The 144,179-nt window shown below is 39.6% G+C and overlaps 1 protein-coding gene across 3 annotated transcripts; it reads left to right on the top strand.

The window, feature by feature from the left end:
- Positions 1 to 71,257: 71,257 nt before the first annotated feature.
- Positions 71,258 to 133,309, top strand: TXLNB (taxilin beta). Of its 3 annotated transcripts, NM_001102051.1 has the most exon segments (10): positions 71,344 to 71,385; positions 74,111 to 74,563; positions 85,233 to 85,324; positions 90,830 to 91,000; positions 100,196 to 100,390; positions 102,288 to 102,407; positions 106,785 to 106,859; positions 123,908 to 124,000; positions 128,522 to 128,617; positions 129,851 to 130,929. In NM_001102051.1, coding segments are annotated over 9 exon segments (2,217 nt in total). In that variant the 5' UTR covers positions 71,344 to 71,385; positions 74,111 to 74,124; the 3' UTR covers positions 130,787 to 130,929.
- Positions 133,310 to 144,179: the final 10,870 nt, after the last annotated feature.

The following is a 144,179-nucleotide window of genomic DNA, read 5'->3' as shown; positions in this document are numbered from 1 at the left end:
TTGGCGTACATATTAATATAGCAATTGTAGTTGTTTTTCACTTGTGCCAGGAAAAAAGACAAAAGGGAAGGCCATTGGAGGCGTTGTTGTTGTTGTTGTTGTTTTACATAAAGAAAGAAGCAAGAGAATTGTCTTGCCACCACTCTTCACCATTTATTCTGCCAGGGAATTAGCCACAACACCTGCTCTGTCACTAAATTCCTCCTGCTGCTCTAAGGCCGGAACACATATGTGAAGATGCAGAGCCCAAGGAACTATTATTAGATCCATAGCCTATCTCTGCCAGAAGAGAGGACTCAACCCAGAAACGCGGGGTGAAAAGCTCAATTTCTCTTCAGTACAAACACAAACTCCCTGGACCCCTTCATTTGAATGATCTCTATTTCATTAAAACTCTTTAATAATCAACAACTGAGTAGATTCTATGGGATTTTTGCAGGTCTCTTAAGCAAAGCAAAATAACTCCTTGTTTTAACAACCTGATTCATGAAACCTGTACAGTGACCTAGATCACCGGGCTACTGGCAGACATTTGCAAAACCTTTTGTGGTCTTGCTTCCTACCTACTAAGTTGCTTATAGCATATGGGGAAATTTGACCTCTGTACCTTGGCTGTTTTTCAAAAAGTTCTAATATGGAACAAGAGTTTCTGTTCTTTAAGTTTTGCCCACAAATACACCTTTGATTTTCAAGAAGAGATCATTGATAAGCCACAGCAAAATATCACAGAAACACATCAGAAAAATAAGAACATGTTAATAAAAAGCTTGTATCTCTGTTGTGGCTGCTAAAAATCCTGGTAGCAGTATCTTTGCTGGAGCTGATAAAGACGTTACAGCTATGGATGGGTCTTTGAAGAACAGTTACCTAATCACCACTGTTTATGGGGTGCTAGTCTAAAGCACAAGTACCAGAAGGCTATCATCTATTGTGAAGTTTATGGTCTCCGTGACTTTTACTACTGTAAACTGGGATAGCTATAAATTGATGTCAACATTAAAGGCCAGATCCTTTAGAGCAAAATATTAATCCACTAATCTATTATGGGTGGCCGGCTTTGAAATATAAACTTTGCAGTCCTGGACCATTAGGTGTTTTCGCCCCCTTGTGGAATTTATTTAGAAGGTCAAAGGAAAGCTAAGAGCTCAAGAGGGTTTTATTTGTTTTATTGTTGTTGTTGTTGTTTTACCATTTCTGAAGACTTCATTTTCTTTCTTGAAGCAAACAGCATATATTTCAGAAAGCCAATTTTCCATCAAAGAAGATTCCAAAATAAAACACCCTTTATGAAAAGTATTTTACTTACCAAAGACCTTAACTTATGATTAAATGTACATACTTGAAATGTGCCTCATGTTTCAAAATGGACATTGGCTAAGGGATTTTCTTACTAAAAGGTAATGAGCAATGCTTTAGCCTGTCAGTTAAAGCTGACACGCTCTTTACCCTCAAAACAGAACTGCTGATTTGGAATCGGTGCAAATAATAATGCACATGATGTACAGAGTTAGAAAGGTAGAGGAGAATCTCCAGGAATGCACAATGCAATTATCTACATTGGAATGTGATCAAGCCATGGGCTCTAATCTTGTGAAAAGGGCCACAGGATATTTAATGAGACTAGAGTTGCTGCCTAATTGATTCAGTAAAATTTACTTTAAAATAAACTTGGCAGATAACATTGTCTCCCCAAAATAAATAAATGTAGAATTCAAGGAATTTAGGACTCAAGCCATTGGAAATTTTCTCCTCTCCTCTATTGTTTTACTAGCACAAGAGACATGGCACACACAGCCTCAGGATGGTGTTCATCATTTTGGTACTTATACCATGATCATCTGAATGAGAACTCCCAGGTAGGTTGAAGCAAGAGACCCATAGGTAGTACATCAAGTAACTTAGCCAGTGAACTGCTATTATCATGTGTCCTGTTTGTCTTTTCCCCTCAGAGTAGAAGGAACAATAGCAATGTCAGAATTTTAATAGCAATGGACTGGCTTAAATTACCTGACCTATTTTTATCCAGCAAGGAGAAAAATGATGTTTGTTCTTTTTTTTTTTTTCCTGGTAGCCATTGTTATCATTTAAATTAGAAACAGAAATATAAGGACATTTTCTATTAAATAGTATATTGTTCATAAACAGCTTTAGTTTGCCAATAAGACCCACCTATATTTTTGAAAAAATTTGACACCTGAAGTAAAGAAATTTTTCCTTTTACAGGAAGACTTAAATTCATAAGTAATGCTAAATAATGAATTGAAAATGTTCTAGGAGTTGAGGGTATGAATTTCTATAGTATTTTGCTATTTGTGAACATAATAAAGAGAAGTTAGGAGAAGTAGGGTTCTACTGTGTTGAAGAACTGAATCCATGATCCCCAGAAAAAAAAGAATTTTCAGCCAACCATTCTCCTATTTTTGATGAAAAGATATTGACTTTTTGGAGGCTGAATCTTTATCAAGTACTTCTTTTCCTAAGATGAGCATGAAAGTTTCCAGTCCCAAGGGGTTGGTTTGGGAGGGCTTCTGGAGAGTTCTGCTTGGGTAAACCAAGGCATGCAGAATGAAACAAAGCAGCTGAAAGACAAGCTATGAGTACCATTACTGGCTTTATATGTTGTTGATTTTCATTAAAGTGAAAAGTGAAGTCACTCAGTTGTGTCCGACTCTTTGTGACCCCACAGACTGTAGCCTACCAGGCTTCTCCATCCATGGGATTTTCCAGGCAAGAATACTGGAGTGGGTTGCCATTTCCTTCTCCAGGGGATCTTCCTGACCCAGGGATCAAAACCCAGGTCTCCCACATTGTAGGCAGATGCTTTTACCGTCTGAGCCACCATTAGGTTGAACTAATTTGAAAGATTAGTGAGACAGGGCAGGATTTGGGGTGAGGACGGTGCCTCACAGGATTTTTGGAATTTCTCCATGGCCTCACCATTGTACTCCACCCTGAAATCCTTCCCTTCCCTCTCAAGTAGAGGGGTTCCTTGATTACATTTTGAGTTGCTGAACAAAGCAGACAAGGAATTCTGGCTCCAAAGTAGCCTGTGGCAAGACCAAGTTGGTATGCTGCGCTTTGCAGGAGATACGCAAATAGGTGAGTGGCTTTTAAAAGTTAATAGTGCTAAAAGAATCCTGTCAATCCATTCTGAAGGCTGGTTGGGAAGCCAGCTTTTGGCCTGAGTTAAAGTCAAACTAGCATAAAATCAGAAAAAGCTGTCAAGGACGGCCAACTCCAGGTTGTGATATTAGTTTGTGAACACTTGTAGGAGACAGTACGCAGAGAAAGGAAATGTAATCAGGGCTGTTGAAGCCTTTTCCCTTTCTGTCTCCCTAGCATGAATGTTGCATGCTCAGTTGCTTCAGTTGTGTCTGGCTCTTTGGGACCCCATGAACTGTATAGCCCTCCAGGTTCCTCTGTCCCTGGGATTATCCAGGCAAAAATACAGACCTCCTCCAGGGGATCTTCCTGACCCAGGGATTGAACACAAATCTCCTGGATCTCCTGCATTGCAGGTGGGTTCTTAACCGTTGAGTCACCCGGGAAGCCCATATCTCCCTAGGGGGACTAGTATAAAATACGGCCCTGTGTTCCTCTATGCAGCGTGGCCCACGGGAATTTTTTAAATTTCTAGTAAGCAACCTCTTAAAATAATTTTCTTCCCTTGGCTTTCTGACACTTAATATCTCCATGTTGACAAAACACATAGTGCTAAAATTGTGCACGAAAATCATAGGCCACCTTGTACATATTGTCCCATTACATTTATTTGGAATGACTCTTTGAAGGAGGATAAGCAGGATGATGGCTAGTTCCATATTTCTTCTCTTTACACAATGTGTTTAGCAAATATATGGATGATGAGGCCAGGAGGTAAAAAGTGCCTGAATTGCTGTACTCCTAGTATTTTAGGTAAACTAAATATACAAATCTTTCTTAGGTTCCTCTATCTGATAACATATTTTAGAGTAATGACTCTCAGCTGGATAGGGCCACCCCTCTAGGAGGCAGATCAGAATGGAAGAGGGTAAAAGAGGGCAGTAATTTGGAAAAAAGAGCATATTCCATACTATTGTATATTGGGGAAAATGCTTAAATACATTATACTTCCAGTAAAACATAATGTAGAAGACTTTGAAAACTCTTCTTAACTAATGGGGCACGGATTTTAACAATAGTGAGAAACACTCTTTAGACTATATGGGACCAAATCAGAGAAATGCACCCTTCAGCCAGCATTACTTAAATCATTTTGTTGAGTCAAGTTTCCTGTGGTTGGGCTGACTTTGCTGAGTACCTGCGATGTAGTGGGTATTGTGGTAGTCTCTTTACATACATAATCTTATTAATCTTCACAATATGCTTGCAAGGTACAAGTCTTTATTTCAATTTTAGATAAGGAAACTGATATTTAGAGAGGAAGTAAATTGCTCAAGGGTGAAACAGCCAGTAGGAGGCTGAGTGGTTTTACAGATCTAGCTTCCAAGACAGTGTTCTGTAACAGGGCTGTTCTAAACCAAATTACTCCTATTCTTAGATGTCACTGATTGCAAGCCGATCAGACAACTTAATAAGAGTGCTTCAGGGAAAAAGCCACTGCATTATATGCACACAAATTGTAAGCTATACTAACACAGCTATGACATGTATCTATTTATACAATTACATATGACTTCCTTCTAGGATTCACAAGATTTCAGTCTATATTTTTTCAAACCCATTCTAAAGATTCTTCCAACTTAAGTGTGGCCCCCGACAGTGCAAGGATAGCATTTGTGATGAGTCTGCCGAATCCTTCCTAACGCTTTCACCATGTTAGCCCTAAAGCTGAAAGAATACCAGTGATTTAAACTGTAATTTTGCTTTTTTTCTTAATTGAATTACATATACTAATAAATAGTATATAGTTAGACAGTAAATAGTTTCTTTCAGAAATTAAGCCAGCACCTTAGCTTTGCCAATTCTGTAATCTATTAAATGAAAATCATTGGCTAAATTCTTCCATGTAAAGACACCCCATCACAACTTGACACCCTGTCTGGAAGCAACTATTATTTAACACTGATTATAAGATTCACGCTGATTTCAGAATATTAATATGTTAAAAAAAACTGAACATCTTAGAATAAAGAAAATACAGTATTTAGTTACTTTACAGTTAATCTCCCTCAATCTATCTAAACTTTTTTGATATAGGTATAAGCCCAATTCCTTCTGCTTTGGTCTTTTACCGAAATGGAGAACTCTTCCATTAATAGTTAGACTTAAAAAAATAACAGGTCAAGAGTAAAAACCATTGAGTTGTAGCCTTAGCTCTGCAACCAAAGAGCTGGGTAATTCAATCACTATTGGCTCAAGTTTCTCCATCAGTGAAATGAAGGTGTATGTTTAATTAATACATCCTATATTCAAATCTTCATGAAGGAAACATAAACCCATTCCTATCATTTTCTCCCTTTGGAAAGTAAAATATTGGAGTAAAATATTATATAAAACTCCTTCAAAATATCATTTCTTACTGTTCTTTCTCTAATCTAACTGTGAGTCTGGGGGTGTGCTATAGACCTGAGCCAGTTGAGTCAATCCTCCAAGGGCTGCAATCATGTCAGTCAATCTTCCACTTCAATGTCAAAATGCCCATAAGTGTTGGCTGCTGAGATTTCCCTATCTGTAAGCAAATATCAAAAAATGACCATTCACAACATATTTCTGGTACATGCACTTGCAAAGACATAGGTGACTATGTAACATTCTTGAAAATAATTTGATCAGGTTCTGTTCTATTTTCTTACAGATTAAGTTCATTCTTCCAACCTCATAAATAACACTCTCAAATATTTACACTCTCTGTCCTTCACATGACTCTTCCTGAACCACAATCATCATTATTAACATCATCACTGTTATTGTTTATTTTCTCAGAGACAATCCCTTACATAATGCTAAAGTAGAGGAAGCTGGACAGTGTCAAACATTTTAAGTAGGTTCTTAAGGGTGGTCAAGGAGCAGGAGGCACATGGCTGTCATTTTATTTCCCTCCCCTCAACTTCCTAACCCACATAGTCTCTTTGTTTCACACCACAACATTCCTCCAATTTGGAGAACCAGTTGTAGCTAGATGACAAGCTAACAGACTAGTCAAAAATAACATATAAAGGGAATCCCAGAGCATAATTTGTAACTACCCAAGAAATAATTCGTAACTGACTGTAAAAGTAATGTAGCTAAAGAACTGCAACACAATATTATGACAATAAAATACTTGCTCCTTTCACTACTTGGCCACTAGGTGTAGCTGAAGGCCTGTAAGCCCATAATTGCATTTTTCTCCTGAGCAACCAAGACTAGAGTGTCCCATGCCTAAAGAAACTGCCCTCCACCACTGCCCTTCATTTTACTGAAACATACACTATACCACATGACCTATTATAACCTTCAACACTAAGGACAAGCCAAGGACACTTCTATAACTCTCTGCCCAGGCACCGTTGCTCATTACACTCTAATAAAAATTGCAAATTGACCAAAGGTGTCTTTGAGCAATCCTCCACTTTTTTGCTCTAATTCTCCCCTACCCTTTCTGAAGTGCTCTCATCCTGCCTTCCATTTACTCAGGTACCAGGGGCTCAGTTTTCTGCCCCACTAAGAACATTTAGACCTTAAGAGAGAAACTCTGGAGAGAGTACAGCATTTAAACTACAGGAATGTTTTGAATGATAAGACTGAGTGCCTCAGTCGGAAAGATATTTTTAGGTTGTTAGTCCTTTCTCTGACCCATTACTCTCTCTCCTGTTTCTCCTCCTGCCTGTCAGGCCCATCCAGTTCAAAGTCTTTCACTGGCCCTTTGCTCTTACTTTAAATGTTGGTGGACTGGACTGTGGTTCAAACAGCTGCCTGAAAGCTAGCTAGCACATTAGCTGACCAGGAAAATTCCAACCAAGAAACAGAAACTATAGTCAGATTACAGTGGTGCTTAAACTGAAATTCTCTGGATTTGAGCCTAAGCGGTCCTTTGGGGGCCATATACTTATACTGAAGATAAGTGAAACCAGCTTGCAGAAGTCAAAAGGAGAACTGGTGTTCACTAGGCCTCTCACCTCACTGCACTAGCGAATTCCATGAATCCAGGGGAATGGAACACCTGGTCAGAACAAAGCAATACTAAGAGACCACATGATCCCAAATACAGATGGAGAGAGAAGGAACATTTGTCACTGACAGCTCCTGATTCAGCACCCAGAACCCAGCCAACAGCTGGGCATAGTTCCTATGAAATATCCCCAGACAAGTCTTCATCTGCTCTAACTTGAGTGATTTTAAGTCAAACACCTATTTAATGACTCTGTGCTTTGGCATATGTTGTTCCCTCTGCCTGGAAGACCCTCTTCGTTTTCCCCTTGATGAAGTGTCCTTCAAAATCCATCTCAGGTGTCTTCCTCTCTGAGAGACCTCCCTACATTGTGGCAGATTGGTTAATTCACTAATTTAATAATGTCAACAAGGACTTGTTTTTTTTTCATTTTACCTCAGACTGGTGACAGCTGACATTAGAAGAGCTTACATGATGTATGGACCATCAAGGTCCAAAAGAATGGCTGTCTCTTTCTGTGGCTTTTTTTTTCCTTCAAAAGAAAAGAAAACTTCCCAGAAGAATTCCTTCCCTCCATGTACTGTGTCTCATTCCCTTTTCTGAACCAACTGCTGGGATAGGTTTTACCACAGGATGGAATTAACACAATTGGGGTAGGGTAGTTAGATGGAGGCCAACAACTCCATCACTAGAAGATTCAAAAGTTAAGTGAACTCTTTCCAAAATTCATGTTTTAAGGCCTGGATTTTTTGCTGGAACTTAAAAGAACTATTTTTAAAGCCTTTATATTTTCAAATAAGTCTTCTTTATATAATAAAGATGTATTGCTAACAAAATTATATTATAAATCACTCAGAGCAGGTTTATTTGATAAAGGTTGAAATGTCTTCTATAAAGTGACATTTGCTAATATAAATAAATATCCTCTTAAAAAGAAATATATACTCATTATGTCTTCATTTCTGGCCCTTCAAAAATTCTCTTGTTAATATGATTAATCAACAATTTCGTTGAACCAAGAAAATCATGTGCATGTTGGCAGGTGATTAATCTTAGTACAAAATGAAGAGAACCTAATATTTATGAACAAATTATTGATAGCTATGTGGTATTTCCATGATAAAATTCATTGGTCCCTATGCCAAAGCCAAAAAAAATACAGAATTAATCTGCTAAGACTGAAAAGGAGTGGGGGGCATAAGAGAAATCTACCACAGGATATCTTTTATTCTATCTACTCATTGCTTGCTCTAGCCTTCCACAAAATGCCTTTCTCCATCCCAGTAATGTATCCACATAAGAATACACATGATTTTACTTGATGACCATGCTTGGTTAGGTTTGCCCAGATAGACTGAATTGGTCTAATCATCATAACTTATCCACCTGGCTGCAGCTGACTGGTCCATGGATAAAACCTGACCCAATAAAAACCTTTCTCAGTGAGTTTAACAATAGAGAAGTCAAGTTTTTTCTCTAGTGATGAAATTATAAGTTTAAACTACTGTTAGCCATACTGCCAGCTGTACTGAATGAGCTAGTCTGAGAGAGTCAAGACAACATGAAGAGAGAAGCAGAGACAAAAATCTGAGTCCCTGAAGTCTAGTTGCAACTTTGTCTTTCCTGAAGTTTAGCTACATGAAACAATATATTTTACTGTCCCTGAACTAATCTGAGTTAGATTCAATCACATGACACAAAATCATCCTAACACATCCTAACACAAATTTTTTAAAATGTTTCCTTGAAATACATATTAGGGGGTTATTTTATACCTACACTAGTGAGTGAAGTAAAAATGATCTTTCCCACAAACAAATGAGGTATGTAAAGTGTCTGTTTTAAAGTATTAGAGGAAATTTAAAATTTCCTCCTCAGTTAAAGCTTCTAACATACTCTTGCACCGATATTACAGTGAGCAATGAGCACTGTGATGTGCTGTGCAAGTTTCCCTTCAGGACTGAAGGACTTTTTCCCTCAGTTTCTGGGAATGCAGCCCACAGACAGCCCACAGCTCTTCAGAATTCCTGGTCACGCTGCCCAAGACCATTCCTTTTCCTCAAGTTCAGTTCAGTTCAGTCGCTCAGTCGTGTCCGACTTTTTGTGACCCCATGGACTGCAGCACACCAGGCTTCCCTGTCCATCACCAACTCCCAGAGCTTACTCAAACTCATGTCCATTGAGTCAGTGATTCCTCAGGCAGCCTGCCTCCAATGACTAGGATAAAGGTCTGGTTCCTTCACCCCAACTCAGAACAACTCTGAAAGGCCATCCTAGCTTCAGAGATTTCCGGGGGTGAGTTGAGGACTTTATCCAGGCTGCAACGTACCCCATCATCTGCCCAATCTGCTTCCTGCCCCTCCCTTCCATAGGCAATGCTTCTAACAGTAACCCCCCCGGCCCAACCACTTCCCAGTGGGAGATGCCAATATCCATCTCAGAGGCCACTGACCAAGAAACCCAACTGCAAGACAGTACTTTTAAAAAATTATCAAATATTACGTGGTTTTAAGAAAATTCTCCAAGCTAGGCTTCAAAAGTATGTGAACTAAAAACTTCCAGACGTTCAAGCTCGATTTACAAAAGACAGAGGAACCAGAGATCAAATTCCCAACATCCTCTGGATCATAGAAAAAGCAAGAGAATTCCAGAAAAACACTACTACTGCTTCATTGACTACATGAAAGCCTTTGACTATGTGGATCACAACAAACTGCAGAAAATTCTTCAAAGATGGGAATACCAGACCACCTGACCTGCTTCCTGAGAAATCTGTATGCAGGTCAAGAAGTTAGAACCGGACATGGAACAACAGACTGGTTCCAAATCGGGAAAGGAGTACATCAAGGCTGTATATTGTCACCCTGCTTATTTAACTTCTATGCAGAGTACATCATGAGAAATGCTGGGCTGGATGGAGCACTAGCTGGAATCAAGACTGCCAAGAGAAACATAAATAGCCTCAGATATACAGACGACACCACCCTTATGGCAGAAAAAGAGGAACTAAAGAGCTTCTTGATGAAAGTGAAAAAGTAGAGTGAAAAAGTTGGCTTAAAACCCAACATTCAAAAAATGTAGATCATCGCATCCGGTCCCTTCACTTCATGGAAAATAGATGGGGAAACAATGCAAACAGTAACAGACTTTATTTTCTTGGGCTCCAAAATCACTGCAGATGGTGACTGCAGCCATGAAAAGAAAAGATGCTTGTTCCTTGGAAGAAAAGCTATGACAAACCTAGACAGCATATTACAAAGCAGAGACATTACTTTACCAACAAAGGTCCGTCTAGTCAAAGCTATGGTTTTTCCAGTAGTCATGTATGGATGTGAGAGTTGGACCATAAAGAAGACTGAGCACTATTGAACTGTAGTGTTGGAGAATACTCTTGAGAGTACCTTAGACTGCAAGAAGATCCAACCAGTCAATCCTAAAGGAAATCAATCCTGAATATTCATTGGTAGGACTGATGCTGAAGCTCCAATACTTTGGCCACCTGATGCAAAGAGCTGACTCATTAGAAAAGACCCTGATGATGGGAAAGACTGAGGCAGGAAGAGAAGGGGACGACAGAGGATTAGATGGTTGGATGGCATCACCAACTCAATGGACATGAGCTTGAGCAGGCTCCAGGAGATAGTGAAGGACAGAGAAGCCTGGTGTGCTTCAGTCCATGGGGTCACAAAGAGTCACACATGACTGAGTGACTGAACAACAAGAAAAACTATATAATATTTGAGCTTCCCTGCTGACTTGGTGGTAAAGAATAGCTGCCAATGAGAAGATAAGCCCCTGGATTGGGAAGATCCCCTGGAGGAGGAAATGGCAACCTGCTTCAGTATTCCTCACTGGGAAATCCCATGGACAGCAGAGCCTGGCTGGCTACAGTCCATGGGGTCACAAAAAAGTCAGACACATTTTAGCAACTAAACAACAACAAGAAAAACACAGTAACTAATGGTTTCTTAAAATTTCCTAGCACTTCTAAGCATTATAACAGAGAGCAGGATAAAAGTGTAAGGCATATCTCCTACCTTTAAGGAACTCACAGTCTCATTGGAGACATGCCGTGTAAGCAGTCATCCTCACTTGGCACAGCAATATGCCCAAATGAACACAAAATTGGCATATAGGGTGTGATTTATAAATACTAACTGAATGAATAAATGAGTGAATGAATGAATAGGAAGAGATATATATGAGCTGTGATAAGCCATGAAATTTGAGGCCAAGCCACACTCATCACTGTCATTTTTCTTTTATTCATTAACCCATTTTACCATTTGCCACTTTTCATATCAAAATATAGACTAATTGACTAAAACAAAAATGTAAGATCTTACAACAAATCTGCCTTGGTTTGGAGAAGTTCTTAGGGAAAAAAAAGTGTCCTTTTCCCATGTGCTAGAATCTAATCTATCAAACACTCTGAATAGCTGAAGCGGACCAACCACACTCTCATCTCACAAATATTATATATGGAGAAAGAGAGCTCTTCTACAGTCAGTAACAATCACCTCAACGTTGACAATTTCACGTCACTATAGCATTCTACAGACATCAACCCTACCTTACCTTATTTGATCCTCATGCCATCCTGGAAGGTTAGAAGGGTAAATATCATTGTGTCTCTATTTCACAGATGGAGAAACTGAAGTCCAGAAGTCCTAAATGTTAGAGGTGGCATTAAAATGAAATCCTCTGACTCCCATAGCAGCTCTACAAAGTCTTCAGTTTTACATAGACTACTCATGGGGCTCTGTCTCTTTCTCTTAAGATTGCTAAACGAGACCTATGATTTATGTTAGTAATAAGAGAATTTATACTTTTAGTTAGTTCTAGCAGCGCAATTAGCTTTGGACTCAGTAAAAGTCAGTCAAGCTTAATCAAGCAGAATTTGTATCATTGTATATATTACTCAGAAATAATGTATTTGAATATAAGCCTTGAATTAGAAAAACTTAGAGAAGTTTTTCCAATTAATTATAGTCGTGTTTGAGCAGATAAATGTGTATTACATTCTAGACAATAAATATCTTTAACATCTATCTAGGATACTGTTTAGATGGTGATTGCAGCCATGAAATTAAAACACGCTTACTCCTTGGAAGGAAAGTTATGACCAACCTAGATAGCATATTAGAAAGCAGAGACATTACTTTGCCAACAAAGGTCTGGCTAGTCAAGGCTATGGTTTTTCCAGTAGTCATGTATGGATGTGAGTTGGACTGTGAAGAAAGCTGAGCGCCAAAGAATTGATGCTTTTGAACTGTGGTGTTGGAGAAGACTCTTGAGAGTCCCTTGGACTGCAAGGAGATCCAACCAGTCCATTCTGATGGAGATCAGTCCTGGGTGTTCTTTGGAAGGACTGATGCTAAAGCTGAAACTCCAGTCCTTTGGCCACCTCATGTGAAAAGTTGACTCATTGGAAAAGACTCTGATGCTGGGAGGGATTGGGGGCAGGAGGAGAAGGGGACGACAGAGGATGAGATGGCTGGATGGCATCACTGACTCGATGGACGTGAGTATGAGTGAACTCCTGGAGATGGTGATGGACGGGGAGGCCTGGGGTGCTGCAATTCATGGGGTCACAAAGAGTCGGACACGACTGAGCGACTGAACTGACTGACTGACACAATTCCTATTTACAATTTTATCTAGTGATAAAAACTAGGTTCTATCAGAAACCCTTTTCCTTTTCCACTCAGCTGTATCGCATAACATTCTATTAACTGAGATATACTTATTTTGAATGTCTACTTTGGAAGATCTCTTGTGGAGTAGAAGTGGGGGCGGGGTGAAAACTGATGGGAAAAGAAATTGTGCTGCCAGCTGCAATGTACCTTCAACTAATATCAGCTTGTTGTTTTCTCCACATGTTTTCAGCCAGCATATGGCAAAAGTATCCGTTTGCCTTCTCTTCCCTTCATGAGCGAATTGAGGTCATCTCTTGTGCAGTCATTATTCTGTAAGGATTACTCTGTAGGATGATTTGATTTCCTATTCTCTTGTCCACTCCTATTTCCAACTATATTTACATCTCATCGATTCTCAGGAATAACATCTTAGATCCATTCCATCTGTTCATGTACGTAATGAAGATTCAGTTTCTAAAGTGTTCTGTTCCTGAATATCAGTCTCATCCCGGCAGCTTGATTTATGGACTATATGACCTTGGCCAAGACAATTATGTCCTTGCTGGCTTTAGCTTCCTCCTTTAGACAAAAGAGATAATTATAATTGTCCTGCTTATTAATGTGTTTGGAAATACCACAGGAGATCCCTGGAAGGTATGGATTTAATGTTCATGGTTATGCATTAAACCTGAAAGTCCCTGACACAAACAGTAGATTGTCATTTTGGATTAGTGGATGTTTAAGGACAGCATCTGAGACAGTCATTCAGCTGGTGCTTGAGCTCCCGGACTGTCCAATAACTGTATCTTCTTCAGGCTTTCTGGTTCCCTTCTCATCAGCGAAAATTCACATTGAGCAATAAAACTTCACTTTTTGTTAATCAAGGACCCCCCACCCCCCACCCAGCAAAGCAAGCCATCTGTAAGTGTTGTTGGCAAAATTGAAAAGAATGTAAAGAGAGCTAAGAAAGTGATAATTACTAGTGAGAAAAATTAAGTTTTGAATATAGAGTGGAATGTGGAATTCAGCAGTGACTAGTGACTCTGTTTTGCAAATGATTCTGCCATATTTATGCAATGTGGAGGGAAGAAAAAGTGATTAAAGAAACTATTTCAGTAAAATGCTTTAGCCAATGCAAATATGGAAATTTCTGGGAAAAAAACTATATGTTAAAATAGTTTTGTAACTTGAAGGATTCCAGATGAGTTCGGATGTATCTCTCTCAAACATTAAGAACCTGCTATAAAAGGAAGTGTGGGGGCAAAAAAAGGAAATGTGGAAATGCTGGGCATGTTACTATTGTCTCACCTAATGAGATACTGTTCCATGCAATGAGTGCTGATCACAAAAAAGTTCCAAATACTTTTTTGACATCTAAATAAAAAAACTAAGCATTTTTTAAATTTACTTTTTAAAAAAGTTTTTTACTGAGGTATAGTTGATTTACAATGATTGTGTGAGTTTCAGGTGTATAGCAAATTGAGTCTGTTATACATGTATCTACTCTTTTTCACATTTTTTTTCCCATGTAAGCCATTACAGAGTACTGAGTAGAGTTTACAGAGTATTGAGTAGAGTTCACTCTGCTATACAGTAAGTCCTTATAAGACTAAGCATTTTAAAACCCCAAGAACTCATAGGAGAATATTAAGCAGGTTAGATGTTGCCTGTGTTTGCTTAAAACTACTGACTACTTTAAAGGTGTCCCTGTGTGTGTATGTGTGCTCAGTCACGTCAGTCATATCTGACTTCGTGCAACCCCATGGACTGTAGCCTGCCAGGCTCCTCTGTCCATGGGATTCTCCAGGCAAGAATACTGGAGTGGGTTGCCATGCCCTCCTCCAGGGGATCTTCCTGACCCAGGGATTGAACCCACAGCACCACCTGCATCTTCTGTATCACAGGCAGATTCTTTACCACTGAGCCACCCAGGAAGACCAAAGGTGTCCCTAAAAGTAGAAATGCTCCTACCTTTTAATTTATCTGTTTTCCTTCTATGAATCTATTCTAATTAGTGTAAAATATGGAGAAACACATGCATTACAATATTTGTTGCAGTGTTTTATCCAGAGAAAAATTTCCAGAAATAATATACTTCTAAGGGGATGGTTCAGTAAATCATAGTGGAGACATGAAAGGAATATTATGTAGTCACTGAAAATGATGTAGTAACAGACTTCACTGAAAAGTAGAAATGCTGCAACAAAATTTAAGAAATTCAGAAGAATCTATTTTACTGTTTGAGCTTAACCTTGTGAAGATGTGTGTTGATAAAAGTCTGAATATAACTATGCCAAAGTACAGTGGTTTTTGAGCACTGGAATTATGAGTTCCAGTGCTCATAAATAATTATGAATTATTTATATCTGATGTACTTTCCAGTTTTTCTATAATGTACATATCTTACACTTTGTTGTTCAGTTGCTCAGTCATGTCCAACTCTTTGCAACCCCATGGAATGCAGCATGCCAGGCTTCCCTGTCCTTCACCATCTCCTGGAGCTTGCTCAAACTCATGTCCATTGAGTCAGTGATGCCATCCAACCATCTCATTCTCTGTCATCTTACACGTACAGAAGAAAGATAGCACTAAGTTGTGTCTGACTCTTGTGACCCCATGAACTGTAGCCCGCCAAGCTCCTCTGTCCATGGGATTCTCCAGGCAATAATACTGGAGTATGTTGCCATTTCCTTCTCCAGGGGAACTTTCCGACCCAGGAACTGAACCCAGGTCTCCCGCATTGCAGGCAGATTCTTTACCGACTGAGCTACACAGGAAGCCCTTACATGTATAGTCAGGGGAAAAAACAGAAAAATCTAAAATCTATCTTTCTAAAAATTAACAATATCATCTGCAGGAATGATGTGTCATGAAAAAAGGAGACACTACTCCAATGTCAAAAAATAAAATAGTCATTGACAATCTGCTAAGTCGCTTCAGTCGTGTCCGACTCTGTGTGACCCCATAGACGGAAGCCCACCAGGCTCCCCCGTCCCTGGGATTCTCCAGGCAAGAACACTGGAGTGGGTTGCCATTTCTTTCTCCAGTGCAGAAAAGTGAAAAGTGAAAGTGAAGTCACTCAGTCGTGTCCGACTCCTAGCAACCCCACGGACTGCAGCCCACCAGGGTTCTCCGTCCATGGGATTTTCTAGGCAAGAGTACTGGAGTGGGGTGCCATTGCCTTCTCCACATTGACAATCTACAGATGTGTAATGTCTCTCAGCTTCCTGCCTGACACTTATGAAATCAGACTGTCTATAACTTTTCAGTGCTTCTATAGCCAATAAAACAGAAATTACTGACAATATCAAGAAAAAAATTCCAGATGCATATTATTATCCAAAGTAGTTATTTGTTTATAAATATCTGACTATTAAATACTGGGCTTCCCAGGTGGTGCAGTGGTAAAGAATCTGCCTGCTAATTCAGGAGATTCAAGAGATGTAGGTTTGAGCACTGGGTCAGGAAGATCCTCTGGAGAAGGAAATGGCTACCCACTCCGGTATTCTTGCCTGGGAAATTCCATGGACAGAGGAGCCTGGCAGACTACAGTTCATGGGGTCGCAAAGAGTCAGACATGGCTGAGCACACACACACACCAACTAAATACTAGATATTGAGTGTGTCAGAAGCTAGGAAAATGAGAGAGAATAAGTAATGTCAAATTTACAGCCCAATGGGAGAGAGAAAGTGTGAAGGTGTCAAAGTCAATCAGTCATGTAGGACTCTTTGTGACCCCATGGATTGTAGCCCATCAGGCTTCTCTATCCATAGAATTCTCCAGGCAAGAATAGTGGAGTGGGTTGCCATTCCCTTCTCCAGAGGATCTTCCTGACCCAGTGAATGAACCTGAGTCTCCTGTATTGCAGGCAGATTCTTTACTGTCTGAGCCACCAGGGAAGCCCTGGTGAGATAACGGGAGAGACAAGTGTGAAACAAATAATTAGTTAACCTGAAGCCAGAAAGATTAGTGGGTGTTGGTGAAACCAAGCTGAGGGCTGAATCAGTACCCTAGTAATTGGGCAGAGTCATGTAACTAACTCTGTCCATTAAAAGGTGAGCAGGAGTGACATCAGCACTTCCAGGCTAAAGCAGGTTCTCCTTCCCTGCCTTTTAACTGAGGAAGCCATGTGTTTTAGGGTGACAGGTTCCAGGATCATGCCTCAATCACTGAGTTACCACATGGATAGCAGTGCCCATGGAGAGTCACCTGGGCCCACAGCAGATTTTGCATCAATAAGAAATTAATCTTTATTATATTCAACTGCAGAGAATGTGGGATTATTTCTAGCATAAGTCAACCTCTCCTGTCTTAAACAGGGAGTTTAAAGTAACTGATTTTTGACAATGATCAAAATTTAAACTTTAAACTGAGTTTAAAGTAACTGATGATTGAATCAAGTAAATACACTTTGTTTAGCAGAAGGGATGTGTATCTAGAAATGAGTGCTAATTACATCCACTGTGGCTGACATCAGTATAACATGGTCCCCATGGGGATGCACTTACCACTGTGTTGTAAGTTGGTGCTCACTCTCCAGTTCTCAAATCTCCCCATGACCTATGTTTAGAATATGTTTTTTCCCAGCCCAATTTGTTTAATTTCTGGTCAGTTGAGGTTACGTTTGAAGTATACCTTACAGTAGACTGCCACCAATCTGTAACTGACCGGTTCCACAACTCTTTCTTTGAAGATGCCTTAGTCAATGTTAAACTCACATTTTAATAGCCAGCATGACGTTCCTTTGCTTCACTTTTCTCAAATCCAGATCTATTGTTCAAGCACAAAATAAACAACATAAAGAGAAGTCACAGAAAAGAAAACTACCATGTTGTAATACATGGACAATTCAACTCAGAACGGTACTCTGGGGAGCATACGGGGCATGCCACCCAAATGTGTACTGCCGTAAGTGCAGAGTACAGCCTGCTGAGCTAGTCATCATTGTCTAAATACATAATAATAGGTAACCTTACACAGGGTTTGCCTGTGTTAACAGGTTAGAACCAGAACAACCACCTCCACCACTCCCACAAAATTGAGATCTGGAAGAACTACGTCCAATTTCAATTTTACAATGTCGTAGGACTTGCATAACATTTCTTTCTTCATTCAGAACTTCATGTCACTTGCATCAACCCTCAGTTAAAGAAATCAGAGATCCAGAGATTTTTCCCACTTGTAATATCCCCAAATCAAATAATGAGCAATAAAAACTGTGCAGTCATTTTCCCTAATGAGATGCCATTTCAGAATTGACATTTTCTCCCTTGTTTCTATAAGTTTATAAAGTACATTTCTTTATATTGTAATAGGTTTCTTTATTTGAAGAGGAGGCTCTCCACAGTTTGGAGGACCCACTAAGATTCAGCTCTGACCTTCCTGCCATGGATCAGGACTCTTGAGCCTGACAACTCCTGTGTGCATTCCTCAAGGCCCTGTGTATCTCTTCTGGTATATGGTGGAAAAGTTATACTGGGTCTAAGATATGATTTTATTGAAATTTTCAACACTGAATTTCTTTTTTTCTTTCCTGAGAAAATTATATTTTACTTATTTATGTACTGAACTTTCTGATTAAACTTGTTTTTCTAAAAATTCCTGGTAGTATTGTAGTATTGTGTTCTCTATTTAACCTCAGCTTTACCTTATCTTGTCCTCTTATAAACATATGTCAATAAGAGAGAAAACAATGTACTATGATCAACACAGTTCCAGTAAGTCCAAGTCCATGACAGAAACCAACTCTGAGAACTTCTGTTTATGACAAAGATGGGATAACAGGGGCTAGATTTACCCACTTGTCTGAACAACTAAAACAAATGAACAAAATATATGGAAACAACGGATTTCAAGATACTGGGCATCAGGAAATGCCCAAGAACACTGAATACTGAGAAACGGGAAACAAATCCTATGATTGCCTCAGCTTACAGCTTTGAAAGAGTTTTCAGGCCACAGACAACTTAGAAAAGGAGTCCCGGAGAAGCCTGGCTGACTCAAGGGGTTGAGAAGAGGAGCTAAGAGTCTGAGGAAAATAAGGAGGCTAGAGTTCACAGGACAGAGCATTGGAGACTGCTGCTGGCAAAGAACCACTCAAAATGATTCGATCTAACAATAGTCGGTTCTCACTCAGGACTGGGAACAATGCCTGTTACCACTAGCCAGAGTAAAACATCATATTAAGTACAGAGAGCAAAGATAAGGATGATGGCTAATTTCTTATAAGAAACAATGCAAGTGAGAAAACAGTGAAACAATATCTTAAACTCCCCAAAATCTGCCAATCTAGAATTCTATACCAAGCAAAAATGCCTTTTAAGAGGTAGGGTAAAATAAAGAATCTTTCAGATGTACTGAGGCTGGGGGAAAAAATCATCACCAACAGACCTGCTCTATAAGAAATATTTTTAAGGAAGTTTTTCAGGCAAACATGAGGAAAAGGAGGAAGGGGGAGAAAGAAGGAACAAACAGAAAACAAGTGGCAAAGTGACAGACTTAAACCTAACTATATCAATAATCACTTAAATGTTAACTGTTAAATTGTAGTAAATTGAACCCAAAATATATTAAAAGGCCATCATGACCAAGAGGGGGTGTATCCCATGAATGCAACAATGGCTTAACATTCAAAAATCAATCAATGGGGCCTCCTTGGTGGTCCAATGGTTGAAGAGTATGCCTTGCAATGCAGGGGACATCAGTTTGACCCCTGGTCCAGGAAGATCCCACACGCCATGGAGCAACTAAGCCTGTGTGTCGCAACTACTGAGCCAACGCTCTAGAGCCTGTAAGCTGCCAACTACTGAGCCAACGTGCGGCAACTACTGAAGCCCTTGCACCTAGAGTCCATGCTCTGCAACGAGAAGCCACTGCAATGAGAAAGCCTGTGCACCATAATGAAGGGTAGCCCCTGCTCTCCACAACTGGAGAAAGCCTGTGCGCAGCAACGAAGACCCCACCCCCACAGCCAAAAATAAACAAATAAATCTTCTAAAACATCAAGTAATGTAATTCATCATATCAATAAACTAAAAAGAAAAAATAAACAATAATCTAAACAAATGCAGAAAAATCATTTAACAAAAATCCAATTTTCATGCCTGAGAAAAATTCTCAGCAAGGTCACTTTCTCACCCTGAGAAAGGGAAAAATTTCATCTATGAAAATCTATGGCCAACATCATTCTATTTTTTTATTTTAAATTTATTTATTTTTAAATGAAGGATAATTGCTTTACAGAATTGTGTTGGTTTCTGTATGCCTAACATCATTCTTAATAATCAAAAACAGACACTTTTGCCCTGACATCAGAAACCAAGACAAGGGTATTCACCCTCACCATTTTTATCCACCACTTTACTGGAGGCTGTAAATAGTACAAAAGGTAAAGAGGAAAATAAATAAAGACACCCGGATTAGAGAGGAAGAAATAAAACTCTTATTTGAAGATAACATGATTATCTGTACAGAAAAGCCTATGGAATTGATTAAAAAGCTACTAGAACAAACAAATGAGTTTAGCAAGGTTCAGGACACATAATCAATATACAAAAATCAACTGAAGTTATATTTACTAGTAGCAGTAATCAGAAAATTTAAAAGCAATACTACTTACAATAGCTTCAAAACTGTGATATAGGCCTAAGTCTAGTAAAAGATATTAAAGACTTACACAATGAAAGGTATAAAACAATGCTGAGGGATAAATAATAGAACTCCTAAATACATGAAACAGTAATATCACATTCTTGGGTTGAAAGACTCAATATTGCCAACATGCCAATTCAATTGATCTATAGAGTCAACACAATTACTATTAAATCCCAGCAGGCATTTTTTGTGGAAATTGACAAGTTGATTTTAAAGTTTAAATGCAAAGTTTAAAGGAAATATAAAGGAACCAGAATAGCCAAAACAAGTTTGAAAAAAAGCATGAAGTTGGAGAACTCATCATATTTTAAGACCTAGCATAAAGCTATAGTAATCAAGATTGTATGTGTTAGATATAAAGATAACCAACTACATTAATGGAACAGAATGAAGAGTATAGACCTAAAAAAATATAGAAAACTGATTTCAACATAGATACAAAGGAGAAAGTATAATCTTTTCAACAAATATGCCAAAATACTTGGATACTCATATGTAAAAATATGAACTCTGTCTATATATCTCTCCACATACAAAAATTAACTCAAATGGGATCATAGATCTAAATGTAAACCTTAACAACTGTGTGACTTCTAGAAGAAAATAGGGCAAAATATTTGCAAGCTTAGGTTTAGGCAAACATTTCTTAGACACAGCCATAAAACTATAGTATTTTTAATAGTTAAGAAATTCTGCTCCTTGAAAGATACTAAGAAAATGAGAAGCCACAGACCAAGAAAAAATATTTGCAAATCATACATCTGAAAAAAATAGGCATTCAGGTTATGTAAAGAACTTCCATAACAATCCAATTTAAAAAGGGACAAAAGTCTTGACTGAACAGGCACACCACCAAAAAAACAAAAATGAAAAATATTAAAAAACCCAAAACATACGCAGATGTAAGCATGAAAGATGTTCAATATCATTAGTCATTAGGAAAATGCAAATTAAAACCACAATGCAATACCACCACACATCTAGTATAGTGGCTAAAACTAAAAACATTGACCGTACTAGTGCTGGTGAGTATACAGAGGTATTAGAACCCTCTTACAGCAGCATGAAGTGGTACAAACACTCTGGATAACAGTTTGGCGGTTTTTTAAAAAGCTGAATATATACCTAACAGACGATGCAGCTATTCCACACTTAGATATTTACTCAGCAGAAAACAAAGCATATGTCTGCATAAAGACTTGTATATGAATGGGCACAGCAGCTGTGTTTTTATTAACAAAAACCTGGAAAGCACTTCAACGTCGAAGCATAGGTGAGTGGATAAACAATTGATCGTATACTCACGGCAGTATACAGATCAATGACTAGAAACAAAGGAACAGTTATATACACAACAACACAGATGAACCTCAAAATACTTATGTCAAATGAAAGAATCCAGAAAGAAAAGAATACATATTTCATTTATATTAAGTTCTAGAAAACTTCAAGTAATCTATAGTTAGAAGACGCAGATCAGAAGTTGCCCACAGACGGAAGAGTCAAGAGAAACCAGAAAAAAGCAGAAAGAAGGTATTACCAAGGGGCATGTGGAACTTTATGGAAATGATGGATGTTTTCATTATCTCGACTGAGGATTGGTTTATGAGTGTATACAAGTGTCAAAACTTATCAAATTTTATACTTTAATTATGCATACTTTATTATATATCAGTTATACCTCAAAAAACTTTACAAGCTAATGTTCCCCACTGGATGAAATTTACTTTGGGTCATCATCAGAAAATCTGCTGTTCAGTTCAGTCACTCAGTTGTGTCCGATTCTTTGTGACCCCACAGACTGCAGCATTCCAGGCCTCCCTGTCCATCGCCAACTCCCAGAGTTTACTCAAACTCATGTCCATTGAGTCAGTGATGCCATCCAACCATCTCATCCTCTGTCGTCCCTTTCTCCTCCCGCCTTCAATCTTTCCCAGCATCAGGGTCTTTTCAAATGAGTCAGTTCCTCACATCAGGTGGCCAAAGTATTGGAGTTTCAGCTTCAGTATCAGTCCTTCCAATGAATATTCAGGACTGATTTCCTTTAGGATGGACTAATTGGATCTCCTTGCAGTCCAAGAGACCCTCAAGAGTCTTTTCCAACACCACAGTTCAAAAGCATCAATTCTTCGCCACTCAGATTTCTTTATAGTCCAACTCTCATATCCATTCACGACTACTGGAAAAACCATAGCTTTGACTACACAGACCTTTGTTGGCAAAGTAATGTCTCTGCTTTTTAATATGCTGTCTAGTCTTAAAAGATCTATTTTAAATTTTTTCTGTGTTTACAGCCCTGAGAGTTTAATTTGGGAAACAAATCTCCATCAATTCTATCCGCGAGGGTCACAAATTATCAAGTCTATTGTCAAAAATAGCCAACCACTGTCTAGGGGCTCAAGATATGAGTTACAGAATCAACACATTAGACTAACCATGATCATTCCTCCAGAAGTAGTCTATTCAAAGTCTACACTTCTGAAAAGCCAGACATCTATTTTTTTATGTATAGTATCATTGTTACTCAAATTCTTACACACATCTCACAAATGTGTGGGTGAAATGGCACTATTTCACCCAGAATAATTTGGAGTCACAGTGGCCACTTTAGATGAACTCAAAAAATTTTTGAAAATTTTCAAAATTGTCCATCTTAGAACAAATGGGCAATCGATTTCCTAATGTCAAATGTACTATCTTTTTTGATTGGTATAGAGGAGCTTCTAAGCAAAATTCTGATTCTACAATAGCTTTAATTATAAGGAAAGCACCAAAAACCTACAGCTTATTAGAGTCCCTCTTTTGATCTAGTGTCAAAGACCTCCTTTGCCTCACAGCTACAGCAGTCACTGCCAAATTCACAATGCCTTCTGTTGGCACTGTGTCAGGGTCTTTCTTGGAGGTAATTCGATACAGTTTTGGCACCTAACTGAAAATGCACATTTCCGGACAAGCTGGTTTACATCCTGTAAGATAGTAAAACTATTAGTAATTGACTTTGTAAATTACTATTGTTCTAAAACTTTATACCTTGCTGCTTCCTTTCTCTGATGAAGGAAACATGCATACAACCCGCAGTTAATAATCCCCAGCACCTCCCTAAAAGATGCCACTTAAGCAAAATTGAAATTTAAGGGAAGTCTAAACTGAATGAATTTACTTTGAAGTAACATTTTTAAAATCCTGATTTGATGAGGTTTATTCTGAATTAATGGGCTTCCCAGGTGGTGCTAGTGGTAAAGAACCCACCTCCTAATGCAGGAGATGCGGATTCTATCCCTGGATCAGGAAGATCTCCTAGAGGACAGCATGGCAACCCACTCCAGTATCCTTGCCTGGAGAATCTCATAAACAGAGGAGCCTGGTGGGCTACAGTCCATAGGATTGCAGAGTTGGACATGACTGAAGTGACTTAGCACACGTTTCCATGCTGAACTAGCAAAATTAAATTTTTCATTCAATTCAGTTCAGTTCAGTCGCTCAGTCGTGTCCGACTCTTTGCAATCCCATGAATTGCAGCACGCCAGGCCTCCCTGTCCATCACTAACTCCCGGAGTTCACTCAGACTCACGTCCATTGAGTCAGTGATGCCATCCAGCCATCTCATCCTCTGTCGTCCCCTTCTTCTCCTGCCCCCAATCCCTCCCAGCATCAGAGTCTTTTCCAATGAGTCAACTCTTCACATGAGGTGGCCAAAGTACTGGAGTTTCAGCTTTAGCATCATTCCTTCCAAAGAAATCCCAGGGCTGATCTCCTTCAGAATGGACTGGTTGGATCTCCTTGCAGTCCAAGGGACTCTCAAGAGTCTTCTCCAACACCACACTTCAAAAGCATCAGTTCTTCGGCGCTCAGCCTTCTTCACAGTCCAACTCTCACATCCATACATGACCACAGGAAAAACCATAGCCTTGACTAGACGGACCTTTGTTGGCAAAGTAATGTCTCTGCTTTTGAATATGCTATCCAGGTTGGTCATAACTTTCCTTCCAAGGAGTAAGCGTCTTTTAATTACATGGCTGCAGTCACCATCTACAGTGATTTTGGAGCCCAAAAAAATAAAGTCTGACACAGAAATTAATGTTTACAATAGAAAGCAAATTTGGTTATGGAAAAATTTTACATTCAATTTTATGCACAGTTAGGTCACAGATACATTCAGTTCAGTTCAGTCGCTCAGTTGTGTCCGACTCTGTGACCCCACGGACTGCACGCGAGGCTTCCCTGTCCATCACCAACTCCTGAAGCCTACACAAACTCATGTCCACTGAATTGGTGATGTCATCCAACCATCTCATCCTCTGTCTTCCCCTTCTCCTCCCACCTTCAATCTTTCCCAGCATCAGTGTCTTTTCAAATGAGTCAGCTCTTCACATCAGGTAGCCAAAGTATTGGAGTTTCAGCTTCAGCATCAGTCCTTCCAATGAATATTCAGGGCTGATCTCCTTTAGGATGGACTGGTTGGATCTCTTTGCAGTCCAAGGGACTCTCAAGAGTCTTTTCCAACACCACAGTTCAAAAGCGTCAATTCTTTGGCGCTCAGCTTTCTTTAGAGTCCAACTCTCACACCCATACATGAATATTGGAAAAACCATAGCCTTGACTAGCCGGACTTTTATTGGCAAAGTAATGTCTTTGCTTTTTAATATGCTGTCTAAGTTGGTCATAACTTTCCTTCCAAGGAGCAAGCGTCTTTTAATTTCATGGCTGCCATCACCATCTGCAGTGATTTTGGAGCCCCAAAAAATAAAGTCAGCCACTATTTCCATTGTTTCCCCATCTATCTGCCATGAAGTGATGGGACCAGATGCCATGATCATAGTTTTCTGAATGTTGAGCTTTAAGGCAACTTTTTCACTCTCCTCTTTCACTTTCATCAAGAGGCTCTTAAGTTCTTCTTCACTTTCTGCTGTAAGGATGGTGTCATCTGCACATCTAAGGTATTGATATTTCTCCCAGCAGTCTTGATTCCAGCTAATACTTCATCCAGCCCAGCGTTTCTCATGATGTACTCTGCATATAAGTTAAATAAGCAGGGTGACAATATACAGCCTTGATGTACTCCTTTACCTATTTGGAACCAGTCTATTGTTCCATGTCCAGTTCTAACTCTTGCTTCTTGACCTGCATACAGATTTCTCAAGAGGCAGGTCAGGTGGTCTGATATTGCCATCTCCTTAAGAATTTTCCACAGTTTGTTGTGATCCACACAGTCAAAGGCTTTGGCATAGTCAATAAAGCAGAAGTAGAACTTTTTCTGGAACTCTCTTGCTTTTTTGATGATCCAGTGGATGTTGGCAACTTGATCTTTGGTTCCTCTGCCTTTTCTAAATCCAGCTTGAAGATCTGGAAGTTTATGGTTTGCCTGAACACAGTTCAGGCTTCACTGTTGAGGCCTGGCTTGGAGAATTTTGAGCATTACTTTGCTAACGTGTGAGTGCAACTGTGCACTAGTTTGAGCATTCTTTGGCATTGCCTTTCTTTGCAATTGGAATTAAAACTGACCTTTTCCAGTCCTGCAGCCACTGTTGAGTCTTCCAAATTTTCTGGCATATTGGGTGCAGCACTTTAACAGCATCATCTTTTAGGATTTGAAATAGCTCAACTGGAATTACATCACCTCCACTAGCTTTGTTCGTAGTGATGCTTCCTAAAGCCCACTTGACTTCGCATTCCAGGATATCCAGCTCTAGGTGAGTGATCACACCATCGTGATTATCTGGGTCATGAGGATTACATCCACTAAAAAGCCTCAGTTCCTACTAGGAAGAGGAACCACGCTCTGGATGGTCTCATTCAGACAATGATGGAGTGAACTGTGCAAACTGCTAGACAGAGTTGCAAATAAGAATTTCAAATAATTCCACTGCAAGGATAAAGAAGGTTATGGTACAAACTGGTGGAGGCTTTGGCAGAGTAAAGGGAATTTAAGCCTGATATCACACCTAAGTTTGCTTTCACCTAAACCCAGGCTCTCTTTCTCTTTCACGGGAGGTATCCCAGGGTTAGAAATCCAACTCACCAGCCTGGTGTCTGAGCACCGTTTGCCTCCTATGTAAGACAGGAGACTGCAGTGATCTTCAAGTATGAGATAGCGTCTGTAAACCTCTGACATTACACATTGCATTTAAAGTTGTAACTATTTGTTGAGCAGAATGCCAGGTGATATGTGAGGAACTTGGGGAGCCAACAACAACAACAAAAAAGAGGCTTTCATATCTAATGATCAGTTTTCTGGCCAAGGAGAATTTGCATCCAAGTTGGCAGGAATGAGGCGGCAGGATTTTTGAACTGCCTATACATGATGAGCTGGAAGTCTGAGGGAGTCAGAGTCTTTACACTTGCTTATTCAGCTTGTCTACAATATTATTCCCTACCTAAAGCTTGTAGGTGCTTTGTTCAGACCGGTTCTAAATGCCTGCAGAGTTAATGGCCCCACCTTTTGGAGACTATTACTTCACCGACCTCTATTAGTAGACAAACTAATAGAACCTCCCATGAAGAGTATTTCTGGATACTAAATTTATGCATTTTGCTCCATAGTCTGATTTAATTTCTTTTTTCATATTCACCAGTGTTCAATGACTTCCCTTTGATTTATTATTTTTTTTTTTTACCTTGACTCATGGTTTCAGGCCATTTCACTTATCATTCAGCTTCCCTCCCCTTGATGTCCCCATAGTCAAAACAAACAAACAACAATAACAACAAAAACCTCTTCAAAAACCCTTTTTTGGAGTATGCTTATAAATAACAGCCTCACTCGAATGTTATAACCTCTAAGATTATAAAATCCATACAAATATGTGTCTTTTGGGACAGACTTCATCATTGCATCACTGAAAGATAACATAGGATGGTGTTGGGTGTTGATTTTTTTGAAGATGAAGATGCCTGTGGAGAGGTCTGTTTGACGGAAGATGAGTCACATTTGGTGAAGGTTTAAGTGAAACAGTGAGTTTGATAAATCTGTCCAAGATTTAAGAATATTCAGACACCTTTTCTTCCCAAGAAAATCCCCCACAGATCTCTTCAGGAACAAAAAGCTTCTCTACAGTGGTTCCAAATGATTCAGACATAACTTCCTGCATATGCCACCGAAGGGATTTCTTTACTTTTCGGAAGACCATTAGCCAGCTTGCCAAATTCTTCAGCATAACAAAATTATAGGCCGTTTCCCTCTTGGGCATGCTGAAATGGTGAAAATTGCCCGGAGAAAATTGAAACCCTGATAATTGATTTTCTTACTGTTCAAACCTTTCTAAGATTAAATTGAAACTTTTCAGGACAAACACAATCAAAACCATAGGGAATACCACTATATTCTTAGAAGAGTTTCACAGCTAAAACCTACACAACATTTCTTCAGACACAGATTTAGAATTCAATAATTTTTCTAAAATAGAACTCTTCTTTCTGGCCTTATGCAGAATCGGCTGATTTAACTGTGTTATTCACTTTGTTCTTGGTATCTGGGATCCAAGAATTAAAGACAGGAAAAAAAAAAGAACCAGGTAAATACTGTCTATGAAACAAATACTTCATGTCATAAACTTGAAACTGAAAAATAAATCTCTCTCTCCATCAGTGAACTGCTTCAGATACAGACTGTTGGCCAAAATGTGCGACCTTCAGTTTCTCATAAAATACAATTCTAAATGGATTAAATAGTGTTGTCAATGTAAATATGTGATGTATATATTTCTAAATCAAGATGCTTTGTGGTTGTCCGCAAGTTACATATTGGGTTGCCCAATACCATTGTCAGATGATACGTGAAAAAGCACGTTAAAACATTGAAAGTTTTCACCATAGAAACACTGGGTTATCTTTTCCAGGATAACTGTACTCCACAAGAATATTTAGGCTATTAAGAGAAGTTCTTTGACTCATTCATTTTCTGAACATGATAAAACAGTATTTCATATCTCAATCAATATTTATGCCCTTCATTCCTAAAGACCTAGATCAGAAGAAGGGGTTCATAAAGAGGCTTTCCAGGTCATTGACCTCAAACTCTGACCAGCTCTGCCACTGGAACACCCATATTCTAACTCAAGAGTGGTTGTTCTTTTGCCCAGAGCATCCACTCCCCCTTATGATAGTAACAGTATCACAATTTTCCTCTGAGTGAACAATCTCATCCCATCTCCATGTGTGTGGGAAAAAGTCACTCCACTTTACTCCAGGAGTGGGGCCTAAGCCAATTTGCTTATTTAGCTACCATCCCCCCACCCCACCCCTTACCACCCCTCATCAACAGTGATCAGCTAAAGGATGGGGTATGCATAGCAAGCCAATTTGGGCCAGAGAGAGTATGTATGTGAATCCTTAAAATTATGAGGAAGGTACAAGAAGCAATTATCTCTGCATAGAATTTAAAAGTAGAATAATATAAATCTCAATCTGTCATGAGCCACAGAACAGAGCCTAGAAATGGACCCTAATGGCATTATTTGAGCACAAAATCTAGCAGTACCTAAAATTAGCTCCATTTCATCAAAAGGAATATCAAATATTAAGTCAGAGTTCAATCTTCAAATATTTGCAGTAAGAATCCTAATTGGCATTTGAGCTTCTCCACTAGTCAGGAAAAAACATGTTTATTTTCCATTTTATTAAATCATTATCTGAAACAACTTTTCAAAAGGAACTTTCTAATCTAAGGGAAAACAAAACTTAAAAAAGTACACAGCTATATATGTAATTACTGTTAACTTGGAATGTATTAAATTCAAGTATTTACTCTACACTGTCCTTTAAAACAACTATAATGAAGGGTCTTGGACACAGCCAGTAGGATCAATAAGTGTAGACTGAGGGTTATAGTTACCCTTGCTATGGCTTTCACAAGAGCATCTTGAAAAAACAAATTCTAATTCTTACCACCTGAACTATTTCACTCAGCTTTATAGGCTCCTCATTCTATATCTCCCAAAACTTTTCTCAGTCAATAATTTATTTGAACAAACATCTACAGGTAGATGATGAGATCTATTCAGTCACCTCAAAAAGAATGGAGACTCAAAAGACAATCTTTTGTTTATAGAATCCTTTAGAAACTATCCTGAGTGACAAGACTCACTCTTTGTCAATTCTTTGTTCTCATTAATATCTCAGGTGTAGTTTCCTCAGAATGGACTTTGTGTGGAATCAACCTCTATTCAGAAGATAATTCTGTTGTCATTCCAATTCACAAATTCCTCAGAGCATTCTCTTCCTCTGAAAGTGTAGGGCAGATTTCAGCTGTCAAGTCTGGGTTTCTCAGTTTTTTTGCAAGGGGAAAAAATGACCATATGACCACAGAATACTGCTTTATGTTCCTTCCTGCCAGTTTCATGAAATAGTCAAATTACTCTCAGAATCAGGTTGGCATTCATTCACAATTTTAACTTGTTTCCATTCCATGCAAATGACTGATCTTGGTGAAGAAACCAGGCTTTGAATTTTTTTTACCCAGTATCATAACATTCTGGCAGAATGAAAATGGATAAGAGTAACATCCTAAAAGACAGTTTTAATTTTAATGTTTTCAAATTTGAGTCTATTTTAGCCCTTTGCAATAGAAATAAAAGCAAAAATAAACAAATGGAACCTAATCAAATTTACAAGCTTTTGTACAGCAAAGGAAACCAGGAATGAAATGAAATGAAAACACACAGAATGGGAGAAAATATTTGCAAATGGCACAACCCATAGTGGCTTAATTTCCAAAATATACAAACAGTTCATACAACTCAACAACAAAAAGCAAGCAATCCAATAAAAAAATGGGCATACCTAAATAGACATTTCTCCACAGAAGACATACAGATAACCAACAGCCACATGAAAAAATGTTCAGCATCACTAATTATTACAGAAATGCAAATCAAAACTATAATGAGGTTCTACCTCATACCAATCAGAATGGCCGTCATTTTAAAAAAATCTACAAATAACAAATGATGGAGGGGGTGTAGAGTAAAGGGAATCCTCTTACACTGTTGGTGGGAACGTAAATTGGTGCAACCACTATGGAAGATGGTATGGAATTCCTCAAAAATCAAAACACAGAGGTACCATATGACCCAGCATATATCTGGACAAAAGTAGAATCCAAAAAGATAACATGCACCTCTATGTTCATAGCAGCACTATTCACAATAGCCAAGACATGGAGACCAACTAAATGTCTACCAATAGACAAATGGATAAAAAAGATGTGGTACATATATATAGTAGACACTACTCAGTCATAGAAGTGAATGAAATAATGCCATTTGCAGCCACATGGATGGACCTAGAGATTTTATATATATATATATAATAATATTACATATATTATTATAAGTGAAGTCAGAAAGAGAAGGACAAATCCATATGGCATCACTCTTATGTGGAATCTAAAATGTGACACAACTGAACTTATCTGTGAAACATACAGACTTACAGACATACAGAACAAACGTGATTGAAAAGGGGGAGAGCAGGGAGAGGAATGGATTAGTATTTGGAATTAGCAGATGTAACCTCTTATATATAGACTAGACAAACAACAAAGTCCTACTGTAAGCACAGGGAACTATATTTAATATCCTGTGATTAACCATAATGAAAAAGAACATGAAAATGAAGAATATATAATGGAATCACTTTGTTGTACAACAGAAATTAACACAACATTGTCTATCAACTGTACTTCAATAATTTTTAATGAATATATTTTAGCCCTTTGAATGTGTGTGTGTGTGTAAAAGATATTAGTTAGATCTTAAACATAAGTGTTCTAATCTTCTGAATAGGAAGATTTAGTTAGCTGTTCTCGGTTGCAAACAACAGAAAATTGGACTCAAGTTGAGCTAAACAAAAAAGGCATTTCTCCAAACCTGGCTGGATTTAGGATTTAAAAGCTAACATCCAGGCAATTCTCTATCCAGCTTTACAATATGTCTTGGGTGTTCGCGGTAGCAAGACAGAGGAAGTAGCTATTGGACTTTCATCCCATGAGGCTTCTCCTCCTGCTGGGGAGAAGACTCTCTCCCAGGAATCAGCAAACATCATCACACTTGCTTAATTCTGACTGGGTGGCTGGGCAATCTCTGAATCAATCAAGAAATGTAATGTTCAGATTGGCTTCACAAATTCTTGTTACCATGAAATGTTCATTATAGAAGATAAAAATTATATTTCATTTTTGGAATAGTTGTATAAAAACCTATGAGGATAGTTCACAATTAAACCTATTATCTAATTATGGTCAGAAGATTCAACTTAGGATAAACTATACTAAAATACTCTGGAACATTTTTAAACCTGCATAGACTATAAGAAGGAAATTCCACATAACAAGTCAGTTTATCCTGCAGGTAATGATATGTTTTGCAAAGCATTCTCAGAATGTAATTCTAACCAAAATAAGATTTAGAATAATGCCCTAACCAGGAACTCAGGTGGAAATCTGGGTAAAAGGCATAAAGGGGAATAATTTTTTCTGCTGTATTTTAGGGTTCTATTGTCCCAAGTGATACTTAAGGATGTATTGTCTCTTTTCTAAACAAACTTTTTCTTTTAGAGTAGTTAATCAAAAACCAACAAACATATTATCTTAACTCCTTACTGAAAAGCCTTTTTTTTTTAAATTTTATCTTATTTTTAAACTTTACAATATTGTATTAGTTTTGCCAAATATCGAAATGAATCTGCCACAGGTATACCTGTGTTCCCCATCCTGAACCCTCCTCCCTCCTCCCTCCCCATACCATCCCTCTGGGTCGTCCCAGTGCACCAGCCCCAAGCATCCAGTATCGTGCATCGAACCTGGACTGGCAACTCATTTCATACATGATATTATACATGTTTCAATGCCATTCTCCCAAATCTCCCCACCCTCTCCCTCTCCCACAGAGTCCATAAGACTGATCTATACATCAGTGTCTCTTTTGCTGTCTCATACACAGGGTTATTGTTACCATCTTTCTAAATTCCATATATATGTGTTAGTATACTGTATTGGTGTTTTTCTTTCTGGCTTACTTCACTCTGTATAATACGTTCCAGTTTCATCCATCTCATTAGAACTGATTCAAATGTATTCTTTTTAATGGCTGAGTAATACTCCATTGTGTATATGTACCACAGCTTTCCTATCCATTCGTCTGCTGATGGGCATCTAGGTTGCTTCCATGTCCTGGCTATTATAAACAGTGCTGCAATGAACATTGGGGTACACGTGTCTCTTTCCCTTCTGGTTTCCTCAGTGTGTATGCCCAGCAGTGGGATTGCTGGATCATAAGGCAGTTCTATTTCCAGTTTTTTAAGGAATCTCCACACTGTTCTCCATAGTGGCTGTACTAGTTTGCATTCCCAACAACAGTGTAAGAGGGTTCCCTTTTCTCCACACCCTCTCCAGCATTTATTGCTTGTAGACTTTTGGATTGCAGCCATTCTGACTGGCGTGAAATGGTACCTCATAGTGGTTTTGATTTGCATTTCTCTGATAATGAGTGATGTTGAGCATCTTTTCATGTGTTTGTTAGCCATCTGTATGTCTTCTTTGGAGAAATGTCTATTTAGTTCTTTGGCCCATTTTTTGATTGGGTCATTTATTTTTCTGAAGTTGAGCTGTAGGAGTTGCTTGTATATTTTTGAGATTAGTTGTTTGTCAGTTGCTTCATTTGCCATTATTTTCTCCCATTCTGAAGGCTGCCTTTCACCTTGCTAATAGTTTCCTTTGTTGTGCAGAAGCTTTTAAGTTTAATTAGGTCCCATTTGTTTATTTTTGCTTTTATTTCCAATATTCTGGGAGGTGGGTCATAGAGGATCCTGCTGTGATGTATGTCGGAGAGTGTTTTGCCTATGTTCTCCTCTAGGAGTTTTATAGTTCCTGGTCTTACATTGAGATCTTTAATTTTGAGTTTATTTTTGTGTATGGTGTTAGAAAGTGTTCTAGTTTCATTCTTTTACAAGTGGTTGACCAGTTTTCCCAGCACCACTTGTTAAAGAGATTGTCTTTAATCCATTGTATATTCTTGCCTCCTTTGTCAAAGATAAGGTGTCCAACACGCTGCTGAATAACCAACAAATCACAGAAGAAATCAAAAATGAAATCAAAATTTGCACAGAAACTAATGAAAATGAAAACACAACAACCCAAAACCTGTGGGACACTTTAAAAGCAGTCCTAAGGGGAAAGTTCATAGCAATACAGGCATACCTCAAGAAACAAGAAAAAAGTCAAATAAATAACCTAACCCTACACCTAAAGCAACTAGAAAAGGAAGAAATGAAGAATCCCAGGGTTAGTAGAAGGAAAGAAATCTTAAAAATTAGGGCAGAAATAAATGCAAAAGAAACAAAAGAGACCATAGCAAAAATCAACAAAGCCAAAAGCTGGTTCTTTGAAAGGATAAATAAAATTGACAAACCATTAGCCAGACTCATCAAGAAACAAAGGGAGAAAAATCAAATCAATAAAATTAGAAATGAAAATGGAGAGATCACAACAGACAACACAGATATACAAAGGATCATAAGAGACTACTATCAACAATTATATGCCAATAAAATGGACAACGTGGAAGAAATGGACAAATTCTTAGAAAAGTACAACTTTCCAAAACTGGACCAGGAAGAAACAGAAAATCTTAACAGACCCACCACAAGCATGGAAATTGAAACTGTAATCAAAAATCTTCCAGCAAACAAAAGCCCAGGTCCAGATGGCTTCACAGCTGAATTCTACCAAAAATTTAGAGAAGAGCTAACACCTATCCTGCTCAAACTCTTCCAGAAAATTGCAGAGGAAGGTAAACTTCCAAACTCATTCTATGAGGCCACCATCACCCTAATACCAAAACCTGACAAAGATCCCACAAAAAAAGAAAACTACAGGCCAATATCACTGATGAACATAGATGCAAAAATCCTTAACAAAATTCTAGCAATCAGAATCCAACAACACATTAAAAAGATCATACACCATGACCAAGTGGGCTTTATCCCAGGGATGCAAGGATTCTTCAATATCCGCAAATCAATCAATGTAATACACCACATTAACAAATTGAAAAATAAAAACCATACGATTATCTCAATAGATGCAGAGAAAGCCTTTGACAAAATTCAACATCCATTTATGATAAGAACTCTCCAGAAAGCAGGAATAGAAGGAACATACCTCAACATAATAAAAGCTATATATGACAAACCCACAGCAAACATTATCCTCAATGGTGAAAAATTGAAAGCATTTCCTCTAAAGTCAGGAACAAGACAAGGGTGCCCACTTTCACCATTACTATTCAACATAGTTTTGAAAGTTTTGGCCACAGCAATCAGAGCAGAAAAAGAAATAAAAGGAATCCAAATTGGAAAAGAAGAAGTAAAACTCTCACTATTTGCAGATGACATGATCCTCTACATAGAAAACCCTAAAGACTCCAGAAAATTACTAGAACTAATCAATGATTATAGTAAAGTTGCAGGATATAAAATCAACACACAGAAATCCCTTGCATTCCTATACACTAATAATGAGAAAATAGAAAGAGAAATTAAGGAAACAATTCCATTCACCATTGCAACGGAAAGAATAAAATACTTAGGAATATCTACCTAAAGAAACTAAAGACCTATATATAGAAAACTATAAAACACTGGTGAAAGAAATCAAAGAGGACACTAATAGATGGAGAAATATACCATGTTCATGGATTGGAAGAATAAATATAGTGAAAATGAGTATACTACCCAAAGCAATTTATAGATTCAATGCAATCCCTATCAAGCTACCAATGGTATTCTTCACAGAGCTAGAACAAATAATTTCACAATTTGTATGGAAATACAAAAAACCTCGAATAGCCAAAGCGATCTTGAGAAAGAAGAATGGAACTGGAGGAATCAACCTACCTGACTTCAGGCTCTATTACAAAGCCACAGTTATCAAGACAGTATGGTACTGGCACAAAGACAGAAATATTGATCAATGGAATAAAATAGAAAGCCCAGAGATAAATCCATGAAAAGCCTTTTAAAAAGTTTAATATTATCAGCTTGGTATCTGCCAAAGGTTGATATAACAAATGGTCATTCTTAGACCCTTTTGCATCTTCTGGCTCTAGGTGAGTGTAAGTGATCACACCATCATGATTATCTGGGTCATGAAGATCTTTTTTGTATAGTTCTTCTGTGTATACTTGCCACCTCTTCTTAATATCTTCTGCTTCTGTTAGGCCCATACCATTTCTGTCCTTCATTGAGACCATCTTTGCATGAAATGTTCCCTTGGTATCTCTAATTTTCTTGAAGAGATCTCTAGTCTTTCCTATTCTATTGTTTTCTTCTATTTTTTTGCATTGATCGCTGAGGAAGGCTTTATCTCTCCTTGCTATTCTTTGGAACTCTGCATTCAAATGGGTATATCTTTCCTTTTCTCCTTTGCTTTTCGCTTCCCTTTTCACAGCTATTTGTAAGGTCTCCTCAGACAGCCATTTTGCTTTTTTGCATTTCTTTTCCTTGGGGATGGTCTTGATTTCTGTTTCCTGTACAACGTCACGAACCTCTGTCCATAGTTCATCAGGCACTCTGTCTATCAGATCTAGTCCCTTAAATCTATTTCTCACTTCTACTGTATAGTCATAAGGGATTTGATTTAGGTCATACCTGAATGGTCTAGTGGTTTTCCCCACTTTCTTCAATTTAAGTCTGAATTTGGCAATAAGGAGTTCATGGTCTGAGCCACAGTCAGCTCCCAGTCTTGTTTTTGCTGACTATATAGAGTTTCTCCATCTTTGGCTGCAAAGAATATAATCAATTTGATTTCAGTATTGACCCTCTGGTGATGTCCATGTGTAGAGTCTTCTCTTGTGTTGTTGGAAGAGGGTGTTTGCTATGACCAGGGGAAACAGTGGAAACAGTGGCTGACTTTATTTTTCTGGGCTCCAAAATCACTGCCGATGGTGACTGCAGCCATGAAATTAAAAGACACTTACTCCTTGGAAGGAAAGTTATGATCAACCTAGACAGCATATTAAAAAGCAGAGACATTACTTTGTCAACAAAGGTCCATCTAGTCAAGGCTATGGTTTTTCCAGTGGTCATGTACGGATGTGAGAGTTGGACTATAAAGAAAGCTGAGCACCAAAGAATTGATGCTTTTGAAGTGTGGTGTTGGAACAGACTCTTGAGAGTCCCTTGGACTGCAAGGAGATCCAATCAGTCCATTCTGAAGGAGACCAGTCTTGGGTGTTCATTGGAAGGACTGATGTTGAAGCTGAAACTCCAATACTTTGGCCACCTCATGTGAAGAGCTGACTCATTTGAAAAGACCCTGATGCTGGGCAAGATTGGGGGCAGGAAGAGGAGGGGACGACAGAGGATGAGATGGTTGGATGGCATCACTGACTCAAGGGACATGAGTTTGGGTAGACTCCGGCAGTTGGTGATGGACAGGGAGGCCTGGCGTGCTACAGTTCATGGGGTCACAAAGAGTTAGACATGACTGAGTGACTGAACTGAATTGAACTTCGTATCTTCTACAAAATAATAGTTAAAGATACTGCCCACTGTGTAATTAATTGTTCCTCTGTATGGATCTATGCAAGGAATTCCTCTTGAAACCTAATTCCTGCCTGGAACACAATGTTGGGAATACTGTTTTGTTTTTTCCTAACTGAATACAGATATTTATTTTATACTATCTAAAGGGAACTTTAGAATCCACTGTGCTTCCTTTCTGGTTTTGTCTATCAAGAAATTTTTAAAATATATTGCTAAATTTATGTTAAATTTATCTGTATATTAATGATACAATGTTAGATTTCTGTGGAAAAAGTTCTCTCCTCAAAAAATTTGTCTATTCTTTTAATCTTCATAATAATTGCTTTGCCTGATGTCTGGAAAATGTATTAATAATATGAAAGTGACCACAATTCCTATTTGGAAGTAAGGGTAAAACATCGTATTTAAAATATATGTTACCTACCAATTTACATACAATTAAAGTTGAAAGAAAGTTATGTATAAGGACTTTTTGATACTAAAGCCAAAAGCACTGTGGAGATGGAGACTACTATGGAGATTCATAAACCATAAAAAACACTGATTTAAGGTTTTTTCTTAAAAAAAAAAGAGAGAAAGAAACACAATTTTCAAATAAGTGTTGATTAACAGCAAGTGATGTAACCTGAAATGAAATGCCACATCTTTGATATCTAAATTTTATTCTAATTTATTCATTGCTTGATTTATATTGCATATACATTGCCATCTGGAAAAAAAAAAAAAGGTTTCCCCCTCTCTCTCTCAGAGAAGTTCAATTCTTTTAGTACACATAGAACTGCAAGAGGGGAAGAGGATACTGTAATGATTCAGTCATTTATCCATTCTTTCAACAAATATTTACTGAGCACCCACTATGTACAAAGCATTACACTTTCAATCCTATTCTTTTAGAACCTACAATCAAAAGAGGAGACAGACATTAAGCAGACAAAGTTGTTAGCTAAATATATTGTAATAAAATGCTAAATGCTAGGCAGAATTCAAAAACAAAGTGTGAGGAGAAAAAGCAAAGGGGAAATCAGGAGATTTGGGAAAACAACCTGTAGGAAATGACACTCATGCTGGATGCTGAAAGAACTCTAAGAGAGCCAAGTCAAGGAGGGTAAGAGTAAAAACATTCCTAACAGAGGAAAAAGTGCTCTAATAGAGCCAGAGACAAGAAAATGCCCAGCACATTTGAGGAACTGAAAGACCAGTATGACTTCTGCTTGAAGAGTGAGGGGGAAAGTAGCAGAAACATGGTACGGAAATGAACATCTGTTTAAACTGTTAGCTCAATCAAACAAATCTAACAATGGGACAGAGAGCAATAGATACAGTGGACAAATTGCCCTTGGACTCTCTCTCTCAACTAAATTAGAGATTAATACATGTGCATATGGTAATGATTTTTAATAAAGTGAATTTTTCAAAAAGAGACAGAAGTACATGACTGATGCTGAGATGTTCTCTCATTAGTCAACAAATATTTATCACACTAGGACTGGGTACAGTTGTTAACACTGTGGTAGTGGTATATTCACTAAGTTGTGTCCGACTCTTGCAACCCAATGGACTGTAGCCTGCCAGGCTTCTCTGACCATGGGTTTCTGCAGGCAAGAATACTGGAGTGGATTGCCATTTCCTTCTCCAGAGGATCTTCCCCACCCAGGAATTGAACCCAGGTCTCCTGCACTGTAGGCAGATTCTCTACTGACTGAGCTATGAGGGAGGTCCTATGAGGGAAGGTACAAAGGTTAATGTAATGGATGCCTCTCTTGTCCTCAGGCAGCCTATAGTCTAGGAAAGATAGAAAAAAACCCAGCAAGCAAACACCTGGGACTTTTCCATAGATCAGCAGTGGTAGAGATGGCCATACCTTGAAGGAGGGAGAGGAGTAAGCAGTGGTGACCACCTTCACAATCATGTGGATGAAGCAGTTGTGAAGATCAGACAGGAGGTCAAGGCTCCTGTGGGCAAAGGAAATATTCCTCAGCCAACAAACTTGGACTGACTGGTGTGGGGGAGGGACTACTTTGGTATTACCAGGTCTGCTGCTGCTGCTGTTAAGTCGCTTCAGTCATGTCCGACTCTGTGCGACCCCATAGACAGAAGCCCACCAGGCTCCCCCGTCCCTGGGATTCTCCAGGCAAGAACACTGGAGTGGGTTGCCATTTCCTTCTCCAATGCATGAAAGTGAAAAGAGAAAGGGAAGTCGCTCAGTCGTGTCCGACTCTAGCGACCCCATGGACTGCAGCCCACCAGGCTCCTCTGTCCATGGGATTTTCCAGGCAAGAGTACTGGAGTGGGGTGCCATTGCCTTCAGCAATGCCAAAAGCAAATCTCTCCTAGGTCTTGATTATCCATGCTGCTTCATTTTATTTCCTTTATCAGATGGAAATACTACTGACTTAGAGAATCATGTAGCTTAAAGTTTTTTTTTTTTAAGAATAATCTTTAACTATAATATAAAATAATTGACAATTATTTGCCAAATTGTTTGACTGTGTGTTTGTATTTGAGGGAAATTGTGGTTATAAGCAGGCATAAAAATTAACACCCCCTGAAAGAATGAGGAAGTAACTACTGAAGTCAGTATACTGTTTCAGTCTCTGACCACAGAGGCAGAGGCTAGAAACAAATCTGATTTACAAATTAAAGTAAATATAATTTCTACAGTTGGGTTCATCCTGCTGTTGTTTTCTTAGAGGAAATATATTTTAGTTTGCGCTGTGAAAAACACAAATTAGCGTTTTTCAGAACATCAGGAATCAAACACAGTAACATAAAAGCATAAAAACAAAAAAGGAACTATTTTTATCTTCCAGTCACAGATGATGTTCAGAATCAAAATGACATGTGACTAACACTCAGATATCAAATTTTGAGGGCTCTTCTCTTACCCACATATCTCTCCATATCTGTTTCTTTATTTCAGCAGGAGACAAGACTCCAGCAATGACTCATCGACATGATGGGAATATTAATATTTCAGAAATTTCCAGAATTTTCTTTGTGTCATCTTATCAAGAAAAACTCTTAATGTTTCTTGACTCTGGAAGGTATGGGCACACATTTGAACTGAACTGAGGATTTTTTTTTCCCCCAAAAAAAGCCCTAATCACTTTTTTAAGTTTTATATTGAAATTTGAACAATTTTTACAGACATTTTCTTTTCAGAAACAACTGTCAGGGGAAGGGAAATTTCCCCTCTTTATCCTCTTACTTTTTTTAGCTGGCAACTAAAATGAATGAAGCAGATTGACAGGAGAAAACCAAATCTATTACATATCCATGTAAGTATGAAAAATTCCAAAGACAGCAAAGCAAGGTGAGGTATATATATTCTGGACTATGGAGAAGGAGGCAAGGGTCTGGGGCTTCAAGAGGAAGTAAGGTGCTCCTAGGGGCTTATTTTGGTTTACGGGATCCTTTCCAAACCCCAAAAGCACCAGATTGGATACGGGGTGGGCACAGGCCAGAGCAATCTATGCTTTGCCCCTTGCTGAAAACCAGAGGCAGATCAATTTTGAGAACCAGAGGCTGAGTCAGTTAGAAGTGGGGGATGGGAGCAGACAAAGGAAGCCCTGAGGTAGACTAAGGCCCTTGCAAACTGAAGAGGAAACAGAAGTTATCAGTAAGCAGCGGAAGTTGGTAAGTAAGCCTAGAGAGGAAGATGGAGCCGACCTGCAGAGAGAGGATGGTAAAAGACAAACTATGTGCCTGATGATTCCGACTTTCCTGTTCATCCCCTGCTCAAGTGTACACGTGTCTTTATTATTGTATAAGGAGGTTAAAAGGTAAACAAACATCTCCTCCCGGGATCACTATAATAATCTCTAGGAGTTCCTTGCAAACAAAGAGGCTCTGATCACACACCAACCCAAATCCCTACTTCATCTTATGCTGACCAAAAAGGTCAACACTAAGAAATGATTTTCTGTGTGTTTAAGTGAAGGAAAATCATAGTCACTGGCCCAAAATGAAGCTTCTTACAGAAAAGACAATTGAAATTGCTGCCAATCTCTCACTGAACCCTTGGCTTAGTATTTGAAATAAGGAAAGGTCCAGAGGAGATAAAGGGACTTAAAGAGATGAACATTAAAAAAAATACTGATTGCCCCAAGTCTCTATCCTGGGACACTCGCTGTTCAATAAGCAAATGTTTATGAAGGATTCAGCAGGGGAACACCTGACAAAACTTCCTGCCTCCACGGAGCACACAGACAAGAGATGTAGAAAAAGCAAATTAAGTAAGACATACATTATGTTGCTGCTAAGTCACTTCAGTCGTGTCCGACTCTGTGCAACCCCATAGACGGCAACCCACCAGGCTTCCCTGTCCCTGGATTCTCCAGGCAAGAACACTGGAGTGGGTTGCCATTTCCTTCTCCAATGCATGAAAGTGAAAAGTGAAAGTGAAGTCGCTCAGTCGTGTCCGACTCTAGCGACCCCATGGATCGCTAGAGCCTACCAGGCTCCTCCGTCCATGGGATTTTCCAGGCAAAAGTACTGGAGTGGGGTGCCATTGCCTTCTCCATACATTATGTTAGATGAGTTCTAAAGAGTAAACCAAAGCAAACAATGGAGATAAAAGCTGGGCATGGGAGACACTGATATACAGAAGTATGTGCAGAAAAAAATAAAATTCATTTGTAATCCACCAACCATAAAGAAATGACTACCAGTTGTATAGTCACATATATCCTCAAATTTTTCCTTTGCATGTCTATATATATACAAGCACCTACATATATACAAATCTTTTCCACTCATCTTTCCCCATGCCATTAAATCATCTTTATGAACTTCAAAATATTCCAATTAATAAATATGTAAAAATTTTATTTTTATCCTGTGGGTATTTCAATTGTTTTCAATTTTGGTATTACAGTAAGTCTGCAATGAACATTAGGTGTAAATATCTGCATCTTCTGATCATTTACTCACGATAAAGTATAAAAAACAAAAATACTAAGTACTGAGGAATAAATATCTTTAAAGGCTTTGCTTCATTTGCCATACTGGCCTTCAGAAATCTTGATCAATTCTTCCTTAATGCATTAGGAATGCATTATTAATAAATTTAATAATGGACAACATTTTATGAACAGAACCATACTCCACTCAATATATAGCTTGTATAGAGTATATATGACTCATACAGAGTCTGTGTGTTAGTCACTCTGTTGTGTCTGACTCTGCGACACCATGAACTGGAGCCCAACAGGCTCCTCTGTCCATGAATTCTCCTGGCAAGAATAGTGAAGTGGGTTGCCATTCCCTTCTCCACAGGATCTTCCCAACCCAGGGATTGAACCTGGGTCTCCGGCATTGCAGGCAGATTCTTTACCATCTGAGCCACCAGGGAAGCAGCTTTGGGCCACTATCTTTACAGTATCTCTCCCTCCATTTCCTATTCTTACTTGGAGTGCTTCTGTATTACCCTGTCCTTAATCAATCATTGTCGTTTGAGTAGGAGGCAGATATCTTGTTATTTAGTTCCCAGGGTTCCAGATTAAGAGCAGCCATGCTTGGAAATGACATACAGAGCCCTGTGACCCACACCCTAATGAAAAGACAATCCTATACCACCCAGACATACTGGAGTTTGAATTTGACATCACTGACTAGTGGGACTTTGGGGATGTTACCCTTGGAAAGAAGCTGGGTGTTATTTGGCATGCAGGAAGGAAAGTGGCTTTAATTACCAGAGAGGTGGACTATAGGGCCTTCCTGGGTGGCTCAGTGGTAAAGAGTCCACCTGCCAATGCAGGAGACCCAGGAGATGCAGGTTCCATCCCTGGATCAGGAAGATCCCCTGGAGAAAGAAATGGCACCCTACTCCAGTATTCCTGCCTCCAAGGACAGAGGAGACTGGTGGGCTACAGTCTACAGGGTCACAAAGAATCAGACAAAACCGAGCTAGTGAGCACTCACACAAGCACGAGGTAGACTACAGTGATTACGTGTGCCTGTGGTAGTGTTGTACTTCCCCTGGAAGTTAAGCTCATATGACTGGTTTTGGTCAATGAAATGTGGGTAGAAGTGATGGTTGCTTCACTGTCTTCCTGATTAGAAAGGGGAAAGAGACCTGCCACTTCTGTCGCCCATCTGTTTGTTCCATGCACATTCGCCATCTCCCCCAGTAATCATTCCTATTTATTCTCAGTCCTATTCACTCACAGTAGTGCTGTCTTCTTTAGAAGTGGATGTTGATGGTAATTTCTAATATTTTCCACAACTGGCCTTCTTTACACTACTTATTCTTCCCTATAAACTCAGTACTTCATCAAGGATTCCCATGAAGATTTTGCTGATCTCAATTGCTTTTGACCGTACTTTCATATACTATGGAGTTTACAGCATTTGTTTCTTAAAGATTCATTTTCCTTGCTGAATATATAGCTATAATGTGTTTTTAAATTATTATTTAAAGATCATGTGTGTGCATGCATTCTCAGTCCTGTCCAACTCTTTGTGACCCCATGGATTGTAGCCTGCCAAGCTCCTCTGTTCATATTTTACAGTTAAATTGAACTTGGAGGGTATGTAAAATTCCATGTTCCACAAATGTTTATGTAACCACCACCACAATAAAGATACAGAAAAATTCCATCACCCCTAAATCTCCCCTGTGCTACCTTTTTAAAGTCACACCCTCCCACCCCTTAACTTCTAGTCTGTTCTCTGTCATAATTTTGTCATTTAGAGACTGTCATATAACTGTAATCACATAATACATAAACTTTGAGACTGAATTACTTCATGCAGCATAACATCTTTGAGATTCAATTAAGTTGTTGTATGTTAAAGTTGGTTCCTTTTTATTGCTGAGTAATATTCCATTATACAGATATACCAGAGGTTGTTTATCCATTTATACACTGAAAGACATTTGAGTTGTTTCCAGTATTTTTCATTATGAAGAATTCTATAAACATTTATGTTCAGATTTTTATTTTAAATGGGTACTATATTTAGTCAGAAGGTTATTTTTATCAATTGATACAATTATGTGGTTTTTTTCTTTAGACTATTAATATTGTGGATTACATTGACTGGTTTCCAAAAAAAGCCAGGCTTGCATTCCCAGCCCTCATTGGCTATAGTATTTTATTTTTTTATATTTAATTGGATTCAACTTGCTAATATTTTTTGGAGAATTTTTTTTTAAATCTATATTCATGTGGGATACTGGTCTGTATTTCTCTCCATTTCCCTTTTTGTGTGTTGGTATCAGGGTAATGATCATCTTATAAAATGTACTGGGAGGTGTTTTTTCCTCGTTGATTTTTTTGAGATTACGTAGCATTACGTAGCATTCATTCTATTCCCTTAAATATTCAGTGAAATTTCCCAGTGAAATAATCTAAGACAATAGATTTATTTCTCTGAAGGTTTTAAACATTAAGTTCAATATTTTTAACAGTTATAGAACTATTCAGGTTATCTACTTCATCTTGGCTAAGCTTTTGCAGCTTTTGAATCTCAAAGAATTCATTCATTTCATCAAAATTGTTAAATTTATATGTGTGGAGGTTCTTCCCAGTGTTATATCTGCAGGTATTATAGTTTCTGTTTATAGTTTAATACCATTATGGTCAGATGTAGCATTTTTGCACTTTCCTTATTCCCCTGTATGATTTTCAGAAGTGGAAACATTGGAACTAAGTTTCTTTTGCATTCTTACTAAAACTAAAATATGAGAAAAATTTTCCTCGGATTTCCAGTGCTTTATCTCCAAACCAGGTCCAAGAATTTGGATTTTAGGTGACAGAGAAAGTTATAGAAAGAAATTGAGTTCACTGACAACAGGTATTTCTCTAGGACTGAAACTGGCAGGTCACAACAAGCTAGCAATAAAGGGGATTATCTCATTGATAATCTCATATATTCTTCATGGTTTCCAGAAATTATTTGGGAGCAGAATCCTAAAGGAAGAGTACATAAGTACAGAAGGCCACATTAGATTTTCAAAATTTTAAGAAAAAACAAAAGACATAAAGCACTGTATTTAATAATCACCACAAATTATACTTCCGTTCTTTATTATAGTCATAAAGTATTCATAAAGTATATTTTTAAATTAATAATCTTTTGACTTCTTACTCAATTGCCATTTTAGCCTGTTGCATTTTGCTGAGCCCTTCTAAATTTGCTTATTTCCTGTTAAAATTGTCACATTCTACAAATGGCCGATATTGTCATCCATCAGTTAATGTGAAGTATTCTTCCAAAGAACTTATTTCTCATATTATTTTTTAATAAAGGAGAAAAATAACCTAATAAATCCTAAACAAAGCTGCACTTTTTTAAACCCCCCCAAAAATTAACTACCTTTTGTGAATTCATCATTTTAGTCCATTAGTTTATATAAAGTAATATTTGAGAGTATTTCTATATCAATCAATTTTAATGTCCATTTACTGGCAACAAACACTCTCAAATTTTGTTTGAAAAAAATGTCTTCATTGAACCTTGATTTTTGAAAGGTATTTTCACTGCTTGAAGGATTCTGAGTTGGCAGTTTTTTCTTAGAGTATGTTAAAAATATCACTCCATTGTCTTCCAGCTTTCATCATTTTAACTGTTTTTCCTCAGAGGTGATGTGTTTTATCTTCTGGATGCTTTTATAATTTTCTTTTTAAGTAGTGCTTATGTAGGACACAACTGTGCGACTTCACTTTCACTTTTCACTTTCAGGCATTGGAGAAGGAAATGGTAACCCACTCCAGTGCTCTTGCTTGGAAAATCCCATGGACGGAGTAGCCTGGTAGGCTGTAGTCTGTGGGGTCACGAAGAGTCGGACATGACTGAGCGGCTTCACTTTCACGCACTAGAGAAGGAAATGGCAACCCACTTCAGTGTTCTTGCCTGGAGAATCCCAGGGACTGGGGAGCCTGGTGGGCTGCCGTCTATGGGGCCGCACAGAGTCGGACACGACTGAAGTGACTTAGCAGCAGCAGCAGCAGTGCTTATGTAATCTTGGATTTTATAGAAATTCTTGAATCTTTGGCAATGTCTTGCATCAGTTTTGGAAAATTATCAGATAATATATCTTCAATTATTGCTTAGCCCCCACTTCTCTCCCCCTTCTCCTTCCAGGGCTCCAATTATACATACGTAAGCTGCAGTCCATGGGGTTGCTAAGAGTCGGACACGACTGAGCGACTTCCCTTTCACTTTTCACTTTCACGCATTGGAGAAGGAAATGGCAACCCACTCCAATGTTCTTGCCTGGAGAATCCCAGCGACGGGGGAGCCTGGTGGGCTTCCGTCTATGGGGTCACACAGAGTCAGACACGACTGAAGTGACTTAGCAGTAGTAGCAGTAAGAACTTCTCTCACCATTTGCCATATATATATCTTGTTCTCTTTTGTACTTACTACCTTTTTAATTTTGTACTTTCTATTTAGCAGTTCAGTAATACTTTGCTCTAATTTGATGTTAAACTCATTTGATGAAATCTTCTGATAATTGTATTTATCAACACTTGAATTTCCATGGACCACATTATAGGTTCCAGTTATCTTCCAAAATTATTTTTATATATTTTCTTAAATCTATTAACTACAAACATTTAAAAGTACCAAGTAATTCAATACATAGATCACCCAGGGTCTGTTTTTATTGCTTTTTTCCTTCATTTTTGGCCACACTGTCCTGTCTCTGGGGTTGCCTGATAATTTTTAATTGAATGCCAGGTATGAGTGATGAATTATAAGGACTCTGATGATATCTTTCTTTAGAGAGATGGTTGGGTTTTTTTTATTGTTGCTGCTTGATTTTTCCTGGAAGACAGACGAGTTATTGATCACACTGATCCAATAAGAAATAAGATGATTTAAATCCAAGAGGTCTTTGGAAATCTCTGAATTGTTTTCCTATTTCTCAAATGTTGTGAAACTGCCTAAAGTTCTAGCTAGCATCTTAACTTCCACTTTCTGATTTGTTGCTTATATTCTCACTCTGTGTCTTATTAAATACCCTTGTGGGGAAAAGAACTGTAAAACATCAAACATACTTACCTGCAATTCCCTTTTCTCCAAGGTCTTAGCTACTTTGGTCATACTGAGCTCCATCTTTTGCCCACCCAACTTTGTGAGCCAACCAGAAGTTCTGAGACTATTCTAATTACCTTCACACCTGTGTCACTCTCTCATTGGAAAAACAACTTCAGAGGATAATCAATAAAGAACATCAGGTTTACATCAATGCATTGCTTGTTTCCTGGGTTTCATCCTGCTCACCCTAACAGGTCGTTAGTTGCTCTCTGATGCCTCCAATGCTTATTTGGTTGTGGCTTTTTAAAAATAAATTTTATTATCTTTTTTATTGCTCTTGTCGGGGGAGGGAGTTGATCTGATATAAACTACTCTGTCATAGATAGAAGTGGAAATTTTCTAACAACATTTCAATATATTCTTACTGAGAATATTTTCTCCCTGTCATTTTTCACTTTGTTTTTCAGCTGAAAGAGATTTTGCTATTATCATTAATTATATAATGTAACTTTTCATTTCCATTTATTTAACCTATACATTGTTCTAAAATGTAAACTTAATCTCAGAATCCAAATTCTCTGTAAATTTTCTGTGTCTAAAATAGTATCCATTATTATTCTTATGAGTAAATGGCTTACAAAGTCACAAGAAAGGTATTGTGGTTTTTTAAAAATTGGCCCACATATATTTTATGTCAGTATAAATTCCCCTCTTCTATTGCTTATTTTCATAAAGAATTTCAAACTTCCTTGCCTGGATATCCATTCTTGCATTTCACAGTTTTCTGTAATATATTCTACTTAAAGAGAATTTGATACTTGAATTTTTCTAGGATGCTGTAAATATTCTATTTGTATGTAACAGAATATTCTATTCTATTCTATTAGTATTCAAATATGTAATTGTTTCTTTGTTACTTCATTCATGTGAGTAACAGTCTCAGTAAGAGGTATGACAAACACATAATTACATGGATGCAGACTTCATGCAAAAAATGCAAAGAAAACAAAAAAACAAACAAACAAAAAACCCTACTTTGTACTGTTCCAGATAAAGTTGAAAAGCTTTAAGTCCCATTTTGAAGGGAAAAAATTCTTACAAATGAATACTACGCCTGCCTGCCACACAGGTGTCTTAAAAAATAAGTTTGCAGTTCTATCAGAAATTTACCTTCCCAGCATGAAACTTCCCCATGTCAAACTCTCCTTGGTTGCTTCTGAAAGCCATGGCTCAGCTCCTTCTTACATGTGCTCCACAGCTGATCCTGCATGTGGTTCTTTGGCCCAAAGCCCTGGTCAAGGCATGCTTTCCCTTTCTTCTCTCCTGACCCATGTTCTGAGATGAACATGATACAGAAGTAGTTACACTCCTTGGATGATGGCCTTTGCTAACACCCAACCAACCTAGGGGACAGGCCCTTCCCTCACTCTTCATGATACAGCTAAGTTCAGACTGCAGCATTTAACAAAACTACTGTAGTTTCTCTGATACAAGGTACCAAATGGAAGGGTATCTTATAAATGCTTCTTGAGATGGCTATTCTCACAGTGTAATCTTGACTTGCCTTCATGGTCCTCAAGGGAGCCCCCAAGCAGCCTGAACACAGTAAGGGTCAGGCTATTCTAACCTCAGGAATGCTCTTCAGGTAACTGTGCCGAAGCGTCCAAAATCACTTCAGGTGAGAAAGAGTTTTTAAACTTTTCTCAAGTTTAAGGTCCTAACATTAGGTCTTCTTGCTCAAGGATGACTGAAGAAATGTCTTCTCCAGAATGTCTAGTCTTCAACCATGGAAGTGTGGTCTTGACTGCAACTTCAACAGAACAATGATACTGAACGGTAATAGTGCAGTCATAGTCATTCCAGATTCTGTCTTAACTCGTGTGACATACAGGACACAAACAGTCCAGTCCAGGTGGAGCTGCAGCAAACCTGGTCCTCTTCTCTTGGGCTGCTTTTCCTCTAGCATGAAATCAAGATTCTTTCTGGAGGCCCTTCCTTGGCTTTTCTCCAGCTCAGTGCATCCCATGCAAAAACAAAACTAACTGCTACAGATTATTTGTGTAAGAGCATTTGCAGTTTCACAAGGTCATGCAAGAGGTCTGTCAGCAGCAGACTGTAAATTCATTACCCTAAGACACTCCACGAAAACTCAGGGTCCCAGAGGCATGGCCTGGGCTTGAAAACTCTAGCACTTGTATCACCACAGAGCATTCAGCATCAACGTCCCCTATAGGCAGATCCACCCCTAGATGCTTGATTTTTATTTGCATAACTCAATTATCCATTCCAGAGGCTTCATGCAAAATAAAGAAATGGTATGGCTCAGAGATAAGCTTCACCTCTATTTCAGCAAGCTACTTTTTAAAAAATTTCTTCAGCTTCTACAGTTCAAAGTTTCAAATCCCAGAGGGCCACCTCATCAACCCATATTCTCCAAGACACAAGATACAGGGTAAGTAGAAAGAATACAGGGCTGGCTTGACTCCTCCGGAGACTGGAAAACTTGTACTCCTGGCTTAGTTCTGGACAAACTCGTTTAAATCACAATTCCATCAGTTATCATGTATCAGTACTTATGTTACCGACCTTTTCCAGTCAGATCTCAATAAGGGTCTTCCTGCACAGTGCTGCTGGAGACAACAGAAAAAGACCAAGTTTGATTCAGAAGCAAAGGAAAGCTTTCTTCTTTGAGCAAATATGAGATGAGTGTTCTGGGATATATGTTCCCCAGGACAGGCCGTGGGTGGGGTTGCTTTATACGGTTCTCCTCAGTGGGTAGGAGGCAGAGTTCTCATGGGGTTGGCACAGGCATCTTGTTCACATTCCAGATCACAGCATCATTTGCAGCGTCTCTGTGCATAGCCCACCACAGCCATTTTTAATTGAAGTATCATTGGGGGGCGGGCTTCTGCAGATGGCCCACCCATGTGATAGGTCTGCACAGCCATTTGCCACTAGGAACTGGCCTGAAGTGGCAGGTGCAAGACCTCTGCATGCAGCACCCTATGAGCTAGTGAAACTAGACTAAGCACAAAGGAAAAGGAAAAAGCTTAGGCTTTATCTTATTAATAGTACACAGATTTCTATTTTTATTTCCCAGGAATATTAATGGGCTTGCTGGTGACACTAATAAACAGAGGAAATAAGACTTGAGGATGTCTAGAAGAAAAACAGAATGACATTTTAGTCTCCAATGCAATGATATTAAAATTTATCCAAAAAGGACACATAAATGTCCCTTTTAATAATTAAAGCTCTTCTTCATTATATAGCTGGCTGGTCGGATCTTGGTCTGAAGGCTTCATAATTAGGTGAGATAGAATGGTCATTCTTCAACTGCCAGAAATTTATATCGGAGAGACTGAATGGCAGGGGAAGGAATTTGTAGTTGGGATGGACACCTTCTGTTTGGGGAGGTATCACTCTGAGGATCATTTCAAAGTCAAGAACCTAATCATTTCCCTTCAGATATCTCTGATTATGGCTGGAAGAATTCAGATACTAGTGGTTTAGCCTGAGACAGTGATATTCTGTTTAATAGTGTTAAACGTTGTCCCATGGGAAGTAGTACATCTCTAATGAAGGGTTTTTTTACTGCAAATTGATTGTCTGTGTCCCTGTTTGACAATAAACAAGGTGGGGGAGTACAAAGCCTGGGTGAGGGGTGAGGGGTGAGCTGAGGTGAAGGGGTGAAGGGGTGAAGGTGAAGGGGAAGGCTGAGCGCAGCAGAGAGATACCAGAGGCACATCTGCCCTTCCTCCACCTGCACTCTCTGCCGTGGAGCTGGGAACACCTAGTTCTGTCTGGTCATTTGAGTCTCAGCTCAGATGCCACCTCCAAAAAGAAGGACTTCTTGAACTGTCCTGTGCATGGCAGCTTCTAATATGGCTTCTCACTGTTTGGGCCTTCAAAGAAGGAAAGGAAATTATTTTTAAATATATCACTAATGAAAAAAATTTACCATACCTTCAAAATGTCCCCCTTATCTTGTATGAAGGAACATCTTTTTTTTTTTTAGTGATTGTACGAAATGCATGGTGGTGGTCTAGTTACTAAGTTGTGTGACTCTTTGAGACCCTGAACTTGACTGTAGCCGGCCAGGCTCCTCTGTTCTTGAGATTTCCCAGGCAAGAATACTGAAATGGGTTACCATTTCCTTCTCCAGGGGATCTTCCTGACTTAGGAATTGAACCCATTTCTCCTGCTTGGAAGGTGGATTATTTACGACTGAGCCACCTGGGAAGCCCCAGAAATCAGTTCAGTTCAGTTCATCACTCAGTCTTGCCTGACTCTTTGTGACCCTATGGACTACAGCACACAAGGCCTTCCTGTCCATCACCAACCCCTGGAGCTTACGCAAACTCATGTCTATTGTGTTGGTGATGCCATCCAGCCATCTCATCTTCTGTCGTCCCCTTTTCCTCCCACCTTCAATCTTTCCCAGCATCAGGGTCTTTTCAAATGAGTCAGTTCTTCGCATCGGGTAACCAAAGTATTGGAGTTTCAGCTTCAGCATCAGTCCTTCCAATGAATATTCAGGGCACATTTCCTTAGGATGTGGTTTGATCTCCTTGCAGTCCAACGGACTCTCAAGAGTCTTCTCCAACACCACAGTTCAAAAACATCAAATTTTCAGCACTCAGCTTTCGTGAGAGTCCAACTCTCACATTCATACATGATTACTGAAAAAACCATATGTTTGACTAGACAGACCTTTGTTAGTAATGTCTCTGGTTTTTAATATGCTGTCTAGGTTGGTCATACCTTTTCTTCCAAGGGCGTCTTTTAATTTCATGGCTTCAGTCACCATCTGCAGTGATTTTGAGCCCCCCCAAAATAAAGTCTTTCACTGTTTCCATTGTTTCCCCATATATTTGCCATGAAGTGATGGGACCAGATGCCATGATCTTAGTTTTCTGAATGTTGAGTTTTAAGCCAACTTTTTCCCTCTATTCGTTCACTTTCATCAACAGGCTCTTTAGTTCTTCTTCGCTTTCTGCCATAAGGGTGGTGTCATCTGCATATCTAAGGTTATTGATAATTTCCCCCAGCAATATTGATTCCAGCTTGTGCCTAATCCAGCCCAGGATTTTGCATGATGTACTCTGCATATAAGTTAAATAAGCAGGGTGACAATGTATAGTCTTGACGTACTCCTTTTCCTATATGGAACCAGTCTGTTGTTCCGTGTCCAGTTCTAACTGTTCCTTCTTCATCTACATACAAATTTCTAAGGAGGCAGGTCAGGTGGTCTGGTATGCCCATCTCTTTCAGAATTTTCCATAGTTTGTTGTGATCCACACAGTCAAAGGCTTTGGCATAGTCAATAAAGCAGAAGTAGGTATTTTTCTGGAACTCTCTTGCATTTTTGATGATCCAGCAGATGTGGCAATTTGACCTCTGGTTCCTCTGCCTTTTCTAAAACCAGCTTGAACATCTGGAAGTTCATGGTTCATGTACTGTTGAAGCCTGGCTTGGAGAATTTTGAGCATTACTTTGCTAATATGTGAGATGAGTGCAATTGTGCAGTATTTGAGCATTCTTTGGCATTGCCTTTCTTTGAGATTGGAATGAAAACTGACCTTTTCCAGTCCTGTGGCCACTGCTGAGTTTTCCAGATTTGCTGGCATATTGAGTGCAGCACTTTCACAGCATCATCTTTTAGAATTTGGAATAGCTCAACTGGAATTCCATCACCTCCACTAGCTTTGTTCGTAGTGATGCTTTCTAAGGCCCACTTGACTTCACATTCCAGGATGTCTCGCTCTAGGTGAGTGATCACACCATAGTGATTATCTGGGTCGTAAAGATCTTTTTTGAACAGTTCTTCTGTGTATTCTTGCCACCTCTTCTTAATATCTTCTGCTTCTGTTAGGTCCATACCATTTCTGTCCTTTATTGTACTCATCTTTGCATGAAATGTTCCCTTGGTATCTCTAATTTTCTTGAAACTATCTCTAGTTTTTTCTATTCTATTGTTTTCATCTATTTCTTTGCATTGATCGCTGAGGAAGGCTTTCTTATTTCTTGTTATTCTTTGGAGCTCTGCATTCAAATGGGTTTACCTTTTCTTTTCTTCTTTGCCTTTAACTTCTCTTCTTTCCTCAGCTCTTTGTAAGGCCTCTGCAGACAACCATTTTGCCTTTCTGCATTTCTTTTTCTTGGGGAGTAATGGAATTCCAGTTGAGTTATTTCAAATCCTAAAAGATGATGCTGTCAAAGTGCTGCACTCAATATGCCAGCAAATCTGGAAAACTCAGCAGTGGCCACAGGACTGGAAAAGGTCAGTTTTCATTCCAATCTCAAAGAAAGGCAATGCCAAAGAATGCTCAAACTACCGCACAATTGCACTCATCTCACATATTAGCAAAGTAATGCTCAAAATTCTCCAAGCCAGGCTTCAACAGTACATGAACTGTGAACTTCCAGAGGTTCAAACTGGATTTAGAAAAGGCAGAGGAATCAGAGATCAAATTGCCAACATCTGCTGGATAATCAAAAAAGCAAGAGAGTTCCAGGAAAACATCTGCTTTATTGACTATGCCAAAGCCTTTGACTGTGTGGATCACAACAAACTGTGGAAAATTCTTAAAGAGAGGGGAATACCTCTCTGTATTCCAGAGAGGTAGTGGTCAGGTCAGACCACCTGACCTGCCTCTTGAGAAATCTGTATGCAGGTCAGGAACCAACAGTTAGAACTAGACATGGAACAACAGACTGGTTCCAAATAAGGGAAAGGAGTACATTAAGGCTGTATATTGTCACCCTGCTTATTTAACTTATATGCAGAATACATCATGAGAAACGCTGGGCTGGATGAAGCATTAGCTGGAATCAAGACTGCTGGGAGAAATATCAATACCTTAGATGTGCAGATGACACCATCCTTACAGCAGAAAGTGAAGAAGAACTTAAGAGCCTCTTGATGAAAGTGAAAGAGCAGAGTAAAAATGTTGGCTTAAAACTCAACATTAGAAAACTAAGATCATGGCATCCAGTCCCATCACTTCCTGGCAAATAGATGGGGAAACAATGGAAACAGTGAAAGACTTTATTTTGGGGGGCTCAAAATCACTGCAGATGGTGACTGCAGCCATGAAATTAAAAGACGCTTGCTCCTTGGAAGAAAAGGTATGACCAACCTAGACAGCATATTAAAAAGCAGAGACATTTCTTTACCAAAAAAGGTCCATCTAGTCATAGCTATGGTTTTTCCAGTAATCATGTATGGATATGAGAGTTGGACTATAAAGAAAGCTGAGTGCCAAAAAATTGATGTTTTTGAACTGTGGTGTTGGAGAAGACTCTTGAGAGTCCGTTGGACTGCAAGGAGATCAAACCAGTCCATCCTCAAGGAAATCAGTCCTGAATACTCATTGGAAGGACTGATGCTAAAGCTGAAGCTCCAATACTTTGGCCACCTGATTCGAAATACCGACTGATTTGAAAAGACCCTGATGCTGGGAAAGACTGAAGGCGGGAGTAGAAGGGATGAGGATTAGATGGTTCAGTGGCATCACCAACTCAATGGACATGAGTTTGAGTACACTCCGGGAGTTGGTGATGGACAGGGAGGCCTGGCACACTGCAGTCCATGGAGTTGCAAAGAGTCAGACACGACTGAGCAATTGAACTGAAGTCTTGGGGATGGTCTTGATCACTGCTTCCTGTACAATGTCACAAACCTCCATCCATGGTGCTTCAGTCACTTTGTCTATCAGATCTAAGCTCTGGAATCTATTTGTCAGTTCCACTGTATAATCATAAGGGATTTGATTTAGGTCATACCTGAACGGTCTAGTGGTTTTCCCTACTTTCTTCAATTTAAGTCTGAATTTGGCAGTAAGGAGTTCATGACCTGAGCCACAGTCAGCTCCCAGTCTTGTTTTTGCTGACTGTATAGAAATGTATGACGCCAAGTAAAATTTCAAGAAGGAATTCCCATACTGTTTGTTAGGTCAAAAACCAAACCAAACAAACAAGACGCATTTAAGTGGTCCCACCTCCTAAGCATTATAAATGTTGTAACCAAAGAAGCTAGCCAGAACTAGAGCACCACTTCTGTTTTCAATTTGCTTGCCAGGGCATTTTTATATTTTCACCCATGCTGTTTGCAATCTTGGAGAAATCAGTGATAAATTCCAATTCACTCAGTGTGTAATTTGGGCAAGAAGCAGTATTGACTGCTTTCTTTGTACAAGGCAATACAATAAGCACCTTCTTAGAGGGGGTTAGTGAAGAGAAATAGACCTTCAAAAAGCTTATACTACAACTGGAGGGGAACAAAGAGGGGAAAAGAGGAAAAGAAATTGCCATTAATGAGCATCTGCAAAGCCCTGTGGTGGCCCTCCCCTGTGATGTGTACTTTGTGTACCATACTACTCTGAGATCCTCTTGCAAGTGATAGAAACTGATTCCATAACATTTAAACAGAAAGGAAATTTATAGTTAGCCTACCAAATCTAAGAAATAATGGGGAACCAGGTTCAAAAAATGATAAGGAATCAAGGAAATCTAAGCAGGAGAGATTTGGCCCTGATTAAATATTCTGATTAAGATTATACTGCTAAAACCTCTTGCTGTAATACTGGGACTGTTGGAAACTCTTCATCCCACTGGACACTTATCACTGCCCTCAGAAAGTAACCTTTGTTCCCGGCATCACTCCGCCTGTTCAAAGTTCCAGGTGATAGTGTGTTTGGACAAGTTTGGGTCTTGTACTCATTTCCAACAGTCGAGAAGGAAATGGTCCTCTCTACCTTACTAGAAGGAAGGCAGAACCCTGCCCTCAAACAAGACCGATGCACTGGTGAATGGGGTTTGAAATGGACAGAAGATTTGGATGTTGGGCAGCTATCAGAATAGCAAGTGTTCACTGCTGTCTACCACTTTGTATTCCTAATATCTATATGTACCACTTATCCTTTACGTTAAAACAAACATTTCTATATCGGAATAAATCCTCCTGCCTAATAGAAAACAGTGACTACCATTACCAGTACTATTCAGAGTAGCAAATGTGCTCATCTTCCCAAAGGGAAATGACTCAGCATCAATAGTTGCTTCATTCAGCTCCAATACAAAGATCTCTTGATGATATTTATTCTTCCTCTAGTGATGATATAATCTTACCCTTCTGTAGTGTAACTACGGACTAATTTGTGAACCAAGTCACCAACATATTCCATACATAACAGTGTCATAAAAAGGGGAGAAGAGGTGACAGTAGTACAGGTGAGAACAGCTTGGAATACAGAGCGTTTAATGATAGAACCATCATTCCCAAACATCGAAGTGAGTTGGAATAATGAGCCAAAACTGTCAGTTTAATAGAGATAATAAGTAAAATTTCTAGGTTCAAAATAGCAGTCTAGTTCAAAATACACAAATACAGAATTAGAAAATCATATTTAAAACATATCACATAAAAACAACCAAAACAAAACAAGGGGACTTGAGTTGACTGCAAGTATGGTGAGAGTAGTCTTGTTTCCAGTAGTCATGTATGAATGTAAGAGTTGGACTCTAAAGAAAGCTGAGCACTGAAAAATTGATGCTTTTGAACTGTGGTGCTGGAGAAGACTCTTAAGAGTTCCTTGGATTGCAAGGAGATCAAACCAGTCAATCTTAAAGGAAATCAGTCCTGAATATTCACTGGAAAGACTAATGCTGAAGCTGAAACTCCAGTACTCTGGCCACCTGATGCGAAGAACTGACTCATTTGAAAAGACCCTGATGCTGGGAAAGATTGAAGGCAGGAGGAGAAGGGGTCAACAGAGGATGAGATGGTTGGATGGCATCACTGACACGATGAACATGAGTTTGAGTAAGCTCCGGGAGTTGGTGATGGACAGGGAAGCCTGGTGTGCTGCAGTCCATGGGGTCGCAAAGAGTCAGACACGACTGAGCGACTGAACTGAACTGAACTGTGTCTTTTTCATATGACTTTATTAATCTTTGAGAGCTTTCTTGCTTTCTGGTAGAGGATGATCCAAGCTACCTGGTATATTTCTACACCAAACCTAGACTGAGATGTTTCTCTAAGGATCCTTAATTTTCCTTAGTGAAAAAATACAGAGAGCAAGAACAGGGTGATAGAGTGCAAATGGAGTACCGTTGTTCCTAGGTTATTGCATCGTCAAAGGTACGAAAGTTTTCTTTTAAAGCTTACATTGATATTTCTAATTCTGTTCTAGAAGTACAATAGTCCTATTTAATTTGAGTAATTCTACAATTGCAGCACTTTTTTCTCTGACACAAGCAAGAATAATTTTTATTTTCATTATTGAACTATGAGTTCTAAGATATCCACCTCAAGGTCAATATGGACAATAAAATACTGAGTAAAGCCCAGTATTTTCTGGTTAGTCACTTTTGTTTTGAGCAGTGAGCCCAGAAGGGATGTGTATTCCAGCTACTTGGTTCTAGATTCATTCTTCAGCCTTCATTCTCCATAGCTATGTAATGGTGTTTGTTTGATAGGTGGTTTGCTTCACTTTTTTCAACTGGTTTTGAGTCTAGGTCTTTGGCATCCTCTTCACTGCCAGTTCAGTATTCTCAGAAGTGCAAGCTTTGGGTCACTGCTCTTCTTAGTTCTAATAAATAGTTTTGGAAGGGAGTCCCACAGCTAATTCAGTTCACTCTTTGAGGATGGAAAGTTTCCCTGTGTCGTCGACAATGAAAAATATGAATTCATTTATCCAAGGGATTGCTGGGCAAAGTGATTCCCGCTTCTCTTTCATTTCTAGTAAGTAAAGTAATTTAAAACTTATCTCTCCTAAATTTTGCCCTATCATAAAACTCTTTAAAAATATCTGAATCTCTTTCCTAAGTTAAAAGCACTTCCTAGTGTATACCACACATTTTCTCATTCCCTTAGCAACCTGATATATCATGGAATGTTTTATTTGCATTTTATGATCCAGTGATTGTCCCAGTGAGTACCACTTCCATTTAGCATCAGACAAGTTCAAAGCGTTTAATTTTCTGTTTTCCTTTTCTTCTTTTTGCATGCTCATGCTCAGTTGTGTCCAGCTCTTTGCAACCCCATGGACTGTAGCCTGGCAGGCTCCTACATCCACAGGATTTTCCAAGCAAGAATACTGGAGTGGGTTGCCATTTTCTCCTCCAGAAGATCATCCCAACCAGGGATCAAACCTGCGTCTCCTACATCTCCTGCATAGGCAGGTGGATTCTTTACCACTGAGCCATCTGGGATTGTATGTAGGCAACAATACTTTGGCCAACTGATGCGAAGAACTGACTCATTTGAAAAGACCCTAATGCTGGGAAAGATTGAAGGTGGGAGGAGAAGGGGATGACAGAAGATGAGATAGTTGGATGGCACCACCAACTCAATGGACATGAGTTTGAGCAAGCTTTGGGAGCTGGTGCTGGACAGGGAAACCTGGTGTGCTGCAGTCCATGCAGTTGCAGAGTTGGACACAACTGAGCGAATGAACTGAACTGAACATTACATGTAAACTCAATTTTGATGTTTCAACTGAAAGTCTTCCCCTTGGCTCATGATCCAAGATTCGTTTATTCTGAGTATATCATCTGATAAATTTTCATTTATCAAAAACATATTTATCCTTTAATTTAATTACAGATGCTGCTGCTGCTGCTGCTAAGTCACTTCAGTCGTGTCCGACTCTGTGCAACCCCATAGATGGCAGCCCACCAGGCTTCCCCATCCCTGGGATTCTCCGGGCAAGAACACTGGAGTGGGTTGCCATTTCCTTCTCCAATGCATGAAAGTGAAAAGTGAAAGTGAAGTCGCTCAGTCATGTCCGACTCTAGCGACCCCATGGACCGTAGCCTACCAGGCTCTTCCATCCATGGGATTTTCCAGGCAAAAGTACTGGAGTGGGATGCCATTGCGTTCTCCAATTACAGATGACACTGATGTAGAACTTCAATTTTTCATGGGTCTTTGGATAAATAAAAGTATTCCTTACTATGTTATAAATTCAATCTTCCAAAAACTACTTCAGAATATCAGAAAATAAGCAGACTATATCAAAATGAGGCAGTGCAACAGAAATATTATTTTTCTTTGTTACTTTATGTATATTTACATAAATATATTTCAATTAAAAATTGAAGTGAAAATATGTAATTACTTCACTTCAATTTTTATGTCATTTATCCTTATAGAGAAAAAACACAAAATCACATTTAATTTCCCAGTTGCATTATACAATATAGGAGTAGTTACCTTTGAAATCTAACAGGTTTTTAAATAAAAATGATCATCAAATTTTGGAATAAATATTTAAAAACTCACCACATTAATTTTTGTTGTTGCTATTTTTCAATCCTGGCTTTCTAGAACTGGGACTTTTATTATTAATATTTAGGACAGATTTAAACCTTTCACTTTTTTCCCCTCTTAGACTCAGGCCCAAGATGTCTATCTTTTCCATGACCTTATTTTTTTCTTATTAGTACAAAGTTAAATTTCTCTTCTTGAGTTTCAGTCTTTGATATAAAAAAGTACTCATTTAAAACAGCTTAATTCATATAATATTTACCTTTACATACATAAATTTATATCATTCTATTTTTTAGCTAAATATACAAAATACACTCAAGCAAAATGTTCACATTCTTCATATGTGCTTCTAACCAATAAAGTTTCATAGTTTCAATAAGTGTATGGATTTTTTAAAGTTAATTGCTTATTGTTGCCTTCCTACCCCCACAAAAGATGCGCAATCTTTACGTGTGTATGCTCAATCATTCAGTTGTATCTGACTCCTCACAACCCCATTGACTGTAGCCAGTGGATTTCCCAGGCAAGAATACTGTAATGGTTTGCCAATTCCTACTCCAAGGGATCTTCCCAACCCATGGATCAAACCCACATCTCATGCATTGGGAGGCTGATTCTTTAACCACCGTGCCATCTGGGAAGCCCATTTTCTCATTCTTTAGGTTCTAAGATCTCTGAATTTTACATTCTGAATTTTTAAAAAATACATTAGTAGTCTGCCCAGTGTCGTTTGTCTTGCTTTTCCATTTCTTGTATTTTTCTGTTTTGCTAACGTGCACACACTTGCTGATGATCACACATATTTAAATATAGTAGTCCATTTTTACCTATATCCCGTGACTTTAAAAGCAAGGTTCAGGCATGGAAGTACTGACTTCTGTGAAGAGACTTCTGGGGAGGCCCTTGTCCGGTTCTGGGTGGGACACTGTAGGACTGCGCTTCCTCGGGAGAGGATCAGCACCCATTACTTCTGGCTGGGGTCTTCTAGCCCACGGGCAGGTAGTGATCACATCTCAGGAACTTAATTTTATTTCCAGACAACCTACAAAATACTTCTTTTCACCAATGGGAACCTCATGGGAAGGCAGATTTGGGGCTAAGAGTGAAGGTTTACAGCTGGGCTTTCATTACTTTTTAATAACAGTTCCATTTTCCCACAGGAATGTCTTTGAAGAAGTTGTATTTGCACCTGTTGGCACCATACAGATACCTAAGAGGATTCCTCTGAATTTTTCCTTCATGCTTTTAATGATTTTGTGATCTCTTTTGGGTATCTGAGGGGATGGAAGTTGGGAATTTGTCCTTCTCAAGAAAACCATGACTCCATCTGGCAGTAGTTTCATGCTGAGTCTAAGACCATCATGTCTCCCAAAACCACTGGGTCCCACATTTATTTTGTTTGAAGGGTGACCCGTGAAGTTAGGCAACAAGGCAGCTCTGTCAGGACTCTGCTACAATTTGGGATCATAACTGATTAGCAAGATCAACTGATTCACAAGATTAATTTGGCACAATTCAAACTGATACAGAATGGATTGCAAAATGGTTTAAAGACATATGGAGGAGGTGAGGTGTTTCCTTTCCAGTTCTTAAACTTGAATCAAGATCCATACATGGTAAATTAATCTAATCTAGGGACAACTCAGGTAACACAGCAGTAAAGAACCCACCTGCCAATGCAGGAGATACAAGAGATGCAGGTGATCCCTGGGTTGGGAAGAGCCCCTGGAGGAGGAAACAGCAACCCATTCCAGTATTCTTGCTTGGAAAATCCCATGGGCAGAGGATCCTGACAAGCTACAGTCCATGGGGTCGCAAAGAGTCAGACGTGACTGAGCGTACATGCATACAGGGACAACCAGGCACATAAAGATATTTAGAGCAGGAAAGGGATCTTAAAGATCAGACAGGAAGACAGACAAACTCAGTTACTGGTCTGTTGTGGGGAAAAAAAAGCCTAGGCATCTGTGCACTACAGAAGGGAGATAAGAAGGAGACACAATAAAGAGGATTAGAAAATAAAGGAACAGAGGTTTAACCATTTGCTCACTCCCTCCTATTCTGCTGACCACCTCTGCCTTCTCAGGGTTTGTGATATCCCAGATTCTATCAAAATCACATCCAATTTTTGTGGAGAAAAAAATGACACAGAATTTAAAAATAGGTCCATAATCTTTGATAAGAACTGCATTGCAAAAAAAAAAAAAAGAACTGCATTGCAAGAAGGAAGGAAAAGAGTACTTAATGGATTGTAACGAGGTGACCACCACACTCCTGTTTTTTAACACATCAAAATGACAGGCTTTCCTTAAAACATAATTTCAACCTTAGACCCCTTCTTAGAAAGGCTTTGTGATTAGCAGCGAAAGTCAGGCCTACACTCAGGTAGGGGAAAGGAGAACTCATGACCCTTAGGGAAGAAAATCAAAAGAACTGATATATAATGTTAAACTCACAAAGAGTTTAAGTATAAACACAAAGAAAAAAAAAAGCTTTTTGAAAGAGAAATATATGCCTTTGGCAAACCTTTGAAAGGAAGCACAGTGCTCAAGTGGTAAAACACCATGGATCTATCATTTTTGGAGACTTGATTCCTTTATTTCCTCTTGCCAAGCAGTGCTATCTTATTAGGAAGGACTGATTGTTTTTCAATCGGTACCTCAAGTTTTTCAAGGAGTACGTTCAAGTTTATTTCAAGGAGTACGTTCAAGTTTTTTTTCAAGGAGTACATCAAGATCATATATCATCACCCTGCTTATTTAATTTATATGCAGAGTACATCATGTGAAATGTTGGGCTGGATGAAGCACAAGCTGTAATCAAGATTTCCAGGAGAAATATCAATAACCTCAGATATGCAGATGACACCACCCTTATGGCAAAAAGCAAAGAGGAACTGAAGAGCCTCTTGATAAAAGTGAAAGAGGAGAGTGAAAAAGTTGGCTTAAAACTCAACATTCAGGACTCCCTTGGTGGGCCAGTGGCTAAGACTCTGAGCTCTCAGTGCTGGGGCCCTGGGTTTGATCCCTGGTTGGGGAACTAGATCCCACATCCCACAACTAAGACCATGTGCGGCCAAATAAATAAATAAGAATAATATTTTTAAAAACCCTCAACATTCAAAAACTAAGATCATGGCATCCAGTTCCATCACTTCATGGCAAATAGATGGGGAAACAATGAAAACAGTGACAAACTTTATTTTCTTGGGCTCCAAAATCACTGCAGATGGTGACTGCAGCCATGAACTTAAAAGACACTTGCTCCTTGGAAGAAAAGTTATGACCAACCTAGATAGCATATTCAAAAGCAGAGACATTACTTTGCCAACAAAGGTCCATCTAGTCAAGGCTATGGTTTTTCCAGTAGTCATGTATGGATGTGAGACTTGGACTATAAAGAAAGCCGAGCGCCAAAGAATTGATGCTTTTGAACTGTGGTATTGGAGAAGACTCTTGAGAGTCCCTTGGGCTGCAAGGAAATCCAACCAGTCCATCCTAAAGGAGATCAGTCCTGAATATTCACTGGAAGGACTGATGCTGAAGCTGAAACTCCAATACTTTGGCCACCTGATGTGAAGAACTGATTCACTGGAAAAGACCCTGATGCTGGGAAAGATTGAAAGCAGGGGTAGAAGAGGATGACAGAGGATGAGATGGTTGCATGGTATCACCAACTTGATGGACATGAATTTGAGCAAGCTCTGGGAGTTGGTGATGGACAGAGAAGCCTGGCATGCTGCAATCCATGAGGTCACAAAGAGTCAGACACAACTGAGCAACTGAACTGAACTGACTGTTTTTCATCAAATGTCATCTACCTGACGATGGGTCAGGGTGGCTCTGGACAGAACCTCTGAGTTCAAGGGAGGAGAGAAGATGATATGTGAGATCCCTTCCCCTGCTAAGATTCTGCAGATGCCACTATAGCAGTCAAACTCAGAATAAATAGGAATGGAAAAAGGGGATGCAGGAAAGAAATACACCTGACAGGAAGGGCCCAATGTAAAACCACAGGTGGCTTGGCAACCTCAAAGTTGGGATCATCAGCAACTGACATTTCAGTCACTCTATATAATTACCTTCTTGTCATTAATTTTGGTATCTTGTGACTAGAGTTCTTTCAAAAGGATATATTTCCCAACTCTCCTGTGGGGAACATGAGCCAGAGGAAGTGGGACACCACGAAGTGACTGTAACCCTGGAGTTCAGCAATTCTACCCCCAGGGTTATGTTAAGAGTATTCAAAGGCCAGCAGGCTTTTCCTGTTGATCCGCAGCATCAAGTAGACCACTATCCAAAACAGTATCCTAAACTGTGCTGAAAAAAGTGCTGGTGAAACAGGCACTGATAGGAGGAAGCAGAGAAACACTGCCATGCTTCAGCCGTATGGTCTTCCAGCCCCCTTGCCAGCAGGTTAGAACAGTGAAGCCTGTTCCAGGGGAATGTCATTGCTGCAGCCCTTGGTGGCCATGAAAACTCAACCCTATCCTCAATGGAGACATTTTGTATGAACAAGGCAGGACACAACTTCCATGCTCCTAGGTCACTGGTGCATTCAGCAGTGCAATAGGGAGGGACTTTGCAGAGATGAACTCAATATTATTGCAATATGCAGACTTTGGAGAAGGCACTGGCACCCCACTCCAGTACTCTTGCCTGGAAAGTCCCATGGATGGAGGAGCCTGGTGGGCTGCCATCTATGGGATCGCACAGAGTCAGACACGACTGAGTGACTTCACTTTCACTTTTCACTTTCATGCATTGGAGAAGGAAATGGCAACCCACTCCAGTGTTCTTGCCTGGAGAACCCCAGGGACGGGGGAGCCTGGTGGGCTGCCATCTATGGGGTCACAAGAGTCGGACACAACTGGAGACTTAGCAGTAAACCCAAGGGTCCCCAACTCCAAATCACTAAGTCAAACAATGTCTTTCCACCTTTTTGAGATACCTGAGGATTGTTCTGTGAGAAACTTAACTAAAAGATTCTGGATTCAGGGATATGAGGCCTAGAGGAGAACAAGATGAGGAACAAATTACATAGGGGGAAGGAGGTTAAATACATGAGTCTTCAGACTAAAAAACACATTAAGTACCCATCACAATAAATGAAAAAGGGCTCACATCAAATTTTACTACTGTGAAACTTCAGAATATCAGAGTTAAAAAGAAGATCCTAAGAGGTTCCAGAGAGAAAAACAAAAGTAGATCTCACAGAGAACCAGGAATAAAAGTTTAAGAACAATGGCTGAGAACGAAAAGACAAGGGAACAATGCTTTAAATACTCTTATAGAGATGTAAAAAAAAGTTTTATCCAAATTTTTTTTTACATTTTGTAAAAAGATTTATACCTAACCAAACTGTTAAGTACGAGAGTAGCAAAAAGACATTTGAGACATAAAAAATTTCCCACAAATGCCTTCTCAGGAAGCCAAAAGACAATGTGTTTCACTAAATGAGGAAGTAAACCAAGAAAGAGGAAGAATGGAAATCAGGAAACATGAGAGAGGTAAAGGGAATTCCCAGGATGACAGCAAAGGAAGTGCTAGGACCACAGCTGTGCAGCAGACCAAGAAAGTCACCAAACCAGAACAGAGCAAGAAGTCCAGACTCTCAGGGTATTTGTATGTGGACGTGATATCTCCCAAGAAAATATTAGGATGTATTAATATAGATTACCTGATAGATTTGATCTTGGATGACATTGCATACAGAGGTATTTTACAGAGTTCTTGTACAGTTTGGGAAGACTGAGTGCTCTTAATACTCAACAAATAAAAGAAAAGGCGATCATTAACTCCAAGAAAAACAGAAAGCTGCAAAAGAAAGGAACTATAATCATAGTGTTCTATCTGATTTAGCAGTGAGTTTTATTTCAATAATTAATAGAATATGAATTAAAAATTGATATGTAATTTTCTCAAGAAATAAGGAAAAGGAAAAGGAAAGCAGTGTAAATAATTTAATTCATCTATCATTATGGGAAAATAATAGGTAATGTCAAAAACTGATGTATGGATATCAATATAGGCATATGACACCAATATAGCCATCTTATTTACAAATGAGAAAGTAAATCACAGAAGCAATATCTGTAATAGTTCAATATTTTTACCTGGGGAGCTTTGAGAAGCATGGCAAAGTTAGAGGAAGAGGTAATGGGAAGAGCAAAAGAATATTGGTTCTTGTGATAAGCTTTCTAGTATCATTTGACTTTCAACTATTTTCTTGTTATACTTACAGAACAATGTTATTTTCAAAAAATTAATTTATTCCTTATATTTAATTTTTATTCTTCAAATATTGATTTTATAATACAGCACTGAGCTCTATTAATTTGTCTTTTTAGTTACCTACTCCAGTTCTTTGGGTCTCTATCAGGTTACAGATATATTCTTGGGAGCCCTTGGTTACTGTGTCTGTATTCATTTTAATTGTAATTAATACATGCAGGCATACTTCATCCTACTGACTTGCTTTATTGTGCTTCACAGATACTGCATTTTTTATAAATTAAAAGTCTGTGGCAACCCTACATCTAGCAAGTCTACTGGTGCCATTTTTTCTCTAATAGCATCTGCTTACTTCATGTTTCTGTGTCACTTTATTTAGGTAATTCTCCAAAAATTTCAAAGTTTTTCATTATTATTATGTTTCTTATGGTGATCTATGATTAGTAATCTTTGGTGTTATTATTGTAATTTGTTGGAACACCACAAACCACACCCATATAAAATGGGAAACTTAATGGATTAAGTGCTGCTGGTGTTCTGACTGCTCCACCAACCAGCTGTTTCCCTGTCTCTCTCTTTATCCTCAGGCATCCCTATTCCCTGACACATGATAATATTAAAATTAGGCCAAATAATAACCCTACAATGGCTTCTAAGTGAAAGGAAGAGTCATATATTTTTCACTTTAAATCAAAAGCTAGAAATGACTACACTTAGTGAGGAAGACCTGTTGAAAGCCAAAACAGGGCAAAAGCTAAGTCTTACGCAACAAAAGTTATGAATGTAAATGTTCCTGAAGGAAATTAAAAGTGCTATTCCAATGAATATATGAATGATAAGCAAAACAGCCTTCTGGCCAATAAGGAGAAAGTTTTAGTGGTCTGGATAGAAAATCAAACCAGCCACAACATCCCCTTAAGCCAAAGTCTAATCCAGAACAAGGCTCCAACCCTATTCAATTCTATGAAGGCTGAGTGAGGTGAGGAAGCTGAAGAAGAAAAGCATGAATCTAGCACAGATTGGTTCATGAGGTTTAAGTAAAGAAGCCGTCTCCGTTGTATAAAAGTACAAGGTGAAGCAGCAAGTGCTTGATGTAGAAGCTACAGCAAGTTATCCAGAAGACTTACTAAACGTAATTCATGGAGGTGGCAACACTAAAAAGTTTTTCAGTGTAGACAAAACAGTCTTATTTTGGAAGAAGATGCCATCTAAGATCTTCATAGCTAAAGAGTCAATACTTGGCTTCAAAGCTTCAAAGGACAGGCTGACTCTCTTGTTAGAAAGAGAAGTTGAAACCAGTGTTCATTCAGCATTCCAAAAATCCTACGGTCCTTAAAAATTATGCTAAATCTACTCTGCCTATGCTCTACGAGTAGAGCAACAAAGTCTGGATGACAGCACATCTACTTACAACATCCGTTCAGTTCAGTCGCTCAGTCGTGTCCAACTCTTTGTGACCCCATGAATTGCAGCACGCCAGGCCTCCCTGTCCATCACCAACTCCCGGAGTTCAATCAGACTCACGTCCATTGAGTCAGTGATGCCATCCAGCCATCTCATCCTCTGTCATCCCCTTCTCCTCCTGCCCCCAACCCCTCCCAGCATCAGAGTCTTTTCCAATGAGTCAACTCTTCGCATGAGGTGGTCAAAGTATTGAAGTTTCAGCTTTAGCATCAATCCTTCCAAAGAACACCCAGGACTGATCTCCTTTAGAATGTACTGGTTGGATCTCCTTGCAGTCCAAGGGACTCTCAAGAGTCTTCTCCAACACCACAGTTCAAAAGCATCAATTCTTCGGCACTCAGCTTTCTTCACAGTCCAACTCTCACATCCATACATGACCACTAGAAAAACCATAGCCTTGACTAGACAGACCTTTGTTGGCAAAGTAATGTCTCTGCTATGCTATCTAGGTTGGTCATAACTTTCCAAGGAGTAAGCGTCTTTTAATTTCATGGCTGCAACCACCATCTGTAGTGATTTTGGAGCCCCCCAAAATAAAGTCTGACACTGTTTCCATTGTTTCCCCATCTATTATTTCCCATGAAGTGATGGGACCAGATGCCATGATCTTCGTTTTCTGAATGTTGAGCTTTAAGCCAACTTCTTCACTCTCCTCTTTCACCTTCATCAAGAGGCTTTTTAGTTCCTCTTCACTTTCTGCCATAAGAGTGGTGTCATCTGCATATCTGAGGTTGTTGATATTTCTCCCAGCAATCTTGATTCCAGCTTGCGCTTCTTCCAGCCCAGCGTTTACTGAATATTTTAAGCCAACTGTTGAGACCTACTGCCCAGAAAAACAGATTCCTTTTAAAAGATGGTTGTTTACTGACAAAGTACCTGGTCATCCAAGTGTTCTGATGGAGATACACTATGAGATTAGTGTTGTTATCATGCCAGCTAACACAATTTCATTCTTTAGCCTACAGATCAAGGAATAATTTCAACTTTTAAGTCTTATCATTCAAGAAATACATTTTTAAGGCAATAGTTGCTATAGATGGTGATTCCTCTGATGGATCTGGGCAAAGTAAATTGAAAAATTTCTGGAAAGGATTCACCATTCTAGATGCATTTAAGAACATGAAGTGAAGACGTGAAGTGAAGTCGCTCAGTCATGTCCGACTCTTTGCGACCCCATGGACTGTAGCCTACCAGGCTCCTCTGTCCATGGCATTTTCCAGGCAATAGTACTGGAGTGGATTGCCATTTCCTTCTCCAGGTGATCTTCCCAACCCAGGGATCAAACCCGGGTCTCCCGCATTGTAGACAGACGCTTTACCATCTGAGCCACCAGGGAAGTCCTAAGAACATGAGAAGAGGTCAAAATATCAACATTCATGGGAGTTTGGAAGAAGTTGATTCCAGACCTCATGGATGACTTTGAGGGACTGAAGACTTCCATGGAGGAAGTAGCTGCAGAGGTGAAACAGAATTAAAAATGAAGCCTAAAGATGTGACTAAATTGCTGCAATCTCATGACAAAACCCTTAACAGACAAAGAATTTCTTCTTATGCATGAGCAAAGAACAGTGGTCTCTTGGGATGGAATCTACTGCTGATGAAAATTCTGTGAAAACTGTTGAAATAACAGCAAATAATTTAGAATTTTATATAAATTTAGTTCATAAAACAGCAGCAGGCTTGGAAGGAAAGACTAATTTTGAAAGGAGCTCTACTGTGGGTAAGATGCTATCAAATAGGACTGCATGCTACAGAGAAATCACTTGTCAAAGGAAGAGCTAATCAATGCGGCAAACTTCACTGTTGTCTTATTTTAAGAAATTACCACAGCCAGCCATCCTTGAGCAACCACAATTCTGATAAGTCAGCAGCCAACCCTGAGGCAAGACTCTATCTCAGCAAAAATATTACAACTCACTGAAGGCTCATATGATGGTGAGCATTTTTTAGCAAAATAGTATTTCTTAAATTAAGCTATGTACATTTTTTAAGATAATGCTATTGCACACTTAATAGAGTATAGAACAATGCTAACATAATTTATATACACTGGGAAGTTATAAAGTTCATGTAACTTGATTATAGCAATATTACCTTTATTTTGGTGGTCTGGAACTGAACTGCAATATCTCCAAGGTATGCCTGTATAAGCCAATTCTGGGTCTTCTGGGTAGCTGTCATATCCATGTTAACACATGTATCTTTCATTTTGTGTCTTCAATATCATGTGCATATCTAGTTAAATCAGCTCAAAACAGCACTATTTTAATAATTGCAGGAACATGAGACAGAGCAGTAAATGGTGTATTCGTATCAAATGAAGTCCGATTGAAATTATGGCAGGTCATATGAATGAAACTTATGTAGTAATCTGAATGGACCAAGAGTTGATGAAGTGGAGTCATTTTACAAAGCACATTGTAAAAGAATACCATGAACTCAAAAGGACCAGTATTCACGTTGCAAGTAACAACTTGGGTTCAGCAAAATATTATGTGTCACATGCAAGTAATGTTGTTAGTATGAATTGTATTTATTGTTTTCGTATGGTTTTCAAAGTAATATTTTTTAAAATTCTATCATATAATAATTAATATCAGAAGGTTATACCTATTTTTATATCAGTATATATTGGTACAAGTAATAATGCAATAACTTGTTTCAGTCATAGTGAGTTCTTTTTCTTCCTTTAATTTCAACATTAAGTTATTCTGTTAAGAGAATATGTACATTACTTATACTTGAGAAGCACTGATGAAATATTGTTTGTTATTTACCGAGAGACCGCTCTGGAATGGTTTGCTACAATCCAATATGAAGTATCACTCACTATGGCCCTCACCAAGCACTCATTAACTTCAAAGGAAGTACTTTTTTCTCACTCGTTTTAATTCATCAATTTCATTATCAAATGATGCAATAAACAGCATCATTGTCTTCCTCTCTGGGATTTCTTTATCCTGACCTCCACTTACTAGGTATCCATCTATACATAATCAATGCCTCCCTTGAACTCAGAGAAAGGGGTGAGAAAGTTTGGGAGTAGGATATTTTAGTTTCCTTTTGCCGCCATAAACAAGTTACCACAAATCTAGTGGCTTATAAACAATACAAATTTCTTCTTTTATAGTTCTGAAGGTCAGAAATTCAAAATGAGTTTCACTGGGCTGAAACCAGGTGTCAGCAGAATTGCATCCCTTCTGCAGGACTGTGAGAAGAATATGCTTCCTTGTCTTTCCCAGCCTCTCAAGACTCCTCACATTCCCTGGCTTGTGTCTCTCCATCACTCTGGCCTCTGCTTAGATCACCAAGTCTACTTTTCTGACCTGACCCTCTCTCACCTTTAAGGACCCTTGTGATTACATGGGAACCATACAGTAATTGTGGATAATCTCTCTATCTCAAGATCCTTAAGTGGATCACATCTGCAAAGTCTCCTTCACCACCTAAAGCAGCATATTCACATGTTCCTGAGATTAGGGTGTGGAAGCCTTTCTAGCGGCATGATCCTGCCTAACACAGTGGGTATCGGTATGTCAGCCAGTCTCAAGAGGAGAAGCTCTGATGGAGGAATCCGATTTGGAAACGTGTGGGAACACATTCTCCAGAAACAGGAGAAAAGGGGAATGGATGTAGGTTAAGAAAAAGAACCGTTATATGGTCAATGAAGAGGAAGTTCTTTTTCTGAGGATTAAGCAACAGGTTCAGGATTTGAGAAGGGAGGAAAGACTTGGAAATGTCACTGTGGGAGATGGGAAAATCTGCAACTAAAGAAGAAAAAGCAACTGCTTCCCTGAGGCTTATTTGAATAAAGGCAGTTACCTGAGTAAGACACGGGGTTGGAGGTCATACCAATTAGCATGTACATGAAGATGCACTAAACCCACTGCCAAATGAGCCATCTAAATTTATATTCAAATTTTACAATGAAACCAAATAATGACATCAGAATTAAAGTGCTTCTACTACCTCTTTCCGTTATGCCATTGTTCCTCTTTTTCCTTGATTCCTATTAGAAACTTGACACTAATTAAGCTAGCATATGAAGGAGGGGGAAAAAAAGATGAATCACAGGGCACACTGGAAATAAACCAAGAAATAAGAAAACTTGATCTCTGCCCCAAAGAACAACCATAGTGAAAAACTGCACTAGCAATGGGCATGTGTACTGAGAGTTTAAACTTTTTAAAGGACAAAACTAGGAGTCTGCTAAGATCTACCAGCCGCTTCTTTTTCCTAGGACATTTGCCCAGGAGACTGCTAGTAAAGCCTGGTGTATTTCTCTCTGGCTGTGTCACAGGATGTTCTTCCTCCCCCCACCCCCCACCACCCCCGCTCTGCTCTCCCACTGCTCACGTGTGTACGTGTGTGTTTGGTTTCTCTCTACACTGTAAGAGCGCAGCTGCCCGCCAGGCTCCTGCTGTTGCTGCTGCTCTGACTAGCTTTTGCTGCCTCTTGCCTCTCCTTTCTCTTTCTGCTTAGCTCCTTGCATTCTGGTAAGTATGACAAACACTCCCCCGAGCCCTGTGAGATGTAGGGTGCGGTTTGTGGTGTTCGAAACTTGCAACTTTGAGACTGCCAGTGAACTGCTGAAGAACTTTCCATTGTTTTATTTATAAGTAAAATGTGTTGCTCAGGAAGGGATGTGTGTGTGAGTGTGGTCATCTAACCGGACTGCCAGGACAAGTGAAAAATAAAATTCTCTCTCAGAGGAGGCAAAAGATGGGCAATAAAGTTTGTAGAAGATAAAACTTAGAAATAAGTTTTTGCTGTAAAACTAATTGATAAAGAAAGAGACAATTTACAAATAACAAGAGTTTTTTTTATTTTTTATTTTTATTTTTTGTTTTTGTCCTCTTGGGATCTTGTTGAGGCTACTTTTAGAAAATGAGTTGTTCTGTGGTTTACAATGACTCAGTTATTCTGTTTTAAAGTAAATGTGGAGCATGAGTTTAAAGGAGATCATGCACTTAATATAAAAAACATCAATGATTATGGCCTCTGATGAATGAAGAATAAATCAAATACAAACAAAACATTTGTATTCAAACTAACCACACTAAAACTCCTCTGGACAGCTGGTTTTAAACTCATTGCTTTGAAGTCTGGTTTACTTTAGATTTTATTTCATCCTCAGAAGCCCCCCTAACACTGTAAAACCCACGTATGGGTTTAAACCAATCAATGTTTACTGTTTTCAATTTGATTTAAAAAATATTCTCTTCCTTTTAGTCCTAAAGATGAGGTGTTAAAGGCCAGGGCTTCTTTTAGAAAAGCTTAAAATAACTACTGGCTGGACAGCAGGTGCCATGGATCTTTCTCCAAGTTCAGGGGAAGCGTAAGTTATATATAGATGAGTGCACCCAACAAGCAGGGGTCAGGATAAAGAATTCCAGTGATGAAGACAATGAAGCTGTTTACTGCATCATTTGATAAGAAAGATGGTGAATTAAAATAAATGAGAGAAAACAGTTCTTCCTTCAAAATTAGTGAGTACTTCCTTCAAAATTGGTGAGGGCCCCAGGTGGGTGGCAATGTCTGGACACTGAATTTTCTGTTCTTATTGCACTGGAGCATTTGACTTCACCTGCCCTGAGAAGGGGAGGAGGAAGCTGTATAGTGCATGGAGCAGTGTGTTTTTGTTTTCACTTTCATGCCAACAGCAAAACCTGCAGATTATTAGGACCCTGTCATAATTTCATGCTGCCAATTAGCAGCACCACCATTAATTATTATTCACAAGTAAAATGCACCACAACTTAAAAGGCAGAAGCCAAACATATTGCAACTCTAGAAATGGTGACAGCCAGCCACCCTAGAAAGCCTGATTCAGCCCATCCCTCACTCCCTATTTCCAAAGGGATTACTTGGGATTATTACATTATACTTGGATTATTTCCCTGGTTCATTCCCTCCCTGCTTTTAAGACATTTCTACTTCTTAAAAATTATTGTTATCCTAGAGCTTCTTGACTGAGATGAGAAAGTCGTAATATATTGGGGTGTTTTTACCCCTAAAAGAAAGTCAGTTTTTATATTGGAACAAACGACAGAAAGACAGAATGTTTGCTCAGTTGCATCTGACTCTTGGTAATCCCATGGACTGTAGCCTGCCAGGCTTCTCAGTCCATGGGATTTCCCAGGCAAGAGTACTGGAATGGGTTGCTATTTCCTTCTCCAGGGGATCAAACCCAGATCTCCTGCATTGAGGGCAGATTCTTCACCAACTGAGCCACCAGGGAAGCCCTCAGTGGAACAAAATGGTATAGAAATTCAATGAATTTTCATTATGAGTATCACCATGTTTCCATACACGTTCATTAGTTAATCTACATCTTTCCTCATGCAGTCTTATTCTAAAAATGATGCTGGTTTGAATCTCAAAAAAGTGTTTTTTTCTGATTAATAAGTACATGTTGCTCATCTGGGAAAGGGAAAATACCAGAAAAGCAAGTATTTCCTGTATCCAGTATAATAATTGATCTATATTAATGGGCTCATGGGTTTCCCTGGTAGCTCAGATGGTAAAGAATCTGCCCCCAATGCAGCTGGGTTCAACACCTGGGTCTAAAAGATCCCCTGGAGAAGGAAGTGGCAACCCACTCCAGTATTTTTGCCTGGAGAATTCCATGGACAGAGGAGCCTCGTGGGCTACAGTCCATTGGACTACAAAGAGTCAGACACGACTGAGTGACTAACACACGATGGGCTCATACTAATCAATATGCACTAAAATAGAGTTTAGACTGTTACTATTATGAGTGATTTTAGTAAGGTCAGTGGCTCTTATATTCAATGTTTAAACTTTATGAGAAAAGTATCAATTTAAATTTAGACATTAAATGTAGATTAAACATTAAATTAAAGTATTTCCAATTATTGTAAATCTACATAGAATTATAGATGAGAATGGTAACACAAAATGGTTATTCTAAGCAAATGACCATGAAAAATAATACCTTGAATTAATCTGTTAATGTCAATAATAGGAGATACTATTGGAAATTAAAGACCAAAATCAAACATATGCTAACAGTATGACTTAATTTGGAAATGCTTCTCACTGTTCCTACCCAACTAACTGCAACATCAATGCAATATGAATGCACAGATATTCATTCTGTGTTAGAGACTGTAATCAGTAGGTACCAGTGTGGGGATAGCCTTACCATGTGCCTGTAACTGGGTTAACTACATCAACCCTGGCTGTGCTTACCACCAGATACCACTCCCAGTATGGAGAGCAATCAGCCTGGGCAGCTGTCGGGGGAGCCACCATCAACACCTGTGAGGGACAGTTCAGCACTGTCCAGTCAAAATGGCCTGGAGAAGCAAAACGATCTGGACCGCTCAACCCCACTCCCAGCACCAGAGCAGGCGGCAGGTATACAGCTGGAACGGGGACCCCACGATATCTCTGAAGAGTTGAACCGACAACTGGAAGACATCATTAACACGTACGGGTCCACTGCCGGCGCGGCAGGGAAGGAGGGGACCACCATGGTCAAGGAGCAGCCTGAGAACACAGACCCCCCTGACAATGAGGATGGAGACTGCGAGGAGGCCCCTGAAGAGGTGGAGAGAGAACCTGCAGCCACTGGAGAGCCATCCACAGCCAAAGAGCCTGCCAGCAACAAAGAGCAAAAACTGGAGAAGAAAATTCTAAAAGGATTAGGCAAGTAGTTACATTCTAATGTATGGTTTTTCTTTGAATTATTCCTAAAATGGGGCACTTCCAACCTTTGCTAAAAGCTACACCTCATACTTGGATTTTAACACAATAGCTTCCTTCGGGATCGCCCTACATCTTCTCTTACTATACTTGTCCCCAGCCCCCTCCCCTTCAACAGAACTAAAATGAACTTTTCAGTATGTTACCCATCTACTCTCTGTCCCCTGTGTTTTCCCAGTGCTCATAGAACAAAGACCAGACTTCTTAACATTGTCTTTCAGGCCTTAATATCTAACCCCAACCAGCTTTATCTCTCATCAAGTTACCCCCAAAGCCTCTTTTCTGAACACGCTGTCCTGATTAACACCATTACTGTCATCACCGCCGTCTAGTAGTTGGTCATTCTCATCTTCTCTTTCAGTTCTTTCAACAGGCCATGCTCCACTCCCCCACAGGCCCATGTCCATTCTATTTTCTCTACCTAGAAATCCCTCCCCATTTCCCAGTTCTGCCCTCTCAGCACTTAACTCATCACTTAGGTCACAACTTAAATGGCATTTTCCTAGTCTTAACCTGAAGTCTTCTTGTTTTCCATTTCAGTTGTACTATGTATCTTTCCTTCCTGACATTTACATTTGAGAGTATACATTTATTTTTGTGATTATTTGATTAATACATCTCATCCCCACTAGCTCTTTTATCTCAAGAGCAGGGGCAATGTGTGTATGTGTACATCATTGGATGTCTAGCATCTAGAACAGTGGTTGACATGTGCTAGGTGCTCAATGAATACATGCTGAATATCTGTTATAAGGATGAATGAGTGAGTGAATGAATGAAAAGGAAATTGTTCAAAGCAAAGCTAGTGGAATCTAGATTTAAACAAAGTCTAAATATAGGGATGCTTTTGTATATAAAATGATTGTCACTGGATCACTTGAGTATTTCCATTACTACATATATAAAGTATTTTTTATTTTAATAAAACTTCAGAAATATATTAATTATAGAATGTTGAAAATTGCAGAGAATACTTTCACTCTAATTAGTTCACTGGTTCAGCAAATATTTACTAATGCCTAGTCTTTATGAGGTACACAAAGATAAAAAAAAAGATCTTTGGTTAAGGACTCTAAGTCTAGAGAGAAAGTAGACATGTACACTAACTGCTATGTAGGATAAGTGCTAGAACAGGCACAGGAAATTGTTAGGAGAGCATGGGATAGGGGGTTTGGTAACACTGAAAATGGCTCTACAAGAAGGGTGAGAGAGTTAATTTTTTAGCTATGAGTGAGGGCATGTTACTACACATATGAGTGTCCTCTGCCTGTCTTCCTTGGTGAAATTTCACTGAAACACTCACTACAATCACCACCTCCTATGTGATACATTCCCTGACATGCCCAGGTAGAGTCAGCATCATCTTCTGTAGTTCTCCATTAAACTTTCTGCAGCAATCATCTGTTTATATACCTGTATCCCAAGCTGGAGGGAGATTATCTATTGAGATAGTGGTCACATCTTGCTAATTTCTGGAAGCCGGTGTGGCAGAGTGAAAGATCATGGGCACTGGAGTCAGAACTGGGTTCAGACTTCAGTGAACAGGTTATGTGCAAACCCCAAAGTATGTCTGTGCTGGCATAGGACCTCACTATGAGATTTAAAACCACTGCTGGTAATGCTTTCAAGAAGGGCTAAAAGACACATTCAAACAGCTACTTTACCTACTCAGCATAAAGATTAACTCAGATAATACCAAGTTCTAAAGTACAAGGTTGGAATCACTCTAGTGTTTGGAACTTCGGGAAAGAGAATAAAGTTGTGCTGTGTTATAGAGGTATTTTTTGTTCTCTATCCAAGGCATCTCAGAAATAAGCTTTTGCATTAGTCACTGTTAAACTTTCCATTGTTGAAAGTTAAGTCGCTCAGTCGTGTCCAACTCTTTGCGACCCCATGGACTGTAGCCCACAAGGCTCCTCTGTACATAGGATACTCCAGGCAAGAATACTGGAATGGGTTGCCATTTCCTTCTCCAGGGGATCTTCCCGACCTAGGGATCGAACCCAGGTCTCCTGCATTGCAGGCAAACACTTTAACCTCTGAGCCACCATAAAATCACATTGCAAAGGTGAATGATTTCAAGTGGTTCTAACCAGGAAAGACCTTTGGCTTTATCACTCTAAAACTACTTCTACATAGGAATTTGTGTGTGTTATAATGGGGGATAGGTATGAAGAAAGCAGGGGTAAAGTTAAAGATGACAGATTTTGGTTTCTACTCTGTCTTCCACGAGTTATTTCAAAATCTGTATTAACCTCAGGTGCTGCTGTGTTCAGTAGCTCAGTCATGTCCAACTCTGCAACCCCATGGACTGTAGCCCTGCCAGACTCCTCTGTCCATGTCATTTTCCAGGCAAGAATACTGGAGTGGGTTGCCGTTTCCTACTCCAGGGGATCTTTCTGATCCAGGCATCGAACGTGGGTCTCCTGTACTAGCAGGATTCTTTACCTGATTCTTTACTGCACAGATGCACTGGGAAGCGTATTAACCACATATTTACTTCCCTGGTGGCTCAGACAGTAAAGCATCTGCCTACAATGTGGAAGACCAGGGTTCAATCCCTGGGTTGGGAAGATCTCCTAGAGAAGGAAATGGCAACCCACTCCAGTATTCTTGCCTAAAAACTCCCATGGACGGAGGAGCCTGGTAGGGCTACAGTCCATGGGGTCACAAAGAGTCAGACATGATTGAGTGACTTCACACTTTCCTTTACCAAATAATCAAAAAAATTTAGAGAAAGAAGAAAATGTCACAACTAATTCTGTCATTATATATAAATTAACAAAGTTCAATTGAATGTGTTTATCAGGACCAATGTTTGTGATCAGAATGCCCACATGGGTGCACGCTAATTACATGTGTATAAGCCGCCGATACTTTCAAGCTGTTCCTCTGAAGACTGTTGGTATATTCTCTAAACACTGTACTATTTCAGCTACATTATGAGTTAAACAGTATTTTTAGGCTAATTTAAATATGTAACCACCTTTTTAAACATCATTTCAATTGCCTGAAAGTGGCTTCAACAAACTGCTTGGCTCTTTATCAATTAAATGACATTATTATGTCATTTAAACTATGGTCTAGACCAATGATTTCAAACTTAACTATGCATTGGAATCAAATACAGAATTTGTCAAAAATGCCATTCCTGAGCAAAGAGATTCAGAATCGGTAGGTCTGGATTGGGGCCAAGGCACTCTGGGTAATGTTGACACAAACAGATTGTGGAAGCAATGGTTTTATGCTTCAGAAAATGCTTCCTCTACCTTTCTGGAAAAAATATAAAGTCCCAGCTGTAGTCTTCTTTTAGAAACTATTCAGAACTTTTACAGACTTTGAGTATGTCATTCAATCCATATTTAAGACATATCCTTAGTCTTTGCTTACGTATTTGATCAAAGACCAATCTTTAATTATTGTATGTTTGTCAGATAACATTTGCTTTATTGATATTTTTGAGATACTGAAATGTTCTGAATCTCTAACCCAAATTTTTCCAAAGTATATGCTTAGGGATATTTGAAATTTCAGACCAAGATAGTTTCCCAACTGCCAGAATTCTCTGACCTTTAACATACACAACAGTGAAAATCTCCAAGAGTAATGGGTATAGTTTATAATATTTCCTAAATTTATTGGACCAAAAACATCCATCTTTCACAGAACACTGATTAATATCTGGGAAATGTCTCTACAATCCAAGTACCCAGGACTTGTTTTTCCTTTACAGGCTGCATATCCTCCCACTAGTAACACACTGTACACCAGAGCAGTTGAGGGAACACTAAAATCTCTTTAGTTGGTGGAGTCACTTTCTCCTTGGCACTGAACAAAATAAAAACAGATTCCCCACTAGACAGCACTATGACCTGTCCTGTTAACGTCTAAGTATGTCCCTTCCTCCCCTCACCCCATCCTCCAGCTCACAGGTGTCTTATTCATCTCTTCTCTATCAACACTATGTGAGTGGCACAAGTACCACATAGTAAGAAGCACAAAACAATGATAAATGTAATATCCCTTTTGATAATCAGGTTGATGACCGATTGAGTAGGGAATCATGGGTCTGAAGCATAAATCTGGGAGAAAAACAAAGCTGATCCACAGGTCTATTATGAGCTCAGAATTTATCTAGTCAATGTATCAATTTCTAGATAGGAAAATTAAAGCCTAGAGAGTTTTAAAGTCTGCCCCCAAAAGTTATTCAACTAATTGATGTGATTGTGCGATTAGTCATAAAGAAAGCAAAGTGCAGACCTAAAGTCACTAATGTTCAGGACCAAAGATAGACTAATTGGTATGTCGGTTGAGAAGCATTTAGCTGAGCTATAGTTCAGTTTAATGGGTTTCATCTTTCCAGTTACAGGGGAGTTTCAGTTCTACCTTCTGAGTAGCATCTTGACTAGGACACTGGCTTTCTAAAGTCTTTACAGCTATTGACTTACTCTGCCTTAGAACGGTCACCTTCCCAGGTGGTCTATTTTATAAGATTTTAGCTTGATTTCTAGTTTCACTCTGAGAAGGAAACAAACTGTAGCTTTGAAACAAATGCTAAATTTTCTGGAAGAAATGGTAGAAGACCAGAGGAATTTAGGGGAGAAAGGAATCCACAGAGACTGAAGGGTTCATGAACAGATGCATAGGGATGCTCAAACTTAGGTCAGATCCTGAAAAGAGAAGAGGGTTTAGAGGAGTAAGTGAAGTAAGGGAAAAATAATTGTTTGGGGTAAAATGATTAGTACTTTCTTCTGACCCAAGTTGGAAATTGATATATTTATTTCTTACTGCTTTTTCCAATTTTTTCTTTTTTATTGTAAAGTTTTGTTTTATTTTGTTTTCCCTGGAAAAATCTCATTATTCAGTTCAGTTCAGTTCAGTCACTCAGCTGTGTCCAAATCTTTGCAACCCCATGGACTGCAGAACGCCAGGCTTCCCTGTCCATCACCAACTCCCAGAGATTTCTCAAACTCATGTCCATTGAGTCAGTGATGCTATCCAATCATCTCATCCTCTGTCATCCCCATCTCCTCCTGCCTTCAACCTTTCCCAGCATCAGGGTCTTTTCCAATGAGTCAGTTCTTCCTATCAGGTGGCCAAACTATTGGAGCTTCAGCTTCAGCATCAATTCCTCCAATGAATATTTAGGACAGATTTCCTTTAGGATGGACTGGTTGTATCTCCTTGCAGTCCAAGGGACTCTCAAGAGTCTTCTCCAACACCACAGTTCAAAATCATAGCTCTTCAGTGCTCAGCTTTCTTTATGGTCCAACTCTCACATCGACACATAACTACTGGAAAAACCATAGCTTTGACTAGATGGACCTTTGTTGGCAGAGTAAGGCCTCTGCTTTTTAATATGCTATCTAGGTTGATCATAGCTTTTCGTCCAGGGAGCAAGCGTCTTTTAATTTCATGGCTGCAGTCACCATCTACAGTGATTTTGGAGCCCAAGAAAATAAAGTCTATCACTGTTTTGATTGTTTCCCCATCTATCTGCCATGAAGTGATGGGACTGGATGCCATGATCTTAGTTTTTTGAATGTTGAGGGTTTTTTTTTTTTTAATATTTATTTTTATTTGGCTGCACAGGGTCTTAGTTGTGGCATGTGGGATCTAGTTTCCCAACCAGGGATCAAAGCCAGGGCCCCAGCACTGAGAGCTCAGAGTCTTAGCCACTGGACCACCAGGGGAGTCCCGAATGCTAAGCTCTAAGCCAGCTTTTTCACTCTCCTCTTTCACTTTCATCAAAAGGGTCTTCAGTTCCTCTTCTCTTTCTGCCATAAGGGTGGTATCATCTGCATATCTGAGGTTATTGATATCTCCCCCAGCAATCTTGATTCCAACTTGGCTTCATCCAGCCTGACATTTTGCACACTCTGCATGTAAGTTAAATAAGGAGGGAGACAATATACAGCCTTGATGTAGTCCTTTCCTGATTTGGAACCAGTCTGTTGTGCCATGTCCAGTTCTAACTCTTGCTTCTTGACCTGTATACAGATTTCCCAAGAGGCAGATCAGGTGGTCTGGTACATCCATCTCTTTAAGAATTTTCCACAGTTTCTTGTGATCCACGATCCACACAGTCAAAGGCTTTGGCATAGTCAATAAAGCAGAAATAAATGTTTTTCTGGAACTCTCTTGCTTTTTCCATGATCCAACGGATGTTGGCAATTTGATCTCTGGTTCCTCTACCTTTTCTAAGTCCAGTTTGAACATCTGGAAGTTCACAGTTCATGTACTGTTGAAACCTGGCTTGGAGAATTTTGAGCATTACTTTGCTAGCATGTGAGATGAGTACAATTGTGTGGTAGTTTGAACATTCTTTGGCATTGCCTTACTTTGGGATTGGAATGAAAACTGACCTTTTCCAGTCCTGTGGCCACTGCTAAGTTTTCCAAATTTTCTGCCATGTTGAGTGCAGCACTTTCATAGCATCATCTTTTAGGATTTGAAATAGGTCAACTGGAATTCCATCACCTCCACAAGCTTTGTTTGTAGTGATGCTTCCTAAGGCCCACTTGACTTTGCATTCCAGAATGTCTGGCTCTAGGTGAATGATCATACTGTCGTGATTATCTGGGTCACGAAGATCTTTTTTGTATAGTTCTTCTATGTATTCATGTATGGATGTGAGAGTTGGACTGTGAAGAAGGCTGAGCATCGAAGAATTGATGCTTTTGAACTGTGGTGTTGGAGAAGACTCTTGAGAGAAGACCCCTTGGATTGCAAGGAGATCCAATCAGTCCATTCTGAAGGAGACCAGCCCTGGGATTTCTTTGGAGGGAATGATGCTAAAGCTGAACTCCAGTACTTTGGCCACCTCATGTGAAGAGTTGATTCATTGGAAAAGACTCTGATGCTGGGAGGGATTGGGGGCAGGAGGAGAAGGGGACGACAGAGGATGAGATGGCTAGATGGCATCACTGACTCGATGGACGTGAGTTTGAGTGAACTCTGGGAGTTGGTGATGGACAGGGAGGCCTGGCGTGCTGCGATTCATGGGGTCACAAAGAGTCGGACACGACTGAGCGACTGATCTGATCTGATCTGATCTGTGTATTCTTGCCACGTCTTCTTAATATCTTCTGCTTCTGTTAAGTCCATACCGTTTCTTCCTTTACTGTGCCCATCTTTGAATGAAATGTTCCCTTGGTGTCTCTAATTTTCTTGAAGAGATCTCTAGCCCTTCCCATTCTATTGTTTTCCTCTATTTGCACTGATCACTGAGGAAGACTTTCTTATCTCTTCTTGCTAATCTCATTATTAGGCTCAGTTTTTTTTCTTTTTAGGAAAGCTTTCTTTATAGTTATAGCTAAGAAACTGCTAGTAGTTTAAACACATAAAACTGATTTTTCTTCTTGTGTCTGACACTGTCACCTAATGACCCCATTTCCTAAAATTGTAATGACAGCCTTTCTTATGAGATGATTGGTCTAATCCCTCCTCCACACAATCGCACACAGCACTGTAGTCCAGCAAAAATTTAATGGACATGTAAAAACTAAGCTCTCTCATGTTACAAAGTTATGGATTATGTACATGTTTGTCTCCAATTTCTTGGATTTTTTTTTGTAGAAATCATTTTTGAAGGGTGGACTGATGCATCTGAATGTTCAACTTCTATACAAAATAATTTAGAAAGATGGTAACAATAACCCGGTGTACGAGACAGCAAAAGAGACACTGATGTATAGAACAGTCTTATGGACTCTGTGGGAGAGGGAGAGGGTGGGAAGATTTGGGAGAATGGCATTGAAACATGTAAAATATCATGTAAGAAACGAGTTGCCAGTCCAGGTTCGATGCATGATACTGGATGCTTGGGGCTAGTGCACTGGGATGACCCAGAGGGATGGTATGGGGAGGGAGGAGGGAGGAGGGTTCAGGATGGGGAACACATGTATACCTGTGGCGGATTCATTTGGATATTTGGCAAAACTAATACAATTATGTAAAGTTTAAAAATAAAATAAAATTAGAAAAAATAAAATAAAATAAAATAAAAAAAGAGAATATGAGAGCAGAAAAAGACCTTAGCAAGTGTGTCAATTTAAAAAAAAAAAAAAACAACTGTTCTCATTGTTCAAAAAACTAAAGGGAGAGAAGATACTGAACACAGAAAAAGAGATCCTCACTCACTGGCCTCACTCAAGTGTTTCTATCTTTCCCAAAAGAAACATGATATGGTTTTCTGGTTGATACTCACATTGAGAGCTATGCTAAGCATACATTAAAGGTCACAGGTGTCTTTCCTCCAGTTGATCACAAAGTTGTTTTCTGGACAGTGTTTATTTGATTTACAAGATATTCGTGTGCACAGGTTGGCTCTGTTTAGTTCCATTATTACCAAGATTCACTAAACACTTGCCATGGACCAAACACTATAAGAGGTTCCAGGCCAGACATGATCAACAGTACAGTCTCCTGCCTGTAATGGGTGATCCTCTAACCCAGGACAGCAGTCATCACATGAGCGCCTTCCACAAACTGAAGACCAGGGTGAAGGGATGGCCAGACCAACACAAGCCATCCCTGCTACTACAGAAATCTCTCAAAGCCAGGCCTGGTTGGGGTGGGACAGCAGAGTTTATCAGTTTAAAGGTAATGTTATGCCATAGGCCATAATTGGGTTGCTGGTCGGGCACCACTCACCCCCGCCCTCTCCCCTGTCTCAGATCATGTCTCTAATCTGAACTGACTCACTGGGCAAAGATAGATGAAACCAGCTGTTAGGAATGAGGTCATTTTTTTCTTTTTTCAAAAGAAGCTTCTTTTTATTTCTCTAGGTTTCCCTGGCATCAAAATTCCACATGGGAGTGGAGTGATTTGGAACAAGTAGACAAACCCTGGATCCAAGCCTTGGCTCTGCCAGTGCTAATTACATAACTTTGGGCTTCTCTGGGCTTTCTATTCTTAATCTATAAAGTTAACCAGTTGTCTGGGTGCTCTTTGAAGTTCCTTCTAAACCTAAAATTCTTTGATGCCATTAGAGTTACCAGATTTAGCAAGTGTGAAAATACAAGCCACCCAAGGAACATTAAATTTCAGAGACACCATTGTTTTTTAGTATAAGAGTGTCCCATGTCCTATATTTCACCTGGAAACCCTAATTCCATGATATATTTGCCTCTCCAAGATGAAAACAAAAATTCCAGCAAAGGAGAAACGCCTGTTCTTGTGGGAGAGGTTGTCAAAATTGTTAACATTCTCAAGCAGATTTATATCAGGAAATGTAGGCTCCACTGGGTGGCTTAACCTCTCTATTCAGATAGACAGGGCAGGTATAACAGGTAGGTGAGGATGGGGAAGCTGCCCCACCTTGACCCAACTGTTGGCAAAGACAGTGCAGTGGTACATGTGTGTGAGCCTCAGGGTCCAGCTCCTGCCTGCAACCCTCAACCCTGTGGATACTGAAAGATCTACAGGTATCCCTGTGGATACCAAAGATCCAGTCATCTCAGGAAGGCTATCTGGGAGGTTGAGCTCAAAAGACAAAAAGGAAGAACAATGGGGAAAGAAAAGAAAGAATCAAAGGCTCACTATCAAATAATCATAAACTGATGAGTTTTTAAACATAACACAAACTCCAACTGGGAACAGAAAATGAAACTGCCAACAGAGATTAAGGTCTAGGTGGGAGAAGGGAAGACCCGGGGAGGCTAAACTTGTAACCAAAGAGACACAAAAAGGCCTGGGGAAAAGTGTCTTGGGTCCATTTTCTCTATATATTGACTTTATTCTCTGATAGGAAATACGATCAGAGTCATTCCCACAAAAACTGCATGAAATGGGCTCACACACAGAAACAAGACACTTGGTTTCCGTCCCCAAAAAAGAAAGAGGCACTAAAGGAACAAAACCAAAAACATGGGCAGACTAAACTATCAAGTTTCTCTGCTTTGGGCTGGAATTTTTTTACAGCTCCAGGTATTAATGCCGGCTGCTTTATAGTAGTCAGATATAGGCTGGTTTGCTTCTTCTTCTTCTTTTTTTTTTTTTTTAATAATTAACATGGGGAAATGGATGATTTACTCTTCCATAAAGTCTGTGGTTTTTTAGTCTTCTGAATATTTTCAGAATGTTCACAATTCCCTGGAATATTTAGAGTATAAGGGGAAGTAACTAAGAATGAATTCTTAGGATGGAAATTTAGGGACTACTCTTATAGTCAACATTTATTGAAAATCTACCATGAGCCTGACACTGTACCACACATTTTTATAAACTTCTCAATTAATCACTTATTTTGCAAAGTAGGTGTCATTCCTTTTCAAAGGGAAAAAAAAAAATTTACATCTGCATCTCAGACAGGTTAAGTGACTTGCCCAAGGCTGGATAGCAAGCAGCTAACAAGTAGATGTGGGTTCAATCCCTGGGTTGGGAAGATCCCATGAAGAAGGGCATAGCAACTCATTCTGCTATTCTTGCCTTAAGAACCCCATGGATAGAGGAGCCTTGGAAGTCTATAGTCCATAGGGTCACAAAGAGTCGGACATGACCAAAGCAACTTAGCACAAGTAGACCACCTGAGATTCCAGCCCTTATCATCTGACTTCAAGTTCAACTCTTAATTTTTAAAATGTCTTTATGGTTTTTGTTTTCTTTTAAGGCAAAGAAGCCAACCTGCTAATGCAAAATCTGAACAAGTTGCAAACTCCTGAGGAAAAGTTTGATTTTTTATTCAAGAAATATGCTGAATTGGTAAGTTCATTGATTAGCCCTTTTGCCAGAAAGATTTAAGCTCTGGTTAGAGCTGAGAAAAGGAGGTTGTTAGCTTTTCAGGTACCTCATTATAGACTATAGCTGGTTACCCCAGGCAAGTCAAAATCAGACTTCACAAAGGCAGAGTTTTTAAAAAGGAAAGAAAGAAACAGAAAAACTGAGGAATAAAAGCAAAAGGAAGAAAGAGAACAGAGTTGGAATCACTCCACCTTCAATTATGTGCATAATTTGAGAGATGGAACAGCAAATTAGAGATAATTAAAAGTTGTGAAAATTTAAAAGTTCTTTTTGGCTTTTCAATGAAACAGAAGTACACTAGAAATAAAAAGTAAACTTTCAACTGGTTCTTAAGCACAGGTTTTTTAAGGGAATGGTCTTCTCAAATAAAGCAGAGGTTGACTTAATTCCACCCCTCAGTTTGTGAAACATTCTCATTTATTCCTGATGAATGCATCCATTCATTCATTCATTCATTCATTTATTCTCCATGATCTACATTCTTCTCCTGTCCCACACAATAGCAAAGCACTTGACATGGATTTTGTTTCCAGTTATAGATCCTCCACATGCAGTCTCCCTCTCAACAAATTAGGGCCCGTGGCAGGAAGAGAAGCCACTCCCAGACTTCAGAGAACTCGTGAAGTAGATGGTCTCCTCACCAGTACTCTTACAATAGTCCACTTGGAAGAAAGAAAAGGGCTCAGCAAAGCCAGCACCACTAGTTTCAGTGAGGCCTCGCAAAAACTGACTAAAGGAGTTGCACCTGAGGTCCATGCACCAGCCCTGAGGTGTAGAAGACCCACTGTGGAGATGTGGCGTCCTCTCAAGTGAGGCTGGGCAATACGCCACCTCATTCTCATTTCTTCTTCTTTTCCTCATTTTTTTTCACTTACTTATTTCTTTCAGAGAAGCAGTGACAGCCCCCTACCCAACAAAACAGTTCCTCCTGGCAGTAGGTCAGACTGCCCCTGAAGGCAGATTTACCTCATATCAAAAAAGCTTGAGTCAGGGCCTCTCACTTGCATAGGCACCTGTGAAGCCCTGAAGATGATTCTTTTTTTTTAATCTTCTTTTTTTAAAGAAGGTCTCCAAAACTGAGACCCACAAACCACTCAGGTCACTGGTTGCATCTTATCCCTGTTGATGAAGTAGAGTTTATGAGTGGCTTGTTTACCTTCTTTTTCACTCTGATTTTAGTCCTGTGATCCCTGTGTAGTCTTTGCTTTCTCCCTTGTACATTCATGTACACCATTATGCTGAACTGTCATAAAACAGACCCAAAGAAGGGGCTTTCCAGGTGGCGCTACTGGTAAAGAACCCATCTGCCAATGCAGGAGACATAAGAGACTCAGGTTCAATCCTTGGGTCAGCAAGGTCCTCTTGAACAGGGCACACCAATCCACTCCAGTATTCTTGCCTGGAGAATCCAATGGACAGAAGAGCTTGGCAAGCTACAGTCCATAGGGTCACAAAGAGTCAGACACAACTGAAGAGACTTAGCACAGCACATCACAGCACAGCCTCAAAGAAATTCTGAAACCCTGAATGACTAGTGACTGTTTAACTCTGCCAACAATGCTTTTAAATTATTTTTAATCACATAAACCACATCACAATGATAAAAGGAAAATGCTGAATACATAAGTAAAGATATCTCTAATCCTACAGTCTAAAACATGAACACTGACTTAACTGTCTTCCTTTTCAGTTCTACTATACAAAGATACCTTTTGCATAGCTACCATCATTAGGTGCATAGAATTTAATAACTTTTTGTGGCTCATGTGACAATCATTTTCACATGTGTTCTTCATAATTATATTTTGTCAAAGCTATGAAATTTTCCATTAATTGACTTTATTCTACTGGTTCTCTAGTTTGGGGACATTTATATTCTTTCCACTGTTTGTTTTACCAAATATTGGTGCAGTGAACATCATCATGCATGAGATTTGTTTCTTCTCTTTTATGATCCCAGGGAAAAGTTCCAGAATTGGGATTACTAAATCAAGCAGTATAAATGTTTTTAATGGCCATATTGTTTTCCAAAAGAATGGTATAAATTTCTAAAGCAAGTATTAGTGTATCAATTTTATTGCAACTTGTTTAATATTGCCTGTTAACCACTCATGAACAATTTCAGCACCATAAAACAGTCAAAAATAATATTTTCCCCCCAAATCTGACCCCATCCTCACTGGTCCGTCCTTGCTCTTTTCAATGATTACTACATTGATTTCCCTTTAATTTACCCTTCAATTTACTTATTCACACCAAGGCCTTTCATATTTAGTTTCTAGTACCATGTTCCATGCTTAGGTGAACTGGGCATCTTCCAGACTACTAGTCTTTATGTTGCTGTAGCCCCACAGCAGTACATCAGAAAAGAATCACTTATCCAGTCTGCCTAAGATCTTTCTTATGAGCCAGGGCTGTTCACCCTGGTCTCCAAGAATTCCCAAACCCACTCACCCTACTAGTCAAGCAGTCAATCCCACAGAGGTTATTTTTTCCAGAAATTCTACTCAGCTCAGTCTTACTATACTTTGGCATTTGTATCATATCCCATAATAAACTTTTAAACTAAAAAGATCATTCTAGAAAAAATAAATAGGAGAAAATTGACCTCAAAACCCTATTATATATCCTTTTCAGAAAGTAAAAATTATGAAGAATTTCAACCTTTTACTTGGAGACTAAAAGCTATTTCCCTACTCACTGATTCAGAAATTAATATAGAGAGTGTCTGGGAATTTAAGTGTTAACATAGAATAAATTATTAAATTCAAAAGCTGTGAATCACATTGCTACTCAAGTTCACTCACCCTTACAGATTCTAAATCCTGTAATATCAACAACTGTATTTTATTAATAAATAAGAATAAGTTCATAAATAAATAAGGACACCTCATGACTAAATTAAGAAATGACCTGGAAGAAATATTTTTGCAAATTTCCTCAATTTATAAGTAGTTACAACATCACAAACTACTTGGCATTAATTTTACTTTTTTAATTTAATAATAAAAAGAGAGAACAAGAGAAACTGCAGATAAAAATCCTATATGCCTGTTAGAACTGGACAGAAGGCATACATCTAAACGTATCACTAAATCACAGAGCCAGCATTTGACTGAAGTTGACTCCGTTATAATGTTTGCTTTCATCCATTAAGAAACACCATATGCAATCACATAAACTTGAAGTAGTTGAACAAAATTAGTCACACTCTAAAAAAAATTGTCAGAAAGTTAAGGGGTTTTAGTTAGAGCAAAGCAAGATAGACCTAGCTATATGTCAAATGTGTATGATCCTTCAGTAAAACTAGAACATTTAAATGTTCAGTGAGCAAGCACAAATCATCTCTTCCAACTTATGAAACATAAGCAAAGTATCCTTCTCCTGAAGCTCAGATAAATCCACACAGGGCAGTGTTCCCCCAAAGAGGGAAAGTCTTGCCAACCATGGGACAACATGCAGTGTCTCTGGAGATATTTTGGATATCACAGTTGGGGATGCTACTGGTCTCTAGTGGGTAGGGGTCATCTGCTAAATAGCCTACAATGCACAGGACGACCCCCACAACAAAGAACTATCACCAAATGTCGATGGTGCTAAGGCTGAGAAACCCTGACAAATTGTTTAATCTTCCAAAGGAAAAGTCTAAACCAAAATGGCAATATCAGTAATAACAACATATAAATTTCAAGAAAGGACAACAGTTCATTTAAAGTCCACACACAAGGACAAGAAGTTTCATCCATATCTAATAACTATGGTGCAAAATGAAGTTAGCATGATAAATATATAATAAAATATCATTGATTTTCCAATTGAACCTCAAGAAAGATACCAATTTCAATTAATATTTATAGTAATATGGATAATATGGACCTAGCTTTTCCTGATGCTAACACTCACTAATAAGTAAAAACATACATAAGTATGAAGATAGAATATCACGAATGAATATCCCCAGCTTAATCTGGCAAAGGTTTATCATGGATATTTCAGTATAATGGGAGGGAGGGAGGGAGGAAAGAATTAAAATAAGATGTGAACTGAAGAAAATGTGACAATCCTGTTCATCTAGCTCAGAAAGAACTAATGCTTTTTCAAGATAAGAAATTAAGATAACAAACCAAGACACATATCAGGGCTTACAGTGTGTGTACCCATTTGTATCTGGCTCTGAGAGGCACCAAGGGACCTACAGTCCAAAGAACCCATGAGCTTCCAGGCCTTTTCCTCCTCATTAGCCAACAAGATAATTATCACAGCGAGCACCCACCTGGCTTACACACCATTCAGATTCTAAGGGAACTCAGTCCAGTGGAGGAAACGGCTCTGAAAAAAAGGCTCCAGCTTGCTCCTGGTCACACTGTCAGATCCCAGTCCTACTCCTAGTATGCCATCTCTGGAGGCTTAATTTATATCAACAAATATTTATGGGATTCTAGTTGGAATAGGGGAGGCTGAACCCACATTCCCCCATTCCAACTAGAATTCCATAAATATTTGTTGCCAAATTTACCAAACAAAAATAAAGAATGCCCAGTTACCTTTGCATTTCAAGTAAACCAAGAGCAAATGGCAATACTTTGAATTACTTTTACTAAAAACTTGTTCTCTATTTATTTGAAATTGAAATTCAGCTGGGTGTCCTACATTTTATCTGGCAACCCCTAGCTCAGAATTTTAGCATCATGAGACAGAAAGTCCAGGGGTCCATTGGTTTCATTTTCCATGTTGCCCTCGATACTTTAGCTGTGGCTGCTGTGAGAGGAGGCCCCACCTGTGCTCAGCAGAAACAAGTGTCATGATTCATTCACCATAAGCACGGAGGCTGTGGGGGATGGGCAGAGAGCAAGGCTTGTTACAGACACTTCCCTTGTGTGCTGTTGAGTTGTGCAGTGGCTATTTCGGAAACTCTGGTGACAGATCATCAATCCTTAAATAGTCAAGGAGTACATGCTCCTCTCCTCCTTTCTCATAATCCACACGCTTCACCTTCTGTTTACTAGCTGCTTTTCGCTTTCCTACTTTTTAAAATAGTTGCTAAAGCTTGTTTTGAGAAAGAATTGTGAAAATTTAAATGTAAACCAAGCAGACACACCACTGACCATTTTCCTAAGGCAAAGCATTATTGTGAATTCTGAAACATGCCTTTCTATACTGACTGACTTCATTAGACTCACAAAAGATAAAATTGTTTCTAGACCACTGAAAAGAAGATCAAAGTAAAAGAGATCAAGAATAATAATGATAAAGGAAAAACCTATAAATGTTATGCTTTTAAATCATATCTACAAATATTGCCATGGTAACACGCGTGAAGTTCATTTGACTCCAGAGGGGGCAGTGATGATAGCAACAAATTTTCCAAACAACCAGAGGGTGGTCTTTAGGCATTTCCTCTTCTGCTCCTATCAACTCAACAGAGATTCCTGCCCTTTTTTTTCACATGTGCACCCCCACATCTAGCTGGATGAACATCGCACTGAGCAAAGGAAGTTAAAACTCCTACAAAAGAAACAGGCACAGATCCAAAAAGAAAAGGACCAGCTACAAGGTGAACACAGCAGAGCTATCCTTGCGAGAAGCAAACTGGAGAGTCTGTGCCGGGAGCTGCAGAGACACAACAAGACACTGAAGGTATGTGTCACCAAGGCCCCAAATAACACACTTTCTTGCACACTTTGTAGGCACAGGCTTCTGCCATTCGTGCTGTGAGTTTTAGAATCAGAGAGATTTGGGTTCAAATATTAGCCCTGCCACTTGCTCACTTGTGACCTGCAATAAATTATTTTACCACCCAAGCCTGTTACCTCATCCATAAAATGGGGATTATACCAATGTCACTGTGTGGTCAGGAAAAAATTAAATGAGACCACATATGTAAGGTGCTGATGTAGTACTCAATGAATAGTAGAACTTTGGTAAAATGTGTGTTATTCCTCTTTATGTTGAGTTTGTTCTGTTTTGTTTTTTAAGGTAGGCCTTAGTTCTACTCTTTAACATACAAATTTATAAAAATTCAACATTTTTTGACTAAAAATGAAATCTGCATGACATGAAACAAATTGACACAAAGCTAACTGACAGAAAAAGGGAAGACTGAGAGCTAAAATGTCAACAGTCATCTGAAAAAAGAAGTTACTCGAAAAAACGCTGAAGCTCTCTAAGCTTAATTATTCAATCTAAAAATAATAGACTGATCACTTCAGTCAGTTTGCATGGGCTTCATTAATCACAGCGTAAGCCTGTAGCAAAGTAATGTCTCTGCTTTTGAATATGCTATCTAGGTTGGTCATAACTTTCCAAGGAGTAAGCGTCTTTTAATTTCATGGCTGCAGTCACCATCTGCAGTCATTTTGGAGCCCAGAAAAATAAAGTCTGACACTGTTTCCACTGTTTCCCCATCTATTTCCCATGAAGTGATGGGACCGGATGCCATGATCTTCGTTTTCTGAATGTTGAGCTTTAAGCCAACTTTTTCACTCTCCACTTTCACTTTCATCACAAGGCTTTTTAGTTCCTCTTCACTTTCTGCCATAAGGGTGGTGTCACCTAGATAGCATATTCAAAAGCAGAGACATACTTTGTCAACAAAGGTTCGTCTAGTCAAGGCTTTGGTTTTCCCTGTGGTCATGTATGGATGTAAGAGTTGGACTGTGAAGAAGGCTGAGCACTGAAGAATTGATGCTTTTGAACTGTGGTGTTGGAGAAGACTCTTGAGGGTCCCTTGGACTGCAAGGAGATTCAACCAGTCCATTCTGAAGGAGATCAGCCCTGGGATTTCTTTGGAAGGAATGATGCTAAAGCTGAAACTCCAGTACTTTGGCCACCTCATGCGAAGAGTTGACTCATTGGAAAAGACTCTGATGCTGGGAGGGATTGGGGGCAAGAGGAGAAGGGGACGACAGAGGATGAGATGGCTGGATGGCATCACTGACTCGATGGACATGAGTCTCAGTGAACTCCAGGAGTTGGTGATGGACAGGGAGGCCTGGCGTGCTGCGATTCATGGGATTGCAAAGAGTTGGACATGACTGAGCGACTGATCTGATCTGATCTGAAGCCTGTAGCAGTGTGGTTAATTTGATTACACGCAGACACTAGCTCCATTCAATGAAGCAAAATGCAGAGTTCTCCAAGATAGTACTGCATGCAGCCACAATCCCCTTTCCAGCTGAAGATGCTAAAGCTTTTGACAAACAAGAATTAGACAGCAATATTCCTGTGATATAGTTATTATTACCTGTGTTTAAAAGGAGATACTTTAAGAAACAGAGAGATTAATATCATTGCTGAGTTTGTACAATGGAATTAGGAAGAAAAATAGAATTGGATAATGGCTCCTCACATTCCAAAATTGGGGGCTTTTTGAAGTAGAAAAAGAAAATTATTCATTTTGATATCAGTTTTCAGAGGTGTGGTCTCCCTGACTCTAGTCTTGCTTTCTCCAATCCATCTGCCACAATGATCTTTCTAAAATGCCAATCTAGCCATCTTCCTGTGTAAACATTTCAGTGGCTCTTCATTATCCTTATTAGTGTGGTGTATGAGGTCCTACATGGCCCTTGATTACCTCTCTGACTTTAGCTCTTACCATCTCCACTGCTTTCTCTGCTTTGGTCACTAAAAGCTTAGGTCACTAAAATTTCAAACAATTCTTGACATAGTCTGTTAATCTCTCACATGTTTTTAATTGGAGGATAATTGCTTTACAATGTTGTGTTGGTTTCTGCCATACAACATCATGAATCACTCATAACTCATCACAGCCTCATCATGATAAAGGGGCTTGCTTAACTCAATGAAGCTATGAGCCATGACATGCAGGGCCACCCAAGATGGACAGGTCACAGTGGAGAGTTCTGACAAAACCAACTCAGTGGACATGAATTTGAGCAAACTCTAGGAGATAGTGAAGGACAGGGAAGCCTGATGTGCTACAGTCCGTGGGGTTGCAAAGAGTTGGACATGACTTAGGAACTGAACACATACACACACACACACACTCACACACACACACACACACACACACACACACACACATATCCCCTCCTTCTTGAGCCTCTTCCCACCCCCACAGTCAGTTTTTGATATTTGGGAAATGAAATGCTAGGGTGATGAACTTTAACTCTCCAATTATGAGTTGTAAAAGATGGACTTCTGGCATCTCTTTAATCATTGCTCTGGGACCATCAAAACCCAGGTTAGATGGGAATGGGGGCATTATCCTCAACTTCAGATATGTAATCAAGTAATAGCACTCTGTACCTACATAAACCTCCCAGCTTTCAGGAGTGTTGTAGCATAAGGAGATAAAAGTTAAATCTCCTTTGATGATGTGGATGGAATGATGTGGTGTAGTTTCTTTGGATAGCATTCAAAGACAGAACGACGGAAGTGGCAGGAGACCCTGTACATATATCTGCACACCCTCAGTAATGACTTCCAGTTGTGGACAATGGAATTAAGTAGCATCACTATGCCAGGACTTGTGCTGAGTGCTTTACATATGTTATTTTATCCAATCTTCACAAAAACCATGAGTTAGTATCTCCATTTTATTGAAGGAACTGAGACTGAGCAATCAAAATCAGTTGTCTAAGGTCATGAATATTTTGTCAAAATCAGAACTCAAATTCAAAACATTTTCTGATTTCCCTCCTGATTGTTTCTTTGATCCATGGGTTATTTAGAAGCATCGTTTAATTTTTATGGCCCCTTTATATGGTCTATCTTGATGAACATACTAAATGCACTTGGAAAGAATGTCTGTTTTTCAGAAGTTACGTGTAATGCTATATAAGTAATAATTAACTCTAGAGTATTTATGTCTTTACTGAATTTTTGACTTGTTCCTCTATCAATTGCTGAGGGATGGGTATAAAAAGTCTCCAACTATAATTGTGAAATTGCCTACTTCTTTCAATTATGTCAATTTTTGATTCATGTATTCATATTTTGAAGCATTAGTACAACACGTGTATACTATTGTTATTTCTAAGTCTCCTTGATAAAGTGACTTTTACCAATATGAATGTCTACATTATCTGATATCAATCTAACCACTGTAGCTTTCTTACTCATTGCTTGCAATGAGTAATCTTTTTCCATCCACTTATTTTCAACCTGGGTTTTTCTGTTTTTCTATTTAAAATGCATCTCTTATAGTTGGGCCTTCTTTCTTTTCATTCTTACAATATCTGCCACTTAACTGGAGTAATTTCTGTTGTTGTTGTTTAGTTGCTAAATCATATCTGACTCTTTTGTAACCTTACGGACTGTAGTCCACCAGGGTCCTCTGTCCATAGGATTTCCCAGGCAAGAATACTGGAGTGGGTTGCCAGTCCCTACTCCAGGGGATCTTCCTGACCCAGGGATGGAATCTGGGACTCCTGCATTGGCAGGTGGATTCTTTATCACTGAGCCACCAGGGAAGCCCCTTAACTGGAGTAGTAGTCCATTCAGTTCAATTCAGTTCAGTCGCTCAGTCATGTCCGACTCTTTGCGACCTCATGAATCGCAGCACGCCAGGCCTCCCTGTCCATCACCAACTCCCGGAGTTCACTCAGACTCACGTCCATCGAGTCAGTGATGCCATCCAGCCATCTCATCCTCTGTCGTCCCCTTCTCCTCCCGCCCTCAATCCCTCCCAGCATCAGAGTCTTTTCCAATGAGTCAACTCTTTGCATGAGGTGGCCAAAGTACTGGAGTTTCAGCTTTAGCATCATTCCTTCCAAAGAAATCCCAGGGCTGATCTCCTTCAGAATGGACTGGTTGGATCTCCTTGCAGTCCAAGGGACCCTCAAGAGTCTTCTCCAACACCACAGTTCAAAAGCATCAATTCTTCGGTGCTCAGCCTTCTTCACAATCCAACTCTCACATCCAAACATGACCACAGGGAAAACCATAGCCTTGACTAGACGGACCTTTGTTGGCAAAGTAATGTCTCTGCTTTTCAATATACTATCTAGGTTGGTCATAACTTTCCTTCCAAGGAGTAAGCGTCTTTTAATTTCATGGCTGCAGTCACCATCTGCAGTGATTTTGGAGCCCAAAATGTTTACCCATCTATTTCCCATGAAGTGATGGGACCGGATGCCATGATCTTAGTTTTCTGAATGTTGAGCTTTAAGCCAGCTTTTTCACTCTCCTCTTTCACTTTCATCAAGAGGCTTTTTAGTTACTCTTCACTTTCTGCCATAAGGGTGGTGTCATCTGCATATCTGAGGTTATTGATATTTCTCCCAGCAATCTTGATTTCAGCTTGTGCTTCTTCCAGTCCAGCGTTTCTCATGATGTACTCTGCATATAAGTTAAATAAGCAGGGTGATAATATACAGCCTTGATGTACTCCTTTTCCTATTTGGAACCATTAACATAATGTAATTATTGGAGTGGTTGGATATGTCTTCCATTTTATTATTTATTTACTATTTGTCACATCTGTTTTTTCTTCCTCTGCTTTTATCCTGCCTTATCTGGATTACTGGAAACTTTAAAAATTTTTTATCTCATCTCTTGGATTTTTAATTATATCTCTTTCCATTTTTAGTGGTTGTTCTATGATTGCTATAGATATTCTTAACTTGTCACAGTCTACCTGGAGTTAAAACTGTATCACTTCATATAATATGTAGAAACATTACAAATAGAAGGTCCCTTTATTGCTCCCTATCTTTATATAATTTATAAAACTCCTGAGGCAATGCTATAATTTTTACTTTAAACAATTTCATATAGTCCTTTAAAAATTCAAGCAAAACTGTCTTTTCTCAAACCCAGATTTTACCATTTCTGATGCTTTTTATTTCTTCTGAAGCTTTACATTTCTGTTTGGTGTCACTCCCTTCAGCCTGAAGAACTTCTTTAGTACTTCTTATAGTATAGGTCAATTCTCTTATTTGCTTTTTATCTTTAAAATGTCTTTATTTTGCTTTATGATCTAAGGTTATACTCACTGGATAAATAATTCTAGCTTGACAAGAATTTTTTTCCTTTTCTTTCTCTTACTCAGTCTTTTATAGATTCTGTATTCTGGCCTCCACAATTTCTGATGAAAATCAACAATAATTTGAATTATTGTTCTCCTGGTGTGATATGTCATTTATCTCTGACTACTTTTAAGAATTTTCTATGGATTTTTGGCTTTTGGAATTTTGTTTTATGCCCAAGTGTGGCTTTCTTCATATTTATCCTACTTAGGATTTGTTGAGCTTCTTATACCTGTATCCCTGATAGCTCAGTTGGTAAAGAATCTGCCTGCAATGCAAGAGACCCCAGTTCAATTCCTGGGTTGGGAAGATCCACTGGAGAAGGGATAGGCTACCCACTCTAGTATTCTGGCCTCGAGAATTCCATAGACTGTATAGTTCATGGGGTCACAAAGAGTCAGACGTGACTGAGCAACTTTCACTTCATATCTGTAGTTTATGTCTTTTACCAAATTTCAGGAAGTTTCAGTCATTATTTCTTTAAATATTTTTTTTGCTGCCCCATTCTCTCTCTCTCCCCCATTCCCCTTCTAAGATTTTAACTCCATGTGGGTTAGATCTTTTGATATTGTCCCACGGGTCCTTGAGTCTCACTTCATGTACTTTATCAATCTTTTTTCTCCTTGATCTTTAGATATTTCACACTGACCTATCTTCATATTCACTGACTCTGTCCTCTGTTATCTCTATTCTGCTGTGTAAGCCCACCCAGTGGTTTTTACATTTCATATTTTGTAAGTTTTAACTCTAAAATTTCCACTTTGTTCTTTCTTATGGATTATTTTTCTCCTGACAGCTCCTATCTTTTTATTGAGATATTTTCCTTTTTATCAATGAACATAGTATTTTGAGCCTCAAATTATACCAAAAGACCCACCTTGTAAGAAATTAGTGTCTCAGGCAATATAATTTTAGTAAAGAAATAAGCAGGGTTTGTTATCAGAATATCACTGAATTTTAATGTGGAAAAGACTATCGGATCCAAGCTATTCATATGTCTGCATGTAAATTAATGAAATCTGTTGACTCATTATAAACATTTACAGAATACCTATGGATTGTGTGCCAGGCACAGCACTGGTTTTAAGAGGCACAGTGATTTCTGAAAAGTTGTTTTCTTAGTTATTTCAGATTTTGTCCCTCAATCTTCTTTTTGCATTATTAATTTTCACTTTGAATTTTGTGTATGATAAAGAAAATTCTACCTCAGACACTGCCCAAATGATTGTGTTTTATTTATTAGCAGAATCAAATTTTATGATTTCAGTAGACTTATTTTTCTCTCATTGAAAAACAGTGTAATGTACAATGCAAGATGCCATTCTATGGGCCAGGATTGGGTGCTATTATGGTTTGACATGTGTTAAATGCCATGTTAACAGCTATACCCTCTTTTTCTAGCCAGTGGCCAGTGAAAAACTCAGACTTGCTGGGTAGCATGGGATGGTCCCTTCATTTACTCATTCATTCATGGATGGAATAGTTATAAAAGCAAATAATATCCAAATCATGGACTATAATTCTAACTAGGAGATTGTTGACTTCTAAGTTAATCAGGAACAATAAGGACAGAATCACTATCATATGTATATTCAACAACTCTTTAACAGATGGCTGTAATCATTTTTAGTGAAATATATATAGTAAGTGTTAGCATTCAAAGTTCAAGGAAATAACATCTCTGATACTTAATTTCTCCAGATTAGGAAGTGTAGATTTCTTCTAAATTTCTTTCTAAGAAATTTCCTAAGACATATACCTCAGAAAGAGAAGAAGCACTAAAGAGCCTCTTGATGAAAGTGAAAGAGGAGAGTGAAAAAGTTGGCTTAAAACCCAACATTCAAAAAACTAAGATCATGGCGTCCGGTCCCATGACTTATAGCAAATAGATGGGAAAACAATGGAAATAGTGACAGATTTTATTTTCTTGGGCTCCAAAATCACCACAGATGGTGACTGCAGCCATGAAATCAAAAGACATTTGCTTCTTGGAAGAAAAGCTATGACAAACCTAGGCAGCATATTAAAAAGCAGAGACATTACTTTGTCAACAAAGGTCTGTCTAGTCAAAGCTATGGTTTTTCCAGTAATCATGAATGGATGTGAGAGTGGACCATAAAGAAAGCTGAGCACCGAAGAATTGATGCTTTTGAACTGTGGTGTTGGAGAAGACTCTTGAGAGTCCCCTGGACTTCAAGGAGATCAAACCAGTCAATCCTAAAGGAAATCAGTCCTGAATATTCATTGGAGGGACTGATGCTGAAGCTGAAGCCCAATACTTTGACCACCTGATATGAAGAGCTGACTCATTTGAAAAGACCCAGATGCTGGGAAAGATTGAGGGCAAGAGGAGAAGGGGACAGCAAAGATGAGATGGTTGGATGGCATCACTGACTCGACGGATGTGAGTTTGAGCAAGCTCCAAGAGTTGGAGATGGACAGGGAAGCCTGGCATGCTGCAGTCCATGCGATCTTAAAGAGTTGGACACGACTGTGCAACTGAACTGAACTGAAGAAATTTCCATTCAATAAATGTTTATACCATGAACAAATTGTGATTCCGATACCAGGAGTCAGAGTTAGAAAATATATCAATATTGTAGAAGAAAGGGGATATCTAATGATAAATTAAAATATTTCCAGAGCATGTATTTCCAGCATCAGCTTTTATTTTGATCACATTATTCTACTATCATAATAAAGACTTGCACAATTACTTGTTTCAATCAGTATTTCTTTTTAAAAATCCTGTTACATAATTTGATCATGATAGGCAACTAAATGCAGTATAATTTTACTTGCCAACAATGAAGAAAGCTTTCATAATAAAATTAATCAGAACTAAAGGGATCCTAAAATGTCTGTATCACTTGTCAGCAGAGTCTCTATCTTTGGTGTATGTAGAAGATTAAACCCTTTTATTCTAAAAGAATGACAGGAATAAGCACAAAGCAAATAATTCTCAATATAGATACGGGGGAAATTTGGGTACATTGTAAGTAGTTAGCAATGAAAGGGGAATTTTGATTTAGGAGAAAAGAGAACAGAAATGATATAAAAGTTAATTTTCAATTCTTCAATGTTAACAAAGTGGAAGAGGGGGAAATTAGATGTTTCATTTTAGAGTTAAGGAAGATTTGAAACGTCATATTGCTTTCAGATTTAAAATTTACACTGAATATTTCAATTACTCTGTGTGACTCATGGGATGATTGTTCCTTCAAAAAATACCCAGCATATTTTCTAAAATTTTTTGATACTTTTGAATTGCTGTAATTAATATATGGCTATCTTAGTTTTCTTTTCAAAAGCTTTTGGATGACATTTATTTTTAATAAGAAAAAATATATATTGTAATCACTTATAGTTACAAAACTTGGGGAATACAATGCCATCATTTTTACAGAGGAACATAAGATCTGCTGTTCCTCTTTCTGTACCAAACTAAGGGAACACGTGATCTATCCCATCAATCAGTAAGACTGAGTATCCTTTTTCCTAGGCTACAACCAAGAGATAGAACCTTCAGGCTGCATGTCTGTTAGGAAACACTGCAGTTTATTTACTCAGCAGAGGACCTGTTGACTTTAAAACAAGTTTATTTATCGCCAGCTATCAAATTCAAGGCCCTTGCTGCACCTGCTCTGAGTGACCGTGTACTCACAGTTGAAACCTTTGCTCAAACATTTATGTTGGGGCTGAGCAATGTTACCTCTAGGGAACTGAGGAAATACATCCTACTTAGCCTGCACACTATTCTCCCTTTATCGACCAAACTCTGAGTTCTGTAAACCTAGGGACTTATAAACCAGCATAACGAGAGCGTGCATTCTCTCTACAGGAAGAAACCCTTCAGCGGGCACGTGAGGAAGAAGAGAAAAGGAAGGAGATCACAAGTCATTTCCAGAACACCCTGACGGATATCCAGGCCCAGATTGAGCAGCAGAGTGAGCGAAACATGAAGCTCTGTCAGGAGAACACAGAGCTCGCAGAGAAACTAAAAAGCATCATTGATCAGTATGAGCTCAGAGAGGAGGTGAGAACCACATCAGACAATTTACAAATACTGCATATAGATCTGGGTCTGGTTTGTGAAGGTTGGGAGGTCGGTTAATAACAAAGTTATGATCAGCCTTCTCAACTGATTAATATTTAGGTTTGGACTTCTTTTACTAGCCAAAATAAAAACAAATGATATTACAAAATACCTGGCTGAAAGTCACAGAGGATTTCTTCAAAACTAGAATCACTGCAAAGCAGAGGCAATAAACAAGGGGTACAACATGAATGGATTTATCCTTGAAAATAAAAAATAATATTTCTCAGCCTTTTTTAAACTCTCTCTACAGAACCAAGAAATACTTCATGCATGCCCTCTTAAGAATTAGCATGTCATCGAAATTAAAAGTCTGCATTGTATATACTGCACAAATAATAATATATGTACTATTATATAGTATATATATAATATACTATATATTACTATACATATACTATATTACTAATATATATACTATTATATAGTATATATATAATAATTATAGTAATAATGGTATTGTTATTTATACTTAGTTTGTGCCAAACAATGTGCTAAGTATTATACTTTACATACAGTATGTCATTTAACTGTCTCAACAATCTTATGTACTAGATAATAACATATCCACATTTTATAGATGTGAAGCAGAAGCTACAAGATTAAATCATGTATCCACAATCACAAAAGCCAAAAGAGTTTGTTATCAATAGTTTACATTGGGGGACTATAAAGATCTTTCATTATCCCAAGATTATACTTTAATATTTAATATGTTTTGAAGATTCCAGATGCCCCCCTCTGGATTTTGATATGTCATATCCCTTTTCCCATCTCACTTAAAATTTTAAATCTCTGCCTTAAAATGTAATATAACATAGTCAAAGGAGCTCTGCTGGCAACATGCTAAGCTTTAATCAAGAAAAAAAAAAAAAAAACTGATATAGCAGTTTGGTAAATCAAGAAACTTCTCGCAGTAGGCCATAATTCCATGCTACCATTTTATCTTGTCACAAAGATCAATCCTGCTCCAAAGTGGAGGTTCAAGAAAAAAAGGGGAAAGAGCTAAAAAAAGAAAAAAAGAAAAAAAAAGGTGCCCATACTCTGCAGAGAGATCACGTATGGGAATGACCTGGTAGACCAGCTGTATATTCCTAGGACTGGTTCTGGGTAAGGCCCAAAGATATAATTCCACATGTACTCTTGCCAGTGGGACCCCCTAATGACCAAGAAATTCTCCACCCTGAGGTGGAGTTGGAAGCTTCATTTTACCAAGGTAGTCAACAGGTCAAAAGGTGTGGAGGAGGCAGTAGCACATTTGCATATCAATTCATCTGCAAACCTGAGCCTTGCTTGCCCACCACAGCAACAGAGTTCATGTCAGGGGGCTCCTGCCTCAGTCCCAGACAAAGGGCCACAGGCTGTTACCTCAAGGCTTCCCCACACCCTTGAGGCAAGCATGCAGAGAATTCACCATGATAAACTGAATTCATATTGTGATTAAATGTGATTTTATATTCACAGAAAGAGCCAGAATACCAAGTGATATTGCTACAGCCCTTGTGATATACATCACTGTCTCTGGAGCCTAGAGTAATAACTAGTGCCACATCTAATAGTTGGCACATTTAGAAAACTACTGTTGGGACCTTTTGGCGTTGCATTGCTGGACTCTGGCACCTCCACCTTTCGTAGCCACTTTCATGTAGTGCAAAATGCAGGAGACTCCACCAATTTATGACTTTTGTATAAAAGCATAAGTGATGCCAATGCCTTTATTCCCCCTCTTTTTAACTCTTAAAACCTAGAGAACGCATGTTTATATCAATATTACTTTTTTACACACGTTTGTCAGCACAGTAACTCAACTTGATATGTGCACTTTATTTTTCCTCAGCACCTCGACAAAATATTTAAACACAGAGAACTGCAGCAGAAGCTAGTGGATGCTAAACTTGAGCAGGCACAAGAAATGATGAAGGAAGCAGAGGAGCGACACAAACGCGAAAAGGAATATGTATTTATCTTATGCATCTATGTGCTTGTCTGGTCTGCCTTGGGGTCAGAGAACCCCTGAGAATGTTTTTGGTAATGGTCATAGAGCACTAGACTGATGGAGGAAGAGCCTAAGCTTCCCTGGAGAATGACACTGGCCGGCCCAGGAGGAAACACTGTACCTATCACTGTAACACTGTATCATGCATCCATTCACCAAACCTTTGGCAGGCACCGTTCATGAGCTATGCTCCATTCTAGGTGCTGGCGTGTAGTGGTGAACAAGATGGAGAAGTCCACATCCCAGCATGGAGACTAGAGTCTAACTTGGAAGAAAAAGGCAATAAATAAGCAAGCAAACAAAGAAGGATAATTTCAGATAATAAGTGCTACTAGGGAAATAATGAAGAATCTCAAAGGGGCAGAAAGAGGAGGCCTCCTTTAGACTGGGTGACTTGGTGGGCCTCCTGGAGCGGAGGATGCTTGAGTTGCTCCCTTCCTGATGATCAGGGAGTCACAGACGAGGGCCCCAGCAGCAGTGTCTGTAGCAGAGACGAAGGTCCTAATGCTGGAACCAGCTTGACATCCTCCAGAAATAGGAGGTCAGGGTAGCAAGAGTAGGTGCCCCAATGGGAGAAAATTTCAAAATGAAACTGTAGAGGTAAGCAAGGGGCAAACTGTATTGCTTGACATATAGTTTGAATTTTATTCTAAATATAATGGGAAAGTACTGGGTAGTTTTAGCAAAGGAAGTGACAGGATCTGCTTTGCATCTGTAAAAAGTGACTTTGGCTGATAGGTAGAAAGTGAACTAGAGAAGGGCAAGACAGCTAGGCAGCAATCTGGGCAAGATCTGATGATGGCTTTGACTGGGGAAGTGGCAGTGGAGAAGAAGAGCTGGACATGGATAAAAGTTAAGTTTTTAACATAAAACCAACAAGCCATGCTTTGAACTGGAAGATGGTGACAGTGAAGAAACAGAAGAATCAAGGATGACTCCTGAGTTTTGGTTTAAGAAACCAAGTGGTATCTTTTACTGATATCTTATTAACCCTAAACACTCCAAAACAGATGAGAGAATTGAGGCCCATAAAAGGATATGTGACTTGCTTAAGGTCACACACTGCTAAGTGACCGGGGTATGCTGGCCACATCTCCAGTACATCTGTCCCCAGATCCCAAGCTCTGTGATAGTACATCACATTCAGAGGTGTGTTTCAGAGGCATGAGTTAAAGCATGTATCTGCTGCTGGGGAGAGACAACCAACCAGTCATTCAGATTTGGCCATTTAACAACTGATCACAAGCTTTGCGTTTACCTAAAATCAGACTGGAATCACTTCAGTTTGTCAGAATAGTAATTTTTTTTAAACTTTGGTTTTCAAACATGACAACAAAAGAATGGATTTTGGAAAATATAACCTGGTGGGCACTGCATAATTACAATCAAATCTCCATGTGCTCTTAAAGATTAATTTATTAAATCCATTTACAATCTAGCTCTCAAAGTAAGAAATAAAGCATTTATTTATTATTTAGATGTAATTATCCTCAGGTAAACTATGCTTCCTATAGAACATCAGTACCTTTGGATTTAATATATGAGGCACAACAGAGGAACAATCAGGCAAAGATTCTTGTGAGAGAGACTAGGGGACAGACATGGAGTAACTTGATCTTACCAAGAAACTAAAATGATGCCCTCTTTTCCTGCAGCAATTTAGCAGAACAGCAGATATAAGTCACAGAAAGGTTCAGTTCAGTTCAGTCGTGTCTCTTTGCGACCCCATGAACTGCAGCGTGCCAGGCCTCCCATCACTAACTCCTGGAGTTTACCCAAACTCATGTCCATTGAGTCAGTGATGCTTATCCAACCATCTCATCCTCTGTCGTCCCCTTTTCCTCCTGCCCTCAATCTTTCCCAGCATTAGGGTCTTTTCAAATGAGTCAGTTCTTTGCATCTGGTGGCCAAAGTATTGGAATTTCAGCTTCAACATCAGTCCTTCCAATGAACACCCAGGACTGATCTCCCTTAGGATGGACTGGTTGGATCTCCCTATAGTCCAAGGGACTCTCAAGAGTCTTCTCCATCACCACAGTTCAAAAACATCAATTCTTCGGCACTCAGCTTTCTTTATAGTCCAACTCACATCCATACATGACTACCGGAAAAACCATAGCCTTGACTAGACGAACCTTTGTTGACAAAGTAATATCTCTGTTTTTTAATATGCTATCTAGTTTAGTCATAACTTTCCTGCCAAGGAGTAAGCATCTTTTAATTTCATGGCTGCAATCACCATCTGCAGTGATTTTGGAGCCCCCAAAAATAAAGTCTGACACTGTTTCCACTGTTTCCCCATCTATTTCCCATGAAGTGATGGGACTGGATGCCATGATCTTCATTTTCTGAATGTTGAGCTTAAAGCCAACATTTTCACTCTCCTCTTTCACTTTCAAGAAGCTCATTAGTTCTTCCTCACTTTCTGCCATAAGGATGGTGTCATCTGCATATCTGAGGTTATTGGTATTTCTCCCAGCAATCTTCATTCCAGCTTGTACTTCTTCCTGCCCAGCGTTTCTCATGATGTACTCCGCATATAAGCAGGGTGACAATATACAGCCTTGACGAACTCCTTTTCCTATTTGGAACCAGTCTGTTGTTCCATGTCCAGTTCTAACTGTTGCTTCCTGACATGCATACAAATTTCACAAGAGGCAGATCAGGTGGTCTGGTATTCCCATCTCTTTCAGAATTTTCCACAGTTTATTGTGATCCACACAGTCAAAGGCTTTGGCATAGTCAATAAAGCAGAAATAGATGCTTTTCTGGAACTGTCTTGCTTTTTCCATGATCCAGTGGATGTTGGCAATTTGATCTCTGGTTCGCCTTTTCTAAAACCAGCTTGAACATCTGGAAGGTCACGGTTCACATATTGCTGAAGCCTGGCTTGGCGAATTTTGAGCATTACTTTACTAGCGTGTGAGATGAGTACAATTGTGCAGTAGTTTGAGCTTTCTTTGGCATTGCCTTTCTTTGGGACTGGAATGAAAACTGACCTTTTCCAGTCCTGTGGCCACTGCTGAGTTTTCCAAATTTGCTGGCATATTGAGTGCAGCACTTTCACAGCATCATCTTTCAGGATTTGAAATAGCTCAACTGGAATTCCATCACCTCCACTAGCTTTGTTCATAGTGATGCTTTCTAAGGCCCACTTGACTTCACATTCCAGGATGCCTGGCTCTAGGTCAGTGATCACACCATCATGATTATCTGGGTCATGAAGATCTTTTTTGTACAGTTCTTCTGTGTATTCTTGCCATCTCTTCTTAATATCTTCTGCTTCTGTTAGGTCCATACCATAACCCCCTTTTATAAATGGAGAGGTCAAGACTAACTCGGATAAGGGAAAAGATGCCTCCAAGTTTTTAAAAATAATGATTTTATTATTTTTGGTTCCAATAACAAAAATGGACATTTTTTTAAATATATGGATTAACAAAAAGGAAAAAACTTCTATCAGCCTATCTTGAAATAAAATAGAAACTTCTTAACTGACAGCCACCTGACTGACTGACTGGGTTATCCATGACGTTCACCATTCTCTGTAAGCATACTGACAGAGGCCCACAGCATGTTGGATCCTGGGGTGAGTTAGCCATCTGCAGTATCTGAAGATGGTTGCCTAAGCTAAGACCAAGAGTCAGATCTTTGCTCCCAACTCTTTTCCCAGTTATCCTTGGTTTTGCATTATGTGAATCAACAGAATAATATATAAACTCATGAAATAAGTGTCAAAAAGTTGTTTCTATAAAAACTATGCTTTAATGCTTTGAAAGCCTAGATGTAGGCAAATAGAAAAAAAAAAAAAATTGTCAAGTTGGATGCAAGCAGATATAAAAGACTGGAAGAAAGTTGTAAAACTCAAGAGGATTATCCAATCAAGCTGCTTTACAAATTAAATATCTTAGGTCTTCCAGTTCTAGCACTATTGTTTTTTTTAAAAAAACAATAACTAACTGCTTGAACAGTTAGGTTTAATACAAAGGAACAGTTGCTCACAACAATGCCCCAGGTAAGGATAATCTGAAAATGTTCAAGCAGAGGTTGAATGATAGCTGGGCAGAATTGCTACAGAGGGGTCCAGAATTTTGTGTGATTCATGCTTGAGTTGGAGACTTTCTTTCCTCTTTTTTCTTCCCATTAGAATCACTAATTTTTAGCTGAGAATAAGACCTTTAAAACTAGTTGTTTTGTTAGTTTTCTGAGATTATAAAGTTCCCCAAAAATTACTTAAGAAGATTATTTAGCAAGCAATTAAGTTTACACAGGAGTCACAATAAACGGTAATTTAAAAGACAATTTGACGATCTTTCCATGCGTTCTCTCTCCTTACAGCTGCTGAACCAGGCAGCAGAGTGGAAACTTCAGGCTAAAGTGCTGAAGGAACAAGAGACAGTCCTGCAGGCTCAGGTGAAGTAGGGGTACAACAGTGCATGCAGTGTGTCTTCCTTGCTGTGAACCAAAGGGAGTCCACACAAGGCCTTCCACGTGGGAGGGGAAGTGGGGGCAGGAGTTAGAAATGAAGAATAACTTCATATTTACTATTTTTAAGTAAAAATAAAGGCACAATGTTATATCTAAGAAAAATAAATGCTCTGCACCAACAACTTCTGGTCAAAAGGTCTGCTGACATACAAATGAGGGTCAACCAGGATAGGCTGGTGGCCAGGTCCTCACCCATCTGTTCACAGGTCCTCTCTCCCTCCTCCCCCATTAACCTGTGAAGGTAAGGATTGATGGAACCTGTTCAAATGCACCATCTATAATTCCCAATACTGAAAATGTCCTTACTTGTTTGATATTATTCACAATAAAAGGAAATTAGAAAAATAGAGTCAGCAAAACAGAGTCGTGCTGGCCTTGCCAGTGCTGAATGATTAGAAATGGTGGACAAGTTAGAAATCATTTTTATTTGGTTTCATGTTGTTATGAGTGTATTTTGATTAGACTATAGGAATTCGTATTGCAGGCTCAAAAATAAAGGTTATGCAACAGCTGGCTCTGGAGGAAAGCCAGACTTCTCCCATCTTTCTGGGGCCCTTGGGGCTCTGCTCATCGTGCCACAGGCTAGGCCACAGAGTCCTAGTTCCCCAGCTGGGAGAAATGCCCACTTGCTAAAGGGACTATAAAATCACACAGTGAAAATTCACCAAAAGCGAGAAAATCAGAAGCCTTCCAAAACTGGGCAGCATTAATTTAAGATTTGAATATTTCACTTATAAATGTTAATGTTCTGACTGCTGAATACTTGTCCATTGTAAATATTAAAAAATTATTCATTGTATGAATGAACAAGTTCAATGAATATTTGTGCATTTTTTTTAATTTAAAAGAAGCAAAATCACAAATTACATCACTGCATAGACAAAAACAAAGATAACATTTTGATTTCTAACCTTCCTAAAGAACACTTTTCCAATGTGTTTACCAAACACAATGATGACTTGTTTCCCCACTAATATACCAAACAGTTTTAAAATATTAATTACACAAAAATTTGAAAAATATATTTTTTCACTATTAATAGATTCAAAGGACTCAGAATTAAAAGATTAAACTATAAAGTTACAAACTCAAGATCACCCTTTAGGCAGTCACAGAGCACATCATTTCACGGTGTGGGGTGGGTGGCAGGCAGAGACAGTTCCCGAGCCAGAAGTAGGCAGGGGGAAGGAGGTGTGACCTGACTGTAGGGGGGCAGGGGTTGGTAGGAGGGGAGAATCCAGAGCATCAAGTCAGGGCTTCTGGCTCTATCTCTGTCCCATTCACAGCACAAAGCCTTGAAGTATACAGCAGACAGTACTTGAAGCTATTCAGTGTTCACAACATCTGTTATAAGCAATCTCTACTCTTCTATGCTAAATGAAGAATACATTAATACCATGAGACTCTGGGCTAGAGAGTGCTTCATTCAGCAGATATCAGAAAACAGGCCTTTAATAACCTGAAAGGTATGATTTAATTTCCCACTCCCTCAAGTTTGAAAAAGAAGGACCCAAGGTCTAGACTTGCCAGTGTTCCTTGTTCAATCCTCAAAACTGGGCTGAGTCCAGGGACCAGATGGCTCTTCTGCTGAGAAGCTGTCTGATTCTGTACAATTCACCTAAACCTCCCTGGACCTAAACTTCCTGGTCTGTAAAACAAGGATGCTGCAATGTATCTAAGATCCCAAGCTGGAGTCCTTTGACCTCTTGGAAGCCTATTACTTTTCAGTATTTCCAAAACATAACAGCATATGAGGCAGCAGCTGCTGTGTAAAATGTAGTTGTTTTTGACAATATAACAGCTTCGCTTAGCAGCATGGATGGTAGCTATTCGTATAGTTGATTCAGTTTATAAAAGGAAAATAAGTCTATGTAATATATGCAGTTTGTTTTCAGGTTATGCATGCAAAGCACTTAATTCAGTGTCTGCCCCATAATAAGCATAATTAATTCAACTAATATTTACTGAGCATCTAAGTGCTTGACATGGCTCTACATGTTAGAGATATACTACTCAATAAAAGAACCAAAAATGCCTGCCTAATTAAACTCACAATCTAATGATAACAATGATATTAATTAAAATGCTAACGACTAGTTAGTGTATGAGTTAATCCTAGTGTTATCTTGTGGGCTCAGTGTTATCTTGTGGGCTCAGTCCAGTTCAGTTCAGTCGCTCCGTCGTGTCCGATTCTTTGCGACCCTGTGAATCACAGCACACCAGGCCTCCCTGTCCGTCGCCAACTCCCGGAGTTCACCCAAACTCATGTGCATCGAGTCGGTAATGCCATCCAGCCATCTCATCCTCTGTCGTCTCCTTCTCCTCCTGCCCCCAATCCCTCCCAGCATCAGGGTCTTTTCTGATGAATCAACTTTTTGCATGAGGTGGCCAAAGTATTGGAGTTTCAGCTTCAGCATCAGTCCGTCCAATGAACACCCAGGACTGCTCTCCTTTAGAATGGACTGGTTGGATCTCCTTGCAGTCCAAGGGACTCTCAAGAGTCTTCTCCAACACCACAGTTCAAAAGCATCAATTCTTCGGCACTCAGCCTTCTTCACAGTCCAACTCTCACATCCATACATGACCACTAGAAAAACCATAGCCATGACTAGACGGACCTTTGTTGGCAAAGTAATATCTCTGCTTTTGAATACACTATCTAGGTTGGTCATAACTTTCCTGCCAAGGAGTAAGCATCTTTTACTTTCATGGCTGCAGTCACCATCTGCAGTGATTTTGGAGCCCCCTAAAAAAAGGTCTGACACCGTTTCCACTGTTTCCCCATCTATTCGGCACGAAGTGATGGGACCAGATGCCATGATCTTCGTTTTCTGAATGTTGAACTTTAAGCCAACTTTTTCACTCTCCACTTTCACTTTCATCAAGAGGCTTTTTAGTTCCTCTTCACTCTCTGCCATAAGGGTGGTGTCATCTGCATATCTGAGGTTATTGATATTTCTTCTGGCAATCTTGATTCCAGCTTGTGCTTCTTCCAGCCCAGCATTTGTCATGATGCTCTGCATATAAGTTAAATAAGCAGGGTGACAGTATACAGCCTTGATGTACTCCTTTTCCTATTTGGAACCAATCTGTTGTTCAATGTCCAGTTCTAACTGTTGCTTCCTGACATGCATATAGGTTTCTCAAGAGGCAGATCAGGTGGTCTGGTATTCCCATCTCTTTCAGAATTTTCCACAGTTTATTGTGATCCACACAGTCAAAGGCTTTGGCATAGTCAATAAAGCAGAAATGATGTTTTTCTGGAACTCTCTTGCTTTTTCCATGATCCAGTGGATGTTGGCAATTTGATCTCTGGTTCTTCTGCCTTTTCTAAAACCAGCTTGAACATCTGGAATTTCACAGTTCACATATTGCTAAAGCCAGGCTTGGAGAATTTTGAGCATTACTTTACTAGCCTGTGAGATGAGTGCAATTGTGCAGTAATTTGAGCATTCTTTGGCATTGCCTTTCTTTGGGACTGGAATGAAAACTGACCTTTTCCAGTCCTGTGGCCACTGCTGAGTTTTCCAAATTTGCTGGCATATTGAGTGCAGCACTTTCACAGCATCATCTTTCAGGATCTGAAAGAGCTCAACTGGAATTCCATCACCTCCACTAGCTTTGTTCATAGTGATGCTTTCTAAGGCTTACTTGACTTCGCATTCCAGGATGTATGGCTCTAGGTGAGTGATCACACCATAGCGATTATCTGGGTCATGAAGATCTTTTTTATACAGTTCTTCTGTGTATTCTTGCCACCTCTTCTTAACATCTTCTGCTTCTGTTAGGTCCATACCATTTCTGTCCTTTATTGAGCCCATCTTTGCATGAAATGTTCCCTTGGTATCTCTGATTTTCTTGAAGAGATCTCTAGTCTTTCCTATTCTGTTGTTTTCCTCTATTTCTTTGCATTGATCGCTGAGGAAGGCTTTCTTATCTCATGGCTAAGGACACACCTAGTGATAGATGAGACAAAGAAGTTCTTTAGTTGCCAAAAAGCTTCAGAACCACTGGAAAAGATGATCTCAGGACCCTGTTCAGCTCTAGTTCATGAACACAGAGAATTTCCAGGGCTGTAGAAGCATGGTACTAAACTGAGTTAACCCTGCCTCCTTCATCACTTTGCTTTCCATGGTGCTTGGCTCTCTCTGCAAGGACCCTCTCTTGTCTATCTCTTTTGTCTTCAAGGCATTTTCACAACTTCAATAATTACTTAAACATCAAGAAGAATATGGAGGCCCTGAATCCCTACATGTAATAATGCTTAAACAAGCTTCTATTGAAAAGTATCAACACTATATTTTTTTAAAGTTTAAACCTTGAAAAACAAAGTCTGTTGTTTTTCAGTCACTAAGTCATGTCCAATTCTTTGCCACCTCATGAACTGCAGCACCCCAAGGTTCCCTGTCCTTCACAATCTCCCGGAGTTTGCTCAAACTCATGTCCGTTGAGTCCACGATGCGATACAACCATCCCATCCTCTGTCATCCCCTTCTCCTCTTGTCCTCAATCTTTCCCAGCATAAGGGTCTTTTCCAATAAGTTGGCTCTTCACATCAGGTGGCCAAAGTACTAGAGCTCCAGCTTCAGCATCAGTCATTCCAATGAATATTCAGGATGGATTTCCTTTAGGATTGACTGGTTTTGTCTTCTTGCTGTCCAAGGAACTCTGAAGAGTCTGCTCCAGAACCACAGTTTCAAAGCATCAATTCTTCAGCACTCTTCTATGGGCTTGCCAGGTGGCACAGTGGTAAAGAATTACCTGCTAATGTAGAAGATGCAAGAGACACGGGTTCCATCCCTGGGTTGGGAAGATCCCCTGGAAGAGGAAATGGCAACCCATTCCAGTATTCTTGCCTGGAAAATTCCATGGACAGAGGAGCCTGACAGGCTACAGTCTATGGGGTCACAAAGAATTGGACACGACTGAGCTCACACACATCCATGCATGCATGCAGCCTTCTTTATGGTCCAACTCTCACATCCATACATGACTACTGGAAAAACAATAGCTTTGATTAGATGGACCTTTGTCAGCAAAGTGATATCTCTGCTTCCAAGGAGCAAGCATCCTTTAATTTCATCCCTGGAGTCACCATCTGCAGCGATTTTGGAGCCAAGAAAATAAAATCTACCATTGATTCCACTTTTTCCCATTCTATTTGCTATGAAGTGATGGGACGGGACGCCATGATCTTAGTTTTTGGAATGTTGAGTTTCAAGCCAGCTTAAACAAAGTCTATCACAGATGATTTTGCAAAGCACTCAAACACGTCCTTTGGTTTGACAATTAAAAGAGTGGGTTAGTAGGAAGAAGACGTCTTAGTCCCCATTTCTATGGTCTGAGCAAAGACAATATAAAGGACAGATTGTGTTTTCCTAGCTGGAAGTCACTTTTCAGTCCTAAAACAATAGCTTGCCAGTCTGGGGCATGATTCTCACTTAGGGAAGAGACGTCTGACTTTCAATTATACAAACCAAGGCAATAGAGTAAATGTCAGAGATGATCAATGGAATACAACTGTGGCTACAAATAGAGTGTTCATTGGATCAATAAGGCTGAAGATGGTAGTAGATGTGGAAAGTCAGCAATATCAACACAGCACAGCATTGCAGACATAAAATACTATCCAAGGGGAAAGATCAGTGAGTCAACTCTTAAAGACAGGTAATCACAGTCTTTAATCTCAGAAGACCTCACTGTATCTATTTAAGATGAGAGGAGATTTCTCTACAACTATAATAATAATTGGATTACTTTCCAAGCCAAATAACCTAAGTTGGCTAAGACAATTCCTAGACAACTTTGTTTCATATATGCTATGAACATTTGTAATTAAAATTTCAGTCAGTTCAGTTCAGTCGCTCAGTCGTGTCTGACTCTCTGTGACCCCATGGACTGTAGCACACCAAGCTCCCTGTCCATCACCAACTTCCGGAGTCTACTCAAACTCATGACCATCACATGGGTGATGCCATCCAAACATCTCATTCTCTGCTGTCCCCTTCTCCTCCCGCCTTCAATCTTTCCAAGCATCAGGGTCTTTTCTAATGAGTCATTGGCATTAAATGGCCAAAGTATTGGAGGTTCAGCTTCAGCATCTGTCCTTCCAATGAATATTCTGGACTGATTTCCTTCAGGATTGACTGGTTTGATCTCCTTGCTGTCCAAGGGACTCTCAAGAGTCTTCTCCAACACCACGATTCCAAAGCATAAATTCTTTGGCACTCAGCTTTCTTTATACTCCAATGCTCACATCCATACATGACTACTGGAAAAACCATAGCCTTGACTACACGGACCTTTGTTGGTAAAGTAATGTCTGCTTTTTAATATGCTGTCTAGGTTTGTCATAGCTTTTCTTCCAAGGAGCAAATGTCTTTTAATTTCATGGCTGCACTTACCATCTGCAGTGATTTTGTAAAGCCTCTCACTGCTTCCATTGTTTCCCCATCTATGTACCATGAAGTGATAGGACTGGATGCCATGATCTTAGTTTTCTGAATGTTGAATTTTAAGCCAATTTTTTCACTCTCCTTTTTCACTTTCATTAAGAGGCTCTTTAGTTCTTCACTTTCTGCCGTAAGGATGGTGTCATCTGCATATCTGAGGTTATTGATATTTCTCCCAGCAATCTTGATTCCAGCTTGTGCTTCATCCAGCCCAGCATTTCACATGAGTACTCTGCATAGAAGTTAAATAAGCAAATGACAATATACAGGACTCTGCATAGAAGTTAAATAAGCAGGGTGACAATATACAGCCTTGACATACTCCTTTTCCTATTTGGAACCAGTCTGTTGTTCCATGTCCAGTTCTAACTGTTGCTTCTTCACCTGCATACAGATTTCTCAAGAGGCAAATCAGGTGGTCTGGGATTCACATCTCCTTAAGAATTTTCCACAGTTTGTTGTGACCCACACAGTCAAAGGCTTTGGCATAGTCAATAAAGCAGAAGAAGATCTTTTTCTGGAACTCACTTGCTTTTTCCATGATCCAGCAGATGTTGACAATTTGATCTCTGGTTCCTCTGTCTTTTCTAAATCCAGCTTGAACATCTGGAAGTTCACAGTTCACGTATTGCTGAAGGCTGGCTTGGAGAATTTTGAGCATTACTTGGCTAGTGTGTGAGATGAAGGCAATTGTGGCAGTAGTTTGAACATTCTTTGGCATTGCCTTTCTTTGGGATTGGAATGAAAACTGACCTTTTCCAGTCCTGTGGCCACTGCTGAGTTTTCCAAATTTGCTGGCATATTGAGTGCAGCACTATCACAGTATCATCTTTTAGGATTTGAAATAGCTCAACTGGAATTCCATCACCTCCACTAGCTTTGTTTGTAGTGATGCTTCCTAAAGCGCACTTGACTTCGCATTCCAGGATGTCTGGCTCTAGGTGAGTAATCACACCATCATGACTTTCTGAGTCATTGGGGTTGCACAGAGTCAGACACGACTGAAGCGACTTAGCAGCAGCAGCAAGATCTCTTTTGTATAGTTCTTCTGTGTATCATAGCCATCTTTTCATAATATCTTCTACTTCTGTTAGGTCCTTACCATTTCTGTCCTTTACTGTGCCCATCTTTACGTGAAATGTCTCTAACTTTCTTGAAGAGATCTCTAGCCTTTCCCATTCTATTGTTTTCCTCTATTTCTTTGTACTGATCACTGAGGAAGGCTTTCTTATCTCTCCTTACTGTTCTTTCAAACTGTGCATTCAGCTGGTTATATCTTTCCTTTTATCCTTTGCCTTTAGTTTCTCCTCTCTTCTCAGCTATTTGTAAGACCTTCTCAGACAGCCATTTTGTCTTTTTGCATTTCTTTTTCTTGCAGATGGTCTTGATCACTGCCTCGTGTACAATGTCACGAACCGGGGTACTCTTTCTGCCCCCTTCTGATGCCTATGTCAGAAGCTTTCTCTATCTCCTTTATACTTTAATAAAACTTTATTACACAAAAGCTCTGAGCGATCAAGCCTCGTCTCTGGCCCCGGATTGAATTCTTCTCCTCCGGGGACCAAGAATCCCAGTGTATTCGCGTGATTCAACAACAACCTTTCATCTTGGGGGCTCATCCGGGATCCTTCAGGACAAGGTAAGGATGCTTGGAGCTTTAGTTCTTTGTTCTCTTAGTGAACACGTTTTCTGCTGTGTGCTTGTGTGAATGAATGGCATGCCCTGCGTGAAGCAAGTAAGGAGCCCTGCTCTGCGGTTCCACGGTGATCTCATAGGGCTTATGGCAGAAACCTGTCGGGGCATTATACCAACCTGCCAATGCCAAGAGGCACCCAATGTCTCCTTCAGGAACTGACCAGAAATGGGCAAAGCGTGTGGACCGAACTCTCCTTTCTCGGTCAAACTTTTCGGTCTCTTTGACCATTTCATAACTCCTTGGGAATTAGAAGTACTAACCTAATCTATCAGATCATAGACTTTCAAGGGACTTGTGATCTATACTGTTATTGTGTACTGTGGCTTAGGTCCCAAACTTGGATTGGTAGCCAATAAAGCGCCTAGCTTCGCTAGGAATTGAAAGTTCGGAAGCTAGATGGAGCTCTAGCTCCCAGAACATCTCTGAGGTTAAAAGGTTACTCAGATTGGGATTGCAATGGGTTTTTTTCTTTGGTAACGCTGGCTCTTAGTAGATCAGAAGAGACTGTTATCCTGGTGTGGTGATGCTTGGAAAGAACATCTCAGTTTTATGTTCGCGTCGGTCTTATTGTGGTCAGGAAATACTCAGGGTCGTGCACAGGCACTCAGGTGACGAATGTTTCCCACAGTGGTCTTAGCTTGGGAGGCATTCTGGAAGGTTACTCTAATTCACCCCAGGTGACATCAGAGGCAAGCAAGGTTAAGGGTGAAGAGCTGGACGTCAAGTAGGGATGCTATCAAGTCTACTCCTGGTACATCCCCACCCCATCTCGGTGGCAGAACAGGGAGGGACGAGTACGGCACCTGCGTCGGTAAGGGACACACTAAGTCTGACCAGGAAGGAAAAGCTTTTGGTGTAACGTCTGTCTACACCCCCATCTAGAGCAGGGAGGGACGCCTCCAGTAGAAAAATGGCCTTGGTCACTTTTTTTCTCTCTTACAGATGGGAGCTAACAATTTCAGCCTCACTCCTTTGAACTGTATCCTGAAAAACTGGGATAGATTTGATCCCTAGGGCTTAAAGAAGACACACCTGGTCTTCCTATGTGATACTGCATGGCCACGGTATCCATTGGAGGATGCCGAACGGTGGCCAGTTGGAGGGTCTCTTAAGTATAATACTGTTCTACAATTAGACCGGTTCTGTAAGGAACAAGGGAAATGGGTAGAAGTAGCATATGTGTTGCCCTTTTTCTCTCTGCGAAATATGCCAGACTTATGTCCTAAGGGTATAGATTTGGGCGTGAAACCTTCAGCTCCCTCCTGTCCTCTTACTTTGCCCCCGTACTGGGGACTCCAAACTGGGATTCAAACTGCCCACATGGAGGTCCAAACAACTCCTGTCTCAGTACGACCTCAGACTACTCTGATTTCGGTAGAAACTCAGACCATCGAAGTAAGAGATGAGATGGAGGAGAGGAGACAAAGAGAAGAGGAAAAACAGGTTTCTCCAATCTATCCCTGGGATCATATGTGCAGAGCAGCCAAAGAGACTGAGGAACAGCCACACAAGCTGTTGCCTCTTTATGAAACACCCACCGGGAGAAATAATCAGTCTGTGAGAGTTAATAAGCCTTTCTCTTATCAAGAAATACAAAGAATCAAGGAGGATCTGGGAGACTATTTAGAGGACCCAGAAAAACATATTAGAGCTTGTAAAGGTGTTACTCTGCTTTATGACCTCACTTGGAAGGATGTGATATATATCTTGGGACAAACGCTGACTCCCGAGTCAAAGACTCGAGTTTTGGGAAAAGCAGTTGCTTATGGAGATGAATGGCTTGGTAATGAATCAGTAGGGAAGAGGGAGAACGAGATAGCGGCCCTCCCCACTGGGAATCAGGCGGTCCCAACTATAGAACCAGACTGGGACTACAACACAGCTAAAGGAAGATGGGATCAGAGTCATTTTGTTAGATGTATTCTTGAAGGACTTAGGCAGGCGCGTTCTAAGCCTTTAAACTATGGCAAATTGGCAGACATAGAACAGGAGGAGAAGGAAGCTCCTGGTAAATTCCTAGATAGACTGAGAGAAGGCCTTCGCAGATTCACTGAGATTGATCCCGAAAGTGAAGAGGGAAAAGTGACCTTAAAGGATAGATTTCTCACTCAGTCGGCTCCAGATATCCACCGTAAGCTATTAAAACAGGCGTATGGACCACATCAGTCTTTAGATACTCTGTAACAACTGGCTCTGACAGTCTATTATGGTAGGGAATATGAGGAAAAGAAAGAAAGGCAAAAAAAAGACAAAGGAAAAGGCGGAAGCCTTCGCCATGGCTATGAAAAATGTTCTTAAACAGCCTGAGAAAAATGCCCAGAGGGGCCCAGGTGAAAAGGGATGGGCTTGCTATTACTGTGGAAAGGAGGGGCAACTCAAGCGGGATTGCCCTAAGGCATCTAAGCCGCCCCCGGCTCCATGTCCGGTCTGCAAAGGACCACACTGGAAGAGAGACTGCCCCCAGAGGTGTAGGTCTCTGGGGTCGGACTCTCAAGACAATCAGGACTGAAGGTGCCCGGGGGTCCCTACACAAGCTCTGTCCTAATTACACCTGAGGAACCCTGGGTATTAATAATTGTGCGGGGCCAATCCGTCGATTTCCTTTTAGATACTGGGGCAACTTATTCTGTGCTTACTGAAGCCCCTGGCCCACTTTCTTCCCGATCTGCTTCCATAATGGGACTGTCTGGACGAGCCAAAAGGTATTATTTCACTTATTCTTTATCTTGCAACTGGGATTCTGTGCTGTTTTCACACGAGTTTCTGAGTTCACCCCTTTTGGGAAGGGATATACTGAGCAAGGTCCATGCCTCTGTTTTCATGAATATGGAGCCCTTCCTTTCTCTCCCTTTAGTTGAACAAAATGTAAATCCTGGAGTATGGGCTGATGGAAAATCTGTGGGTCGAGCACAAAATGCTATTCCTGTGGTTGTTAAGCTCAAAGACCCACATGTATATCCACATAAGAAGCAGTATCCACTGAAACCTGAAGTTAAGGAAGGGTTAAAACCCATCATCGAAAATTTAAAGGAGCAGGGACTATTAATTCCCTGTAACAGTCCTTGCAACACTCCTATTTTGGGTATAAAGAAATCGAATGGTAAATGGAGACTAGTTCAAGATTTATGAATAATAAATGAGGCTGTAGTTCCGTTACACCCCCGTGGTGCCTAATCCTTATAGTCTATTGTCTGAAATTCCTGAACGGGCCAAATATTTCTCAGTAATTGATTTAAAGGATGTCTTCTATTCAGTGCCTTTGGCAGAAGAAAGTCAATTTCTATTTGACTTTGAAGACCCTACACAGCCAGCTTCTCAGTTAACCTGGACAGTTTTGCCCCAGGGATTTTGTGACAGTCCTCACTTATTCGGACAAAGTTTGTCACGGGATCTACAAAACTTTAATAGCTCTGAAGCAGTGGTGTTACAATATGTAGATGATATTTGGTTCTGTGCTGAGACAGAGGAAGTTTGTTCGCAAGCCTCAGAAGATTTCTTAAACTTTCTGGCAGACTGTGGTTACAAGGCATCAAGAGAAAAGGCTCAGCTTTGTCAACAATCGGTTAGATATCTGGGCCTAATCATATCAGAAGGGACTAGGGCCATAGGCCCTGGGAGAATTAAACCTATACTAAATCACCCCCTACCTATGACTTTAAGACAATTGAGAGGATTTTGGGGAATCACAGGTTACTGTCGCATTTGGATTCCGGGTTACAGGGAACTTGCCCAGCCTTTATATAAACTTATAGCTGAAACTCAGCAGGCCCAAACCGACAAACTGGTTTGGTCTCCAGAAACTCAAAAGGCTTTTAAGGTTCTTCAGACTGCTCTCCTGCAAGCTCCAGCTCTGAGCTTGCCCACAGGGTCAGAATTTAATTTGTTTGTCACTGAAAGAAAAGGTGTGGCATTGGGAGTTTTGACACAACCCCGAGGGCCTCATCAGCAACCTATTGCTTATCTAAGCAGAGAATTAGATGTAGTTTCACGTGGGTGGCCCCACTGCCTAAGAGTAATTGGGGCAGCAGCTTTATTAGCACCTGAAGCTTTAAAAATAATTAATGGATGAAACCTTACTGTACTGACTTCTCATGATGTGAATGGAATCTCTAAGGTTAATATTTGGATGACAGACAGTAGGCTTCTTAAGTATCAGTCATTGTTGTTAGAAGGACCAGTAACTAAGCTTAAAGTTTGTGGAAATTTAAATCCTGCCATTTTCCTTCCTGAGAAGGAAGATGAAACACCTGATCACGATTGTTCTCAATTCCTAACTTTAAACTATGCAGCTCGGGAGGATCTAAAGGATAAACTCCTGGGTCTGTGGAGCACTCCCCTCTTCATCAGTGGAAGGCTTCCCATGGTGGACATCCCCACTTCAAGGAAAAGACTTTCTCCATGTCTGTGAATACCCTCGACAACAATCACATGCAATCCCTCTTCTTCATCTGATGACATTTACCAACCCTAAAATGGACTGGTGCAACACTTTGTACTTTAACTATGGACATAATGTGACTTTTAATTTTGATTCTGATTGTTTTGTTCTTGCTGTTTGCTCCCTGCATCTGTAACTGTATAACTGGATTTGTTTCTAACTGCATGAAAGCTTTTAAGTTACAAATGGTTGCTCAAACTCCTGCTACTGCTGTAGCTTCCTCCAGCTACTATTTGGGGCCCCTGGATCAGATATCCTCAATATGAGGATTAGGAGAATATGTTGCCTCACCAATTTAGGGACAACGCCCCTTGTCAGCTCGGAAGCAGTTATGGAACGAGAACGACGCCCCTTTTCCCTAGGCAACATAATTCTCCTAAAAGAAAAGGGGGGAATGAGAGAGTCATTTCCTAGGCAGGTTGATAGGGAGTCTAGGGGTCCCCAAGGAGAGAGGGGTCTGGAATTCTCAAGGAGGAAGAAAGGACAATCTTTTTTTCTTTCTCCACATTCCTTAGGATTATTTAACAATAATGTATCCTGCCTAAGGACAGTCTCTGAATCAAACCTTCTGGCTAATTCTGTTATCTTAAAATGTAAATTATGGGAGGTCTTTACAACCTCCAGACATTCTTTGGAGTATATAACTTCATTGTTAACACTAGCAAGCAGGTACTCTTTCTGCCCCCTTCTGATGCCTATGTCAGACGCTTTATCTATCTCCTTTATACTTTAATAAAACTTTATTACACAAAAAAAAAAAAAAAAAAACAATGTCACGAACCTCTGTCCATAGTGCTTCAGGCACTCTGTCTATCCAATTTAATCCCTTGAATCTATTTCTCACTTCCACTGTATAATCGTAAGGGATTTGATTTAGGTCATACCTGAAGGGTCTAGTGGTTTTCCCTACTTTCTTCAAGTCTGAATTTGGCAATAAGTAGTTCATTATCTGAGCCACAGTCAGCTCCCAGTCTTGTTTTTGCTGACTGTATAGAGCTTCTCCATCTTTGGCTGCAAAATATAATCAATTTGATTTCAGTATTGACCATCTGGTGATATCCATGTGTAGAGTCTTCTCTTGTGATGTTGGAATCAAAATTTGTGCTCAGTTAAAAGAATGCATGTGCCACCTAGCCCATTTAAAAGTGAAATATTGGAGCAGGAGTTGTTGTTACTAACTGTAGAGTAGTTTGTTTCTATTTCTGCCTCTGGTAGGAATCCTGAGGATGACCTCTGGATGTTCTTTCCATGCTTCTCTGATATACCACAGTGAAAGAGGGAATATGACACATCAGACACGCATCATGTCAACATAAAAGTGAGAAGGAAAATACGACCAAACAAATATCCATAAAGGAAACAGGAAGTGTACATTTTTAGTTAGTATATAAGTAAAGAGTGTCAGAGTTGGTTACCTGAGAAAAGTATAGTTCACACAGATTTTGCCACCTATGACAAAAAGGTCAAACAGAAAGAAAAGCGGATGTAAAAAAAATCACTAGAAGGAAAGGAAGAAATGGAGAACTATCATTTACTGGGTTACAGAGTTTCAGTTTTGCATGATGAAAATTTCTGGAAATTCATTTGCACAATGTGAATTTACTTAACAATATTGAACTGTACACTTAAAATGGTTAAGACAGTGAATGTTATATGTATTTTACCCAATTTAAAAGACAAGAAAGTTGAGGGTCACTAGAAAAAGACCAAAGTGGTGATGAAGTGAGACACTAATCCCTCGAACTTTGGTGTATCTGTCATCTCCATGACACAGAAAACATAGAGGAGGAAAACAAAATCCGCCCAGTTTATACATCAAAAGAACACTCAGCCCAAAGAAGAAGATAGCTGGCCGGGGAGGGTGTGGTTGCTCCCGCTGATCTTGTCAAGGTTGCATGCATGCATGGATGCTCAATCGCTTCAGTCATGTCCAACTCTTTGCCACCCCATGGACTGTACCCCACCAGGCTCCTCTGTCCATGGAATTTTCCAGGCAAGAATACTGGAGTAGGTTGCCATTCCCTTCTCCAGGGGATCTTCCTGACCCAGGAATCTCACCTATGTCTCCTGCGTCTCCTGCGTTGCAGGCGGATTCTTACTGCTGAGCCACCAGGGAAGTCCCCTGTCAAGGCTGCGCAGGTGAAACAGAGCACACACGGCCCGCCTTCCCCTCTTGTCTGCAGCCTGCAGCTATAGGACTGCAAGAGACGGTGGGAGGACCAGCTCAGGAGAGCACATCTATACAACCACTGTAATCCTAATGGAATTACTGAAAAGTTGGGCAAAGAAAGAGGAGAGTAAGGAAAAGAAGTTAACAGGAGACTGGGTCCAAAATGCAAATGAATGGATTTTGTGATAGGTGAAGATCAGCTGGGATAGTTATTCCCACAGGCAGGCAGTCCCACAGGGGCTTATCCTCAAACTGAGGGACTTGACCTATTCATGCACCCTAAAATCAACTTAGTGAATCCTAGCCACTTGTCTGTGGAGAAAATGAAACAGATTTATTAAATTAAACAGAATATGTCAAGAGTGCATTGCACATAATGAGTTAGTTTTGACCCTTGAACAACACATATTTGAACTGTGAAGATGATTATGTATGGATTTTTTTTTTCAATAGCAAATACTATAGTACTGCAGTATCTGACATTGACTGAATCTATGGATAGGGAACTGCAGAGATGAGGAACTGGGAATACAGAGGGCTGACTATATATGATACACAGATTTTGCACTTCATGGAGGGTCAATGCCCCTAACCCCCTGCTTTGTTCAAGGGTTAACTGTGTTGTTCTTTGAACTATGTGTCTGAAAGCTTTCCTGGCCGTGAATTCCCTGATGACACGGTACCCAGTCTTTTTCAGTCTGTATGGCAAGGAATCATGAGAAAACTTTTAAGCCACTAGAGTTACCCCAAATTTATCACCTATTCACATTGTTAATGACTGATTTCAAAATGCTGATGAGCTGTTGTTTTGATTTTTCTTTGGAAAATCTGTTTCTTATGAAAGGATTTATGTTATTTTACTGTTCTCGTGTACTGCAGTAAAGTGAAAGTTGCTCAGCTCTTTGCGACCCCATGGACCATACAGTCCATGGAATTCTCCAGGCCAGAATACTGGAGTGGGTAGCCTTTTCCCTTCTCCAGGGGATCTTCCCAACCCAGGGATCAAACCCAGGTCTCCCGCATTGCGGGCAGATTCTTTACCAGCTGAGCCACAAGGGAAGCCCATGTACTGCAGTAAAACCTCTGCTATTCTGAATCATGTGAGAATGAACCATTCTGCTGCTGCTGCTAAGTCGCTTCAGTCGTGTCCGACTCTGTGTGACCCCATAGACGGCAGCCCTCCAGGTTCCCCCATCCTTGGGATTCTCCAGGCAAGAACACTGGAGTGGGTTGCCATTTCCTTCTCCAAAGCATGGAAGTGAAAAGTGATAGTGAAGTTGCTCAGTCGTGTCCGACTTAGCGACCCCATGGACTGCAGCCCACCAGGCCCCTCCCCTGTCCTTCATTATCTCCAGGAGTTTGTTCAAATTCATGTCCATTGACTCGGTGATGCTATCTAACCATGTCATTCTCTGCCGCCTTCTCCTTTTGCCTTCAATCTTCCCCAGCATCAGGGTCTTTTCCAGTGAGCTGGTTCTTTGCATTGGGTGGCCAAACTATTGGAGCTTCAGCTTCAGCATCAGTCCTTCCAATGATAATTTCTATTAAAAATTGGTATAATAAACTCATTTCCTTGAAAAGGAACATTTAACTGCTATTGGCTAGAACACTGTATTCAAAAACACACAAAACCACAATGTCAAAAAGGGAAATGACACGTGCTTATAATGGCACAACCACATAATGGCAGTATCCCTAGTCCATATCTGGCCCATATCTCCCTTCCCTCAAGACCAAGACCAAGGCTCACCTTCTCTACAAAAATGTGACTTATATGATCACCTGCCACATTTATCTCATTCTCTGATCAGTACTTAACTACTTTGGTACTTTGTGTTCACTGTTCTGTAATCAAGTTGTCTTTGGGATTCCCTCAAAAACAGCAGATACAGGTTAAATGCTTTTGTACATAATAGTCCTTGCTATGTTCAGTCAGAGCTCAATAAATGTTTGTTGGTAAAAATTATGATACAATGAAATGGTGATGATATATTTTATTATGTCATTTTTCTTTAAAGAAGTACCTCAGTCATACTCACTGACCTAGGCTGATCGCAAAGTAAAAAGAATTGAACATATCACTAACATTGTATTGAGAATTCTCTTAAATCATTTTCCTTTTCAAATAACAAACAACGACAGGTGGTTTTGTTTTGGAAGCATTCCTAAAACAGGAAAGCAGGCCTAAAACAAACCTACTCTTTCCCCTGTTTACAGCTTACTCTCTACTCTGGAAGGTTTGAAGAGTTTCAGAGCACACTGACAAAAAGCAATGAGGTGTTTGCCACTTTCAAACAAGAAATGGATAAAGTGAGTATTGCTTATCTCCCATGAAATACTGACATTTTCTATTTTGACAGGCAATTTTCCTTTGGGTTCATTTTTCTCTCACTAAGATATTTCAGTGCATTTCATGAAGTAATGAAACATTTATACATGCAAATGAGATCTGGGCTGTATTTTATTGGTTAAATATCTGGCAGATTAATTTTAGGAAGAATCAAAAAACACCAGGATACATTTTCACCCTGAGGAAGAATATTTTCTTTTTCTAGTCCATGGAGAGGTTTAAAAAGAAAAGAGCTAGCAATATAATATTATGTTGTTTATGCTGAAATAAAAATATCAAATCTTCTAATGATTAAAAAAAACTTTCATACAAATATGCAAGAGCAGAATGTTAGAGTAGAAAATACCATTTCATAGAATATTCTCAGAAGAGAATATATGTAATATGATATAACTAAGACAACCTTTAATGAGAAGTCTGAATTCAAATTCTGGGCATGCTCTTACTCATCAAGTAGCAGTAAACAATTCACTTAACTTCTCCCTTATTAAAATGCTATTTTTTCTTGCCTATGTCACAAGATTGTGAAGTTCAAATAAGTTAATGTGTTTTTAAGGATTTTTAACTTTTTAAAAGTCTTTTACAAATTGTATTGTTTGTTGTTGTTTTAGTCGCTAAGTCATGTCAGACTCTTTTGCAACCCCATGAGCTATAGCCCACCAGGCTTCTCTGTCCACAGATTTTCCAGGCAAGAATACTGTTGTGGGTAGTCATTTCCTCCTCCAGGGAATCTTCTTGACCTAGGGATCAAACCCATGCCTCCTGCATTGGTAGGCAAATTCTTTACCACTGAGCCACCACGGAAGTCCACTTTTACAAATATAAGTTGCTAATTTTATTATTGGACATAATGTTTAAATTTTATTTAATTCATTGTTTTCCCAAAACAAAATCAGCATCAGAACTGTTTTTCTGAACAGGAACTAGCATTAACCTCTTTTAAGTGTAGAAAACATTCTTTTAAAAAAAAATTTCACAAACATATATGATAAATTTCACCATTCACAAGCAAACTTAATAGGTCAACATTTCTTAAAAGTTACAACTTTCCCATTCCAGAAAGGATTCAACCATTTTAAAAATATTTTTTTAATTACAGAGTTTTAATTTGGAATAAACATTAGAGTAGAAAAATATTATTTCAAAATTAGTTTTAAGATTCAGTTAAATATTAGAGCAAAAATTTTTATCTGAAGTTCATTTATAGACTTTTAGTAGAATTAGCAAAAAAAGAAAAAATGATATGCATACTGCATCTTTAGGTGTAGTCCCATCAGTTCAGTTCCGTCGCTCAGTCATGTCTGACTCTTTGCCACCGAATGGGCTGTAGCATGCCAGGCTTCTCTGTCCATCACCAACTCCCAGAGCTTGCTCAAACTCATGTCCATTGAGTCAGTGATGCCATCCAACCATCTCATCCTCTGTTGTATTCCTGCCTTCAATCTTTCCCACCATCAGGGTCTTTGCTAATGAGTCAGTTCTTTGCATCAGGCGGCCAAAGTATTGGAGCTTCAGCTTCAGCATTAGTCCTTTCAATGAATATTCAGGACTGATTTCCTTCAGGATTGACTGGTTTGATCTCCTTGCAGTCCAAGGGATACTCAAGAGTCTTCTTCTCCAACACCATAGTTTAAAAGCATCAGTTCTGTAGTGCTAGCTTTCTTTATGGTCCAACTCTCACATCCATACATGACTACTGGAAAAACCATAGCTTTGACTAAACAGACCTTTGTTGGCAAAGTAATGCTTCTGCTTTTTAATATGCTGTATAGGTTGGTCATAGCTTTTCTTCCAAGGAGCAAGTGTCTTAATTTCATGGCCGTACTCACCATCTGCAGTGATTTTGGAGCCCAAGAAAATAAAGTCTCTCATTGTTTCCATTGTTTACTCATCCATTTGTCATGAAGTGATAGGACCGGATGCCATAATCTTTGTTTTTTGAATGTTGAGTTTTAAGCCAGCTTTTTCACTCTCCTCCTTCACTTTCATCAAAAGGCTCTTCAGTTCCTCTTTACTTTCTGCCATAAGGGGGTGTCATCTGCATATTTGAGGTTATTGATATTTCTCCCAGCAATCTTGATTCCAGCTTGTGCTTCATCCAGCCCAGCCATTTCACATGATGTACTTTGCACAGAAGTTAAATAAGCAAGGTGACAATATACGGCCTTGACGTACTCCTTTCTCAATTTGAAACAAGTCTATTGTTCCATGTCTAGTTCTAACTCTTGCTTCTTCACCTGCATACAGATTTCTCAGGAAGCAGGTAAGGTGGTCTGGTATGCCCATCTCTTTCAGAATTTTCCACAGTTTATTGTGATCCAAACAGTCAAAAGCTTTAGCATAGTCAATGAAGCAAAAATAATGTTCTTCTGAAGTTCCCTTGCTTTCTCCATGATCCAACAGATGTTGGCAATTAGATCTCTGGTTCCTCTGCCTTTTCTAAATCCAGCTTGAACATCTGGAAGTACTCGGTTCGTGTATTGTTGAAGTCTGGCTTAGAGAACTTTGAGCATCACTTTGCTAGTGTGTGAGATGAGTGCAATTGTGAGGTAGTTTGAACATTCTTTGGCATTGCCTTTCTTTGGGATTGGAATGAAAACTGACCTTTTCCAGTCCTGTGGCCACTACCGAGTTTTCCAGATTTGCTGGCATAGAGTACAGCACTTTAACATCTTTTAGAATTTGAAATAGCTCAACTGGAATTCTATCACCTCCACTAGCTTTGTTCGTAGAGGAAAACAATGCTTCCTAAAGCCCACTTGACTTCACACTCGATGATGTCTGGCTCTAGGTGAGTGATCACACTATCACGGCTATCTGAGTCATTAGATCTCTTTTGTACAGTTCTTCTGTGTATCCTTGCCACCTCTTCTTAATATCTTCTGCTTCTGTTAGGTCCATACCATTTCTGTCCTTTATTGCGCTCATCTTTATATGAAATGCTCCCTTGGTGTCTCTAATTTTCTTGAAGAGGTCTCTAGTCTTTCCCATTCTATTGTTTTCCTCTACTTTGCAATTATCACTGAGGAAGGTTTCTCATCTCTCCTTGCTATTCTTTCAAACTCTGCATTCAGATGGGTATATCTTTCCTTTTCTCCTTTGCCTTTAGCTTCTCTTCTTTTCTCAGCTATTTGTAAGGCCTTGTCAGACAACCATTTTGTCTTTTTGCATTTCTTCTTCTTGGGGATGGTTTTGATCACCGCCTCCTGTACAATGTTACCAACCTCCACCCATAGTTCTTCAGGCACTCTTATCTATCAGATCTAATCCCTTGGAATCTATTTTTCACTTTCACTTTCCATACTGCTATTGCTGCTAAGTTGCTTCAGTCATGTCCGACTCTGCACAACCCCATAGATGGCAGCCCACCAGGCTCCCCTGTCCCTGGGATTCTCCAGGCAAGAATACTGGAGTGGGTTGCCATTTCCTTCTCCACTTTCCATAGATTTCATTAAATTCCTAAAGGGGCTGATGACATTAAAAAAGTTAATAAACTATTAACTCAGTTAAGAAATGATGAAAATAAAAAAGCACTGGAGGCTCATGTAGTTTCTCTACAGAGCCCAGAAGCCAATAACTTGGGCCTCCAAGCAGACCCAACCTTAGGCTTTTTAGCATGAAGCAACCAGTGACCATGTGTAGTTAATCCAGGGTAACTGTCCCTGAATACAAGCCCTGTCCTTCCCATCATCCAAACAGAGAGGAGATCCTATAACCAGGAATGCAGAGTAGTTTCAGATTTGCAAAAGCTAGGTTGCATTTTATTCATTTCTGTATACCCTACACCCAGCCTCTGCCTAGCCACCAGCAGGCACTCTGCATATGTTGCATTAAATGGAAATGACTCCAGCCCTACTCCTCTGAAAACTCACCTGAATCATTACTCCATCTCTCTGAACCTTAGTTTCCCCATTTATAAAGTAGAGGTGAAAACAACCTTCCTTGGGGGACTGTCTCAAGGATGAAATGAATAACGCATGTAATCACATTCTGTGAATCTTACTGCACTCTGCAAATATGAAGGCTGAGAAAACTGAAAGTTGCCTTTTTGTGGCTACTTCTCAAATGTGCCCAGATACTATCAACATTTTAATAGCAAAAAAGCTGGTCCAACTTTCTCATTAACAGTCTTGCATTCAATACAGTAAATAATCTAAATTTCAAGCTTATTCTTGGAACTCAATAAAGTTATTTTTACTTTTAAACAAAAGAAAACACAATGACAAAAAAGGAAGGACTTAAGTAGTTTTCTTTCTCCTGAACTGGCTCTGGTGCAAATAAGTTTGTTCACCACTGACTTAGATGCTTCAGAAATAAATCATGACTCTTTCCACTCAATCTTCATTCCCTGACATTGGATTTTTGCTTGCTTCAGCACCTAGTAATGAAAGGACTTTTTCTTGATGTCACATATGGAACTGATAGTTTCTCTGATATATTAACTGTTCAGAATTAACATTAAAACACTATAATTTCTGTAGACCACTAAGAAAATGAAGAAGCTGGAAAAGGACACAGCCACATGGAAAGCTCGGTTTGAGAACTGTAACAAAGCTCTGTTGGACATGATTGAAGAGGTGAGGAACTTTTTCCCTTTGCTTATCCTCCCTTGTCAATACATTCATACTCAGAAAATAATTATGCCCTAATAGCACAAATGATGACCTCTGAAGAGCTGAGTTTTTTCTAAGGTGTGGTATATGATACTCTAATAAAAAATAATCAGAGCAAAAGTAATTTAGAGTTGGGTCCAGACTCAAAGAGCATTGTGACCCTAAGTCACATGCCTACTTGTTGATTCCAAAGCTGTGCCCAAGACAGCACCACACCTGCTGGACTGTGAATTCCTCAAAGCCAGGATGAGTGTTTTACCTGTCTTTGAATTTCCCTGGTGCCGGACACATAACAGATGCAGAATAAATTTATTAATTGATTCAAGCATACTGAGAGAAAACACCAGCCCAAGCACCCAGGGTATGTGCTAATTTACAGACAGATGTGCATGTGCATTGTTTAATTCCTCCAACAGGCATTTAAATACTGATATTACATCAGGCTCTGGAGGTTTTGAGATCATAAAAAGCAAAGATACATGACCCTTAACATGAGAGGCAGGGCTTACAGGTGGAAAAAAAAGTCTTAAAAGGTACAGAGTAGCACAAAGCAGAAGGGGGGGGGCGGTGGAGAAGTAAGATGATTCCATGCACAAACACACCAACATTTCTAGAGAAAAGGAGAACTGAATAGTTTGAGCAGCATCATGAAAGAGTGTGGTTACTTTCTCTGGATATAATTACTATTTTAACAATTCATCCCAAACTACAACCAATTCCAAAGAGATGTGCTTATTATTCATAAACAGAAATCAACCAGTTGCTGGATTAGCATATAGCAGTTTATCTATAGGACAGATAAGGCGTTGCTGACCGCCAAATCCCAGTCCATCTCAGTCATTTTGCCGCAAGCCTCTGCTTATTCCTTCTAAGTCTTAGAAGCAGAAAATGCATCTATTTTAAGATTTTTAGAAGCCTTAGACTGAAGCAGAAAGAAGCTTTGCTATCTTTCTTTCCTTAAAAAAAAAAAAAAAGTGGATTAAAATTCTATCAAAGTCTCCAACATAATGCAAAAATAGAAGTGATGTCCCTGACCAAGGATCTGTTCAGCCACCACCCTGTGGTCAGAGCCTAACAGACAAATTCCTGGATTAATGATTTTGATTGTCTCCAGAGAGCATTTTACTTTACTCCAGTAAAACCTGGCAGTTTTACTTTTCCTACCCTTTTGTGTGTGTGTGTGTATTTAAATCACAGAAAGCATTGAGAGCTAAAGAATATGAGTGCTTCGTGATGAAAATTGGAAGGTTAGAGAACCTCTGTCGAGCTTTACAAGAAGAGAGAAATGAACTCTATAAAAAAATCAGAGAAGCAAAAATGCCTAAAAAGGATGATCAAGGTCAGCACACCTCTGATGACGAGCCAAACACCTCTGTGAATGAAGAGGCTGACGCAGAGGAAGCCAACAACGTTCACAAGGCTGTGCAAAATCTCGCGGCGGCCTTCATGATAATGCATTGTCCAGAGTCAACCCTTGACGTATCCAAAGAAATCCACCCAGAGGTCGACAGTCCTCCAGGGGACTGCGACACGGCCCTCAGGGGGCTGGAACAAGCTCCTCTGAGTCCCGCATGCCATTCAGAAATACCCCTGCCTCCCCCAAATCCTCAAGCTGAGGGCAAGAGAGTCAGTGAGACAGAACCTACCCTCAGAGCAGAGACAGGAGCTGAGGCCCAAGACGATGGTCTCCCTGGTGCAGCACCGGCTGATCAGCAGAACCGCAAGCCAGAGGCAGCAGCTTCCAGTCAGGCCCCGAAGGCCCCAGCCAAGCCCTCCCTACCGGTGGTGAAGGCCAATGAGCAGCCCTGGAAGCCGGAGGCAGCTTCAGGTCAGGCCCAGGAGCCCACAGCCGAGGCCTCGCTACCGGTGATGGAAGTGAACGGGCAGTCCCGGAAGCCTGAGGCAGCGACTTCCGGTCAAGCCCTGGAGCCCCCAGCTGAGACCTTCTTATGTGTGATGGAGGCCAAATGTTCCGCCCCACCACCTGCAGTGGGAGCACACCTGCCAGCTAGGGAGTCTGGATGTGAGCCCATGACACAGCCCCCACCAACAGCAGAGGGGCTGCCGGGAGGGGCCTCAGGTGGACCCCCACTGCCCAAAGTGGCTGACACCAATCTGGAAGGAGTAGACTAAGACTCCTCTGCCTTTGGAGGCTGTTCTTCCTGACTTTCCATCATCGTGGTAACGGATTATCTCCTGAAGGAGGCATTAAGGGCTAGGGAGGTCTAATGGAAGAGGCTTAATTAGAATCAATACAGTTTTAAATATTATGTAAAGTATCTGCAGCCTTTGCTATTTGTTCTCAATTTATAATTGACTTGGAGCTTTTCTGTTTAACGTTGGTTGATAGTATAATTTTCGCAAATGACAACAAAACATACAGCATAGCAAATCTATATTAATTTGCCATTAAGATGGTACTGAATTCAATTTCTTAATCAACAGTAAGATTTGGTGTTTAAAGACTTCCACTACATAAATACTGAAAATGTAATGCTTTATTTCCATAGAGTTTAGTAAGTTCCACAGTAAGTTAAATGGATGATCAGTTTCCAGTTAGACATTATATACATATAATAATATATGCATATGTATGTATGCTTATAATGTATATGTGTGAATATATACATATATGTGTCTATGCACATATATGCATGCATATTTTATATACATGTATGCAAGCAAATATTGCATACACATTTCTCTTACCTCTTTTTGGCTTTCTCTCATGCAAAATATTTAGATGCTAATCAAAAAAAATTATCTCTTACTTGCACTTGGGACTACAGTAGATTAATGTTCTGTGAATCAGAAATAGGTTCAGAACACAAATATTAGGCCATGTAATGTTGGGTAAAAATAAGTAACCCAATGATAGGTCAATAAATTCAGCCAACGGATTAAGTGACAGAACAGCAGTTGAGTTAGACTGCAAGGCTATAGAGAGTGTGTGGACACAAAGATAGCCAAAAGAGGCCCTAAAAGGGGGGGAACAATCACAGTAGTGGACTGCTCACCTCTTCCATCTGCTTCTCCTACACAACTCAGCCCATTGCTTTGCAATGTGCTCATGTGGTGAGGCAGCTTCCTACAAGGAAAGAGTTGGAAGTGGGAAAGGGAACTAGGGGGTGGAGGCACTGAGGGCCCTCAGACTGAGACGCTATGCTCTGATCCCCGCTCCCCCCTCCCCCACTCTGAGCTAGAGGTCTCAAGAGACCATATTCACATGACCCTGCCAACTCGTCAGTTGCCTCCCTGAGAGAGTGTCTACCACTCTCTCCAGAGGGTTCCCCACTACCTCCTGCTGTCACTTTCGTGGTCTAAATTCTCAGAGCTTCTGCTCCTTCTTTCCAATCCTCTCCTTTGCAGCAGAAAATTACACTCAGCCCTCATCTCAATTATGGCTTAGTAAAAGCTATTATTCTTCTGAAACAGAAACCTACACAGGGTCTCAATATGAGTGATAAGGTGTACAAGCTAACACATTTTCTGCTTTAATGAATACTGTACAGCCAGAAGTACAAAGCAAAAGACAAATGGATTCCTACTCAAAATGATTTGAAAAATAGGTGAAGATTCAGGAGATGCAAAAGCTAGAAACACCTGGGGTTGTCTACATGAGTATGACATTATCATTGCATAATAAGAACCTCTAATAATACTGACAGCATGAATTACTGTATCTGTAGTAAAGAGAGACTGCAACAGAGAAATAGGATAAGAAGAGAGGGAGGTAGGAAAAAGGAAGAGAGAAAGGGAGGAAGAAGAAAAAACATCTAGCCCAGTCCTACCTTGAAAGTAGAAAAATGGATAGAAGCAAGATTCTCTACTACTCATCCAAGAAATCGTTCTTCAGTGTTGCACGTGGCTGTCTGCTAAGGCACACAGAGTACTTGTAGGTGGCAACCGTATGCTATAAGCATTGTAAACTGCATAAAATTTGTTTGATGTAGACAGTGAGAGTCATAACAAAATGCTAGTTGGGAAAAAAATCAGGAAAAAAGCATATCGCTATTTGAGAACCCATGTATTTTTAAAGGCTTAAGATGTTATAACCACAGGATATCCAGCCAAATTCAACATTAACTGAAAATCTTCGAGATTTAAATGTTCATTTAATTCAGAGCCAAATATGCACTAGAACAATCTAGGAGGGTCTCCTTCCTCTTTATTTTCAGCAACTGAACTTCCAAGAATGGGTAAGATTAGATAATCACAATAAAGTCTCAGTCTGAATGTTTAGCAAGAGGAAGAGGCAGGAGAGGAGCCAAAATCTAGTAAATCAAATATTCTAATACCTAAAGTTCATTTTTTTAATCCAAAAGCTTTCATGGCAACACATTACTCACGACAGTGTATATCTTAGGCAAAATTTCAGATACAATAACTTGCCTAAAATTTGCAAGGCTTAATATAGGCTTTGAAATAATTATTTTAATATTCAAAGAATGTTTTATTATAGTCCTTTGGCCTTACTAATTATAACAATAACTCATAAGACCCAAAAGAATAAGGAATTTCTCTCCTTTATCAAGGTCATGTAACTGATTCTAGAGGTGATAAGTCTGCGTTCCAGAAACACTGGAGTTATTGGTGGTTTCTAAATTAAATAACTATAATTTATGTATTTATTAAAAAGGTACCTCTCTTCCCACATGCTCCAGTAGTGGTTTTCTTTTTAAATTTTTTATTTATATTTATTTTTACCTTTGTTACTCCTGTGTTTCAGTATTACCTAACACAGATTGTGGTTATATTCTCTTGGTTGAATTTTTAGTCTATGAATAGGATGTACATGAAGACTTTGGAAATCTTGGTTTGTGTGTGTGAGAGAGAGGAAAGAGGGAGGGAGGAAGGGAGATGGAGAGAACCTGACGACCCACGTATAATGAGAACAAAGAACCCAGTGGGTGGCCATCACTGCCTCAGACCTATCCACTTCAGTGCCAATCTCCCCTGAGACTAGGTTTCCACAGGTTTCTCTGTAAGATGCCCTCTCTGAAATACCCTGAGGGAGGGAGTGAACAAAGGTGTCAGATTATTTTCCTTTCTCTACCCAGTTCCTCTAACTGCCTTAAGCATTTTCTCTAGTAAGACCAGAAGAGGCCCATTGTTCTGCCTTTTGCTTATTCCCTCTCCCCAACCCATCTTGATCCAGGAGGGGCTTCTTGAACATGGCATTTCCTAGCACACTTGGAGAAGAGGATTGCTTAACTAGAATGCAAAGAAAGATTAAACCTTGCCCTTTTTGTATTGTATAGATACACACTTTTAAAATATCTCCTTTTTCTGAAATGATGAAAGTATTATGTGTTCATTGCAAAACTGAGGCTGCTTTTCAGTAAGGCTAAGATATACCATTAGGAGAGAGATCATTTCAGGAAAACTTCCTTAGCCCCTTCTCTAACCAGTAGTTACATCCAGTATTTAGAAAAAATAAAAGTAATTAAAATGTAAAGAATTCTCTAAAAGAAGATATGAAATAAAAATGATAACTCTGGTCTCTAAAATTTGTTCCCATCATAAGCTGGCAAGTAGGATTTAGGAAGGAAGTGAGCAAGTAGAGTATATGGGTTAAATTTGCACAAGGCTTAAATAATTGTCATTTCTGAACCTGAAAATTAAAAGTTATCATTAGCTTATCCATGAGAGCATGCCATGAGAATAGAAACATTCACAAATGATAGCATGAAAGGTTTTCCTTAGCACTGTTCAGTTGTATCCTCAATACCTAAAGTTGAGTCTCCTTGGTGGCATCCCCTGATAGAAGTTCCACAGATAGAAGTTCCATCGGCATCCACTGATGCAGATGTGTGTGAATACACACACACACAGCACACATGTATAAAACTGATATAGATTTAATTCTGTTCCTATGGGTGAGTCTTTGCACCTGTATTTTCAAAGGATACTTAGCATCATTTTTCCTGGACAAAGTATAAAAAGGAATCATTTCCTGCATGAATAAGGATATTTGATAGAAACATTTAACTAGCAAAAGAAACCTAAAAATTCATTGATCTATGGCATAAAAACTATTCATAGAAGCTGTTTCACTCTATCAGGAGATGAGAAATGAGATAAATCATTTCAGCAGCACAATCAAGCTTGGTAAAATCCAAGTGTAAGTCCTTCCTGCTGGATATTAGAGCCTCAGACTTTCCACTAACACCGACATCCATCTCACTTATTTATTTGCAATATATAACAATATTTTTTGAATGAATGAAAGAAGTGTTTATTATATTTTGAAATTTTATCTGATTCTTTTTAACCCCAAATTAATTTTTAAGTCCATTTAAAAATATTTTAAACTGTTGTACAATTTTTAGAGGTTTCTTTCCATTTACAGTTATGATAAAACATTGGCTATGTTTTATATTTTAACTTTGAATTTTTTAAAGGTGATGTACCATAATGTTACATTACCTCATATCATAAATAAAACATACCTTAGTGTAAGGTACGTTATCTCATTATCTCAGAACTGATAGCCAGTGGATGACATCTTACAACAAATGACACCAAACCACCATAAGAAGCAAAGCAAGAAGCCATGTGTTAAGAGAGGGAAAGGAAGAAGGAGAGAGAAAAGCTATTATATAAAAGAAAAAATAAAAAGATAAAACTTTATGAAGAGCAGTAAAGGACCACCATCAATTGGTGGTCCCCTTTGTGAAAACAGAACATCAATAAGGGGCAAATACCGTAATGACATTCACACATCTCCACATGGTAACTTCAACTTGGGGGATTTTTACAAACGTGTTTCTCAGCATCGTGTTTTATTGTCTTCTCATTTGCCTTTCTTTTAAAATAATAAATGTGTTCTTTTCAGTATTAAAGAGTATAGAACATTTAGAAAATAGAAAAATTCCCCATGACTTCATCACGCTAACAACCACTGTCAGTATTCACTATATCATGGTGTATTTTAAATTATCTTTTTTATTTAACACTGGGACGGCACAGTAGTTCAAGTGAGGGTAATAGCTGTTAATAGCCACCAGATTTGTGCATTCACACTGTGTATTCAAATTTTATATGCTTTACATGGAAGTTTATTATATTGCTTATGGAATAAGCATGACTATGCAAAGACAAATACACAGCACACTTATACGTTGTTTGGAAAAGTTATGCAATGCAATTCACGTAAACATTCTACCATTTCCAAGTAAATCTCCTGGACATAGGCTAGAGTGAGATGTCTAAACCTAACGCAGCTCAAAAATTATATAAAAATCAGAAGCCTACTCTAAAGAAATACAAATGCCTTAAATAACAAAACAAGAAAAAGTCAAACTCCAGTTAATGAAGTGACAGGAAACATATGATAATACCATCCATCACTGCTAAATAAAGGTCAATGTTCTAAAGCAAATCTAATTTCTTCAAAGTTAATGAGACCGTTAGTGGTTTTGTTGCTCTAATGAAATGATGGTTGCTGGCACTAGTTATATATATCCATTAAGCTGGGCAAGGCTAAAAACCATTGTAAACCTGAGATTGCTCTAATATCTACCAGGCAGATGCAAACAGCCATGGAATAGTCAAGGATCCCATATGCTAAGAAAATCAGAGTCCAAAGTTATAAAAATAGTATGACAGAGATGCCTTTCATCACATCTAAAGTCACGCGGTTAAACATTATTAGTTGAAATACTACCAGTGTGATAGCATAGGCAAGATTTAATCAAATATAGCAATGCTCTACCCAAACCAGTGTAATTCCTCATAGACTATTGTAATATAGTCTATATTACAAGTAAGTCTTTGTTTTCTTAACATTCTTATCAAAGAGTCATTCCCTGGAATAAAATCACTCATGTCCAATCAAACTGAAAAATGTAGATCCCAGGAATCAGGCTGTTGAGTCTCTTGTTCCTGTTCTGCTGCCCACTTGCTGTGTGACTTTGGAGAAACCACCTAACATCGCGGGGCCTCAATTCACTCAACTATAAAGTGATTACCTTGGACTAGATGATCTCTGGGGGTTTTGGCATCTCTGATTAAATTCTTAAAAGACTTCAGAAGTTATGTGTGTTTTCTACTCTCCAGGGAGGTTTTAGTCTAAGAGATCTTCACATCACCTTGGGCACATCTATTTGAAGTTAGGCAAGGGGAAAGAGACAGGAGATTACTCTAGTAAATTGTTTTTTAATTTTAAAAGACAAAGCGTTAAGGGGTAAATCACAAATTCCTTGATTTTTCTCAACAAATATTAAAGTCCTTCCATGTGTGAGGTTCCATAGCGGCCACTGGAATGGCAGTGGCTACAAGGCTGAACCAAGGATTTCAGGACCACCCAAACCTTAACTCTATCTGCTCCCAATCAGAGCACCTGGTCATCTGACTCTGACTTGAGCATCCCTCCCACTACTTGTGCCACAAATTTCAGCAGCTAAACAGCAGGAAGGAAACCTCTAGGAGCATTTTCATTACAAATGCCACCCAGATCTCCAGGTGGGAGAGTGTGTGTTCCTGGTAGAGCAGGAAGATTATATGAAATGTGTGTGTGGTTATTTGTGTGTGAATGTATATGTATATGTGTGTGAGTGTATATGTGTCTGAGTGCGTACCTGTGTGTGAGGGCATTTACAAGGTTTGTGTGTTATATGGACCAGTGTATGTGTGCAGTTTTGTGCAGGTGTGTGCTATAATGTATCTCTATGTGAACGCATATAGCTGACTGTAACTATACCACTGCATAGTAAGTTGACATGAGCCTACATAAGTGTGTGTAGTTGTGTCTGGGTTTATGGCATGTGCATGATGTCTGGGAACTGAAAAGCTGAAATGCTATACATGTGCTTTTAGGCATGTGGCTAGCTTGTTTTTATAGGATCATGTCTTGTTGCAGACTTCCGTTTACACAGCTAATCCTTTATTTTTTTGCTTGCAGTGTCACAAGGCTCATTCTATTTTGGCTGACAATCTGCCTCTGAACAAACAGGCAGGTGTATAAGGCTATAAGGGGTAGTGGCTGCTATTCATGAAATACTCGCACACACCACCAGCCCGAGGTGACGGCCACCACTGACTCATGACTCCATCATCAAGCAAGGCTATGGGTATATCTGGGAAATTTACACAGACCTTATGAGACCTTGTGAGCAAGGAACATAAGCAGTGGCAGCAAAAAGGCCTGGTCTTTCTGAATGTAAAATAAGTTTCTCACATGGTCTCCGTCTCTAAAGGCAGGATCCTTGGAGGCAGCATTATAATCTTCTCTATCTCTGCTAAACCAGTATCCAGCTGAAACCAACCCCCTGATTATCAAGAATGTTTCTCTGAACTTAAAGCCAAGGAGATAGCCCCCCAATCCGTTTATGCCTTAATCAGTGAGTCAGAAGGGAACCAGAGTTGATTGCAGATGCTACCAGTCTACCAGTCATGCCCACGACTCATCCTTCGCACAGAGCTTTTGGCTCTAATACAGTTCATCTCCCAAAATGCCTAGTATTGATGAGCTGTGCTATCATCGCTGGACCATCTGGCTGCTCCCTTGTCCATTATTAGAACACTGATCCAGAAGTCCTCCAATTCCATCTGGGAGTAATTCAAAGCAATACCCAGAGGAAGGAGAGTGAGATTTCTTTCTTTATAACAAATGAACTGCCTGTCACACAAGTTAACTGATGGTCTTCAAAAGTTAAGGGGAACAAAACAACTAACCAGAAATAAAATTAAAAGACAAGCACAGATTGGGAGAAGTCAGTCATAATAAATTACAACAAAGCATTAACATGCAGAAAACAAACAGAAATCCTACAGAGCAATGTAAACTCAGAAGAGTTTTACACTGCTGGCATGGAACAGGATGGGAGTTCACAGAAGAAATGTAAATGACTAAAATACATCAGGCCAACAAAAAGTATAAAACAAACAAACAAAAAATACTATCACTTTTACTCATTAGACTGACAAAAATTTAAATTTTTGTAATGTCAAATATTAGCAATTTAATAGACATTTAAATTGCAGCAGATTGCCTTACCCAATCATAAACTGAAGTGATTTAAAGTTGGGCTTCTGACTTTTTAAAGAATCCTCTACTTCCTATGATATAGTAATTAGACAGTCCCATCCCACAGCCTGAGTTTTTGCCAGGACCCTAGATCATTGCATGCTAAGTCACTTCAGTTGTGCCTGACTCTTTGTGACTTACAGAGCCTAGGCTGTAGCCTGCCAGGCTCCTCTGTTCATGGGATTCTCCAGACAAGAGTACTGGAGTGGGTTGCCATTTCCTTCTCCAGGGGAATCTTCCTGACCCAGGGATCGAACCCACATCTCTTAGGTCTCCTGCATTGGCAAGCGGGTTCTTTATAACTAGTGCCACCTGGGAAGCCTAGATCATCAGCTCTCTAAACACCAGTTCTGTTCTTGATGCCCCATAAAACTATAGGAAGCTCTGCTGAGCTTCTCAGCCTCTCAGCCACAGTTCAGATTTTTACAAGTTCCTTGAGGGAAAAAACCAGTCCAAATGTCACTTCATTTCTGTTTTTTTTTTTTCCTTTTCTTAAGGACCTTGTCCCTTCAAGTTTTTGCTGGCTGAGTAGCACTCCAGGGCCTTCACAGAGGCATTTTATGTATTTTCTTCATCTTTTCTAGTTGTTCTTAGAGCAAGGAAGAGCTGCAATGAGTGCTTCCTCCCTTACCAGAAGCAAAATTCCCACCCAGCTTGTCTTCTGAGCATCAGCTTCATCATCTTGAGATGCTGGAAATTCATCCCATTTCTTTTGAGCTCTAAAATTAAATTATTCCCTATGGCTCTCCTTAGAGTTTGTTTCTTTAAAACACCAAGTCTAGGGTATCTGCTTTGTTGTTTCAGCTAACATTTTGATCTTTATTATTATCTAATACAATGAAAATATTAAAGATCAACCATAGTTGAAGCCAGACAAAGAAGTTGTTTTCCCATGTGCCAAAGACTCTGAGGCCACAACTGATCCAGCAGGAAAGCGTGCCATGATAAATGAATAGTGCCTACCCTCGAGAGGAGTGGTGGCCCATATTTGCCAGGCATTTGTCAGACACAAAGCAAATGACCCACAAGTGGACTCATCTCTCTGAGAAGTTACTTTGTATCCATTCAGATTTTTAAAAGACACAGCTAATACCTCTCTTTGCAAGGTGGGCAAGGGTTTGCTAACATGGCAGATATTCATCCCATAAACTAAGAGATTGTTGTTGTTGTTCAGTCGCTAAGTCATGTCAGACTTTGCAACCCCATGAACTGCAGCATGCCAGGCTTCCCTGTCCTTCACTATCTCCCGGAGTGTTCTCAAACTCATGCCCACTGAGTCAATGATGCTATCTAACCATCTCATCCTCTGCCACCCTCTTCTCCTTTTGCCTTCAATCTTTCCAAGCATTAAGGTCTTTTCCATTGAGTCAGTTCTTTGCATCAGGTGGCCACAGTATTGGAGCTTCAGCTTCAGCATGAGTCCTTCCAGTGAATATTTAGGATTGATTTCCTCTGGATTGACTGGTTTGATCTCCTTGCTGTCCAAGAGACTCTCAAGAGTCTTCTCCAGCACCATAGTTCAGGCATCAATTCTTCAGCACTCAGCCTTCTTTATGGTGCAACTCTCACATCTATACATGACGACTGGAAAAACCATAGCTTTGACTAGATAACTCTTTGTCCACAAAGTGATGTCTTTGTTTTTAATACACTGTCTAGGCTTATCATAGCTTTCCTTCCAAGAAGAAAGTGTCTTAATTACATGGCTGCAGTCACTGTTTACAGTGATTTTGGAGCCCAAGAAAAGAAAATCTGTCACTGCTTCTACTTTTCCCCCTTCTATTTGCCAAGAAGTGCTGAGACCTGATGCCATGATCTTAGTTTTTTGAATGTTGTTTTCAGTCAGCTTTTTCACTCTCCTCTTTCTAAAGAGGAACTAAAGAGGCTCTTTAGTTTCCCTTCAATTTGTGCCATTAGAGTAGTATCATCTGCATATGTAAGTTGTTGGTATTTCTCCTGGCAATCTTGATTCCAGCTTGGGATTCATCCAGCCCAGCATTTCACATGATATATTCTGCACAGAAGTTAAATAAACAGGATGAAAATACACAACCTTATACTCTTTTCCCAATTTTGAACCAATCATTTGTTCCATGTAAGGTTCTAACTGTTGTTTCTTGACCCACATACAGGTTTCTCAGGAGACAAGTAAGGTGGTCTAAGTAGTCCCATTTAAGAGTTTTCCACAATTTGTTGTGATCCACACAGTCAAAGGCTTTAGCGTAGTCAATGAAGCAGAAGTAGATGCTTTTCCAGAATTCCCTTGCTTTCCCTATGATCCAATGAATGTTGGCCATTTGATCTCTGGTTTCTTTGCCTTTTCTAAACCCAGTTTGTACATCTGGAAGTTCCTGGTTCACCTAGTGCCAAAGCCTACCTTGAGCATCACCTTACAAGCCTGTGAAATAAGCACAATTGTCCAGAAGTTAAACATTCTTTGGCACTGCCCTTCTTTGTGATTGGAATGAAAACTAACCTTTTCCAGTCCTGTGGCCACTGCTGAGTTTTCCAAATTTGCTGACATATTGAGTGTAGCACTTTAACAGCATCATCTTCTTCAGAATGGGAGAAAATAATAGCAAATGAAGCAACTGACAAACAACTAATCTCAAAAATATACAAGCAACCCCTGCAGCTCAACTCCAGAAAAATAAATGACCCAATCAAAAAATGGGCCAAAGAACTAAATAGACATTTCTCCAAAGAAGACATACAGATGGCTAACAAACACATGAAAAGATGCTCAACATCACTCATTATCAGAGAAATGCAAATCAAAACCACTATGAGGTACCATTTCACGCCAGTCAGAATGGCTGCGATCCAAAAGTCTACAAGCAATACATGCTGGAGAGGGTGTGGAGAAAAGGGAACCCTCTTACACTGTTGGTGGGAATGCAAGCTAGTACAGCCACTATGGAGAACAGTGTGGAGATTCCTTTAAAAACTGGAAATAGAAGTGCCTTATGATCCAGCAATCCCACTGCTGGGCATACACACTGAGGAAACCAGAAGGGAAAGAGACACGTGTACCCCAATGTTCATCGCAGCACTGTTTATAATAGCCAGGACATGGAAGCAACCTAGATGCCCATCAGCAGATGAATGGATAAGAAAGCTGTGGTACATATACACAATGGAGTATTACTCAGCCATTAAAAAGAATACATTTGAATCAGTTCTAATGAGGTGGATGAAACTGGAGCCTATTATACAGAGTGAAGTAAGCCAGAAAGAAAAACACCAATACAGTATACTAACGCATATATATGGAATTTAGAAAGATGGTATTAATAACCCTGTGTACGAGACAGCAAAAGAGACACTGATGTATAGATCAGTCTTATGGACTCTGTGGGAGAGGGAGAGGGCGGGGAGATTTGGGAGAATGGCATTGAAACATGTAAAATATCATGTATGAAATGAGTCGCCAGTCCAGGTTCGATGCACGATACTGGATGCTTGGGGCTGGTGCACTGGGACGACCCAGAGGGAGGGTATGGGGAGGGAGGAGGGAGGAGGGTTCAGGATGGGGAACACAGGTATACCTGTGGTGGATTCATTTAGATATTTGGCAAAACTAATACAATATTGTAAAGTTTAAAAATAAAATAAAATTAAAAAAAAAAAAAAAACAGCATCATCTTTTAGGATTTGAAATAGTTCAGCTGGAATTCCATCACCTCCACTAGCTTTGTTCATAGTAATGCTTCCTAAGGCCCACTTCATTTCACACTCCAGGATGTCTGGCTCTAGGTGAGTAACCACACCATTGTGGTTATCCAGGTCTTTAAGACCTTTCTTGTATAGTTCTTCTGTGTATTCTTGCCACCTCTTCTTAATCTCTTCTGCCTCTGTTAGGTCCTTACCATTTCTGATGTTTATCGTGCCCATCCTTGCCTGAAATGTTCCCTTGATATCTCCAATTTTCTTAAAGAGATCTTTAGTCCTTCCCATTCTATTGTTTTCTTATACTGCTTTGCATTGTTTATTAAAAGAGACTAAAGTGAAAATCATACAATCATGTCTGACTCTTTGCAACTCCATAGACTGTACAGTTCATGGAATTCTGCAGGCCAGAATACTGGAGTGAGTAGCCATTCCCTTTTCTAAAAGATCTTCCCAACCCAGGGATCAAACCCAGGTCTCCCGCATGACAGGCAGATTCTTTACCAGCCACCAGGGAAGCCCAAGAATGCTGGAGTGGGTAGCCTATTCCTTCTCCAGTGGATCTTCCCAACCCAGGAATTGAACCAGGATCTCCTGCATTGCAGGCAGATTCTTTACCAGCTGAACTACCATAGACTAGCAAAAACCAAATCCCAGTGACTCATGGTTTAGGTTTCCCATCACTTTGTTTATAAGAATTGAAGTTTGAATTAGAAATAGGGGACATGTTCTTGATTGTCTTAGTCTTCATACTGCTATACCAAAATATCACAGACTGAGTGGCTTAAAAACAATGTAAATTTATTTCTCATAGTTCTGGAGGCTGGAAAGTCCAAAATCAAGGTGCAGGCAGATTCAGTGTCTGGTGAGAGCCTGCTTCCTGGTTCAGAGCTGGCCATCTTCTGTGTCTTCACCTGCTGGAGGGATGAGAAGGCTCTCTGGAACCTCTTTTCCAAGGGCATTCATCCCATTCATGAGGGTTCCACCCTTATGACTGAATCACCTCTCAACGACCCCACATCTTAATACCATCACATTAGTCACTCACTGGTGTCCGACTGTCACCCCATGAGCCTGCCAGGCTCCTCTGTCCATGGAATTCTCCAGGAAAGAATACTGGAATGGGTTGCCACGCGGTCCTCCAGGGGATCTCATCACAGTAGGGATTACAATTTTAACATAGGAACTTCGAAGAACACATTCAGTCCATAACATTACTTGAGACTCAGCTGTCAGAAAGAGAAGGCAATGGCAACCCACTCCAGTACTCTTGCCTAGAAAATCCCATGGACGGAGGAGCCTGGTAGGCTGCAGTCCATGGCGTCGCGAAGACGGACACAACTGAGCGACTTCACTCTCACTTTTCACTTTCATGCACTGGAGAAGGAAATGGCAACCCACTCCAGTGTTCTTGCCTGGAGAATCCCAGGGACGGGGGAGCCTGGTGGGCTGCCTGTCTATGGGGTCACACAGAGTCAGACACAACTGAAGTGACTTAGCAGCAGCAGCAGCAGCTGTCAGAAAGTGGTAATTATGGTGACTATATATTCTATACCCCAAATAGAAGGAGGCACTGAGGGCTACTGCTCTCACATCAGTAATAAGATCGAATGCTGGAAATCAAGACTGACCAGGAGAAGCCAGCTCACAAGTATAAAAATTATAATTCTGTCCCTAGTTCAAAATATTCTTGATTTTCACTAAATTGGCTCCAAAATGGGGGCTTTAGAGAGCTGGCCACATTGATGAGACTTTTTCAGACCATAGTTACAGGAGAGAAGGGCCTTCCTGGACTCGTCTCAGCCTCCAAGCTGCTCCCGGGCCAAT

This window comes from Bos taurus, chromosome 9, assembly GCF_002263795.3.
Source record: "Bos taurus isolate L1 Dominette 01449 registration number 42190680 breed Hereford chromosome 9, ARS-UCD2.0, whole genome shotgun sequence".
Taxonomy (NCBI): domain Eukaryota; kingdom Metazoa; phylum Chordata; class Mammalia; order Artiodactyla; family Bovidae; genus Bos; species Bos taurus.
The sequence above is the reverse complement of the archived record's forward strand: the minus strand, read 5'-3'. Positions and strand labels throughout refer to the sequence as shown.

Coding starts and splice junctions, on each gene's coding strand:
- TXLNB (XM_024996601.2), top strand. CDS start 74,125: ATGGAGAGCAATCAGCCTGGGCAGCTGTCGGGGGAGCCACCATCAACA. Junction 91,001..100,195: donor GACACAACAAGACACTGAAG/GTATGTGTCACC, acceptor TTCTCTCTACAG/GAAGAAACCCTTCAGCGGGC. Junction 106,860..128,521: donor AGACAGTCCTGCAGGCTCAG/GTGAAGTAGGGG, acceptor TAATTTCTGTAG/ACCACTAAGAAAATGAAGAA.